The 140531-nt window shown below is 50.8% G+C and overlaps 4 protein-coding genes across 11 annotated transcripts; 2 read left to right on the top strand and 2 right to left on the bottom strand.

The window, feature by feature from the left end:
• The first annotated feature begins 21912 nt into the window (after window positions 1-21912).
• Window positions 21913-47075, top strand: LOC110193150 (LHFPL tetraspan subfamily member 7 protein-like). Of its 2 annotated transcripts, XM_020964776.2 has the most exons (4): window positions 21914-22218; window positions 34150-34288; window positions 43757-44035; window positions 45201-47075. In XM_020964776.2, exons 1-3 carry the CDS (start codon window positions 21973-21975, stop codon window positions 43984-43986), a joined length of 615 nt encoding a protein of 204 aa, XP_020820435.1. In that variant the 5' UTR covers window positions 21914-21972; the 3' UTR covers window positions 43987-44035; window positions 45201-47075. The 2 variants fall into 2 exon arrangements, with proteins under 2 accessions (XP_020820434.1, XP_020820435.1); XM_020964775.2 differs by having other exon boundaries at window positions 21913-22218; window positions 43757-47075.
• Window positions 47076-50826: 3751 nt separating this feature from the next.
• On the bottom strand, window positions 50827-65582 carry SPATA22 (spermatogenesis associated 22). 5 transcript variants are annotated; one of them, XM_078147475.1, is made up of 10 exons: window positions 65427-65580; window positions 65043-65101; window positions 64215-64425; window positions 63840-63947; window positions 59101-59161; window positions 58890-58985; window positions 55395-55659; window positions 54662-54791; window positions 52718-52815; window positions 50827-51161 (listed from the first exon to the last, which is right to left on the bottom strand). In XM_078147475.1, the coding sequence occupies exons 1-10, from the start codon at window positions 65467-65469 to the stop codon at window positions 50940-50942; spliced, it is 1293 nt and encodes a 430-aa protein (XP_078003601.1). In that variant the 5' UTR covers window positions 65470-65580; the 3' UTR covers window positions 50827-50939. The 5 variants fall into 5 exon arrangements, with proteins under 5 accessions (XP_078003601.1, XP_020820347.1, XP_078003602.1 ...); XM_020964688.2 differs by having other exon boundaries at window positions 50827-51202; window positions 65427-65578; XM_078147476.1 differs by having other exon boundaries at window positions 64844-65101; window positions 65427-65467.
• Window positions 65583-65616: 34 nt separating this feature from the next.
• Window positions 65617-91486, top strand: ASPA (aspartoacylase). Of its 3 annotated transcripts, XM_078147478.1 has the most exons (7): window positions 65617-65816; window positions 71331-71590; window positions 76679-76874; window positions 82189-82282; window positions 83793-83900; window positions 88397-88506; window positions 90994-91486. In XM_078147478.1, the coding sequence occupies exons 2-7, from the start codon at window positions 71355-71357 to the stop codon at window positions 91189-91191; spliced, it is 942 nt and encodes a 313-aa protein (XP_078003604.1). In that variant the 5' UTR covers window positions 65617-65816; window positions 71331-71354; the 3' UTR covers window positions 91192-91486. The 3 variants fall into 3 exon arrangements, with proteins under 3 accessions (XP_078003604.1, XP_020820415.1, XP_078003605.1); XM_020964756.2 differs by lacking the exon at window positions 65617-65816 and having other exon boundaries at window positions 71182-71590; XM_078147479.1 differs by lacking the exons at window positions 65617-65816; window positions 71331-71590 and adding an exon at window positions 74222-74314.
• A 2034-nt stretch (window positions 91487-93520) lies between these two features.
• Window positions 93521-137369, bottom strand: TRPV3 (transient receptor potential cation channel subfamily V member 3). Its single transcript, XM_020964736.2, is given in 18 exon segments — window positions 93521-95642; window positions 98949-99028; window positions 103223-103335; window positions 104991-105265; window positions 107193-107259; window positions 107729-107894; window positions 110579-110652; window positions 111654-111755; window positions 113722-113880; window positions 115867-116043; window positions 118446-118726; window positions 124424-124564; window positions 125031-125207; window positions 125819-125973; window positions 126985-127071; window positions 127860-127948; window positions 127950-127965; window positions 137251-137369. Coding segments are annotated over 18 exon segments (2373 nt in total). The 3' UTR covers window positions 93521-95547.
• Between the last annotated feature and the right edge of the window lie 3162 nt (window positions 137370-140531).

Here is a 140531-nt window from a genome sequence, read left to right as displayed (position 1 = left end):
GAAAGCAGTGACTTGCTTGAGCTCTCCCCCAAACCCCTCCAAATACTCATAAAAAATGGCTCTAAACAAATTCTGAAGCAGCAGAACCCACAAAAAGACAGAGTGAAACAAATTTCTAGCCCAAGACAACCTGGTTGATCAGAGAGGTGTATTGCGCCGGGCTGGGAGCACAGCACAGCGTCGGCACGCAGGCCAGGCCGCAGCAAACCTGGAGCAAGCCTCAGAGGACTGAATCTTGGGGAGCTGTGGAGGTTTCCAGACTCCTCAATCCATGAGTGCCAAAGACAACTTAGAAGGTCAATGGAAAATGTCTGTTTCTGTGGTGCTGAGAGAGGAAGGCGGGTTTCAGCTCCATTCCCCAAGAGCATGGCCCTGGGGGGGGGGCAGCTGCTTCCGAGCTTCCGGCCCACACTGAGGGGGAATCCAGTGGCTGATCAGAGAGGGACTGCAGGGATCTCTTTGCCAGTGCTGAGGCACGAATCTCTTGCTTTGCCCCTGTTTGGATCTGGGACACAGTTCTGGGCGGCATGCTGGGGTGAGGAGGAGTGCTGGTATGGTGGAGCTGTGGCTGTGGAGAGGAACCCCTCCTCACAGTTAGGACAGAAAGGAATACTTGTGGTCACAGGCCAGGAAAGGAGTAAACACCTCGCCCCTTATCATACCACCTTGGAAGAACTGAAAATTTACAGGTCCCTACAAGTATCTCTGAAAACAGCTAAACAAACCCCTGAAGCTTGGGACAGTACACTCTCCACATTGGAAGCAGACTCTTACCTTAACAAAGAGTTTAAAACTCAAGTAATTGGCTGGGATCATGAGCAAGCAGCGCAAAAAGAGTCAGACTATATTATCTTACTTTGGTGAAAAGAAGATCAAAATATACAACCAGAAGAAGACAACAAATCAAAGCTCCTACATCCAAAGCCTCCAAGAAAAATATGAATCAGTCCCAGGCCTTGGAAGAGCTCAAAAGGGATTTTGAGAAGCAAGTAAGGAAGTAGAGGAAAAACTGGGAAGAGAAATGAGAGTGATGCAAGAAAATCATGAAAAACAAGTCAACAGCTTGCTAAAGGAGACCCAAAAAAACACTGAAGAAAATAACACCTTAAAAAATAGCCTAACCCAAATGGCAAAAGAGGTCCAAAAAGCCAATGAGGAGAAAATGCCCTAAAAAGCAAAATTGGCCAAATGGAAAAGGAAGTCCAAAAGATTACTGAAGAAAATACTTCCTTAAAAATTAGAATAGAGCAATTGGAAGTCAGTGACTTTATGAGAAATCAAGACACTGTAAAACAAATCCAAAAGAATGAAAAATTAGAAAACAATGTGAAATATCTCATTGGAAAAACAACTGACCTGGAAAATAGATCCAGGAGAGAGAATTTAAAAATTATTGGACTATCTGAAAGCCATGATCAAAAAAAGAGCCTAGACATCATCTTTCAAGAAATTATCAAGGAAAACTGCCCTGATATATTAGAACCAGAGGGCAAAATAGAAATTGAAAGAATCCACAGATCTCCTCCTGAAAGAGATCCCCAAAGGAAAACTCCTAGGAATATTGTAGCCAAATTCCAGAGTTCCCAGGTCAAGGAGAAAATATTACAAGCTGCCAGAAGGAAACAATTCAAGTACTGTGGAAACACAATCAGGATAACACAAGATTTAGCAGCTTCTACCTACATTAAAGGACCACAGGGCATGGAATATAATATTCCAGAGGGCAAAGGAGATAGGATTACAAGCAAGAATCACCTACCCAGCAAAACTGAGTATAATCCTTCAGGGGAAAAAATGGTCATTCAGTGAAATAGAGGACTTTCAAGCATTCCTGATGAAAAGACCAGAGCTAAATAGAAAATTTGACTTTCAAATACAGGACTCCAGTGGAACATGAAGAGGTAAACAGGAAAGAGAAATCATAAGACACTTATTAAGATTGAACTGTTTACATTCCTGCATGGAAAGATGATATTTGTAACTCATGAGAACTTTGTCAGTATTAGGGTAGTTGAAGGAAAAAAATTGTATGTATGTATGTATATATAAATACATACATAGAGGGCACAGGGTGAGTTGAAGATTAAGGGGTCATATCTGGAGAATAAAATTAAGGGATGAGAGAGGATGATACTCAGAGAAGAAAGGGAGAGGTAGAATGGGGTAAATTATCTCACAAAAAAAAACCCAGAGAAGAAAAGTCTCTCACAGTGGAGGGGAAACAGGGGAAGGTGAGAGGGAATGAGTGAATCTTATTCTCATAGGAATTGGCTTAAGAAGGGAATAACATACACATTCAATTGGGTATGGAAATCTGTCTTACCCTACAGGAAAATAGGGGGGGAAGGGGACAAGAGAGCAGGGGGATGACAGAGAGGAGGGCAGACTGGGAAAGGGGGTAATCAGAAGCAAATACTTCTGAGGAGGGACAGGGTCAAAAGAAAGAATAGAATAAATGGGAGGGCAGGATAGGATTGAGGGAAATAGAGTTAGCTTTTCACAACATGTCTACTAAGGACGTGTTTTGCATAACTGCACATGTACAACCTATGCTGAGTTGCTTGCCTTTTCAATCAGGGTGGGTGGGGAGGGAGGGAGGGAGAAAATTTGAAACTCAAAGTTTTAAAAACACATGTTTTTTTTTTTAAAAGGCAGAGGTTTGCTGAGTTCTAGAATGTCCTAGTACACGCTCCATAGTAAAACGGGGGCCTGCATTGTGTATACCTAGAAAACAGGATCACAGAGTGGCCACGACTCTCTGGGCTGGGCCCTCATTGGTCAGGCTCCTGTAGATAAATAAACAAAGAAGCCAGCAAAATCTAGAGTAAATTTTTAATAAAATCATAAAATTCCAAAAAAAAATGTCCATCTCTGAAGGATGTGGATGATTGAAGAGATTGTCCTAGCCCTCAAGGTACGTGCTCTTCAATCTTGGGTGGAACCCCACCCAACTAGACCTTACTTTGGCTTGGAGTGTAAACAGAATCCAGTCTAGATGAGCTCTTACCCCTAAGGAAATAAGCCCCTCTCCTTGTATCCCTCCATTAGAGTTTAAGATAGCCCAGCTCATGAAGGAGAAAATCAGCCAGAATGGTCTGGACAGAGATGGATTCCCCTGTCCAGAGTGCTGGAGTGGGCTGAGGCTCCGAATTGAGTCACATTCTCAGTGGGAGGAACTGAAGACTTCTAGCCCACCTCCTCATTAAATGTCCACCAGTCAGAATTGATTTTCAGTTGTCAAGGGAACACCCTTTTGAAGATTATTTAAAGCTTTCAGGCTCTCCATGTCTTTTTTCTTTGATTACCGAGAGAAACCACTGACCATCACTTTATTAATTATTAGCCAGTCTGATTAATAAATTGATTGTTAATTACCCAGAAACTTGGCCTCTCAGGTCTTTCATTCAAAACAATGAGGAAGGACAGTATCATATATCTTTGATTGGACCCTGTGACCTCACTGAGGACGGCTCTTTGGTCTTACCTACCAGGCAGGCCAACATCACTTCTGAAACACTCAGGCTGGTTGCTCTGAGCTTTGGGGACTTCTCGATTTATTTGGGAGAGTGGAGTGGGAAATGGGGATTCTGGCTTGGCATTCTCCTCAGAGAGTGAACTCTGGGAGTTCCACCTGCCTTTCAGTCTGGGTTTGCAGAAGTGAGTCATCTTTCTGTAACTTGAGCAAGGACCTTGCCCTCTCCAGGCTTTTGATTTCTCTTCTGTCAAGTGGCAGCATTGGACTAGATGGTGTCCGCGGTCCCTTCCAAGCCTAGATCTTTGGCCCTGTGCGGAACACAATGAGCCATTCCTCCTAACAAAATAGTATTTTTAGAAAGGAAGAAAGCCTAGCACAACTGATTGAAACACTGACTGAGTCCCATTGACAATGTGCGACAGCTGCGTGCCTCCTCCTGCTCTGCAGAGGGCTAGGCTGAAAGCATCCTCTCCTAGCTCTTCTTCTGATGCCTCTGGAGCTTCACACTCACGTTACATCTGCTTTGGACCGTGTGGTGCACTGTTCTTTTCACTGACCTTGTTTTCGTCACTGTGGAGATTGTTTTCTTGACTCTGCTTATTCCATTCCTCCTCAGTTTTTGTAGACCCTCCCATTGTTTTCTTAGCTCTGCTTACTTCATTCTTCCTCAGTTCGTGTAGATCTTCCCAGGTTTCTCTGTGTTTATCACATACTTCATTTCTTGCAGCACAATACTATTCCATCCACATGCCATACTTTCTTTAGCTGTTCCCAAACAGATGGACATCTTTGTTTCCAATTCTTAGCTATTACAAAAAGAGCTGCTATAAATATTTGGGAGTATATGGGGACTTTTTTTTTTATTATTGATTGCTTCTTTGGGGTATAAGCTCCAAACCTGGCCTGCTTACCAAGGTAGGTGGGAATCCCACCCTGTAGTCAAAACACCAAAAAATGTACAGAAACTTGTGAAGATGATTCCACTCACCATTGCTACATGGAATGTGTGCATGCTTATGGACAACACAAAATCCATTAGACATGAAAAGATGAATAGCTCTTGTTGAAAGAGAATTCAGCAGGTATTGCATCCAAAAAGCAGCCCTGAGTCAAACAAAGCTGGCAAATGAAGTCCAGCTTACCAAAGTCAGAGCTGGATACACATCTTTCTGGAGTGGCTGCAGTGAATGGGAGTGCTGTGAAGCTGGTGTGGGTTTCACAACCAAAACTAATCTAGTCAACAAGCTTGTATGCCTATCAAAAGGAATGAATGGCAGGCTTATGACAATGTGATTACCACTTGCAGGAAAATGCCACACCACCATCATCAGTGCCTGCATTTCCACTATGACTAACCCTGATGAGGTCAAAGAAAAATGTTTATGAAGGCCTAGAGACCCTCATCATTAATGTGCTGAAAGAGGACAAGCTTATAGTTCTGGGTGGCTTTAATTCAGGAGAAGGCTCAGACTGCCAGACGTGGCAGGGAGTCCTTGAGAGGAATGGAATCAGAAACAGCAACAGCAGTGATCACCTACTATTTAAAACTTGTTCATTTCATGACATTCTCATCACCAACATTGTCTTCTGTTTACCAGAATGAAATAAAACTTTGTGGATACACTCTCACAGCAAACATTGGCATTTACTAAACAATGGCATTGTAAGGAGAAGAGACAGGATGTGAGAATGTTGAAGGCAACATGTGGCACAGAGTGCTGGACTATAGCCTTCTCCTCTCCCAGCTAAACATTCACATTCAACAAAAGCAGTGGCCCCCAGGCAAGACAACTACCAGAAGACAATGGATTAGAGGGCTTCTCCAACTATAGACAGTTTGTTGCTACTTTGGAGGGAAAGCTGAGCCAACACATTGTTGTCAACAGTGGAGCAGAAAAGGAGTGGGCAGCTTTCAGAGACTTTGTGTGCAGCACTGCATTTACTCATCTGGGCCAGAACACTTGCAAACATCAAGACTGGTTTAATGAAAATGATGGGGAAATTCAGAAGCTGCTAAATGAAAAATGAGAACTCCCTGGGGTTTGCCAGCAGAGTAGTTCATCTGTCTCTAAGAAGGCCTTGTTTAACTCCAGCAAAAGTAAAGTGCAAGTGAAGCTTAGACAGATGCAGAATTCTCGGCTCAGTAAGAAGGCAGATAAAACTCAGTTTTATGCTGATAGTAACAATCCAAAGCATTTTTATGATACCCTGCAGTCTACTTGTGGGCCAAAGACCTATGGTGCATCTCAACTCCTCAGTGCTGGTGGAGCCTCATTGATTAGTGATAAGGACATGATCCTGGAGAGATGGGCTGAACACTTCCACTGTGCTCTCAACAGACCATCATCAGTCAATGCTGAAGCCACTGACCACTGACCTCAGGTTGAAATCAATCCCTCTCTAGTTTAGCTTCCAACTGAAGAAAAGGTTTTGAATGTCATTAGGCTCCTCTTTTGCGGCAAAGCTCCTGGTGCTGATCTATTCCACCTGAGATTTGCAAGGTGGTGAGCCCACTGCTCAGACAAAAGATGAATGAAACCTTCCAGGTTATATGGCAAGAGGAGTTTATTCCCCAGGAGTTCAAGGATACTTCCATTGTCCATCTCTATAAAGGAAAGGGAAATAGGTTATTCTGTGACCATCAGAGAGGGGTCTCTCTCTCTTAGTTGTTGCTGGAAAGATTCTTGCCAGAGTCCTCCACAATAGGCTGATCCTTCACCTGAAAGATGGTCATCCACCTGAGAGCCAGCGCAGCTTCAGAAAGGGCCAAAGAACAGTCCATATGGTGTTTGCTGCTCAACAACTCCAGGAGAAATGCCAGGAGCAGAACAGAGGTCTGTACATAACATCTGTCAATCTGACCAAGGCTTCTGATACTGTCAGTTGTGAGGGCTTGTGGAAAATTGTCAAAATTCGGTTGCCCAGAGTTCATCAGTCTCGTACACGAAATTCACAACAGTGTGCCTGCCTCCGTTCTGGGTAATAGGTGATGCTGTTGTGCTTTCCTAGTCACCGAAAGAGTGAAGCAAAACTGCACACTTGCTCCCATGTTTTTAGTGTGATGTTTTCAGCAAGGTCATCAGATACCTTCAAAGAGGACAAGCATGGCATCAAGGTCAGCTACAACACTGATGGTAAATTATTTAACTTGAAAAGGCTACAAGTTAAGACTCGAAGTAGAGGGAGAGTTGGTGTGTGACTTTTTGTTGGCAAATGATTGTGCACTCAGTGCAGCCTCTGAGGCTGAGATGCAACAAAGTATGGAGCAGTTCTCTGCCATTTGTGCTAATTTTTCCCTGACAATTAACACCAAAAACCAGAGGTTCTCCACCAACCAGCACCACACCATCCAGCAAATGGAGACATTTTGAGTTCTGTGGATACCATGCCAGTATACTTTCCAGGGATGTCCACATAGATGATGAGGTTGACACATGCATTGGCAGAACCAGCTCAGTGTTTGGGAGGATCCAAAGGAAAGTGTGGGAGAGGATAGGTATTAGACTGCCTATAAAAGTGAAGGTCTACAAACCCATTGTGCTGACCTCGTTGTTGTATGCCTGTGAAACTCGGACAGTATACCAGCACCATGTCAGTAACTGAATTGCTTCCATCTGAACTGTCTTAGGAAGATTCTGAAGATCACCTGGCAAGATAAGGTACAAGAAGAGGTCCTCTCTTGAGCTGAACTGCCAAGCAGTCAAACTCTACTCTAGAAAGTGCAACCCAGATGGGCTGGTCATATTGTTCAAATGCTAAAGTACGGGTGACTAAAAGACTATTTTACAGAGAACTCACACAAGGCAAATGCTCACACAGCAGTCAGAAGAAGTGATACAAGGACACTCTCAAGGTCTCTCTGAAGAACTTTGGAATTAGTTGTGAGACATGAGAGACATTGGCACAGGACCACCCAGCATGGTGTGCCTACATCAAAGAAGACGCTGGGTTTGATGAGCAAAGCAGAATTGCAATAGCTCAAAAGAGACATGAGATTTGTGAATTTGGAGACATCTCCACTCCGAATGCTCATATGGACAATTTCTGCCAGATCTGTGGTAGTAGCTTCTGAGCTCATATTGTCTGATGAGCCATATTTAGATACACTGAATCTTGACTCTGACGTAGTGACATAGTGATGTCATTTTGGTCCTCTTGGGGAACAAAGGACAACAATCAAGCCCAGTAATGGAGTCTGTGGTTCACAGGGTCTGGACATTTTAGTCCCTTTATTTCCGTAATTCCAAATTGCTTTCCAAAATGATCATTCCACTTCACAGCTCCACCAGCAATGTATTAAAGTGCCTACTTTCCCACAACCCCTCCAATATTGGCTGGGGCCATTTTTTGTCATTTTTGCCAGGATGTCAGGTGAAACCTCAGAGTTGTTTTGATTTGCATTTCTCTATTATTAGTGATTTGAAGCATTCTTTCATGTGGTTGGGAATACTTTGCTGATCTTTTGAGAGTTGTTTGTTCATCTCTTTTGACCACTTATCTATTGGAGAATGGCTAGTAGTTTCATAAATATGCACACATATATGTATATATGTGTGTGTATGCACATTCCTATGTATGTATGTATATGTGTATGTATAAATTGTTTCTATGTCTTGGATGCCAAACTCTTATCACAGAAATTTGATACAAAACCTTTTTTCCATTTGACCACTTCCCTTCTTATCCTAGATGTTTTAATATTGTTTGTGCAGAAGCTTTCAGTTATTTCTGATCAAAGATGTTTATTTTTTGTTTTGTAATTCCCCGTTTCTCTTGTTTGCTTAAGAAAACATCCTAACCCGTGGCTGTGAGAGCTGTTTGATCTGTTTCTCATCTACCTTTTTGGTATACTGTTCTTTAATACTGAGATCACATCCATTCAGAGTGTACTGGTGAGTGTGGTGGAAGGTGTTGGCCTGAGTCTAATTTCTCCCAGACTGCCTTCCAGTTTTTCCCGCAGTTTTCATCAGACAGCGGGTTCTCCCCGGTAATGTGGGTTTTCCTCTTTCTCCAACAGTGGCCTATTGAGTTCTCTTGTTTCTGGATCTTCCTTGTCTAGTCTGTTCTGTTGATGTTTCTCGCTGTTCTCCAAGCACTAGCAGATGGTTTTGATGACTGCTGCTTTAGAGTATGGCTTCAGGTCTGGAAGTGCTTATTCCCCTTCAGCCTTACTTCTTTTCATCATTTCCCTTGATAGGCTAGAGCTTTTGTTTTTCCAAATTAATTCTGTTATTATTGTATCATGTTCTACAGCATTGCCTTGGTGGTTAAATTGATATAACATTAAAAGTGTAAATTTAGCAGTATTGCCATTTGCATTAGATTGGATTTTTGTTGTTGATGATAATGATGATGAGTAATTTCAGTTGTGTATGACTCTCCATGACCCCATTTTCTTGACAAAGTTTTGGGGTGGTTTGCCATTTCCCTCTCCAGCACATTTTACAGATGAGGAAACTGAAGCAAACAGAGTGAAGTGACTTGCCCAAGGTCACATAGCTAATTAGCATCTAATACTAGATTTGAACTCAGGTCCCCCTAACTCCAGGGCCAGCACTTTGTCCACTGCAGCACCACCTAGTGACCCACATTTGATATATAGGCACAGCCTATCCTTGAGTGCTGCCTATTTCTCCAGCTATTTAGATTATTCTTTACTTTTTAAAGGAGTAATTCTATGTAAGTCTTTTGTGTGCTTTGAGGGGTCAGTCCCAAGGGTCATTTTATGCATTTTGTAGTTATTTGGAATGAGATTTCCCTTTCTTCTGCTTCTTGTATTTTGTTATTACCATATAGAAATGCCATTGATTTTTAAGGGTTTATTTTGTAGCTTGCAACTTTACAAAAATTATTAATTGTCTCAAATAGTATCTTTGCTAGTTCCCTAGAGTCTTCCAAGTAAGCCATCCTCTCATCAGCAGACAGGGATACTTTTATCTCCTCTTTTCCTATCTTTATTCCTTTTTCTTATCCTATTGCTATTGGGAGCATTTCTAGCCCTGTGTCAAATAATAGCAGACAGAGTGCTCATCTATGCTTCATTCTTGTATTTATTGGAAAAGGGATAGATAGATAGATAGATAGATAGATAGATAGATAGATAGATAGATAGATAGATAGATGGTACAAGGTGAGTTGGAGATGAAGGGATGATATCTAAAAAATAAAATTAAGAGGTGAGAGAGGATTATACTGGGAGAAGGAGAAAGGGAGAGGTAGAATGGGGTAAATTATCTCACATAAAACAGACAAGAAAAAGCTGTTACAGTGGAGGGGAAGTGGGGGAAGGTGAGAGGGAATGAGTGAATCTTATTCTCATCAGATTTGACTTAAGGAGGGAATAACATACACACTCAATGGGGTATGGAAATCTATCTTACCCTACAGGAAAATAGGGGGGAAGGGGGTAGAGAGAGGGGATGTTGGAAGGGAGGGCAGACTGAGGGGGGTAATCAGAAGCAAATGCTTTTGAGGAGGGACAGGGTCAAAGGAGAGAATAAAATGAACAGAGGGTGGGATAGGATGAAGGGAAATATACCTAGTTTTTCACAACATGACTATTACGGAAGTGTTTTTTCATGACTACACATGTATAACCTGTATCAGGTTGCTTGCTTTCTCAATGAGGGTGGGTGGGGAGGGAGGAAGGAAGAAAATTTGGAACCTAGTTTTAAAAATAAATGTTAAAAATTGTTTTCACATGCAACTGGGAAATAAGATATACATGCAACGGGGTATAGAAATCTGTCCTGCCCTACAGGAAAATAGAAGGGAAAGGGGATAAGAGAAGGGGTGGTGGTGATAGAAGGGAGGACAGATTAGGGGAAGGAACATTCAGAATGCACTCTGTCTTAAGGTGGGGGGAGGGGAGAGATGGGGAGAAAATTTGGCATTCAAAATCTTGTGGAAGTGAATGTTGAAAACTAAAAAAGTCAATTAATTAATTAATTAAAGAAAAGGTTCTAATGGATCCCCATGCCATATGATGTTTGCTTTTGGTTTTACATGCTTTTTATGGGATTAAAAAAAAAGCTCCCTCTATGCCTGTACTTTTTAGGGTTTTTAGCAAAAAAGTATTTTCTTCATCAAAGGTTTTTTTCTGCATCTATTGAGATAATCATGTGGTTTTGGATGTTCTAGTTTTTAATATGACTAATTATGTTGATTGTTTTCCTACTGTTGAACCAGTCCTGCATCCCTGGCTTAAATCCCACTTGACCATAATGAAGGATTTCTTGGATAAATCGCTGTAGTCTGTTTGATAGGATTTTGTTTAAAATTTTTCAGTCAATGTTCACTAATGATATTGGCCTATAGTTTTCATTCTGTATTTTATCTTTCCCTGATTTAGGTATTAAGACTATATTTGTTTCATGAAAGGATTCTGTTTGGAAGATTTCTTTTTCAATTTTTGAGAATAATTTATGAAGGGGCGGGTAGCATAGTGAATAAAGTGCTGGGCCTGGAGTCAAGAAGACATTTTCCTGAGTTCAAATCTGGCCTCAGACACTTACTAGCTGTGTGACCCTGGGCAAACCCTTGTTTGCCTCAGTCTCCTCATCAGTAAAATGAACTGGAGAAGGAAATGGCAAACCACTGTAGTATCTCTGCCAAGAAGACTCCAAATGGGGTCAGGGAGAGCTGATCACAGCTGAAAAAGGACTTAACAACAACTAACTCCTTTCAAAGTTTGACAGAATTCTCCTATGACTCCATCAGGAGTAGGAATTTTTCCCCCTTTGGTAGTCTATTTCCTTTTCTGAGATTGGGTTATTTAAGATCACTATCTGGTCTTCTGATGGGTTGAGTATTTTGTATTTTTGAATATATTCCTGTTTTGTTAGCATTCACCTGTGTATAATATGTTCTGATTTAAAAAAAAATTTCTGAAATAATATAAGAATAGTCAGGCTACCTGAAAATTATGATGAAAAAAAGGAATCTTGGTACAATGTTACAAGAAATTATCAAGGAAAATTGCCCTAAAGTTCTAGAACAAGAAATCAAAGCAGAAATGGAAACAAAAATCCACTGATCACTACCTGAAAGAGATCCTAGGAGGAAAACTTACAGGAATATCATAGCCAAGTTTCAAAGCTTGCAGGGTAAGGAGAAAATATTGGAAGCAACAAGAAAAAAGCAATTTAAATATCAGGGAGCTACAATAAGGATCACCCAAGACTTAACAGCTACTATGTTGAGGGACCATAGGTCTTGGAATACTATATTCTGTAGAGCAAAAGAGCTGGAGTTATGACCAAGAGTAATTTATCCAGCAAAGTTAAGTATAATCCTAAATGGAAAAAATGGGTATTCAACAAACTCAAAGACTTTCAGGTTTTTGTGACAAAAACTCCAGAACTTAAGTGAAAATTTGACATCCAGGAGAAATATAAGGTAGACATTAAAGATGAATAAGAGACTCAATAAAGTCAAGTTGTTTACTTCTTACATGTGAAAATATTATCAGTACTTTTATGACTGTCATCATTATTTGGGTAGTTTGAAAGAAAGACTTGGGCTGAGCTGAGGATGATGGAGTGGTTCTAAAAAAATAAAACTGTGTAGAGAGAGATAAAAAGAAATGATTTTCTCACACAAATGAGGCATAAAAGGAAAACTGGTACAGAAGAACCTCAAGGGGAGGGTGGGTAGTGCTGAAACCTTACTCTCATCAGGAATGGGTTAAAGAGGGAAATAAATACACGCACACACACACACACGTGTGTATATATATATATTATATATATATATATTTACATATATATATATATCAAAGTCTTTTAAATTCAAAAAGAAATAAGAGCAAGGGGATAGGGCAAAGGGAGAAGATAAGGCAGGGACTCTTAGCGGGATGGGTAGGTTAAGGAATAGGAAGGCAAGGTAGCAGGTATAAGTAAAGTAAAGGAGTGAGGAGAGATAGAGTAAATAGGGTGAGAAGTATGGTGAGGAAAAATAGGAAGGAGGAAAATACACAACAAGTAATCGTAGCTTAGAATGTGAATGGCACAAATTTGCCCATAAAACAGAAATAGATAGCAGATCAAAAATTTGAATTCAACAATATGTTGCTTTAAAAGCATTATAAAAATGAGAGATACACACAAAGACAAAATAAAAGGCAGGGGTAAAATATAGTATGTTAAAAAAAAAAGCAGGGATAATAATCATGATCTCAAAGTTAAAGTTAAAATAGATTTAATCAAAAGTGAAGGAAAGAAAAAGTATGCTATGTGTCAGCAATATTATTCAGTATTGTTTTAGACCATTTAAAATACCTAGGCAATATAAAATACCTGAGTTTATACTTGCTAAAACAGACATAGCAACTATATGAATATAAACATAAAACACTTTCTATACAATAAACTCAGATCTAAATAATTGAAGCAATATTTATAGTTCATGGGTAGGTAAAGCCAATATAATTTCTAAAATGACAATTTTACCCAACTAATCTATTTATTTAATATCATCCCAATTAAATTATTTTAAAAATTATTTTTCTGAGTTAAAAAAAATATTAACAAAGTTCATTTGGAAGAACAAAAGGTCAGGAACTTCAAAGAAACCAGGGGGAAAAGATGTAAAGGAAGTAGATTCAGTAGTATCAGACCTTAAACTATACTATGAGTGGAAGCATTGTTGAAGTGTAAAAAGAATAATTTAGATTATTTTAAATTATTTTTCTTGTATAAATAAAACCTATGTAGCCAAGAATAAAAGGAATGCAGAAAATTGGGGGCAAACTTTCATAGACAATCTCTCAGATTGGATGTGACTGGGCTGGAATGCTGCTGTGGCATAGGAAGTGATGAGCTGGTGGATTTAGAACACGGAAAGACTTGAACTTATGAAGGGAGATGCTATCCGCCTTTAGAGAAACAGATGACAGGTGGAAATAAGCATAATTCGGTCTTACATGTATGCATATGAGGATATATATGCATGTTTATAGATATCTAAGTATATGTATCTATATCAGTGCTTAATTGTTGACATCTTTAGGATGGGGTGGAGGGAGAGAGGGGGAAAAATCAAGTAAAAAGTGCACAGCAAAGAACAAAAGAAAACCTACAAGGAAGCAAAGAAAAGCCAGGCAGCTTTGAAAACAGTGTGTAGTATTTATTTTGTAGGTTTTCATGAAATGGAAATGTAGTATTTTATGTTGAATCCTCTTTTATGGTCTGCTGTGTACATGGTGATATTTTTCCTCATTTTGTATTTAAGTTTAGATTTTAAAATTATTTAAAAAAATTTCTTCTGGTTTTGTTGTGATTTTACCTTCCTCATTTGCTATTTTATTGATTTGACTTTCCTCTTTCTTTTTAATCAGATTATCAAAAGGTTTATCAATTTTATTAGTTTTTTCAAAGAATCAGCTTTTAGTTTTATTTATCATTTCTATGGGTTTTTTGTTTTCAATTTCTCTTTCTCCTTTAATTTTTAATATTCCCCTTTGCACTTACTTGGGGTTTGTTTATTTTTTGACTTTGTACTTCTAAAAAATCCACATTCACTTCATTAATCCTTTCTTTTTCTATTTGATTCATGTATATTTGTAAGGATATGATTTTTCCCCTGAGGACTGCTTTAGCCACAGAAATGTTGGTTTGTTGTTTCATCATCATTTTCTTTTACATCGTTATTGATTGTTAGCATGCATTTAGGATTTCATGTTTAAGTCTCCATTTGAGTCTGTATCTTTTGTTGGTGGTCCCTGAATCAATGACTATTTTATTGCATTATGGTCTGTAAAGGATACATTAACTATTTCTGCCTTTTTCCATTTGTTTACATTGTTTACATTGTACCCTAATACACGATGAATTTTTATAAAAGATGAGATAGTGTTGAGAAATACGTACATTCTTTTGCAGTCCCATTTAGAAGATGCCATTAATCTTTTTTTTTTTACCATTAATCTTTTCACTCCAGTTTCTTCAGCAATTTGTTCAGTTCCCCACTTTCCTTTTTGTCTATCTTTCAATTAGGTATCCCAAAACTGAGAGATACGGAAGTCTCCTGTCACTGTTGTATTACTGTCTGTCTTCTCGTAGCTCACATAATGTTTCCTTTATGGATTTGGATACTAAGGCACATGGAGCGTATAAGTTTATTGCTGAATCAGTGCAACAGTGGAGCCACCTCCCAGCACCAAAGCAAGGCTTCTTTCTTCCCCTCTCACCTTTTCAGACCTTCCCCCCCTCCTCCTCACCCATTCCTCTGTGGGTTCTTCTCTTTCTGAGACTGCAGGGGTTACCTTCCTCTCGTTGCATTCATTTGACCCAGGCACATCCCACATTCCTCTCTCCTTCATACATTCTTCTATTCTGTGATGAAGTCCCACAAAAAGAACATTGATTCATCAGTAAGCGAGGTGTCCCCCAGTTCTGTCCCTAATGCTCCATGCCCACCTCTTCCCAGTGACTTCCGCTGGACTTCCCCCTTTACCGCTGTTTCCTTGTGTACATTTAGAAAGAAGCCTCTTCCTGGTCTCTGCTGTCATCCTATTGCTGTCCTTGGCTGGGGCATTTATTCACTTCTGCATTTCCATTGTTTGGGGTGTTTTAGAGGCAAATAATCTCTTCAGATCTTTCTAAAAATGTTTCAAATGCCTCTTTATAATCTTTCATTTGTAGTTAGGCTCAGAGTTGCAGGATAGGGCACCCTGGGCTGCACCGTGAGCTCCATTGCTCTTCAGAACACAGTGTTCCAATTCCTCCAGGGTTCTCTAGTGAGTGCAGAGTAGTCTTGTGTTATTCAGATGCCTTTTCCTTCTTATCTGAAGGTCTTTCTCCTGATCACTGGAGTAACTTCTTGTTTCTGAATTGAATTGTTCAATTGAATAATTATGTGTGCTGGAGTTTGGAGTCTTGGGTTGTTGGAGGCTTTTCCCCCTAGAGGCGATCTTTGAGTTCTTTCCATTGATATCCCATTTTTTCTGTTCAGACATTCTGGGCAGTTCTTTTCTATTATTTCCTGGATGGTGATGTTAAGGTTTTTTTTTTTGTCCTCTCATGTTATTTTTTTTTCCAGCTAGGCAATGGGATTAAGTGACTTGCCCAGGGTCACACAGCTAGTAAGTGTCAAGTGTCTGAGGCCAGATTTGAACTCAGGTCCTCCTGACTCCAGGGCCAGTGCTCTATCCAATGCGCCACCTAGCTGCCCCTCCTATCATGTTCTTCTGGAAGATCCGTGATCCTTGGGTTGTCTCTGCATGCCCTGTCTTTGACTTCAGCATGTTTTACTTGCTGAGTGAACAGATGTTCTTTAAATGTTCTTGTTTTTTAGGAAAATGATAAATGTTGGAGAAGATGTGGGAAAATTGGAACACTAATACATTGTTGGTGGAGTTGTGAAATGATCCAACCATTTTGGAGAACAATTTGGAACTATGCCCAAAGGGCTACAAAAATGTGCATACCCTTTGATCCAGCAATAGCACTTCTAGGGCTATATCCCAAAGAGATCATACAAATGGGAAAAGGACCCACATGTACAAAAATATTCATAGCAGCTCTTTTTGTGGTGGCAAAGAATTGGAAATTGAGAGGATGCCCGTCAATTGGGGAATGGCTAAGCAAGTTTTGGTATATGAATGTAATGGAATACTATTGTGCTATAAGAAATGATGAACAGGCAGACTTCAGAAAAACCTGGAAAGACTTGTGTGGTCTGATGCTGAGTGAAGTGAGCAGAACCAAGAGGACTTTATACACAATAACAGCCATGTTATGCGATGACTAATACTGTTAAACTGAACCCTTCTCAGCAGGCCTCAGGATGGAAAATGCTGTCCGCATCCAAAGAAAGAACTATGGAAGTCGAATCGCTATCACTTATTTTTACCTTCTGTTGAGTTTTGTTCCATCTTTCTGATGGTTCCTCCTATTGGTTTTAATTTTTACTTACAACTTCACTAATGTGAAGATATGTTTAATAGGAATGTAAATGTAAAGCCTATATCAGATTGTGTGCCGTCTTGGGAAGGGAGAGGGGGAGGAAGGGGGAGAAAAATTTTCAACTCAAAAGCATATGGAAGTGATTGTTGATAAATCAATAAATTAATAAAATTGGGAAAAAAATAAATGTTCTTGCTTTTTGCTCCTATTCTTCTAGCTCATCTTTGATGTCTGTGCTTTCGCATTCCTGATCTATTATTCTTTCTTTTGTTTCTTTGGTGAGATTTGCCATCACAGATTCCAGTTTTTCTTTTTTGCCTGAGCGTCATTTTTGCTGTGCTGGCCATACATTCTGCTCTCCCAATTCTCATTTCTCTTTTGAACTGCTCAGGGACAGTGTGTTGTGGTTCCATGTCCAGCTCACATTCCACAGGATGCTCTGTCAAGTCAAGTGTTGGCGCATTTTCTTTTGTTTTCCAGGATTTGTTCATAGATGCCTGAACTCATTTACTAGATCTGGAGGCCACATTTCCTTCTGTTGTTAGTGTTTTCCTGTTAATTTATCTGCTTATGTCAAAGGCCTTTCAGTTTTCTTCTTCCTGAGGTCTCTGGTAACTTCAGCCTTTCCCCGCCTGATTTTCTCCTAATTACTTTCTAACTTATCTCAGCCTTCTGCCACATTGGGCAATTCACTGTCCCCAAGCCTATTCTCTGTCCTAAGAGAGTTTTGGGTGGTCAGAACTGGCCCCAGATGGATGCTGCAGGGGATAGTGGGGGAGAGATAGGGGAGAAGAGCTCAAGCTTCAAGGCATCTGCATGAGACCTTCACACACACACACACACACACACACACACACACACACACACACACACACACACACACACATCCTATCCTGCTGATCTGGCCAGCTTCCTGTGTTCCTCAGTTCTCTTCTAGCCTGGCCCTGTCAGCTTAGAGGACTAATGAGCTGTTGGTAAGGGCTTGTCAGCCCTAGTACCAGCTCTGCTGCCAGACTTGTCCTACCCAGCAGCAGTGTTCAGGGTGATGTAATGCTTTGCTTAGGGGTTGTCTGCCCAGCTCTGGCTCTCTATCTCAGGTGCCAGCAGGCTTTTGCTCCTGAAGGGCTCCAGAGCAAAGTTCTGCAACCTGGAGCTGGGGGCTCCCTGACACCGGAAACGGGGTTGGTATTTGTTGCAAGCTGGTATGTTTGGGTCCTTGGGTCTGCAAGTGCTAGCATGGAGGGTGGGGAAGCAGGGGTGAGTGACATCAGGGACAGTGAGGATGGGCTCATAGACTTGGGTTTTTTTTCACCTTCTCTTGGATTCTGGGTGTCCCAGACCACAGAGATAGCTGAAGTTGCTTTTTCTTTATTGCATAATTTCTATTTTGGAGAGGCTTGAGAGGTTATGAGGATCAGAGAAAATGTCTAGTTCAGCATCTTGTTATTCACATGGCCCAGAAGTCCATTTCTGTTTTAAAATAAGTTTTTAATTGATGTCTTTTTTTAATCACCTTAGTTTCCCTGTTTCCCTCCTCTTCCCCCTCCCCAGAGATCCATCCCATATAACAAGTATTATTTTTGTAAAGACAAACAGAAAAAGAGGGGAGAATCAGCATAGTTGACCAATACATTGAAAAAATGTGCAATGTTTCTGGACCTGCTCACGTTGCAGAGGAGTAGGTTGGGAACATCTTACATCTATGTTCATTTCTTACAGCACAGTAAATGCCATCACATTCATATGCCATAATTGATGCACATTTACTTTATTTCTAGGCATTTGCTATCGTAAAAGGTATTGTTATTAATATTTTGATGTATCTGGGGACTTTCTTCTTATCATTGACCTCCTTGGGGTATATGCCTAGTAGTGGAATCTCTGGGTCAAAGGTAGAAACATTTTAGTCATTTTATTTGCATAAATCCAAATTATTTCCTGAAATGGTTGTACTATTTCATAGCTCCACCAACAATGCACTAGTGTACCTGTCCTCCCACCATTCCTCTAATATTAATAGTTTGTTATTAATGAACTTATATTAATAATTGTTATCTTGGAAATTTTCTGAATGTGAGGCAAAATCTCAAGATTTCTCTTATTTTTGCATTTCTCTTATTTTTAGTGAACTGGAGCATTCTTTCACATGGTTGTGGACACTTGGCGATTCTTTTGAGAACCATTTATTCATATCCTTTGACCACCAATTAAGTGGTGAATGGCTTTTGATTATACACACACACACAGACATAATACACACATATAATACACATGCACACAAAAATAATGTACACATATAATACACATACACACATACCTACATGTATAATGCATGCATATCACACAATGTTTCTATATCTTGGATACCAAACTGTTATCAGAGAAGTTTGATGCAATGGTTGTTGTACCCCTCCCCCCACCCCCATTCAACCACCTCCTTTTGTCTTCAGTCCAGTCATTCTGTCTATGCAGAAACTTTTTGATTTCATGCAGACTTACCTATTTTCTCTTTCCTAATTGCCTCTATCCCTTGTCTGGTTCAGAATCCATAACTTACCTATGTCTGTGAGTCAGATATAATGCTTTTTTCTAATTTTTTGTAGTATGATCTTTATATTCAGAATACAGTCCATTATATTGTATTATTTAATATGGTATAGGATACATGTGTACTTTCAATTAACAAGGATTTATTAAGTACTTCCTCTATGCCAGGCACTGTGCTAGGCTCTAGGGATACATATTCAAAGAATAAAACAATTCCTTCTCACAATGAACCTTCACTCTAATAAGGACACCCAAGTGCACATAGACCACACACAATGTTGGGAAGTCTGGGGTTGCCTGAGAGGGAGGGCCTTGAGCAGTCGGGGAATGGGGAAAGCTTCCTGCAGATGAAGGTGCTTGAACTGCTTCTTAAGGTGGAAGCAGAGGAAAGGAGGGAGGGCATTCCAGGCACAGGCCAATGACAAAGCATAAAGATGGGAGATGGAGGGTTGAATTTGAGGAAAAGAGAGGACAGTTTGGTTGCACTGGAGAGTAGGGGAAAGGGGAGCCTCGCCCAGTGAAGCTGAACAGGTAAGTAGGGGTCAGTTGTGTAGGGCTTCGAAAATGAGACGTTCGGGTTCATTTTAGCTTGGAGGTGATAAGGAGCCACTGAAATTGGAGCAGGTGAGTGAAATGGCTGTGCTTAAGGAAAATTACTTTGCCAACAGTATGTGGAGCAGATGAGAGGGAGAAAGAGGGAGAGCCATCAGGAGGCTTCTGAAATAATCGAGGAGAAAGGGGATGAGGGTGGGGGAGGGAAGAGAAGGGGTCAGCTGCAGGAGAGGTTGAGGTAGCAGTGGCGCGTTTGACACTGACCCGACGCACGGGATAAGGGAGAGTGAGGAGTGTTGGGGAGGACACCAAGGTTATGACCTGGGTCCTGGAAGGGTGCTGCCTTCAGTCGAGACAGGAGCTTTGAAAGAGGGAAGGGTTGGAGAGGAGAGATCATGAGTTCAGTTTTAGACATGAGTTGGAAATGTCTCCAGGGCTCTTCTTTGAAATGTCCAATAGGCAGATGGCTAAACTTGAGAAAACTGTTTACAATCTGTGGATGCCTCTGCTTCCCCTCCTCTCCTGCTCCTCTTAACCCTTGGCATGCTGGTCTCCAATCACATCATGCCACTGAAACTGCTCTCTTCAAAGTTACTTAAGACCTTTCTGTAAAAAAAAAAAAAACCCCAAAACCCCCACCTTTTCATTTCTAACTCTGAATTCAATCCCTCCTTCCCCTTCCCTGCATTGAGAAAGGAAGAAAAACAAAACCAGTTACAGAAACAGATCATTTAGCACAATTACAATGGTTCATTTTCCCTCCTATGAACTCCTCTGCCCCTGGTTTGGTCCTGAATGCTGCTGTCTCTAGCTATCCGTCCCTTTCCTGTTCAAGATGTCTAAATCACATGCCCATTTGGAACTTGTCTTGGAGTATGGCCTGAGATGCTGGTCTCCACCTTGTTTCTAAGGTCTCTTCATTGCCAAAGCCAATGGCCTTTTCTCAACGTTCATCTTTCTTGACCTTGTCTCTCACCCTCTTCTCCTGAACACCTTCTCTCTAGGTTTTCAGCACACTATGCTGCCACCTGTTTGCTCACTCCTTTTCATTCTCCTTCATCCAGGTCACACTCAGTAACCATGGGTATCCCCCAAGGCTCTGCCCTGGGCCTTCTCCTCTCCCTCTGCACTATATTGCTTGGAGATCTTATCAGCTCCCTTGAGTTCAGTTATTATCTATGCTGATGATTCTCAAATCTACTCAGCCAGCCCTGATTTCTCTCCTAACCTCTAGACTCCTATTTCCAACTCGCTATTGGACGTTTTGAAGGGGATGTCCTCGGATGTTCTCTCTTGCCACAGAGGGCACCACTATCCTCCCAGTCCCTCAGACTAGCTCCAAGATGTCATTCTCAGTTCTTCCCTGTCTCTCATCCCCCATATTCAATCTCTTTGCCAAGGCCTCACCTTTGCAGCATCTCTAGGCCGCACCCCCTTCTCCCCTCTGAAGCTGCTTCCCACGGGGCAGACCCTCATCACCTCAGACTTGGACTATTGCAGTAGCTGGGGGGCGGGGCTCTGCCTGCTTCAAGTCTCTGCCCACTCCAGTCCTGCTTTTATTCGGCCACCAAAGTGATTCTCCCAACCCTATCCAATAAACTCCAGTGGCTTCTGAGATTACATGTAAAATGCTGTTTGGCATTCAAAGCCCTTCCTAACCTGGCCCACTCTACTTTTCCAGGTGTCCCCGGCCATGTCCTCTTCCATGCCAGTGACACTGGCCTCCTGGCTGTTCCAGCAATGCCGCTCCATCTCCTGGTCCGTGCCCCCTTCTGCCTTGACTTTGCAGCCTCAATACTAGGTCTCTGTGACTTCCTATAGTTGAAAAAAGTCCCTGCTCCCAGTGGCCAAGTTTCCAGGACCACCTCTTCAAACCAAGTGGACAGCAGAGAGCAGCGCCTCCTGGTGGGGCCAGCCCGCGTTGACCCTCTACTTGCAAAGCTCTTGGGAAACAAGGTAGCGTTCCCTCCAGACAGAAGCAAGAAGGTTTGAGCTCCGATGGACCCGTTGGAGGCGGACATTGTCCCCAGCGGCCCCAATCAAACCCGCATCCGCTTGCCTGGCCTGAGTGAGTGAGCGCTTTTCCACACCCCGCACCAGAAGGGGGTCTGGGGTGTGTGTGCGTTGTGGGGGGCGGGAGGGGCGTTCCAGGAGCCCCTGTCCGGTCTTCTGGTAGCCCTCAGCCTGCGCTCTGGAGTCCCCCTCCCCTCGTGGAGGCGGGTCCGGGGGCGGCCTCAGCAGCCCCGCCCCGCCGGGCCCCCGCCCCTCCACCCGCGCGCGGGCGGCCGCCGCAGCCGCCGCCACCGCCGCCGCCGCCAGCATCGCTGGTGCCGCAGCTCCCGCCGCCTCCGCCCCGCGCCCGCCCGCCCGTCAGTCCGTCCATACGCCTGTCGGTGAGGCCGAGGCCAAGGCCGGGGCCGGGGCGGGGGCCCGGCGGGGGCCGGGAGGCCGGGCCAGGCTGCGGGGTGGGGGGCAGCGGGGCCCGAGCCCACCATGCCGCGCGGCTTGGGCGTGGGTGGCTTCTGGGCGCTGCTGTCGTGCGGCCTCGCGGCCCTGTGCGCCCTGGGCCTGCTGTCGCCAGCGTGGATCGTGCCGCCCGCTCCCCACGGCCCCAAGACGGCCCCCCCGCCGCCTCTGGGCCTGCTGGGACCCTGCCTAGCCCCAGCCCCGCGGCCCTGCGCCCCCTTCGCCCTCGGGGGCCTGCGCAGCTTCGGCGACATCCCAGCCAGCGCTTGGCAGGTAGGTCACACCGTGTTCTGCCCCGTCCCAGCCTGGTGGGCCGGGGTTCCCCCCGCCCTGCCCCGACGGCCCCAGGACCGGCCCTCCAGCGCCGTCCCACCGACCCATTTCGCCGCCGCCCTCGCCCCCCAACCGCCAATCCGCGAGCGCACGCACACACACACAAATACAAACACACTCACACTCACACGGGCACACACGTGCGTGCACTCACGCTTGCTCACCCTCACGCACACATGCGCATCATCCAGACCGTTCTGCTAGTCGGGCGCTGGGAAAAGCCTGGGCTTTCTGGCGGACACAGGGTGACCCCTTGAGGGAAGAAGGAGTACCCACAGAGCCCAGGAGAGCTGGGTGCCCATCCTGACCCTGCTGGGCCAGCCTCCTTGGGCCAGGACCTTTCTTCTCCCTGGCCTGCCTCAGTTTCCTCTCTGCAGCATACAGGGGCAACTCTGGTCCAGCCCTCCTTACATGTTTGCCTTGTTGAGGGGCGGAGGGATGTTTGCAGAACGAAGAGGCTCTTATCCAGTAGTGACCAGGACAGGTCAGGGGTCATGGGGGTTAGGGGAGCATAGGTTCCATGACCAGCCCAGCCCAGCCCCCTGCCCCTGGTGGAGACTTCTTGGGGACACACGGGGAGGGGTTCTTTTCTGGGCAGGGGTGAGCCCGAGGGAGCCGACTGTGAGTGCCCTGGTGCTGGGCACTAGATAGGGGCGGCCTGGCTGAGTGTGCACTCTCTGGCTCTTCCTGCTGAACTGTGAGCTTATTGGCCACGGAGGGAAGGCCTGCCACACAGGTGGGGGTCCTCAGCCACCCTCTTTCCTCTGATGAAAAGGGTACATTGGGGGATGGGGAGAAGTGGTCCTTGCTCCCCAGGCCCTGAAACCTGTGCAGAGATGGGAAGAGATAGGAGGGGGTGATGAGTGCCAGTCATGGGGCTGTTGCCTGGGGATGCTGGAGGGGGAGGACAGGAAGGAGGTCCAGGTCCAGGCACATAATTTTCCTTGAAAAAACTGGGCCTGTTTAAGAGGAGAGGTTATGACAGCTGGGCTGGGCCCCAGGCCTCTGAAGAGCTGTCTGATTGTCTCAGGGATCCCCTTTGTTGTGCTGGAGGGGGTGGTGGGGAGGGGACCCCGGAGGGAGGGGCAATAGCTGGTGGATTGGAGCAGCCAAAGAGAAAGACTGAGAAAGGTCTGGAGGGCTGGAAAACCTCCCTGCCCAGGAGAACTGTCCATCTGCCAAGTGCTGCCTTCAGAGCAGGAGGCTCTGAGCAGCACTTCGTGCGAGGCTGAGAGGAGATTCTGGTTGAACTCAGTGGCCTCTGAGGTCCATTCTCCTGAGCTTCTCCAGCTCTCAAAAGCCTGTGACTGCAAAGCCTCGGTGCTGCCCTGGCCCCCACCCAGTTGCTGCCCCACTTCCCACTTCCATCGCTGCAAAGCTGGAAGGAGTTCTCTACAGGGGTGGTGCCTTCCCTTCCTGCCTCCCTTCCTCCTGGGTGCCTTCTGAGTCCCTTGGCCCCAGCCCCCTGCTAAAGAGTGCCCTCCACAGTGTCTGCTTTCTTGGCTTCTTACTGTCTGCTGCTCACCCCCATCTCCTTTGGGCTTTGGCTCTGATGGCATCTCCTGAGCTGTCTCTGCCCACTCTTCCTCTGCTCTCCTGGAATCCTTTTCTTCCTGCCTGTCTCCTCCTGCCCCTGCTCACACCTAGGTCCTCTCCTCTCCTGCCTTCCTCTTCCTCTAGAACTCTGAGTTTGACAGCCTCATTCCCCAGCTCTCCAGTGTGGTCTCAAGGCTGCAGAGGAGGGTCCCCAGGCCCTCACTGTCCTCACACCTCCAGCTGCTCAGCCTGGCAGGGCCCAGAGGGAGCCAGCTGCTCAGCCCCACCCCAAGGGCTGCAGAGGAGGATCCCCAGGCCCTCACTGTCCTCATACCTCCAGCTGCTCAGCCTCCTCCCCCAAGGCTGCAGGGGAGGATCCCCAGGCCCTCACGGTCCTTTAGCTGCTCAGCCTGGCAGGGCCCAGAGGGAACCGGCTGCTCAGCCCCCACCCAAGGCTGCTCTTCTTCCAGCCTCAGGACTCGCCACTGTGGCTCCAAGGCACTGGTCACTGAGAGCTTAGGTTTGGCTTGGACCCTCTCCCTTCCCTCTCAATGACCTGTCCTGCTTGGCTCTCTCACCACATCCCTAGGGCATCAGAGAGGCCACCATAGCCTCCTCTCTGTCCCTGACAATCTACCCTGTGCTCTGCTGCCAGGCTCATCTGCTGTAATACCTTTAGTCACTCCCTTGCCCACTGAGACAAGTTCAAACTCTTCTGGCGTCCAAGGCCCTGCAGTCTTCCTTGTCCACCTCCATATTGTCCACCCCTATGTTACTCCCTACCACATACTCTCAACTCTAATTCATACCCGCCTCTGCCGGAGGAATGGGGGCTGCCCACTCACTTACGTCTGTGCCTTTGTTCACACCGTTCCTCTCCACCCTTACCTGTCCTTTGAAGCCCACCTCCTCCAGGCAGTCTTCCTCTACCACACTGCCACCCTTCCCCCAACATCTGTGGCAGCTCCCTGAGCCTCCTCTAAACTTTGTATCTCCCTCAGTCTTGGGGCAGGTGAGGTAAGTCACACATCAGGGCAGAAGAAAATATTAGGTCTGTGCCCTGCCCTCCCAGCAGGGCAGCCAGCATCTGCTAACGGCCCAGCTCCTTCCCTGGGCCAGGTCTTCCATTCTCCATGGGCACCCCCAGTGCCAACTCACCCATCTGTATGGTATCCTCCAAATACCTTGGGAGGAAGGCAGGACTAACCTGTGTAGCCTTATTTTACAGATGAGGAAATGGAGGCACAGAGCATTGACATGATTGACAGGGGCATAGCCAGGAAGGGACAGAGACTTGGGCCTCTGGCAGGTGTTACGTAGGCAAGGGAAGGCATGTCCACATCAGGGAGCGGGCATGGAAGGTGCTGGGGACCCCGCCCTGAGCAAAGAGCAGGGAATGGGTAAAAGCCTTGAAGCTGTAGGCTGCAGGTGATAGAGGGAGCTCTGAAGAGGCTTGCACTAGGGAGGGGGCAGCAGCCGCAGGAGTGTCCTGGTGGGGGGCAGGAAGGGAGCCAGAGGGGGCCTCTCTCTGTGAGAGCCTGGCTCCACCTGCAGCCCCCCAAGGGGCCCACCCCATCCAATGCCTTAGAGGCTTCACCTGGAAGACAAGAGGAAGGGAGGCAAGCCCTGGGCCCCATCTCCCTCCTGGCATCCCTTGGGTCCCTGATATGGGTGGGGGAACTGGGGGAGCCTGGCCCTGGATCCAGCCCTCTCCACAGCCCCTGTTTCCCAGCCCACATGCATAAGGAAGGAGTGCCACTGATGCTCTGAGCTCTGCATTCACTTCAGGTTCCTTCCCAGCTCTAAAAATAGCCTTGGAGCCCAAGTATTTTTGCTGCAGAAACAGGACACCAGCAGGTCCCTGCTGCTCCACACAGGCACGTGCCAGTAGCGTTGGGAGCTGGGGAAGGGCCTGTGCAGCGGGCACATTCAGAGCCCGCCAGGACCCTGGGCCCCCTCTCCAGCCAGGCAAGGCAGCCAGCAGTGCTGGTAATGGCCCCATCCTAAGGCAGATGTTTGCCAGGGTGGAAAGAGAATTGAATAATTTGCACTGAGTGCCACTAGCAGGTGGGTGGGCTCAGCAGCTCTTCAGAGCCCAGAGCTCCAGATCTGGATGGCCCCAGCCTGGCCCCCTGGGAAGCCCCCAGAGAGCCTGCGCTAACTCAGCTCCCTCAGCCGGGCCTCACTGTCCTGAGCGTATGCTGAGGTGGGGGCTGGTGGCCTGGCCCAATAGCCGAGGCACATGCCCTGGCTTTGAATTGTGGCTCTGCTGTGCACGGCTGCCCTCTCTGGGCTGCTTCAGTTTCCTCCCCTGTACACTGAGAGTCTGGATGACATGTCCCAATCCCTTGGTATTCTGAGGCCCCAGCCCTGCCCAAGGCAACCCAGGTGGGCAGCTGGTCTGCCCATGGCCTAATGTGGAAGGCAGCTCTCCTTAGAAGGGAGAGCCTGGGCTCTGAGCTGGTCTCCGTGAAGCCCTGAATCCGGGCTGCTGTCTGTGTTGTCCCCCAGGGCCCCTGGGGACACTTCAGTGATGTCACAGGAGGGTTCAGGGAGGCTCAGCCAGGGTTTCAGTTGTGACTGAGCCTCACGTCCAGCCTCCCCTGGCCTGGTCAGGCCTGAGGCTCCTTCCCCACCTGCACTCCATGGAACAGGAATCTTGAGGCAATCTCTCCTGGTCTCCCTGCTTCTGCGCATGATCTGACATCAGATCCTGCTCATCCTCCTCCCAGTTTCTCCTCTAGTTCCTGGTCCAGGGCCCCCTCGGCAGGTGGCTTTCGGGCCTCTCCCCTCCCTTCATCGGGGGCCAACCTCCTGTTTCTCATGGCTTCTCCAAGGCCTCTCGTTGCTCCTCGTTGCCTACTCCATAAGGGTCAGTCTTCTTGGCCTGGCATTCACAGCCCCCACCCATCCGGCTCCTAGCTGCCTTTCTGGCCTTCTGGAGCATACTGTCCAGGTATTTAGGGTTCCAAACAAACAACTCTTCTCTTCTTCCTTCGGATCCCTGTGGGTTTCTGACTGCTGTCGTAGAGGCCATGGGCCCTCTGCTTGGTGCATGTGCCGTGATGACTTGTGATTGTCTGGCTCTGGGGTCACCATGTGACTGGAGATCGGGCCACCCCCACCCGTGACTTCTCTTAGACACCCCTCGAGAGTTTCCGCATCTCAGACATCCCTGGTTAAGCAGTTGTGCAGTTGTGTCTGACTCTCCATGACCCCATTTGGGGTTTTCTTGGCAGGGATACTGGAGTGGTCGGCCTCTCCTTCTCCAGCTCATTTTACAGATGAGGAAACTGAGGCAAACAAGGTTAAATGACTTGCCCAGGTTCACCCAGCTAGGAAGTGCCTGAGGCCAGATTTGAGCTCACGAAGCTGGGTCTTCCTGACTCCAGGCCTGGCGCTCTGTGCACTATGGCGCCCCCTAGCTGCCCAGGCAGTCCCTGTTACCCTTCCAAACAGCCCTGCTGGGGCACAGCCCCCTTGCCTTCCCTGGGGGGAAGCTGGATTTCCCGCTGGATCTGGTCGGGTTTCAGGGTGCTTCCCAGGCAGTTACCTGGCTGGCCCATCTGCCCCTGGGCCTCAGCAAGCCAAGTCAATGCCAGGTGTGGTGCTAAATGCTGGAAATACAAAAGAAACAGAAAGCCTGCCCTCTGAGGGCTTACATTGTGATGGGGAAAGACAATACCCCAGGGTAGATAGAGAAGGTGCCAAGGGCATCTGTGGCACCTAGAGCCCCCGGGAGCTGAGGCTTAGGAACCCCAGCCATGGAGCATCCTTGGGCGGCTCTGCTAGTGAAGGGCAGGCAGTCCCTAGAGGCCAAGCCTGAAGGGGCTGGGGGGGAGGGGCCTGCCCTCCTGCCCATCTCTTCACATTCTTTCCAAGACTCACATCCTGTTTGAAGATGTCCCTGGGCCTCGGGTGGGAAGGGAAGCCGCCCCTGGTAAACAGCATCAGGAAACCTGGACAAGCCCTAGGACAAGCCCTGCCCCTGCCCTGGGCCCCACCCCCTCCTTCCTCCCTGGCAGGATGAAGCCTGGGCAACTCACAGTGGAGGGTGGGGTCTGGCCTTCTCTTCCCCTCCCCCACAGGCCTGGTCCCTTTTAGGAGCCATCAGCTCAGCTTGGCACCTGATCTGTGGCTGTTGCCTCCTGGTTCACTTGACAGATGTCCCTGCACTTTCAAATTAGACATGAGCTCATTGGAGCCTGTGGGGAAGGCCTGGTAGGTATGATTATTCCCCTTTCACAGATGAGGCAACTGAGGCCAGGCGCTTTATTAGTGACTTAGCATGGTGTCTGACAAGGTAGGCATGGAATAAAGTGCTGGGTTATCGCCATCATGCTAGCTGATGTCCGAGGCAGGGGATTGCTAGAAGGGACCTCCGAGGTCACCTAGCCCAACCTCTCCATTTTACAGTAGAGTAAATGGAGGCCTAAGGAGGTAGGGTGACTTGACCAAAGTCTCACATGTTGTAGTGGGGTCTAGCTCTTACCCACCGTCCCATCCTTTCCAGGATGGTCTGCACTGGGAGTTTTGGGGGCACATGACCTCATAGATAGTGACTTAGCCGGAGGCTGAGGCATTTGGGGGCTAGGAGGTTGTCTCTTACCTTCCTCTGCCTTCCTCTTCCTCTGTGGCCACTGAGTTGCTGGGGATTGATTTCCCCTCCTTCTCAGCACGCCAGGAGGCAAGCACTTATGGCCCAGCACTTGAGAGAGCCCCATCCCCTGGGTCATCAGGACAGGTGCCACTGAACAGACCAGGGAGGCAGGGCTGAAGACCTCCAGGCCAGGGCAGGGGCCAGAGGGAAGAAGACTGAGGGTCCACTCTCACCAACCTCACAGACTTCTGAGTGCTGACTTTGGACCCTGAGATACAAATACTAGCTTACACCAGCCAGACCCCAGATGCAGCTTCACCACTGGCCAAGCCCCTGACCCACTGCCCTCTCTGAGGTCCTTCCGCCCTGGCCCTTGGGTCTCTCCCTTCTGAGCCGAGAGGCCAGTCTGAGCTGGGTCTTCACTATCCTAAAGAGGAGGGTTTAGCCCAAAGAGGCCGATCTTAGCACAACCTCAGAAATAACTTTCTGACAATGCACTGGAGTGCCTTGGGAAGTAATGAGCTCCTTGTCATTGGTACCCAAGGCCAAATTCCTGAGAGAGGTCCCTTCCAAAGCTGAGGCTGGCTGCTTGCCTCCAGTTTCCCTTCTTTCTGAGGACCCTTCCCTCCAAACCTACCCATCTGCTGCCCTCGGAAATGATCTGGACTTTCCTTCTGTAGGGGGCCTCTCTGGGGGCCTGGGATGGCATCAGAGGCTGCTGCTGTAGAGCTGGGTGGGGAGGAAATCTCTGTGGTCAGTGTGGAGATGAATCATCCCACCTAAAGGCAGGTTTGCAGCCCCACTGGAGGCACTCATTGGTTTGGGGATAAACAATCCATCTCCCTGGTCCTGGGCGATTCTGCTGCATCTCTTCTCCCCTCTTAGGATCTTGGCAGGAACTTCTCAGCTTCTGAGGGCAGGAAAGGAGATTGATGGCCCTCCTGGGAGGGAACTGGGCCAGGCAGGGCTTTCAGAGGCTCTGCCATATGCCAGCCTGGGTGGCCCCCCTGGGGTCCCCTCCTAGGCCAGAAGAGGAAACTCTGGGAGGGGACTCTTGCCCCACATCTCCTAACCCATAGGTGGGAGGCACCCTCAGCATTTGGTCCCTAATTCAGAGGCAGTGGCTGGTGCACACATGCATGGGGAGCTGTCTTTGGAGGGTCTAGCCCTGGCTCTGAGCCTGAGGAGCTGTGTGGCCTTCAGCTTCAGCCCAAATGCAACCTCTGTGCTGCTGCTGGACACTTCCTGCCCTCCAACTCAAGGCTTGAGCCCGGGTCTGGCTGCCTGCATCTTGCTTCTCAGTCCTTGACTCCTCAGCTTAGCCTGGCATGAGACTGAGCACCCAACTGGCACCAAGCAAGACTCCTGGCATTGCATGGACCCAGGCCCCTTCCTCAAGGCCTGGGGATGACAGAAAAGCAAGCCAGCCTTAAGGACCTGCTGAGTGCCAGGGCCTGCTAGGTGCTGGCACAGAGAGAGACCTGAGAAGTTGGTGCACCCTGTGGGGCACCAGCTCTGAGCAGCCCCTGTCCCCGGGGCTTAGTCCTAACCTCAGAGTTTGCAAAGGTCAGCTAGTCCAGTCAGCTCAGTCCACAGAGGTCCTGGGAGGGAGCATTTGCAGGGTATAACCCAGGGAATAAATGGTCTGTCGGGGATCCAGGTCCAGGCCTGTCTTCACTGAACCCCACTGCTTTCCTGGGGCCTCGCTGCTGATGCTGGATGGGGCTGCTAGGAGGGATGGCCCATGCCCCCAGCCCTGCTCCCCTGGCACCCCCTGGGTTCTGGGTGCTTCTCCCAGGGATGCCAGAGCCGGGGCAGCCCCAGACACCTGCTTCCACACTGACAGGCTTAGAAGTCTTGGACTGGTCTCAGGACCTGGGAGAGAACCGTGATTCACTTGGGGGCTGCTGGGACACGCCCACTCCGAGCTGCCTGGCGGCTGGATTATTCACTACAAAGTGGGAAATTGTTCTTTTTTCTCCTCAGTCTCAGCTGGGTTCTCTTGGCTCACCAACAACAAAGCCCCTGGGGATTCCGGCCTTTCCTTCTGCTGGGCCCCCTCCCCAGCTGTGCCTGACTCCTGGGGCTGAAGTCTTGGGGAGCTGTTGAAAGCCCCACCCCACTGGGCAAGGCTGGGGAGGGGGTGCTGTGGCTGGGGTGTGCTGGGCAGGGGAGGGGATGCCATGGGTAGGGTGCACTGGGCGGGGGAGGGGACTTCTTTGTGTGCCCAGGGTGGTGGGGCTGGCCCTGATGTCTCCCACTGATGATTCTGCCCTGTAGCTTTAGCCCAGCCTCCCTCAGCCTACAGCCTCCCCTTTCCTTCTCTTCCTCCTCCATCCCTCCGGAGCCCCCCTGCTGCCCAGTGTCCATGGTCCACTCGCTCAGCTCTCAAATGGATCCTCCTACATCCTAAGTCTAACTGTCCCACACACCCCTGGGCGGCTCCCTCCTGGGGTCTTCAGGGCCCTTCATCATCTGCCCCCTGCTGCTTTTCCAGTCTTCTCACTCCCAGCTCCGACTCTTGGATCCAGTGAGGGCACCTGATCTCATCCCCTCCCATCTCACCATCTCTCATCTTCACTCTCTCCCTGGCTAATGGCTCCTTCTCCCCTGGGTTCCCCAATACTTCTCTTGACCCCACCATGCCCTCAAACCACGTGTGTCTTTACTAGAAAAACCCACCAGGTACTCCTCTTCCTCAGCCATTGTTAGTCTGGGCACTAACCTCATTACTTATCAGAAACAGCTTGCTCAGGTATGTCCTGGGAAGGCAAGTGCTCAGGGCTCTGGCCTGGGCCCTTTTCTTTCTCCCTGGGAATCTCCTCTGCTCCCATAGGTTCCATTGGCATTTCTATATCAATAATTCTCAGAGTGATTTATCTGACCACAGCCCCTTTCCTGAGCACTAGACTCATGCCACCCCCTGCTGCTGGCCATCTGCAATCAGACATTCCATAGGTGTCTAAGCAGAACTCTGCCCAGACAGCCACCCCTGCAGTCACGGTCCTTCCTGTGGGAGCTGTTCCTGCTGTCTGCATCATTCCGTGTCACTGCCCTGCTCCTTAGAGCACCCTCCCTGACTTGACATCTGAAGCCCTTTGTGACCTGGCTTCCAACTCACCACACCTTGCAGCCGAGCTGGCCTCCTTGGAGGAAGTCAAGGATGAGCTATTCCCTCTCCCACCTTCATGCCTTTTCACTGGCTGGTGCCCTTGCCTGGAATGCTCTTTCCCTTTACCACCACTTCTGTCTTCCAAGGTAGATTAGATAGATGGGTAGAGGAAAGAAAGAAAGATGGATAGATAGGGGGTTTTTTTGTTATTGTTCAGTCATTCTTCAGCTGTGTCCGATTCTTCGTGACCCCATTGGGGGTTTTCTTGGCAGAGGTACTGCAGCGGTTTGCCATTTCCTTCTCCAGCTCATTTGACAGATGAGGCAACTGAGGCAACAGACTTGCCCAGGGTCACACAGCTAGTAAGTGTCTGTGACCAGATTTGAACTCACAAAGATGAGTTTTCTGATTCCAAGTCCAGTGCTCTATTCCCTGTGCCACTTAGCTTTCCCTGAAAGATGGGTAGATGGATACAAAGATAAAGATGGACAGACAGACAGATAGATAATGTGGATGGATAAACAAATGGGCAGACAGAGATGATAGATGGATGGATGGACAGATAGAAGGATAGATGGATGGATAGAAGGATGGACAGATAGATGATGGATGGATAGACTAATGGATGGTGAGAAGGATGGATAGATAAATGGACAGGCAGATGGATAGTAATTAGATGATGGACAGATAAATGGATGCACAGATGAACATATGGATAGATAGCTGGACAGACAGATGGAAAAATGGATGGATGGTTATAAATTCTTACTATAGGCCAGGCCTGAGACTGACATGAGCAAGTAAGATGGTCCCTTTTCTCAAGTAGTCCACATTTGATCGTGAGGGACAACTGAAGAAGGGACAGCTGGAGGAGAGGGGAGTGGGTGGCCTGCCCAGGGGACGTTGAAGTGCTAGTCGATGGCCTGATCTGGGCAATGGGGAGCCCAGCCTGGCTGGGGCAGAAGGTGCATGCTGAGACATGGGATGGGAACGACATGGGGGCATGTGAAGGTGCCTCCCACTCCCCAGGCAGTTGGTACCAATGCCAGGCCCAAGGGGACATGGGGAAGGTGTGCAGCAGTGCCAGGACCCCTCCTCCACCCTGGCTCAAGGACTGGAGGCTGATGCCAGGGTGTTTCTACAGGCTGTTAGCAGCCTATTCATTCTCTAGCTCTGATTTATCACCTGGGTGGGGGGGAAGCTGGGAGGAGATTTTATTGGCTTGTTTCCATGGCAACCCTATTGACTCTGAAGTGGGCTATAAAAGGAAGTGTCTGAGTGGTGGCATCTCGAGCTGGACCAGGGTGATCTCTGGGAGGGGAGAGCAGGGTTGGGGGGCCCACTCTGGCCAAACCTCGGGAGCACAGGGACCGGCAGTTGGCAGGCTCCCCTCCACCTGGTAGAAAGGTCGCAGGATTAGGGCGTCAGAGCCATTTGGTACCAGCCAGAGGTGAACAAGAGGCTGCTGTAACAGCCCTGAGTGGTGCCTCCAGAGGCAGCACCTCGGAGAGCTCCTAGTGGGGGAAGTTTGTCCCCACCTCCATCGGCCTCTTGGCAGCTTACCCTCCTCATTTCTTTTTTCTTTTCTTTTCTTTTCTTTTTTTTGGCTAGACAGTGGGGTTAAGTGACTTGCCCAGGGTCACACAGCTAGTAAGTGTTATGTGTCTGAGGCCGGATTTGAACTCAGGTCCTCCTGAATCCAGGGCTGGTGCTCTATCCACTTGGCCACCTAGCTGCCCCACCCCTCCTCATTCCTGATTCCGCCCTTGAGGACTAGCATTTCCACCCCCACCCCCAGGCCTTCTCTCTTCAGGGCCAACACCCCTTCAGAGGAGGGAGGTCCAGGCTCTCCCCACTCCCGGCTGCCCTCCTCCCCACACTCCTCACTGCCCTTGGCAAGCCATGGGGTCCAACAGGGGCAGAGGAGAGTGGGTGAGTCACCCGTCTGCCCCTGGGCACTGGCTCTGCCTCTTGTATGTGGCCGGGCTCTGGCTACCCTCAGGGAGCTCACCTCACCGGAAGCAGACCTCTGCAGATGCCCTGAAGTGCCAGGGGCAGAACAGAAAGAGGCTGGAGAGACCGGGGTGCCTTTGATGGGCCCATTGCATAAGCTTTGGGGCCTCAGTTAGCTCATCTGTAAAATGTGTTAGCAGGACACGTGCAGGGCCTGCCATCCTGGGTCATGACGAGGCCACCGGCACTGTGGCTGATATGACCCAGGGGACTGTGGGCACCAAGCAGGGACTTCTCTGAGACCAGGGAAGCCTCCTGGGCAGAGGCAGCATTTAGCTAGACCTTAAAGGGTGCATGAAAACTGGAGGTGGGCAGAAGTGAGGCAGCTATCAGCCTCTGGAGCTGTCCTTCCTTATCACCCCTGTGGGTCTGCAGTACCTGGAGGCATCCACACTGGAGCCCTGGGGCCTGGCCCTGTCCCTCGCCGACCCAGGCGGCCTGGAGCTCAACCCTGTCCCTCGCTGACCTGGGTGGCCTGTGTCTTCCATCCTGGGAACCGTCTTTGTCCCTCGCTGACCCAGGCGGCCCGTGTCTCCCACCTGGGGCCCATCCCCATCCCTCGCTGACCTGGTGGCCTGTGTCTCAGCTGCTTCCCTCTCTGTCCCCACAGACCAGCACCGTGCTGTGCTCGGGAGGCTGGGTGCTTCTGGCCCTCAGTGCCCTGCTGGCTGTTGTCTCTGTCTTCCTCCCCAGCGGCCTCTTGGAGAGGCGAGTCTGTGCCCTGGCCGGATACATGCAGATGGCAGCAGGTGAGTTCCTCCCCCCTCCCCCAGCTGCCTGGGCCCGGCCGTCAGCCCTATCCCTGCTCCAACCGGGGGCCCCTTTGCTTTCCTCATTTTCTTGTGGAACCAGAGAGCAGAGGTGCCGGTAGCAAGGACTGAGGGTTCTCCCCCAAAGATCAGGAGAGGATCAGCATTTAGGGAAGGCTGGAGAGGACCGAGGAGGGTCTCAAAAGTCATCTGCAATGGCTCCCCCCACCATAAAACTCCCCCTGCAGTATCAGTGATGATTCAGTCCAAGCTTGAAGACTACCAGAGATGGAGAGCTCACTACTTTCTGAGCCAGCTCATCCCACTTGGGGATACCCCTTCTTGCCTGCTAGCTTGGGGCAGGGCCCACAAGAGGCAGAGTGATGCCACGTCCCCAGGGGTCTCCTCAGCATCCACATGGCCACCAGCCTGCTTGGCCTGGGTGGACTAACCCAGCCAAGAGCCCTGTGTCTGGAGGGGGTGCCAGTGGCTCTAATGGTCGTCATGAGGGGGAGCAGAGCCAGGGATGGGGCTGGAGGCTTTTTATTCTCTCTGTTCCTGACTTGAGAAAGTTGCTTCTCTCTGAGCCTTAACTTCTGCATCTGTAAGATGGGGTCATAGTCTTCATGACATTCATGTTGTAGGGTTGTCGGTGACCTCTGACCACTCACTGCAGGAGGCCGAGGCTACCTCCACCCCACCCCTGAATGGCTTTGCCCTTGGCCTTTGGTGGAGGCAGCCACCAGGGAGCTTGGAAGTTCTAGGATGGTAGAGGCCCCAGGAGGCTGGGACTCAGTGTTCACCCCTCCCCCTCCCCCAGTAATTCTTCCATTACTGCTGTATACTGTTCTCTGCCCCACAGGACTCTGTGTTCTTTTCTGTTCTTTTGGGTTTCCTTGATCTCCCAGTTCTGAGGGGGACAGGAAAGAGCATAGGAGTCCTGTTGCTGGGGTCCTGTCTCCATGGCCCCAGGTGCCAACTCTGCCCCTCCTCTGGACTCCAGACTGTGCAGGCCCCAGCCCTTGGCCTGTTCCTGGAAGGGGGCACACAGAGGGTGAGGTTGGGTAAGGCTGGCATCAGACCAGGGGTGCCAGAGTTATAGAGATGGCTTTGTTTCTACTCTGTGCATTGGTGCACGGGCCCAGCCCCTCTGACACTCTGGCTGGGCCCAGTGCCTTGGGCCTGTGAGCTGGGGCTCCCTGAGGATTGTGGCCAGAATGAGAAACAAAGCGGCTTGGCCCACTTGGATTCCACAGGGACCTGCGCCCTGCTTCTGCGAGGCCTCCTTTCTGCTGTCCCCTCACCAGCCTGGACACGGTGGGGAGAGGGGGGCATCGGCGGCTTAATTCAGCCATTGGCTGTCCTCCCCACGAGGGCAGAGCAGGGCTGAGCAGCCCCATTCCTGTAAGGGACTGCCTCCAGCTGAGCCCACCCCTCACATCCTGCCTCAGCCTCTCCCTAGGACCTACCAGTGGGCTCAGCATCAACAGGGGCGCTTGCTCAGTGACTGAGAGGGGTCAGTGCATATCAATCCTCCAGTCACCAGGTATTTATTAAGTCCCTACTGCATGCTGGGCCCTGGGCTTGAGCTACAAATGCAAAGAATGAAACAATCCCTGCTCCCTAGGGCTGCCAGTCAGCAGGGGAGACAGTCAGGACAGGTAGAAACCTAAAGTGATGAAAACAGAGGAGCAGCCAGGGGGCACCATAGTGCATTCCAGTAATATGGACCAATCAGCAGCCCACTACCCTCCCCAGTCTTCTCCTGCTCTTGAAGATGGAATAGGGCTTAGTGCCCACATCCAGTGCCCAGCCCTTCTCAGCCCCTAGGGAGCTCAGAGGAAGGAAGGGAGGGGGAGGGGAAAGAAGGAAGGAAGGAAGAAAGGAAGGGGGAAGAGAGAGAGAGAGAGAGAGAGAGAGAGAGAGAGAGAGAGAGAGAGAGAGAGAGAGAGAGAGAGGCAGAGGCAGAATCCAGCCTCTTCATTTTAGTGAGGAGGTGCTGGAATCTAGTTTCTCCCCCACTCCTACCCCTGATACACACACAGATAATTGATATGATCACCACAGGCAACACGTTATTTATATGCTAATGAAATGCGAAACTGTGCCTGGCCCTGTCCAGCCTTTGGGAAGTGTGAAGGAGTTCTCTGAATGGAAGGGCAGTTGGGCTTGGGTTGAATGTGCCTGCCATGTCATGCCCCTGAAGGGGAGGGCCTGGGAAAGCTAAGCTCCCCTCCCCCAAGCCAGGAGTAGAAAAGTAGGAAGCCTTCAGGGTGGGGAGCAGAGAGTCCCTGGCCAGACAGAAATAGACCCTGGGAGCAGCTCTCTAGGCAGGAAGCAGCTTCTCTGGCTGCAGAGTTGGCTATGGATTCAACAGACGAGTATCCCTGGCAACCGAGAGTCGAGTTGGGGAGCTAAGAAGGAAGCCCCTGGAGTCGCGCTGAACAAGCAGCCCAGCAGGGGGAGCATCCCAAGCCATGCAGTGCTGCCCACGTGCTGCCCACGATCTCTTACTGCCCTGTTCATGCCTGTTCCTTCCCATAAGCACTACTCGTATTTGTATAGGCTCTTGGAGTTGGGGGGTGGAGGGGTGGGAAGTGGATATTTTGTAGCTACTATTGTCACTCTGCCATTTTAGTCAATACCTTTGCTGTGAGCCAGTTATGTCTGTGGGCTATTAAAGGTGGCCTCACTGGTGGGGGCTCCTAAGCTGAAGTTTTAGGACTGAAGATTCACAGGATACTCTTTAAACTTGAGGTAGTCAACCCCCTGCATGTAAATTGTGGGGGAGGGGATCCCCAGAGAAAGCTCCCTGTGAGGGAGCACTTTAGGGAGGGAACTGTGGGCTCTCAGCTGGACTCCACAATAGGGAATGCTCCAGATGTTGTCTGCCTAGGTCTCTGGTCTCCATCTGCAGCCTCAGGCCATTAGGATGTGGTTGCCTCCCACCCACCTTGGTCACAATAAAGCTTTTTTCAAACCTGAAGTGGGTATTGCCATGGGGTGTGGCACATAGTAGGAGCTTTAAAATGCTTGCGTGCCTGATGGATGGACTAGGGACAGTTAATCACAATCAACCCGCAAGCATTGATTGAGGCCAGGCACTGAGGATCCAAGCCCAAAGAATAATTGAACAGTCCCTTTGGGCAAGGCCACCTGATCTCCTGAGGGGGTCACTGAATATCTGTGGCCCGAGGAGGGACACGATGACTGTGGTGTGTTGGCGGCAGTGGTCAGGATAGAATGGTGAGGGTTGAGTAGTCAGGCCCTTGTTGGGCTGATCCCGGTGGGAGGGGATGAGGGCCTGAGCCTGGACTGGTCTGCGGAGGGGCAGGGAGGGGACAGCCTTGGGAGGTGTTCTGAAGGATGCCCATCGACAGGACTTGCTGACCAGTGAGGTGTCCAGCTGGAGATGAGGGCCTGGAGCATGAGAGAGAAGGCAGGGAGGGAACGTAGACTTGGGAGTGCTTCATCTTGAGGAGACATTGAAACCATGTGAGGGTAGTGTAGAGTGAGAGGAGGTGGACCACTGGCCTGTCCTTCATGGTCCCAGGGGGCAGCCTCTCTTCTGGCCTTTTCTCTGTCCTCTACCTTCCCTAGGGAGGAAGCCCCCCAACAAGGTCAATTCTTTGATGAGGAGCAAAGTCTCCTCCAGCGTCTTGGACACTGTGGAGGTACACAGAGTCATTAACCTGGCCACAAGCTCCCTGGTGTCTCAGCTACTCCCCAACACATGGTCCAGCTGTAGCCTGTCCCTACTGGTCAGTGTCAAGCATAGACAGGCAAGGGGCAGGGGGAGGAAGTCTTATAATATCAGAGCTGACATCCCGAGGACTTCCAAGGTCACCCAGTGTCTCCCAAGTCCAAGACCAGTGTCTGTGTCAATTCCCCACTTGGAGCAAGGCCAGGGGGATGGGGATGGAGGCTGGGCAGAGCGCTTGTACCGTATGGGCAGGTATCCAGAGGTATCTGTATGCATGCCTTCTGGACCCCGGGTGCCCCCAGGGGCTCCCAGGGGCCAGCTGGATTTGGCTGTTGGTCAGTGCCTGGGGCTGGGAGGCAGCCTTGGAGTGGACAACAAGGCCCATGGAGAGAGCAGACCCAGGACTCTGCCCTGCAAGTTTAACATGCTCTGGGAGGAGCAGGAGAGGAGAAATCTGCCTTGGTCCAGCCTAGAGACCCAAGTACTCACTGATTCTTTAGGCCAGCTGCCAGGATGCTGCACCCTCTACAGCAGATCCTAGTGGCCTGGTCCTGAGCACAGTGCCGGGCCCTTTGGCCATGCTGAGAGCTAAAGAAACTCCAAGAATTCCAGGACCTTTTGAATCCTCTCTGCAACCTCCCTTATGCAGATTCAGGCAGCCTCCATCCGCACAGCCCTGGCTAGGTGGAGGGGACCTCCCATTCCTTCTCAGTCCTCTGACTGGGGAATCACAAGAGGATTTGTCTGCCTCCCGGGGGCTATGTTTCTGCTGTCCCATTCACTTTCTTGTGGAGTCAATACTGTAGTCGGCTGGCTGCTGGCGTACTGGGCCCGCATTGGAGGATCAGCAGCTTGCTGGGAGGCTTTCTTCATGGGACAGGGAGCTTGCAGTCACTCTAGGACATTATTGCCACCACAGTCTTTCCAGTGTCACACTGTGTGCTTGGGCAGAAACAGCCTTCTCTGCTGCCTGCTAGCTGGAAGTAGAACCATTTCTGAGGCCTGCACATCCCCATCCCCTGGTTCTGGGGCCCTGGGAGCTGTGTTGGGCTGAGTGATAATCAGACTGGGGAGAAAGTAGCTATCAACGGACCCTGGCCTGGGGGCTGGGGAGGGATCCAGACAGAAGATCCCCCACCCATAGAGGAAGAGAGGAGGAAGCTGTCATTGGTCAGCCCTGACTGCTTGATGCCCTGCTCTGTCCAGGCTTGTCCTGCACCTCAGGGGCCTCTCTCTTTCCACTCCCAGAACTTTCGCTCACTGTTCTGTTGCTGCCTTTCCTATAGAGACTATGGGCAGAGGCTTTACTTAGCCCCACATGTCTCTGGTGGGTCATGCAGCTGCCCATGTGGCTGGCTCTGGGTAGCCCACCCTTGCAGGACAAGGGAAGGGCAGTGCCGTGGTAAGTTGTTATGGTTGTTTACCCAGTCTCTGGTACTGGGGGTACAAGAGCTGCTGGTGAGGAAACTCCCATCACCAGCACCACCATCCTCTCCTGAGTTTGGCCCGTGTCCCAGGGAAGCAAAGCAAGGTGACCCAGCCCAGAGGGCCACCACTTCAGAGGCAGGACTTCCTGACTCCTGGCTGCCTCTGAGGCTGTGTGGCGCTGCCCCTGGGGGCCTGGAAAGGGGGAAAGGGGAAAAGTGGGCCCTCCCCTGCTGCCTGTGGGGAGTAGGGCTCCTTTGGAGCAGCTTATGCATCTCCACTTAGCTTTGAGGGAGGGAACCCAGAGTTATTTTTAATTCTCACAAAGCAACATTCGAAGGGAGGCCCAGGTCTCTGCCAAGGGAGGGTGTGGCTGGCTTGGGGGGCTGGGCTGGGCTGAGGACCAACAGTGCTGGCCAGGCTTTCTGCTGTCTCACCAGGGCCAAAGCCCTCAGTTCCCACAAGGCCAGAAGGAGTGAAGGGCTACATCTCACCATAGTCAAGCTGTTCCTCTGACCCCACTACCCCCAGGACACAGGGCATGAGCACTGAGCTGGGCCTCTTGCTGGTGGGATGGGATATGTGGATGCATTCTCTCCCCTGGCCCTTCTTGCAAATAATTATTCTTTGGAGTTTTCCATTTTGATGTCCTTTGTAGACTAATATTATTATTATTTTGCTAGCAATTCCAGCTATAGTAATAATAATAATTATTATTTTGTAATAAGTGTTTTGCAAAACACTTTACATATGTTAACTCATTTGATCTTCACAACAACCCTAGGAGGTAGGTTATTTTATTATCCCCATTTTACAGATGAGAAAACTAAGGCAGACAGAGGTGAAGTGACTTGTCCAGGATCATGCGGCTATTAAGTGTCTGAGGCAGAATTTGAATTCTGGTCTTTTTGACTCTAGGCCCAGTGCTCTGTGTATTGTAGTGCCCCCTAGCTGCTCCTTACTCAGTGATCGAAATGATGACCTTTCTTCAGCCAGTGGGAGGGTTTATGCAGAACAAGGAACAGGACTGAATATCTCCTGACTCCTTCTTGCCCTCCCAAGGAGAAGGATCAAGAGCCCCAGAAAGTGGGTGCTCACCTGTGGTGCAGCATCTGCCAGTGGAGGAATGTTCCCCCCTACACCCATCAGGTGCCAGGGGAGAGGGAGGGCAGCTCTTTTACTGATTCCCCTGAAATCAGAGGCATTCACGGGCCTGGCTCTGTGCTAAGCAACGGCAAGAAACAGTCCCTGGCCTCAAGGAGCTTACAGTCTAATGGGGGAGACAGCATGCAGAAAACCATACACAAACAAGAAGGACAAATAGGAAATAATGAACAGAGGGAAGGCACTAGAATTAAGAGGGGTTGGTGTTCCTGAATCAGAGTACACCTGTCGGGGAATTGGTTGTAAGAAGTGGGGAGGGATGGGAGGGAGCCTAGTTGTGAGGCTTTGACTAGTGAGCACAGCATGTTGTATTTGATCCTAAAGGTGATAGGGAGCCCCTGGAGTTTGTGGAGTAGGGGATGACATGGTCAGACCCGGGCTTTAGGAAAAGCCCTGAATAGAGGATGGACTGGAGTGGGGGGAGGCTGAGGCAGGCAGCCTCTCCCCCCAACCCCGCCCCCAGCAGCTACTGTAATTGTCCAGGTGTGAGGGGATGAGGGTCTGCACCAGGGTGGGGGCAGAGTCAGAGGAGAGGAGGGGGCAGACTGGAGAGATGCTGTGAAGGAAGAAACACTAAGACTTAGCAACTCTGGGGGCTGAGTGATAAATGGAGGAGGAGCCCAAGGCTTCAAGCTTGGGTGACTGGGACAAAGGCTTCTCTCCACCGTTCACCACAAGTTAGGGGGAGGAGAGGGCATGGGAGGAGGAGTGGGAGCTGGGCTCGGGCTCTGGGCTCTGGATGAGTTGAGTCCGAGGTGGCCGGGAGACATCCAGTTCTTGCTGCCCAAAGGCAGTGAAAATTCAGGCTTGACTCCTCTGGACATAAATGGCTCATCAGTGAGTCAACAAAGGAAGTCATCTTCCCAGCGCTGACTTTCTTCTCCATTGCTTTTCTTGCTCCAAACCTGTTTCTCCCATATTTGTGGGACGCTTGAGCCCACCTGACACCGTTATGCATAGAGGCACATCCTGTGCCCCTCGGCCACCTTCTAGGTGTGCTCTTCTAAGGGGTGAGCTCCTCAGAGCTCCCTGGACAGCCCCATGAATGTCTGAGACACACCCTATCTTTTTTATTACTGACATCTTTACCAATTTCATGGTTTTTAAGTAAAATTATTTCCATTTTCATGGTTTCTAATTAGAATGATTTCCAGTTTCATGGTTTCTAATTAGAGTGATTCCCAACTTCATTTCTGGGACCACATTTTAACGAAAGATGTTGACAAACTAGAACCTGTCCACAGGAGGGTGACCAGGATAGGAAGCGGAGAGCAAACAGCAGGTGATTCAGTGAATCTAGGGCCAGGCTGGAGGCAGGAAGACCCGAGTTCAAAGCTGACCTGAGATACTTACTAAGTTTCTGTTTCCTGAGTTTCCTCCTCTGTAAAGTGGGGATAATAACAACACCTACCTCCCAGAGCTGTGAGGACCAAATGAAATCATCATTATACAGTGCTTAACACAGGGCCTGGCATACAGTAGGAGCTATATAAATAGTTATTATTGACAAATGTTAGCTGTGGGTATTTATTTGGCTCCTACCATGCACCAGACACTGTCTGAGCTGCTTGGGCTACAAAGTCACAGGTGAAATTGTCCCTGCCCTCAAGGAGCTTTCACTCTATTGGCATAGGAAACAATGTATACATGGATGAAATACACCAAGTCTATTTAAAGTAACATGCATCCTTCTCTGAAGTAGCTGGCAATGCTTAGCCTGGAGAAGAGATAGCTAGTGGAGACAATAGAACTGTCTTCAGACATTGTTGTTTGTCCTTCATTCTCGAAGAGGACCATCAGGGAGGTGATGCCATGACTTGTAAGTGAATTGGATTTAAGTGAGGCAGGGTTGTGCAAAGTCACCAGCTTACTTTCTCCTCTGGAGCCATCTGGGTCCAGTGGCTTGATGTAGATCAGGACGTCTAGAGATGGCCCAGGATGCAGTAGGGGGACCTTGGCCTTTTTAAGCTAAGGTCCTTAACAGGTCTCAGTTTGACTGAGGCAACACCCATTCAGTGATCAAGGCTAAGGAAGAAATGAGGCAGAGAATGGCCTCTTTAACCAAGTTAAAAAATTTTTTAAAGTCCATCATGGAGGGAAAGACGCTCAGAATTTCTGACCATAATAGAAACAATTGCTGTTTACACTCACTGTGAGGCAATCAAGGCCCAAATAATGACCAAGTGGGGCTTGGTCTAGGACCTATTGTTGGCCAATCAATGAGAGCCAGAGCTATTTGAGCTTAAGGCATGGTCCTTAAGAGAAAAATGCAGCCGGTAAACCCCAAGATATCTTGTGAGGTTTCAGCAATCAAAATTTACATTCCTTTGGGCAGAGCTCCCCCAGGGAAGGATATTATACCCTATGTGGAGAGAAGGAAGGGAAAGGAAAAAAAAAAAAAGGAAGGAAGGAAAAGAAAATATTGTAGGGTCATCATGAAAGGAAGATTCTGCTTGGCCCCAGAAAGCACCACCAGGAGCACCAGTGAGGGTGGGCTGAGGGCAAGCTGCAGGGGAAGATGAGGAGTGTGAACCCCATGGTGCTCAGGAACATCCCCAAATAGGATTAGCTCTTTGGGGAGGCAGTGAGCAGGCCCCTGGTAGAGGCCAGACCTCCAAGGGTCTGCTAGGGGTGTTCTAAAGGGGGTTTTCATTTAGATGTGGGTGGGGTGGACTGTGTGCCTCTGACCTACGTCCCCCCCGGCCCTCCCCCCAGATTTGGTGAATTTTGTCATCAAAATTCTACTTTTATAAAGGCAGCCAGCTCCCACTTTGGAGCTACTTACCCTCTGAATGTTTTGACCTCTGTTTTTCTAATGTATAAGTTATTGTAAAAATCTTTCAAAAACCTAACCAAGCATTCCAGTTCAAATGAAATATTCTGATGGTTTTTATCTGGGCACTCTCCAGCCCCTCCCTTGTTCTCGTCTTCCCTTTGGACCATCCCACATTTCTGGTGATCTTTGGTGATGCTGGTATCTACAAGTCAGTCTCAGCAGGGCAAATTGGAGGCTGATATTGGGGCCATTCTGGGAATCTCACACTCAGCCTGGGAGGCAGGTTTCTAGCATTTCCTAAAGGAGCCTTCACCAATGTTCCCTGCAGTTCTTTTGTCTCAGGGTCAGGGTGGCCAGGTCCCATGCCACAAATGATGGGACCCTCTCTCCTCCCTTCCAGTGTTCATCATGGCCTCGGGACTCCTGGTCTACCCTCTGGGTCTCGGCTCAGCTTCTGTGAAGAGCTCTTGTGGGAACAGCATCGGCATCTATAATGTTGGGAGCTGCCAGCTCGGCTGGGGTTACACGCTGGCCATCGTGGGGGTCATGCTGTCAGGCTTCTTGCCCTTCTTCGCAAAGTATGCACCCAAAGAGCACATCTCACCAACCCCGATGCCCGCTATTTTATAGCAGCTGTTACCAACAAAAGGACATCTCGTCTAAAACAAATGGGCAGAAGGTAGAGGAGTCTCTCTTTTTTTTTCCTTTATTGCTAAAACAAACAAACTCAATGGAAACAAGGGGGTCTGTTTGCCAGTACCCCAAACTGCCCTGACCGTTTTCCATCCGCAGGAGTGCCTAAGTGTGGGGTTGCAGTAGAACTCCCGAGAATCCAAGGAGCCTCTGTCCTCCTCCAGGCAGAGATCCCAGCCACAAGAGTCAGGCAAACCCACACCTGTCTAGCCTCAGAGGGCGGCATCTACCTCCCAGTTTCTTTTATGTCGCAAACATGGTCAATCTTTTTAAAAAGTAATTCATTTTCATTGGTGACTAGATATTAAATTCTTTTATAAGCCCAGTTATGACTACTGTCAGGGTGCTTTGTCGTGTCTAAACAATGAATTCTCTGGATAGCTAAAAGGGACCCTGTGTTGTCCAGAAAGCAGCCCCTTGGGTTATGCATGGTCAGATAGAGGCAGGTGGGTCTTGGAAATACAGACTGGTGGTCTAGAAAGGCCTGCCTGCTCTTCATTTCCCAGGCCTTAGAGCCATGGGAGAACTTAGAGGCCCTCTGATCATCTTATGGATGAGGACCCAGTGGCTGCCTATGCCCAGCAAAGGGAAGGGCCGTGCCCAACCAAAGGCATCTGGAGAAGGCAGTGAGTAGCAAAGCAGGATACAAACCCGGGTCTGCTGACTTCATTATCAAGGGTTCTTACCATTGTATCATGCTGTTTTCCAATTGGTTATTTTGAAATTTTTCTTTAAAAGTCTTTGCAAATTATATCCCTTGGTTAAATATTGGCATTAAGTAGAGCAAAATGGAACAGCCAGAGATTTGACTGATGACATATAGGTTTGCTTGGGACCAACTTGAAAGGTATTGGGACAAAAAAAAAAAAGGCTGCCATTTTAATAGAAGGGAGAGATTTTCTTGAAACACAAACATCTTTCCACTTGTGTTAGAATATGGGCCTCTGCACATCTGTGCTGACCACTGTGTGTGCATGTGTGTGTATGTGTGTGTGTGTGTGTGTGTGTGTGTGTGAGAGAGAGAGAGAGAGAGAGAGAGAGAGAGAGAGAGAGAGAGAGAGAGATGGCTACATTATCTGATCTCAAGAAATCTTAAGCATTTTTTGAGGGTCTCATCTTTGTGTGGAATCACACTGGTTTTTCTATTGCAGGAGAGTCCAACAAATACACCATTTGCCTTAACCAACAGAGGAATTGGGTTCCAAGCTCACTCCATTGCCACATCTCATTGGGGAAAAAAGATCTGTGGTCCCACGCACACCCATCTTCCTAGTAATTAACAGAGAAGGACCTAGGATCTATTTTAATTCTAACCAGAAATCTTGTCTGATGCATTTTTGAGATGGTACATGCTGTCTTTGATTGGATCCGTCATCACAGTTAACAATTTTTCTGAGTCCTAAACAGGTTCTTTGTCCATTATTTCTCATGAAAAACGTACTTGAAGGAAACTAGAGGCAATGTTAGGGAAGGACAGGGACCTGAAACAGAGAAAAGCCTCACTTGGGAATAAAGTAACAGAGGCGTATGCATTTTACCATTAGAGCTTCCTGAACCCTTCAGATTTCAAACTGAAGAAGAGAATTATTTTTAGCACCATTTTAAGGTATGTTCTCATGAACACCCAGGGGCATATTGTTCGTAAGAGGTAATAAAAGTGAAGGGAAATTACACGGTGAAAAGAGGAAACATTCTGGGGAGTCTGCTGTGCTGCCCAGAGAAGGGCTGTGCCACATGAGCAAGGAGCAGGGAGTGTGCAAAGAGCCCAAGCACACACACATGCACACAGAATGCACAGGTCCACAATGCCCACAGACCCACGTGTGCTCACATGTGTGTACATGCACACAAACGTGCATGTACGATCTGCACGCACACAGCCATACACATGTGTGCGCACATGCACACACGTATCCCACCTTTCTTCAGGTGCAGTCACAGCATGTGACACATTCTGGGCTCTTGTTTTCAGAGTTGCTGAATGATGTAACTAAGAGCCCAAAAGATGGGGAAGAGGCAAGAGGAAAGGGAATAATGATGGATGTCAGGTTATTTCCCTTGTGGCTTGTTAGGAAAGAGAACTTTGTTTTCTCAAGCCACCTAGTCCAGAAAAACAAAGATGACATCTGGGGGTCTCATTCAGAAAGAAGCTACTCTTTCTGCAGGTCTGGAGCAGCCGAGAATCTGCCCCTGCTCCTAGAAAGGGCAAGAGAGAAACAAACTTTGATTCCCTAACCAGTTTGTGCCTTTCCAGTAGAACCTATTCATTCCTGTTTTCAAAAGCAACAAAACCATCCTCACCTGCCGAGAATGGTGGATGGAGACCAGCTGACGCCCCAGCATCCTTTGTGATTCCTCCTCGTAGCAAGCAAAGTGCAGTGTTTATACTGGTTTCCCTCATGTCTGGTCGGGAGAAGTGATTTATTGGCACAAAATTAGCTACCGTGTGAATATAAGAAATCCCGACGCCGGTAACCTGACCTTTTGTAAGCTTCACAGACATAGATTCCTTAATAATTACAAGGGAGCTTCTCCAGAATGTTAATGCACCCAGCAACTTCTCATACATTATGTGGGAAATCTCCATTTTCCAAAATGTGAAGTCAACTTGCATATTTCCATTTTGGAATATTTTTGCATTTCCAAAACTAATGCTGCCATTTATCTCACTAAATTTTTCAAAGAAAATATCCTTAATTTAACTAATCATCATGTGTTTATTAATGCTGTTAAATCACTTTTTAAACAAATCATATTTGTAAGTTGAATTGCATCAACTGTTTCTTTTTCTTTATTATTATTTTTTAAACGTGAAACTTACTGGTTCAGGTTCAAATTCAAGGGTTGTTTTTTCTAAATTAAAAATCATTTCAAGTGTAACTAAATGATATGCTGTCTCTGCTGTGTTTCTGCATTAACTCGATGGCCACTTTGGGGATGAGGACAGTTTTCTGTGTTTGTTGAATGAATATTTCAGGTGTTGCAAATACTGGCATCTTCGTAAATAAAACGTGTCACCTTGTTCACTCTTCCGTCTCTTTGCTTGGCTTTTCATCTCCGTGAATGTCTTTTTGTGAGAGAATCGGACATAAGTTTGGGAGCAGAAATCATGGTAGCCTGCAAGGTTTTGCAAAGCACTTCACAATCGTGATCTCATTTGATCCTCACAACAACCCCCATTTGACACTTGAGGAAACTAAGTCAAACAGACTTAGTCAAGGGACTTGCCCAGGGTCCTGCAGCTAGGAAGTCTCTGAGGCTACATTTGAACTCAGGTCCTTGTGACCCTGGGACCGGCACGCTGTGGCACCCCCAGTGACCTCAGCAGAGTCGTTGGCTCCAAGCTGAAGGAAGAGTTGGCCCAGGGTATCCTGACCACCAGGGCGAGGTGCTGCTCAGCACAAGTCCCACACCTGGAGGTTTCCAGAGAAGCATAATTATAACTGATACTCAGACAAACTTTATAGTTTACATGTGCTATAGGCATCATCTCAGCCCTGTGGAGTAAAAGCTGTGGTAGTGTACCCGTCCTACGACGAGCAAACTGAGATGCAATGAGTTTAGATGACCCGCCTGCGGCCACGCAGCAAACATCCACGATGGGCCTCACTACGGCACTGTGGCTGCTGCCTGGACGTCCTCTGGGCAAACCAAGGGGATGCCCAGAGCCACTCAGAGGTAGTCATGGAAACCATGTCTCCAATCTGTCAGTACAACCTAGGACATGGGGGATCAGGGACAGTATGGGCACCCTACCTGTGAGGAAGGTCTAACTGCTGTGTGTATGGCGGGGGGGGGTGCGGGCCCTTGGCATAAATGGTGCTGACAAGCTGGGCCAAGCTATTTGGGGACATACTCCCCTGGAGGCACAGCAGGCACATTCAGGGAAGTGGGTCTAACCAGGCTGGAGCAGAATGTGTGGGTCCCAGCTGTTCGTCTGACTGCCCCCGGGCAAGGGGGGAGGGGGATGTTCATGGGCTGCTCAGTGCCCCTCCCCTTCCAGGAACCTCCAGGTGGGAGAGGTGCAGCTTTTGAAGAACACAGTGATGGAACATCTGGACCGGTTTTGGGGTCTTGTCCCAATTAACTCCCTGTGGTAAACAAACACCTGCCTCCTCCTCCCCTCCCCAGGCTGGCAAGGGGCCCAGGAGGGTCCAGACCATGAAGAGCTCCTCCTCTTCCAGGAGCACCAAGGGCAGGAAGAGTCCGAGCCCCCACCAGCGATCTCAGCAGTGAGATGAACCTTATGCAGCAACGCCCTGTGGAAGCCAGAATGGATTTGAAGGGAGGTAGAAGCTGAGGCTGGAAGACCACTGAACTGACCAGATGATGGGAAAAGGTCCGGTGGCAGAACTGACCACTCTAAGAGGGCTGAGTAGGGTAAAGGTTCTCAGTAGACCCCCTGGGTTTGGTAATGGTCTGACACCCACTGGCGTGTTGCCATGGTAACCCCTAGAGTGGCTGGCAGATCATCAGAAGAGGCTTCAAGTTTCTCCTGGGTGGAGGCTACTGGGGAAAACTGAGGCAGGAACCCACAGTCAATAGAGCATAGTGGGATGATTACCAAATTTTGTTTTGTTCTTGCTTTCTTTGCCAAGGAGAAATGACATATGGACTGGAAATGACAAAATGAAAATGACTCAGGTGCCCAGAGCAAATGAAGAGGTAATAAGAGGCTACCCAGCAAGCTGGCAGAATGGATGGAGCTCTGCACCTGGAGTCAGAAAGACCTGAGTTCAAATCCAGCCTCACATAATTCCTGGTGGGGGCACCCTCAGCAAATCACTTCACCATTGTCTGCCTCAATTTTCTCATGGGGATCATAGTAGTACCTACCTACCAGGGTTGTTTTGAGGATGAAATAAGATCCTGTGTGTAAAGCTCTTTGCCAGCCTCGAAGTGCTCCATCAATGCTGGCTGTAGCTGACTTGAGGGACTTGACGCCAGGTCCATGTGAACCTGGCTGGCATGACTGGGAAGCCATGGCTCTGTCCTTTGAGTGATAGTGGGGAGAGGGAGGCCTGAGGATGAGCAGCATGTGAATTTCCTGGTTTTCTCAGAAATGGGAGATGGCCCACAATCTACCAGTCAGCAATCTTGACTTTGATTCCAAAGCAAATTCTGATCCCAAGAAAATTTCTGGAATAGATGATGATGATGATGGTGATGACGGTGATGGTGATGATGATGGTGATGATGGTGATGACGGTGATGGTGATGATGTGATGGTGATGATGATTATGATGATGATGATGGTGGCAGTGATAATGATTATGATGATGGTGATGATGATGGTGATGACGATGATGATGGTGGTGATGATGGGGATGATGGTGATGATGATGATGGTGGTGATGATGGTAATGATGATAATGGTGATAATGATGGTGATGATGATGATGGTGATGATGGTGATGGTGATGATGGTGATGACGGTGATGGTGATGATGATTATGATGATGATGATGATGATGATGATGATGGTGGTGATGATGATGGTGATGATGAGGTTCATGATGATGATGATGGTGGGTCATCATCATCACCACTGCCATTTATTAAGCACCTACTGTGTGCTGTGCTGTGGATACAAGAGGAGGCAAAAACTTGCTCTCCGGGAGCTCAGTCTAATGGGGAAACAACATACAAACAGCTAGGTCCCAACAAGCTATAGATGTCATGTAGAGTCAACAAGGAGAAGGTGCTAGAAATAAGAAGGATTGGGAGAGGCTTTCTAGAGGGGGTGGGGTTTTAGCTAGAGCTTGAAGGAAGCCAGGGGAGCTGGGAGATGGAGATGAGGAAGAGAGCCTTCCAAGGCAGGGGGGACGGTGGGCCAGAGAAGACGCCCGGAGCAGGAGGGGATGGAAAAGTTCTTGTGGTGGATGACGACTGCTCCTAGAGAGAGCCCCAGAGAAGCACGATCCTTCTCGGGCTGCCAGATGCAGGGCTCAGGATGTCGCAGCCATCCAGCCTCACACAGACCTGAGATTCCACCCTGGCCTAACTAAATGTCCCCCATGCCAGCCCACCTCCACTCTGTTTTAGACAGGACCTCACATTGGAGATCTGTGCCACTGGCTGATGAGCAGACCCTTATGCTCCAACCTTTCCCTCTAGAAGAGGACCTGGGCACCTTGGGGTATTCTGGGACTTCTGGTGACAGCAGGTATGTCATGGCACTGCCCAAGTATTTAAACATATGCCCACATTTAAAATGTGTATGTGGGCCAACACCAAGTGAAGGATGAAACAGAGAAACAGACACTTGCCAAAGGATGTCCTGATCAGAGTTCAAATCGGATTCCCTTCCCAAGGTTCTGAAGTTCTTAACTTGGCATCCATAAACTGAAGTATCTATAAATGTGTGTATACATTTATATGGTGTGTGTATACATGTATACACACATATGTATGTACACATATATACACACACAGGATGGAGACCTGTACTACGGAGGGCCTCTTCTCACCACCATCCTAGAAATCAAGACAGAGAGCAAGGCGGTAAAAGCAGTTCAGGTGGCTTAGACGCCTCCCTCTCCCAGTGAGGGGTCTTGATCCCAGGGCCAAGGCTCCTTCCCATTCTCCATGCAGGGCTGCCTTCTCTTAGACCACCACTGGCTCCGAGAGGACACGTGGGACAGAACAATGGCCTCCAAGGCACTGGGCCAACTCTTGACAGAGGATGAATGAGAAGAGATGGACAAGAATCACAAGGGCTGAGGTGTGGACGCATAACTGACTGTTCCAATGACCACACCAAGGACATCACAGAAATGCTGAAGTCAAACTCACTTTATTTATGGTACAGCTGTAAACAGGCTAACCTGGCCCAACCCTACCTATGTAACAAATAACAGAAACTGTGAAAAATCCAACGTTTAAATAACTCAGCAGTGCTTACTAAAGGTCGTCAGGAATCTAAAATGCAGGTGTCCTGCCTCAGAGGAGGCCTGCTTCTTCACATCTCGCTCATGGCGCTGGTATAATAGGATATCTTGGCATCCACGGTTCTGACAAACTCCTGGAACGTTCTCTGCTCGGCAGCAGACGCAGGCCTGACGGACACACACTGGAGAAGGCCCCTCTTTGGGTCGTAGCTGCCCACACACCTATGCACATGGCCTCTTATCAGCCTTGGAAGCTCGCGGTCCTGGCGGTAAAGCAGTATTACAAACGGAGTCTGGTCTTCCCAACAAATCCTAAGCCAGTCATTTCACAAGGTCACTGGTTTGGAGCTGGAAGGAATCTCAGAGGCCGTCCCACCCAACCCCCTCATTCTACAGATGAGGAAACTGAGGTGCAGAGAGGTTACAGGACTCACGCAGGGTCACAGAGTGAGAGAAGGCAGATTTCAGCTCATCTTCCTGACTCCAAGCCCAGTTCTTTATGCGCTACATCAGCTTTGCATATGATGGGGAGCACCAGCCTCAATAATTAAAAACTGCAGCCTGTCTACATCTCTGGTCAGACTTGGGACTGGGAGAAAGTGGCGGGTGATTTTCCCTGCTGCCACGACCCCCAGCCCTCTGACCTTTGCTCTGCTCAGGCCACATTTGGAAGGCGGGGTCCCTTTACGGTGCCCCCTTCTAGGAAGGAGATGGACAATCTGGAGAGAGGAAGATAATCACAACACAATGGGCCAGGCAGAGAGAAAACAGGAGGGGCCCCAGAAGCTGAAGGAAGGAGGAGGCAGCAGGGGGCCCTGGGGGAAGCCCACCTGGGCTGCCATCCTCATCCTGACAGTCACTGCTCATGGGACTTTAACCCTTCAGGGCCTCAGTTTCCTCCTCTGTAGAATGAGGTCCCTTCTGGCCCTCAATCTATGCTGCCATGGCCCTGGAAAATTAACAGATGCTCCCTCCAAGGACAGTTCGAGTCACTCCAAAGTGGAATGCCCTCGCCCTCCCCCAAGACCAGTGCTGGAGGCCTCTGAGCCATTCCCACTTGTTGGGATGTGAGAAGCAGGTCTGGATAGGAACATGTTCTCAGGGAGGTCCCCTCCAACTCTGAAACTCAGGGATTCGAGTCCGCAAAAGTGGGGCTTATTTTTTTAAAGGTCATTCCTCAAGGCAGCTAGGTGGCATAGTGGATAGACTACTGGCTCTGGAGCCGGGGGACCTGAGTTCAAATCCAGCCTCAGACATTTAACACTTATTAGCTGTGTGACCCTGGGCAAGTCACTTAACCCCACTGCCTTGGGGGGAAAAAAAAAGGTTATTCCTCAAGAAGAGAAAATGAGCAAGTCTGCAGGACATTGCACAGACCAGAATGTGCACACTGGAGGGGACCATGGCTTTTTCATCTGCTCAGTGAGAGGCCTGGCCTGGCACCTGGTCAGGATCAAGCTCCAGGAGGAATCCAGCCTCCCAGGCCACCCCTCCAGCAGGACACATCTCAGCCCCAGGGTCCTCCTGAGCTGCAGCACTTTCTCTTAAGCAAAAATGCTGCCTTAACAATGTTGTCTAATGACTGGACGTGTGTGTTTTTAAAACAGGTTCCTTCCAACTGTGATATTATGTGATTCCATTAATAAATATCTGCAAGAAAAACATTTGATTTCTTTTTCATCTTGGGACTCATTTGCAAAGAAATCTGGATTGTTGGAGGAAGGCTTTCACCTCACTTACTGGCTGGCCCCTTAAGAAAATGTTGAACAAATACTCACAATTTCATAAAACACACATGGCACAGTGCTCTTTCCATCTCTCAGGAGAAAGGTCTTGGCACCATATGCACCTGACGTAACGGCTGAGTCAAGTACGCCTGCCCCGGGAGGAAAGAACCCGTGTGACTGCCTGCCGACACAAGTTAACCCCCCGGGGAGGATCTACCAAACCACAGGCACCTTAGGCTTTGTCCACACTGGGGTGTGGGGGCTTCCCACCTGCTCCTCTGGACAGCCACCTCAGAGAAGCCTGCTAATGGCCTTTTAAAGGCTTCTAGATGCTTGGCCCATTTCTTTACCTCAGTATGTCAGCTGAGAAGATGCCCAGGAACCAGTCCTGGGGCCCAGGCCAGCAAACGCTCTGCCAGCAATCTGCAAGAGGCCGAGGGCCGGAGCACAGGCCAGCCTAGTGGTGCTCCCTCGGCCTTTCCCGGTGAACCCCTGACCCAGGGGATGGGTTTCCTGGAGCATTTCTTGGCTACAAAAGCCTTGGGGAGGCAGCACTCGGCCCCTAATCCTGAGTGAATGAGCTCCAGCTGCAGTCCCTGGCTGGGTCCAGTGTAGAAGGTTCAGTTCAATAAAGCATTCAGCTTTACCCCAAGTACCAGGATGCAGAACTGACTGCCACTGGACTGGGGGCTGACCGCTCCCTGAGCACAGCTCTGGAAAGGAGCCAACTCCCAGGGAAAGATGGGGCTCGGGAGCACACAGGCCAGCAGGGCCATGGTGCCCACAGACATTCACACTGGGCTTCCTGGAATGGCCAGCAGTTAATCTGTCCATGGCTCCAACTGACACTCTCAACCTTCCCATTTTTCCAAGGGTTACCGGACCTTGCCAAATTCCTCTATTGCCTAGGAAAGTGTGCCATGGAAGAGTTGTGGTGATTAGACTCTTCCTGGGCTGATTCCCCACCTCGAGCCCTCCAATGAGGCCTCTAACGAGGCCACGTGAGGGCATGGAGCTGACTCCCAGGAACACACCACAAGGTCTGGCACAGCCAGTGATGGGAGCCGGGGGTGGGCGGCCTGTGTCTGCCTGCCTGGGTCTGGAGAGCCCCAGCCCAGCTCCCAAGGAGGAACACTGAGGCCCCAGAAGCACCCAGAAGCTGCCCCCTAAGTCACAGACAGATTCTTGGATCTTCCAAGGACAGCTAGGTCCCCATCAGTGTGACTAATGAGCCATCTTCCCAAGTGACAGCATCGTTTGAACTCAGGCTGCATACTTCTACTGGGCTGGAACCAATGACCCCATTTCACAGATTTAGGGCTCAGCGAGTCCTTCTGCCCTGAGGGATCCTCTGTCCCACAAGACTAAGGAGGTCATTAAATCAGTTACAGAGTTCTCTTTTAGATTAGGACTCCAGTTCACACCAGCAGATTTAACATTCAACATTCCCCTGAGAGAACACCAGCTCCTTCACAACAGGCATCGTCGGGCTGTTTTGGGGTTTGTGTCCTCAGAGCCCAGCCCAGTTATCTGGCACACATCAGTCCTCCCTTCTCCCTCCCTGCCTTCCTCTATTCCCGCCTTCCTTTTTCCCTCTCTCTTCCTCCCTTCTTCACCCCTCTATCCCTCCATCCCTTCCTCCCTCCCTCTCTTCCTTCCCTCTTCTTCCCTCTATCCCTCTGTCCCTTCCTTCCTTCCTCCTTTTATTCTTTCCTGTTCCTCCTTCCCTCCATTCCTGCCCCATTCCTTCTTCCCTCCTACGCTTTCTTCCTTTCCTCTTCCTCCTTCTACCCCACCATCTCTTCCTTCTTTCCTCCCTGTCTTCCCCCCTTCTACCCCTCCATCTCTTCCTTCCCTCTTCCCCCCTCTATTTAGTCCTTCCTTCTTCCCTGTCTTCCCTCTTGCTCCTCCCTTCTTTCCTTTTCCCTCCCTTCCCTCTGACCCAGATTGCCTCTTCCCTACCCCCTCCCCCCTCCATTTCCTCCAGACACCCACCTAACACTTCAAAGAGCAGTGGCCAGTGGGGCAGGCGCTCCTTCCAGAGCTTCATACTTTCAATGACCGCTGGCAGAATTCTAAGAGAAGGGTCATCTTCCTTCAGCATGAGCTGGCACCCTGGCACTTCCTAGCAGAAGGGAAAAAAGGGTATTGCCCTCATTTGTGGGAGCAGAAGCTCCCCCCACGCCCAGAGATTCCTCCAGTCCCTGCCACACACCGGCTCAGGCCCAGCAGCTGCCTTCCCTGCCAGACTCTGGGCTGACAAAGGCTCTGGCTTGGTAGGTCTCCTAGTCAGCAGGTTGAGGAGAAGCTGAAGAAGTGGACCCCACAAAGTGGAGAATGAATGACCAGCAATCTTGGCAATTATGGGGAGCGACCCATCACAAGCCACGGACAGTCTTGCTCTAAAGTGCCCACGTTCTCGCCAGTGAGCTGGGAATACCGGGGGCCCTGATGTGCGTGTGAGCCCACAGGCTCAGGCATCTGAGTGCAGCAAAAAGAGGAGTCCCCAGGAACTGGTACCAAGGGCAGCCACCGTTTTCATCTCTATGTTTGCTATCTGTTTCTATCAAATGAAACGTCTCTCAGAGCACTTTGCAAAACAGAAAACACGACAAAGAGGTCACTGCCATTGTTAACATGGAGCCGACTCAGTTTTTAGACAGTCAGTCAGGGAGCCAGGCTCTGGCTCAGGAGTGGGGCTGCACAGAAGGCAAAACCTAGAATTTACCTTAATGCTTTTTTCCTCTGGACTGTTCCCAAAGGTTCTTCTCTTAAGCTGACCTGGTTGAGAACTGCATTTCGCCACATGCAATGAGCTGCTGCTGCTCCCCAGCCCTTGGGCACCTGCTGCCTGAGGACGGTCCCACTGTCTCCGATTCATTTCCAAAGTTGCCAGACCAGCACTGGGGCCACTGCTGGCCACTGAACACGAGCTTTTCCTCTGAGGTGCAAACTCATGTCTGTCCCAAGGCTTTGTACTCTCTTCTCTATGGCTGGAATATCATGAGACAATTTTGAAACTGGTTTCTAAAAAGGTCTTCTCTGATTTTCAAAAACTTCAGTAAAAGATCTCTGCTCACCCCCCCCCCCAAAGCCTCTGGGTGCGTCCCTTCATGTCCTGGAGGAGCTGAAGGATGATGCCCATGTAAGAAGCACTGGGATGAGGAGGCAGCGGCTTCCTCGGCCTCCCCATCAAGACCTGCATCACATAGAACAAAAGGCCGCACTTCCTGCTCCAGATCGTGACCCCATGAGGAGCCCGGCTGGCTCCTTATGTGGGCTGAAATACAAGCAAACACTGGGCACTCCAGCAAATCTAATATTACAGGATTTTCCCCACTGGGGTAAACCGATGATGACTCATGACTCGGCTAACCCAGGCACAAGAAAACAAGCCTTATTTCCTTATTGCAGACGTGCACGAGGCCTATCAACACGGGACTTCTGAGTCTCCCAAGTGCACCCATGGAGAAGGGAGTGACCAGAGTGGGCGAGGGCTCGTGGGCAGTGACCACAGGGCCTTGGGTGAATGACTGCATCCCTGGGCGGCCAACCTTTCGGAGGTGAGGAGACCACATTAAAATACAGACGAGTTACTTCAGGTTCAAGTGAGAGTTATGCCAGAGGGAAGTGGAGAGTAGAGAGGAAGGACAGAGGAGTAGGCCATGTCACTGCAAAGACATAATGCTGTTATTTTGCAGACTGACCAATCACTTAACCTGATGATGCATTTTTTTCCTCACTTTTGGTATAATTTCTTTTTTTCTTTTTTGGCTAGGTAATGGGGTTAAGTGACTTGCCCAGGGTCACAAAGCTAGTGAGTGTTATGTGTCCAAGGCCAGATTTGAACTCGGGTCCTCCTGACTCCAGGGCTGGTGCTCTACCTACTACACCACTTAGCTGCCCAACTTTTGGTATATTTACAAAAAAATGGGCAAAATCCTAAAAGCAGACAAAATCTGAAATACCATAAAAAATAACAAAATTGTTGCAAACAACTAAAAAATGCTTCATCTGTTTAATCAGCTTGATTACTAACCTAACTGTCTTGCAGGGGGCATTGACCTCGGCCTCAGATATTCCACCTGTCTCCCAGCTCCTGCCCAGGGGACGCCCCTTAAGCTTACTGGCTTCTTCAACCCTCTCTGCTAGGCAGGCAATGACGTCAGAAAATACTCACAAGCAGGAAGCTCCCTATTTACCTGGATCCTGGAGTACAGAGAAGAAGCCTCGGGTAAGACAGAGACTCTCCTTCGCTTCTGCCCTATTTGTCTGTCAATGGTGGGACAGGGACGGCACCTGCACTCATCGCCAGCCTGCCACTGCTGAAGGGACTCCTCTGCCCCAGACAGCCACCAAGGTCCTGACTACAGCACTGCCTGCCCGCTTCTTCAGCATCCTCAGTCATGGGGAGAATGGGCTCCAAAGCAGGCCCGCATCTTGTAGGTGCCCCTGTCTGCTGCCTACAAATGTGCTGGGGCCTCCATCATCCCTTGCCAACCAACCCCACTGGTTTCCTATCTTCTCCGAGACCAAATTCAGCCTCACGGTTTTGTTTCGGGGGTTTTTGCTTTTAAAGTCATATGCAGCCAGGCCCCAGCTACCTTTCCAGCCTCACTGGACACCACCGCTCCTCCTCTAGCACTCTGCGGCCAGCTACACCAGCCTTCTCTTTTCTCCTTGTTCGCCATCCTCCATTTCCCATCTCCATGCCTTTGTACCATGAATGGTGCTCCCTCCTTCTGACTGCCTCATAAGAAGACCCTCTCTTCCATTAAGATACAGCTCAGCACCTCTACTGCCACGCCCAGGGCCTTCCCTCCTACACTCTATCTCCTTTATACAAATTCATGTTAACTTTCTATCAGTGCTGCCCATATTGCTCCGTGCACTTACTGTCTCCCTCAATAAGGAGATTGCTTCATCCTTTGTACCCACACCCCTGGCACAGACCTCGGGGCCCGCCTGGCACAGACCTCAGGCCCGCCTCGCACACCACAGGGGCTTAATAAATACTTGTTGACTAACTGATCCTTTCAAGACCTTCAGGGAATCTCCACCCCCTCAAGCTGTTGCTCTGTGTCTCTTCTCCAAACTCCTAGAAAACATCTTCGACACCAGGGAAGGCAAAAGAAGCAGAGAGGGGGCCTCTCCTCAGCTGTGCTCCTCTGGACCCTGCTAGCCACCTGCACGATACCACGGGCCACCCCGGCTTCCAAGAGCCCGCTCCCTCCAGGCTTGCCTGCACCACTATCCGCTAGTCTGTCGTGGACCTCTCCTCATTTCTCGAGTCCCCCCACTCCTTGAGTTCTAGCATTATTGGGTTCTACACAGGTAGAGAGACTCCCAGATCTAACCTTCCCAAGTTCCAATCTGACCTTACCGGCTGCCCGCTGGACATTCCAGAGCCTCCTCACTCTCAAACAGTACTGTCCTCTCTCTCCCAATGTACTTTACCCTGGTGCTTACTCTGCTTCCCAACTTCTTGACTTAGGCAGAGCACCAGCGTCCTTCTGGTCCCTAGGTTCACAGCCTCAGAGACCTACCTCATGCCCACTCAGCCCACCCCCCATGAGGCCAAGTCTGCACCCTCAACATCCACCTCCTCCTCTCTGCTCACCTGGCTACTCTCCCAGGCCAGGCTCTCCTCCCCTTTCACCTGGATGATTGTAACAGACTCCCATTCCTCTAATGGGTTACCTAATTTCCAGCTCTGATCACATTATTCCCTTACTCAAAACTCTTCAGTGGGTCCTGATGGCCTCTAGGAGGACGCACAAACTCCTTGGGCCAGCCCTGAAAGCCCTCTCTCTCAGATGCCTGCTTGTCATTTCATGACTTCCCTTCACTGGTACTTATTGTCATCAATCTCACCACTGGCTGTTCCCTGAACATCTCTGAACATATCCCCCGGCTGGCTCGCCTTCCTCACCTCTACCTCCTACTTCCCTGGTTTCCCCAGGGGCCAGGGCTCTTTCTCCTGGAGGGCAGGGACATTTTTGACTTGGTATCTCCGGCACTTTGCACAGTGCCCAGCACACAGCAGGAACTTAATAAATGCTGGCTGAACAATTCCTATTAATAATGTACTTTACGTTACAAAGCACTTCCCTCAAAACAAGCCTATGATTGTCCTCATTTTTCAGATGAGGGACTGAAATTCAGCTGGGTTAAGGGATTAACACACAGTCCCACAGCCAAGGAGACTTAGAATTGTGCTCACCTCCAACTACTCCAATTATGACTTCTTGCCACGTCCAGTTGGTCTCGGTTAAACCCACTCTCTTGCTTTAGATGAGAGACAGTAGGTGACTGTTGCCTTTCAAAGAAACATTTCTAAATGTTGACATTAAGCAGTAATGATCTCACTACAAATTCAGAAATGTAAGATAAATGTACATGAAATTCATCAGCAAATGCCAAAAGCCAATTACCCAGCATTCATCATCTTCTTCAGCAGCGGCGCCCCAGGCTTCATCATCTCCCAGGTGAAATCTACAGACCGAGGAGGTAGATCAACAAACGTTCAAAAGAGGTGAGATGCTCCCAAGGCAGATTTACTTCTCCCTGCCCCACCCAACCCACAAACTAATACTGCGTCTTATTGTCCTTTCCCAGTAACATCCAAACCCCTGCCTTGGGAAGCCCAGGAGGAAACCATTTTGCTTCCACTCCCCTTGCTTCTACTGGAAAGGAAAGCATGACCTTCACTCCTTGGTGCAACAAGGGGCTATCGGACTGGCAGGCATCCCTGGAGTCCACCCCTTCATTTTACAGACCAGGAAACTGAGGGGTGGCTGTTGTAGGGGCCTGCTCATGATCCCTCAGGCAACAAGCCCTGCACGAGGCAGGGTGTGTGTGAAGGAAGACGACGGTTAATAATAACTGAGGAAATCATCCAAGTCACGCTATTTATTAGTGAAACAGGCCTAATAAACAGGTCAATGGCCTCCCCGGGCTGTCCAAAGACCCTGAGACAGATTTTTATGTATTAAAAACAAATTAATCAAAACAATTAAAAAGCAAGTTACAAAATTAGGTAATCTGATTTCTAACTGGAGGAAAGATTTCTGAGTTGGGAGGGGGACAGCAAACAGGTACAATTCCCTGAAATCAGAAAAAAAGGTGCCCCACTCCCCACAAATGTCTGTATTCAATCAAAGGAACAAGGAAACAATGATTGGTGATCAGTATGGGGCCAGTTTTCAGGCAAAGCATATAGGCTGCTTGAAATGTGTAACTGAGAAAATTCCTGGCATCAATTTTCAGATCTGACCTGGTTTCTGTTCAGCATAACCCAGGTCCTAGGTTAAGGGTCTCTAAGCAGCAGGCAGAGGGAGTCCAGCTTCCCAGCCACGTAGGGCTAGGTTCAAACAATGCAATAAAATTTTCTCTCAATTCCTATAATTGAATAAAGTTTTCTCACAAGACAGACACTGGACTAGACCCATAATTGAATAGAAAGAGACCAGAGCTAGCTCCAGAACTGAGTCCCAAGATGGAGTCAGTGGGGTTCACAAAACTCCTCAATTCCTCCTTCCCTTCTCTTTCCTAGGACAAGGAAGGACAGAACAGAAGGATGAGCCCTCTTTCTAACAATCCTCTGATGAGTAAAGCCAAGCAAGTAAGGCTTAAAACAGGAGCTGCACTAGCCCGAGGAGTTTTCCCCTGTCATGACCGACATCCAGCATGGAGTCCAACTAGGAGAGAGACTGCCTAGAGATGGGCAGCCCTCCAGGTGCTCTGTCAAGCTCGAATGCCAAAGAACTTCAGCAGTAAGACTGCTGATACCTAACAATCCCCAACAAATGAAAATGTGCAGACTACGGCCTACAGATGGACAAGCAGCCTGCTGAGCTGGCCGTAGCTGCCTATCTCTTACCCAGGAAGAATGGCCAGACCAGGAGCTGGGAGCAAGAATGAAGGCTGGCCTGCGTTTGGGAACCGTGCACCTTCTTGGTGGCTCCAAGATTCTCTGTGAAACACTGAGCCATCTTTGTAATGGCCATATTCTTCCAGTGACACTCTTTGGTGTGATTTCCACACGACTCCAATCCCCAGAGAAACAATGGTGGGTCACAGAAGCGCACCAGAGAGCTGTGTGGTATGTATTGGGAGGTGGTGGCAGCAACACACCACTACAGCAAACTCCATAAGCACCAGCAAATAGCAGCACAACTGGAAACTGCAGCAGGCTGGGCATGTCGCAAACCGTCAATTACAGAAGGATGGCCCTAGGCTCTCCTGGCACCAACATGATGTCTAATGGAAGCCCCTCACTCGAACCCTGGGTGGGCCGGCCCTCAGGAGAGAATGTTCAAGAGGACCCTGACAACAATTGCCAAGGTCCAGAAAGCGCGGACAGGTGGCCAGCATCACCGTCGTCCATGCAGGGCTGGTTACACCCTGATCTCTGGGCCACCTCCAAGCACTCCTTCTCCACGATCCAGAACTCTGAAATTCCTCTGACCCCAATTTCCTCTCTTTCCATCTTTCCCTGGGTCTCACCCTCCCAAACTTGTTTCGTGGTCAGTGCAGTTCCTAGGCTTGCTCCTCTTCTCTGTTTTCCTGGTCCATCCTCCCTGCTCTGGCCTGACCTAAGTCCATTCTCCAGCTTGACTGCTACTGGCCATGATTAACCCACTTCACACACAGTCCTGAATCCTTAAATCTCTTGCTTCCATCATCCCCCACCATCTTTTTTTTGTCTGTCAACAAGTATTTTTAAAAACATTTTGTTTTTCCTCCAATTACATGTAAAAACAATTTTAACATTTGTTGTATTTTTTTCAAGTTTTGAGTTCCAAATTCTATCCCTCCCTCCCCTCTCCCCTCCCTCAGAGAGCAAGCAATTTGATATAGGTTATACATGTGCAATCGTGTAAAACATTTCCATATTAGTCATATTGTGCAAAAAGACTCGAACAAAAAAAAGAAAGAAACTGAAAAATAGTATGTTACAGTCTATATTCAGACAGTATCAGTTCTTTCTCTGGAGACAGATAGCCTGCTTCATCCTGAGTCCTTTGGGACCACATTACATCACCACATTGCTGAAAATCAATATCCTTGATCCTTGCACAATGTGGCTGCTATTGTGTACAATGTTCTCCTGGTTCTGGTCACGACACTTTGCATCAGTTCATGTAAGTCTTTCCAGGTTTTTCTCAGAGCTTGTCATTTCTTATAGTACAATAATATTCCATTACAATCATATACTTGTTCAGCCATTCCCCATTTGATGATATCAACTATTACTGAGTTCACTCTAAGAAAGACAAACATAATTAGGCTGCATGTGCATGTTTATTTCTCTCAAAGCTGGCAGATGAGCATCCCCTCAATTTCCAATTCTTTACCACCACAAAACCAAAAACAAAACAAATGCTTTTGTATGAACAGGTCCATTTCTAACCCTTTTTCTTGATCTCTTTGGGATACATACCTAACAGCAATATTGCTGGATCTGAGGGGCATAGGTCATGTATGTGCAATCATGTAAAACATACTTCTGTATCAGTCATGTTATGAAAGAAGAAACTGGCCAAAAGAAAAGAACCGTGAAAACACTAAAGTGAAAATCATCTGCTCTGATCTACATTCAGATTCTATCCGTTCTTTCTCTGGATGTGGATAGAGTTTTCCATGATGAGTCTTTCGTAATTATCTTGAATTGTTGTATTGCTGAGAAGAGCTCAGTCATTTACAATTGATCACCATAGGATGTTGTTACTGTATACAACATTCTTCTGGTTCTGCTCACTTTGTATCAGTTCATGTAAACCTTCCTAGGTTCTTCTGCAATCTGCCTGCTTGTCATGTCTCTTTCATCCACTCCTTAACACTGTATGGTCTGGCTTCCAGTGCTGCCACTCGGCCAAACCTGTCCTCAACAATCTCTGCACTAAGTCTATTCTCAGTCCTCATCCTCCCAAGGCTCTCTTGAAGCGTTTGAGAAAACGGGTGTTTTCTTTTCTCACCCCACTCCTCCCTCCAAGTCAAGTCAACAGCCCAGTCTTATCAGTGACACCTCCCCAGCCTAACTCTATCCTTAACCCTAACCCAATCTTTTTCTACCCTCATGGGACCACCTTGGTTCATCATCAAGATGGCAGTAACAGTCAATGACGTACAGCTTATTAGGAAATAATTGATATCAGGATTCCCCATCAATTTTTACATCATACTGGGTTTAATGTTGCTATCTTCTTCTGATTCAAAGTCTCCAACACTCTAGCCCTGTAAAAGCGGGATCTGTATTTGAATCTTGTCTCTATTGATGACTGCAGGTCACCTCAGGTGTGTCAGCTACCTTTTCTGGGCCTCATTTTCCTCATTTGTAAGAGGTTAGATTAGAGTCTCTCCAAAGTCATGTACAGCTCTGAAAATGATGAAATATTCATCCATTACATTCAACCTAAAAATGTGTACAAACTTGAATTTCCATTCCTAAAGAAGGACCCTAAGTATCCAGTCATCAAGTCTAGCCTTCCCCAGCAGAGAAATCCCCACTGCCCTCACTAATTGTCATGTAAGCCCTTCTAGAATGCTTCTTATAACAGAGAACTCACAACCTCAAGGAGCAGGCAGTTTCACTGCTGGTCATCTAAAATGGCCAAATGCTTCCTGAATTCAAGAAACAATATTCATGCTGTAAAATTCTGAGAACTCAAACTTCAAAATACTAGGAATGGTGACTAATACGCTGTGCCTCTTTGTGAATATGCAAATGAAAACAAAAGAAAACTATTTTGAAGGCCTGCAGATGGGAGGCATGACAATAAGTCCTGGACTGAGCAGTGCCTAACACAGGCATAAAAAAGAGACATGTATTTGTATTGCTCATTCCACTGAGACCACTTAAAAACCAATAGCTTTCAAACATGCAGAGTAGAGATTCCAGCCAGAATAAGAAAGTGATCTTCACAGAGTGAAGTTACTATCTAATTAGAACAAACACGATTAGAGGCTGCCCCTGGAAACAAGGCCACTCAAACTCCTGGTCTGGAATGTCAAGAAAGAGGGGAGTAATCTCAGTGTCTGAGGACTGGACAGAACAAAAAAGGAGGGAAAGAAAAGAAAAGAAAAAAAATGAAGATAAATTACAACAAGCTTGCAATCGGTTTATACCAGAGCTGCTCCTGGTCCTTCCAGACTCATCTGATTTCCTTACCTGTTGGCAGAGGAGGAAAATCCTGCGTCTGGGAGGCGGCACCTGGGCTGGATGTGAAGGGCTGCCGGGCCCTTTTTTTCTGATTGAACAGAGGTACGGGCAAACAGCCTGCAGAGAACAGAACACCAACAATCAACAAGTCCCATCTCCTCATGGACGTACACCGTCCGTGTATCTAGCTCTAGTTGTTTATGTTGTTTCATGCTTATTAAGCTTGATTCCCAAATCGCATCATTCTATCTCTGGAAAACCCCTTCATTGCCCCATCTTCCTTTTATATTAATTTTGTTTTTGTTCTAGAAGAAGTATTGCCCATCTCCTGACTCCTCCAACCCTACCAAGTTTCACCTTCTCAGTGCTCGATTAAGTACCTACTATGTGCCAGGCATTGAGCTAAATGCTGGTGATAGAAAGGAAACCAAAAACCGTCCCTGCTTTCCAAAGCTCTTCCAGGCCAACGGAGGAAGACAGCGTGCAAACAATTGTATCTGAACAAGCTATAGACCGGATAAGTTGGAAACATATCAACAGGGGGACTGGGAAAGGCTTCTCCTAGGTGCGAGTTTAGCTCTGAGCTGAAGGCAGCCTGTAAAGGTAGGAGGCAAAAATGAGTAAGGGGAGCACTGGGGGCGGGGGAATTACAGCAGAGAAAATGCTGGAGTCAGGAATGGAGCCTCTTGCGCAAGGAGCAGCCAGAAGGCCAGCGTCACCGGACTACAAGTTACATGGGAGGAAACTAATATAAGAAGACTAGAAAGATGAGGGGGGGGTGCCTAGATTATGAAGGGCTTTTAACTCTAAACAGACGATTTTATATTTAATCCTGGAGGTGGTAGAGACACACTGGAGTTCACTTGCAGGGGAGAGGGGGCCTGTGTGTGTGTGACATGGTTGGTATAACCTGTGCTTTAGGAAAACCACTTTGGTGACTGGACTGGAACGAAGAGAGACCCCCACCCCCACAGCTATTGCAGCACTTCAGGTGTGAGGAGGGGGAAGATCACCAGGCCTGGGGGCTGGGAGATAGGGAGGAGTCCACGATGACTCCTAGGCTGCAGCCTGGAGGACTCGGATGAATGGTGTGGGGTACTGGACTGTAAGGCGTCTATGGGACATCCAGCGGCGGGCGTCCAATAGCAGCCGAAGGTCTGGAGGAAAGATGGTCTGCACGGTCACAGAAAAGAGAACGCCAAAGGAACCAACACTCTCCATCATCCCGGGCGCACTGAGAGGCCAGGCCGGCAAGGAGACGTCCTCAGGATCTGGGGGGAGGGTCGTAGAGCGAGGCTGACGAAGGGAGCCACGGGCCTGGCGGCGAATCGCCCCGGGCTCCCAGAGGCCAGGCCCAGAGGCGGCCCGGGGCGCAGACGCGGAGGCCAGGCCCAGAGGCCGCCCGGGGCGCACGCGCAGAGGCCAGGACCAGAGATTACCCAGGGCGCACGCGCAGAAATCAGAAGCAAGCGGTTGCCCAGGACGCACGCGCAGAGGGAAGCCTATGGCTGGAGCCGGCTTAGGGGTGGGACGTCTAGGCCTCGGGCCCCTGGAGGCGAGGAGAGAAAGGCGGGGCGGGGCGCACGTGCGCCGTACCTGCGGTCAGGCGGGCCAAGCCGCCTGGCACGTTCTTCTTCATGGTGGCGGCTGAGCTCTCCCTGCCCTCGGCTCCACTACCGGCCCCTCTGGGACACGCGCCCTCCCTGACGAACCAACTGACCGGACTAACAGGCGTTACTGACTGGGAGGTGCAAGCCGCCCTCGCCACTGCGCCTGCGCAATGGCTGCGCGCCCTGCCCTCCGTCGTTTCTCTCGGATAGCCCCGCCCCTCACCCTCCTCTCCCAAGCCAAGTCTCACCTGTCACTCAAGAGGCCCCGCCTCATCCCCGCTCTGCTCCCTCCCCCAGGCCACTGAAAAGCCCGCCCAGAAGATAGAACCTGCCTCTAAGAAGCCTCCAATCCAAAGAGAGAGATAATTAAGCCAAGGTAACTAGGGGCAGCAGAGGGCGCCACCACCCCGGACATGAGGAAGGCCTGCCAGGCACTGGGTACAGCCTGGGCAAAGGCTTAGAGGCCGGAGATGGAATGCCAGTCTGCCCTCCAGGTTCAGTGCAGGAAGGGAGAGCAGGTGAAAACAGCCTGAAGACCCCGAGGGCCCTGATAGACAGTTCTGTGAGCTGGTGGTGTCCCCAGAGATGCCAGGTGAGCAGAGCCTGGGCTCTTACTAGCTGTGTGACCTCAGCAGAGTGATCAGGTTCCACTGTGTCATCCCCCCCGACTCGATACACTGCGATGACTCGCTGTCCCCCCCCAGAGCACCCGCCAGAAGCTCTGCTTGGCATTCAGAGTCCTTCATCATCTGCCCCCCTCCCTCTGCAGACTTCACCGTCCCATCACTTCTCAGCAGCCCTGGCCTCCTGGCTGTTTCACTAGCTGGACCCTCCTCCCCCTCTGGGCATTCTGTCTGGCCATCCCCAGGCCTGGAGCGCTCTCCCTTCTTGTCCTGCCTACCAGCTTCCTGTAAGTTCCAACTACAATCCCGCTTTCTGCAGGAAGGCTTCCCTCTGCGAACTTTCTCCTGTCTCGTGCTTGCTCATAAATGTTTGTCTGCATGTTTTCCTCTCGGTAGATTGTGAGCTCCTCGAGGGCAGGGGCTAGCTGTTGCTTTTTTGCATCCCCAGTGCTCAGCACAGTGCCTGGCACGCAGGAGCCACTTCATCGTTGCTGACTTTTGGACTGAGGTGGGAAGGATGTGTTCAGAGTTTAATGTGATGTAAAAGCAAAAGGCATCAATAAAACGTGTTTACCTTTAAACTTTTGACTAGGAGGCTGTTTGCAACCTGAGTTCTCCAAGACAACCAACTTCAGAGAACAGTGGGGTCCCTCCTCACAGCTGACCCTGCAATGGTTCAGAAAGACTGCCCTGAATCCCAGAAGGAGGCTGCCCAGGAGGGTGGGTGGGTACTGGGAAGCCAGGCCCAGAGAGACCTAGGAAGAGGCACAGGAGGGTGGCCGAGGCCCCATCACTCCCATGCTCTCAGTAAGTCAGGTGGATGTATCTGTCTTCACACAAGAAGTCGCTTCAAAAGAAAGGAAAAGATAAGGCATTCCTCCCTATCCCTCCCCTTTCCTTGTGCCCAGGGCTAATAATACAGATGGCCTGGATTGGGGATGGGGTGGGAACTTCCTGGTCATCCTCACCCTGATGACAAGCTCAGTGCTCTCCCAAAGGAAGAACTGAGGATCTGACCAGCCCAAACACTGGGTTTTCCAGGGAAACTCATGGAGCTCTGAGACCCAGGGCTATTTGGTCAGTTCTTTTAAAGTAGCCAAGAAACCAGCTCTTTGACCAAACAGCTGGGGCATGCCTAGTGTGGCCAGGTACCTTTCCTCCTGGCCTGGGCATGAGATGGGGGGCAGAGGGATGACACAGAGCTGGGGCTGACCAGGAATGAATGAGTGATCTCGAGTGACCTCAGACTTCTGGACCTTAGGTACCACTGAATCCAACTCCCTTATTTTACCAAAGGAGAAATTGGAATTCAGGTGACATCAGTTAGTTGATCAACATTTATGAAGCACCCACTATGTAGCAGGCGTTGTGCTAATCGTTAGGGATGCAAAAAGAGGCAAAAGACAGTGTCTGTCCTCAAAGAGCTTACAATCTAATGGGGGAGACAACATGAGAACAAATGTGTCTGAACAAGCTACATACAGGATAAATAAAAAATAATTAACAGAGGGAAGGTACTGAAATTAAGAGGAGTTGGTGAAGGCTTCCTGTTGAAAGTAGAATTTTAGTTGAGGCTTGAAGGAAGCCAGGGAGGTCAGTAGTCAGAGTGGAGAAAGGAGAGCCTTTCAGGCAGGGGGATGCCTGGAGAAAATGCCTCTAGCTAAAAGTGGGAGGGTTGTATTCATGGTACAGCCAGGAGGCTGAGGTCACTGGATGGAAGAGTATGTGTGGGGAGTCAGGTGGAAGAAGACCGAGAAGGTAAGAAGGGGCAGGTTATGAAGGGCTTTGAATGCCAAATAGAGGATTTTATATATGATCCTGAAGGAAATAGGGAGCCACTGGAGTTTATTGGGTAAGGGGAGGTGGAGGTGGTATATGACGTGATCAGACTTGCTGTTTGGGAAAATCACTCTAGTGGCTGAATGGAGGATGGACTGGAGTCAGGGGAAGACTTGGGGCAGGCAGCCTTGCACCCCTCCCCACCCACCAAGGTGGGGGCAGTGTCAAAGGACAGAAGGGAGCTATTGGAGAGCCGCTGCAGAGGTGAAATGGACCAGGGACGCTGCAGAGGTAAAATGGACCAGGGACGCTGCAGAGGTGAAATGGACCAGGGATGCTGCAGAGGTGAAATGGACCAGAGCTGCTGCAGAGGTGAAATCAACAGGCCTTGGCACCATATTGGATGGGGGGGGGGAGTGCGGAGCCCAGGATGACTCCTAGCCCTCTATAGTAATAGGAAAGGTGGGAGACAGAGAGGGTTTGGGGAAAAGTTAGTGAGATCCAGTTTGGGTTTGTTGAGCGGGAGAGGTCTACTGGCCATCCAGTTGGAGGTGTAAGCCTGGAGGGCCGCAGAGAAATCAGGGCAGGAAAAGTGGATTTGAGAATCCTCAGCATGGAGATGGCCATTGAACCCCTGAGCAAAGCAAGATAGCAGGTGCATATGCAGTTGCCCTTGCCCAGGGGCCCCCATCTCTGCTGTCCCTCAGAGTTCTGTGCCCAGGCAGGCCGTGGTCTTTGTCTAGGGTTCAGCGCTCTTTTCTCTCTCTTTCTTTTCTTTTTTTTGTGAGGCAATTAGGGTTAAGTGATTTACCCAGAGTCACATAGCTAGTGAGGGTTATGTGTCTGAGGCTGTATTTGAACTCAGGTCCTCCTGACTCCAGGGCCGGTGCTCTATCCACTGCGCCACCCAGCTGCACCAGATTCAGCGTTCTTACAGCAGGTTGTTTCCCTGGTCCTGTTTCCTCTGCATCAACTCCTACAAGTCTTCCATCAAACCCTCTGGCTTTTTTAAAAAGCAGGGCCCCGGGAAGCAGGGAGTTAACCTCTTTCAGAAGTAAGTTTGGTCCAAGGGCATGAAAGACCTCCCTTTCCAGCCCTCAGCCCATGTTTGGAAATGTGTTGTGCTTCTGTGTCTGTTTCCCCCTGGGAAAACAAACTCTGTCCATGTTAAAATCGGTGATCAGAGACCAGCACTGTGGAAATCCATTACACCTTGCTCCCCAAGAGGGAACCTCGATCCAAGTGGGCTTGGGGCACCTCAGCCAGCTGAGACTGGAGCAAAGGACACTGCCAAGTAGCCTGTGCCCATGAGGGTCCCAGACCTCACTGCTTCAGGAAGGAGGCCGGCTCTCAGGACCAGTCATGTTTGGGACCAACCTCTGTAAGGCTGGACGCCCTCCCGCTTCATTGAAGAGTTCGATGTAAGGGGCGCGGTGCTAGATGCTTCCTCTCAGAATACATTTGGGGTGTAGGTAATTATTTCGTCTGTCCTGGAGCTGTGTTAGGAGGCAGAAAGAAAAGAATGGTAGTAGGAAGAAACACTGTTTCTGTGGCAGTTGGGGGTGGTGGGAGGGAAGTCTGTATAACCATAGTCAGAGCAATGGCTCATTGTCTCCAAGGGCAGAGTGCATGTGGCATGGACAGGCCTGGCTGACCGAAGTGGCCGGTGCCCTCTGTGCCTGTTTGCTTGAGGCTCGAGGGATGGACTCATCCCTATGAGTCCTGAGACTGAATCTCACCTTCCAATGAGGGCTCCTGCCGATGGCCGTCCACCCTGTCTGAGGAGTCATTGTGGTCCAGGGAGAAAGCAGGAAGATCCAAGTTCAAATCCTACTTTCAGCTCTTACTACCTGTGTGAGCCTGGGCAAGCCAATAATCCAGTGAGTGCCAAATATACACTGGTCCCTGTGCTGGGGATGCAGAGACAAAAGCAGAACAGCCATTGCCCTCACTGGCCCTCAAAACTGGACCCATGCTCTCTGGCACCACTGAGAACTCTCATGTGGAATCAGGCCCTTCCCTGAAACTTGGAGCCTGTCCTACAGGACTGAGAAGTGAAGTCCCACAGCTAGGCTGGACAGAGGGTCCAAGGGTCTGGGACCCCAAAATACCTCTACTGGTGGCCAGGAGATCAGAAAAAGCCTGTTTCCTCATCTGTAAAATGGGGTTGGCGCCTCCTTCCTAATGTGGCTGTGCTGAAAACACAAGATGGCGGATGTCGAGCCGTTTGCAATCCTCACCCCCAGGCTGAAGCATGAGCTTGTCACCATGATGCCTCCTCAGAGTGGATGTGTCTGGCTCAGGAATGACCTCCTGGAGGAGCCCTTCTCATGATGTGAAGGAGGAAGCCTGAGAGCCAGGGCCTCAGACACCGACAACTTCCCTTCAGCCACTTTCTCATCTGTGGAATGGGGAGAAGAGCACCTCCTGCCCAGAGAGAAAAGTTATCCATGGAGAGCACTTGGGAATCCTGGAAGCACTTTGTAAACATTCTCTTCCTTTGTTATTATCTAGTCAGAGGATGTGAGTTCAAGTCTTTGCTGGGTCACTGACTCTGTGTGTGGGACCTCAGGCAAGCTGCTCCAGCCCCTGGTTCTCAGTTTCCCTGTTTATTAAATGAGGGGTAGAGCCAGACTCAATCAGAACCAGGTTTCTGTGCTGCAAACTGGCTTAGAAAGCCCCCAATTCCCATTACGTCATGTTTCATTTGTACTTCTATTGCATATTTCCCCAACACCTTCTCATCTGTGGACCTCCTGGTCTGCACTCTGTGTGTGTGTGTGTGTGTGTGTGTGTGTGTGTGTGTGTGTGTGTGTGTACAGGACTTAGCGTTTTTAGCACGTTTTCCAGCATTACTTGTACTTTGGGTCACCCTACAAAAAAGTGGGGAAAGATTCAAAGAAAGTGGACTTGAATTCAATCTACAAATTCATAAAAATGTTTCTTAAAAGAGACTTGAAGCCAGTGTGTCTCAGTTCTTGTCCAGTCAGGAAATGATCCCGTCCACCTGTGAGAATCTGCTGAGGGCCGGCCTGTCTGGGATGTGCCCAGGTGTGCCTGGGTGTGCTCGAGGTGCTAAACTGTGGCAACTGGGCAGAAGGTGGAAAGTACGCCAGGCCCTCAGAGGAGAGGAGTTCGAGGCCACTGGGCGGGGAAGGGGAGGCCTTCCATAACCTCCAGTGTGGAGCCCCTGCCCCGCCAAAGCTGGGGCTGTGCAGTTCTGGCCTCAGTCAAGGCTTGGGCTCTCTGCTGGGTGCACTGAGGGCTGCTGACCATCTGAGGGAGTCAGAAGTCTGGCCAAAGCAAGTATCTTGGGTTGACATTTGCCTCTTAGCCTCCAAATATGGTCAATGAGGGGAGGAGGGAGTGGTATCAGCTGCCTGGGCCAGCCTCCCTGGAGGAACTTTGTCCAGGCCACTGTGGGCACGCTGGAAGCCTCCTCGGACTGCCTGGCTCAGTGACTGGGGATCTTCTCTTTGGCTTGGCAGAGCTGGCAAGGAGAGCTTGGGAGAATGACCGCCCTGCTCGGAGCCAACAGCCCCCTGAGGAGGGTGGCGATCTTTGGGGGCACCCACGGGAACGAGCTTTCTGGGGTGCTTCTGGTCAAACACTGGGAAGAAGATGCAGCTGAGGTGCAGAGGACGGGTCTGCAGGTGAAGCCCTTTATCGCCAACCCGCGGGCCGTGCAGAAGGGGTCTAGGTACATCGACTGTGATCTGAATCGGGTCTTTGACCCTGCCCATCTAGGGTAAGGCGAGTACTGGGGGGTGGGTGGGGTGCTTGCCTCCCCCGATGCCCCTCTCTGGGTGCCTGGTCACCCCTTCCTGGCCTTTGACCAAGCACACCCCCTAAGGAATTTCACATGTTCATGATCAACCAGAGAGTGTCATGAACTTTGGAAAGCGCCTAGCCAGATGCTGTTGGAGGTGACCTGCCTTAGAAACAGTTACCAATTGTTGATCAGGCTCATAATGTCATAAATGTTCCTGTTTTTATAATTAAACCTTAAAAAATGTTTTCACTGAACAAAAAACTATTTTTTTCTCCATCCCAATCCCACCTCCCCCCCAAAAAAGACAAATATGCCGAGTCAAAAATCCAGATTCCCACGCTGTCTGTGTCCAAAGCTCTGTGCTGCCTCCTGCCCCCCGCCCACGCCCCCCTGGCAGGAGGTGGGCCCCAGCTCCTCCTGAGTGCTCTGGGGCTGCGCTTGGCCAGTGCTCAGACCTTGTTTTTTATAGAAGCTGATTTGAGAAACAGGCTCTTGTGGCCAGGGGCAAGTGGGGCAGCATGCCGACCTCTTGGGATGCCGGGGATGGGGGGACACTGGGGACCCACTGTCAGCGGGCTGTGCCCCCCAGAGACCAGCTGGGAAGGGCGGTGGCTCTCACTGCTCAGAAGGGGCCAGCCCACCCACCTCATTGGCCTTTAATCCTGTTTAAGTCGCCCCGCCCTTTGCCAGTCTCTGGCACTGCCTCTGTCACCAGTGTGCTGGGCCAGGCTGCACCTGTGCTCAAACCTGAACTCTCTCCAAGGCTGTATCAGGCAGCATGAGCCCGAGCCGGAAGGACGCCATTCGTGCCTGTGCTGGGCCTCAGACTGTGTCCACATGCAGGGCAGGGACCCCTGGAGTCCCCCCCCAAACTCCCAGCCTAAGCACCGGAGGATGCCTGTTCCCATCTGTGGGGCCACAGAGGAGTGTCTCCCCCACCCACAGGCCTGGAATGCTTTTCCTCCTGACCTGCCCCTCCACAGGCTCCCCACAGAGGTGAGCGCCCTCTCCTTCTGTCCTTGTCCTCACCTCTCTGGCGATGGGCTGCATTCCTCTAGCCATGTCCCCCTCCCCCCAGCCCCACGGAAGCCTCCTGAGGTCAGGGGCTGTTGCTGATTCACATTCCAGGCCTGGCCTTGTTCTTGGCCCTCTGCCCATTCACTGCACTGTGCAGCCTTAACAGGAGGTCAATGGAGGGGCTCTTGTGAATTAGTGACAGATTTGGGACGGATTTCCAGGACTGTGTGGATGTCAAGTAAAGGAGGCAAGCTTTCAGTGAGGTCATTGTCAGACTCCGGTCCTGATTTATGGTCCTCGTGATCGTGAGTGACCTCAAGGGACTTTGCTCTGCTGCTGGGGATCGGGGGACCCCAAGCAGTGGCATCAGTGTGGCAGGGGAGGAGAGCAGTGTAGCGGCACGCGGGAAGGCTGCGCATCAGCTCTGGGCTCTTACCAGCCTCCGCTGGATAGTTATCCTCCAGGGCTGACGATCTCGCACCGCCAGGTAGGGCACTGTGTCCGTCACCCATTCCAGGTATCCCAACAGGGGCAGCGGAATGCCCCCTCCAAGGCCTCGAATCACGGGGCGTCAGAGCGGGCGTCAGTGTTGGGAGGGACCTCAGAGACACGGGCGCAGGGGTCTTACCTGGGGTCTGTGAACTGTAAAAGAAAGCACTATTCTGATAACTGTGATAAAGCCAAACAACTGGCTTTCTTTGTAATCCACGTATGTCATTTGTGCATTTAACAACAGCATTCTGGGAAGGGCCCCTGCTCGAGCCTAGGCCCTCCTACCCAGGGTCACAAAGTGCCTAAAGGGCAGAGCCGGGATCTGAACCCAGCCTTTTAGACTCAGGCCTGTGCTCTCTCCAGATAATAGAACAAATGCCGGACAGCCAGCTGTCCGAGGGGCACTCCAGCCTCCTCGTGGCAATCAGTCGAGGGGCACGGGGAAGAGCCCACATCCCCAGAGCCGACCCAGAATCTCCCTAGAAGAGCGTGGCCGCCAGGGAGGCAGTTGGGCAGCGGCCTCAGCTGGTGGATGGCTGGCTTGCCCAGACTGTGGAAGCAGGCCCCGTGACCAGAGGCTGACTGCTGGGGTCGTGCAGAGAAGGACAGCTGGGCAGGCCGCCCTGCGGCCATCCATATCCTCCAGCAGACCTCTTTCCACGGCCAAGCCTGGGGCAGGCCTTGTGGCCAGCCCCGCCTGCCCCAGCACAGCCTGGCAGGCTGCAAAGGCTCCCCGGTGAAGACAGAGGCAGTGTCAGCTTTGAGCTTAGCGTTAATGGCTTCCTGAGCTTGTGTTTCAGTGGGATTTGTGGAGAGATGGCTCTGTCACCTCCTACAGGGAGCCCTTCCTGATGCCCTCCCTACCCCCAATCAGACGAATTTGTATCTCTTTCCTCTGGTTTTGTGAGATAGGCTTTGAGAAGGGCCTGGAAGCCTGGGGTGTGGCTCTGCGGGAAGCCTTTCTGACCCTCGTGGCTCTTAGTGGCCTCTTTCCAAACTCTCTTCTGTAGAGCGGAGCTCCTGAGGGCAGGAGCCAAAGGCTGATTTTTCTTTCTGTGTTTCCCACCGCTCAGCATTCCCTGCCTGGACTTGAGACAGGTGGAAGGGGCTGATGTGATGCATGATCCTTAGGGGTCCTGGGAAGCAGAGAGGCCTCACAGGGCCTGTGCCTGACTCCGGGACCCAGGCGGGGTGAGTGTCTGGTGCACGAGGAATGTGGAGTCACTGCTGCCTGCTGAAAGCCCCTCAGGGTCTGGCCACTTCTCCCCTTTTTTGTTTTCTCTCCTGTCCTTCTCCCTCCTGAGAATGCTTAAGCCTGATCTCTTTCTAAGGGGACGATTACCTTTATTCCTTAAAAACGTGTTTGCCAGGGGCAGCTAGGTGGTGCAGTAGATAGAGCACCAGCCCTGAAGTCAGGAGGACCTGAGTTCAAATCCGGCCTTAGACCAAACACTTGACACTTACTAGCTGTGTGACCCTGGGCAAGTCACTTAACCCCAATGGCCTAAAAAAAAATGTTTGTCTGTTTGTGTTTAAATGTTTACTTTGTCTTTTCAGCCATCAGCTGTGATAAAAGTTGTAAACTACATTGGTTGTGTGTGTGTGTGTGTGTGTGTGTGTGTGTGTGTGTGTTTATTGGAATGCACCCATGAGGAGGCAGTGGGGGCTGGGGAGCTTCTAGGAAGGGGGAGAGGGGTTTAAAATGATGGCATTTTGCCAAAGCATATTCTCTGGTTGGGGGCTCAGAGCTATGAAAATACTGATTCTTTTTTGCAGTTTCCCAAGAGGAGGAAGGAATATTCACTTATACCAAGGTTCCTGCTATAATAGGCTGGGCTAGCACTGAGGCAGGACCTCCACCATCTTGTTGGGATTGGTTTGAGAGGAAATCCAGTCTCACAGGGGAGGGGCCTGAAGGGGTCACTGGAGAGAATGACATGCCCCAAGGCGGGGGGTGGGGGAGGGGGTAGTTCAGCCCATAAAAAGGTTGTGGAATGAGTACGTGGCACCCCACCCATGGTACCCTACCCCATTACTACTAGATTGTGAATAAGGAGGTGGCGGGCCTCTGTCCTCTGCTCTGTTTGGACTGCGCCTGGGGAGCCCTGGTCAGTTCTCAGCATTGTGATTTCTAAAGGACACCGAGACAATATAAAGTGTGCAGAGTAGGACAAGAGGGCTGATGAAAGGTCTTGGGTCCGTGCTGTCCAAGCCAATGCCTCCCACGAAAGTGCCAAGCCACTCATGTTCATCAGAGCCTGAGGTCTCAGGCAGCTGCCCTGGCTGGCTTCTTGCACTGGGCCCTGATAGGTCCCTAGGTCTTTTCTTGCACCCTAAGTGGGGTGAGAGACCACTGCCTGCCCCTCATCCCAGGGGCCCTTCTCCATTGCCAGGCTTCCCTGCAGGCAAGACCTCTCCCACTTCTGACCCCAGGGCCTTGAATGAGGGAATGTTGAGTGAGACAGAAAGCAAGTGGGAAATCCAGGGGGTTTCTGGTCCTCCATTTCCCATCTGAGTGACTCATCCATCCGTTCCTTTATTCATTACCACATATTTATGAAATGCCTACTCAGTATTCAATACACCATGCTGAGTACTGGGGAATAGTCAAAGATAAAAAGACCCAATCCCTGCCCTCAGGAAGCTTACCCTCTAGGATGGACTTAGACACAGATAAATATAATCTGGATACAAAGGGATGTGTGGATGAGGTATCCCCAAGATTCTGAGTTGGGATTTTAGCGTTCTCAAGTGGCCCTGGGAAGGTTGGGGGAAGGGGATTGGGAAGCTCTGCCCAGCTGAGGGTATTCTTCTCTGGCCTTAGAAGATGAGGGGTACAACAGCTGGCTGAAAGGGGAGGGCATGAGGGTGGAGAGGGCAGGTGTTCTACGCCCAAGGGACAGTGTGAGCAAAGGTCCTCAGGGCATGCTCAGGAAGCATTGTCCTGTTTGGAACACAGGGCACAGCTTGGGGAGGTGGAGCAGGGGTTGGTCAGAATGGGAAGTAGGAGCTATTTGGTGAACGGCCTCGAAGGCCTTGTTAAAGAGCTGGGACCTCTTTACCTAGCTGCCTCATTTCCTACCTAGCCTTAATCACCGAGACCTGTTAAGAACGGAGCTTAGAAAGGCCAAGGTTCCTGCTACATCTGGACCATCTCCAGTTGTCTTGATCCATGGCTGGCCACTGGACCCAAATGGCTCCGGAGGAGAAAGTGAGGCTGGTGCCTTTGCCCAGTCCTGCCTCACTTACATCCAGTTCACTAGCACGTCATGGCAGCGCCTCTCTGAGGTCATGGTCCTCTTTGAGAACAGAGGGCAGGACAAGAGCAGGGACACACCAGGTCTAGGGTAAAAGGGCCAGGGGATAGCCCTTCATTGCTTCAAGCATCCATGAAGGCCAGAGATCTTCCTCCTGGGCCCCTGGGGTCACTCATTCTCCCCATCCATCCCCCAGGGGCCTCCCTGCACCCACTGCCCTTGGCCCTGACCTTGGAACCTGCTCTCTAAGGCCCTGGGCCCCTTCCTGAGGACTCTCCTCTCCCTCTTCTGCTCCCAGCAAGGAAACACTGGAGGACTTGCCTTACGAAGTGGTCCGGGCCCAGGAAATACACCTTTTGTTTGGACCCAAAGGGAGCAAAGACGCCTACGATGTGATTCTTGACCTCCACAACACCACGGCCAACATGGGCTGCACTCTCATTCTCGAGAGCTCCAAGAATGACTTGTTAATCCAGATGTTTCATTACATTAAGGTAACTTAGGTCTGAGGGGTCTGAAATTTTCATACATCCATCCCTTCATGCAGTCAGGGAACCCTGTGTCCGGGTGATTGACACGGGCTGAGTCAGTGGGCTGGCTGTCTCAGGGTGCTCCATCCCTGCCACAGTGGCTGCTTCTCACCCCTTGGTATGTCTGTATGAGCTGCTGGGCTGCCCTGCTGCTCCCCAGTGTTACCTGAGGCCCCCTGGAATCTGGATCTCCGTGGGGTTATCTTCCTGTTCTGAGTCTGCTCTGGTGCTAGTGATCCTGGGATCACCCTTCCCACTCCCACCCCGCCCAGCAGGAAGGGCCCCTTGTTCTGGTCAGGGGGTGGCTCCCCTGGCTTAACACTCCCTCACGCTGTGCCCAGCGAGGCCTCCTGGGCACAAATGGTTGGACAACCCTGGTGGAGCAGTGCTGCACAGGGCCCAGCACTCAGGGCTGAGAATGGAGAGGTCAGAACCAGTCCCTGTGGCTCGGAGCTGCCACACCTCCTAGGAAATGCATTTTGTTGTAGTTCTCACCTTGACCAACACCAGTGACTGTGAACATCTGCAGACAGAGAGCCAAGAAGGAGGGTGGCCTACTGCCCACAGCATGGGAGGTCTGGATTAGTGATGTCTATGGTGACATCCACCCATGAGCCCGACTGTAAGAGACTACCTGTAAGGAGGAGTGGGGGTCAGGAGAGGGGGGTGGGGTCTGCAAGTTTGGCTCATCTCAGTGGCTAGAAGCTGGGAGCTGGGGCAGCCAGGGAAGCCCAGGAAGCCTGTACTCCTGACCCAGGCCGGGAGGCACCAGGTCCACAAGACCCCTTTTCTGCCTGTTCCCCACCTGTCTTCTGGCTGAACATTAACCGCTGTGTAGTGGAACCCAGAATCCCTCTCCCAATTGGAAGGAGAGGGGAGCCCCCCCTTACCTCCCAAGGGGCGCAGCCTGAGTCCCTCCAGGCCCCACCCACCCTATAGAATAGACCAGTATTTATTAAGCACTCTACTGTGTTCTAGGCACTCTTCTGTGCACAAGGATACAAAGAAAGGCAAAAGCCAGTCCTGCCCGTGAGGGGCTTACAATCTAGAGGAAAGGCCCTGGAATAAAGGGGGGTTGGGGGAAGGCTCCCTGTAGAAGATGGGATTGTAGCTGGGAGGTCAGGAGGCCAAGTGGAGGAGGAGAGGCATCCCAGCATGCAGGACTGCTGGAGAAAATGCCCAGAGCTGAGAGATAAAGAGTCTTGTTGAGGGAACAGCCAGGGGGCCTGGTGGCTGGATCAAAGAGTACCCATGGGAGAGTCAGATGGAAGGAAGGAGGGGGGCCAGGTTGAAAAGGGCTTTGAATGCCAAAGGGGTTTTGTATTTGTTCCTGGAGGCCATAAGGAACCACCGGGGTGTATTGATTGGGAATGACTGATCAGACCTGAGCTTTAGGGAAATCACTTTGGGAGCTGAATGGAGGATGGACTGGGGGAGCAGAGATGAGAGGCTTGGAATGGGCAGACACCCCACCCCCTCAGGCAGCTACTGCAATGAGCAGGTATGAGGAGATGAGGGCCTGCACCAGGGTGGGGCAGGGTCAGAGGTGAGGAGGTGAATTCCGGAGATGAAATTGACATGTTGGATCTAGGGGTGAGAAAGGCTGAGGATTGCAGGATGAGGCCTAGGTTTGGGTGCCGGAGGGCCTGGGAGGGTGGGGCTGCCCTCTACCGTGCTAGGGGAGGTAGGGGCAGGGGAGGGTTGGGGGGAAAGATAATGAGTTCTGTTCCGGACATGTTGAGTTTAAGGTGAATGAATGAGTGAATGAATGAATGATTTATAGATACTATGTGCCCATCACTGGGAATACAAATAGAAGAAGCTCAGGGCCTCATGGGGGAGCAGAGGGAAGGTTTCATTTAAAGACTGATGGAAAAAGCCTCAGTCCTTAGGGGAGGGCAGCAAAGCAGAAGGTCTGGCCCTCCCTCTCATGTTACTTCCACCATAGCAGCATCTGAAGTTGAGCCACCAGACAGGGCCAAGGACGTTCCCTTGATGCTGGGGCCAGGAAGCACTCGCTCGTGGCCCATCCGCCACCTTTCAGGCATGGCTTCCCTGGGGTCTCATCTTTCTAACACACTTTGTGGTCAGTCCCATTGAGGCATGCTCCCATGTCCTGTGGGTGCCAGTCAGCCCTGTCCCATCTGCATGGGGTCTCATCTTTCTTTCTTTCTTTTTTTTTTAACTTTCTTCTTCTTTCTTTTTTTTTAATATATAAATTTATTTATTTTTAGTTTTCAACATTTACTTCCAAATGATTTTGAATTCCATATCTTCACCCCATCTTGCCCCTCCCCCACCCCAAGATGGCATGCATTCTGAATACCCTTCCCCTAGTTCCCTCCCTTCTATCTCTCCCCCCCTTCTCTTATCCCCTTCCCCTTCTATTTTCCTGTAGGGCAGGATAGATTTCTGTACCTCATTTCCTGTATTTCTTATTTCCCAGTTGCATGGAAACATTTTTTTTAAACATGTGTTTTTAAAACTTTGGGTTCCAAATTTTCTCCCTTCCTCCCATCCCACCCACCCTCACTGAAAAGGCAAGTAAGAAAATACAGGCCATACATGTGTAGTTATGCAAACACTTCCATAGTAGACATGTTGTGAAAAACTAACTCTATTTTCCTTAATCCTATCCTGCCCCCCATTTATTCTATTCTTTCTTTTGACCCTGTCCCTCCTCAGAAGTACTTCCTTCTGATTACCCCTTTCCCAATCTGCCCTTCTCTCATCATCCCCCTGCTCTGTTGTCCCCTTCCTCCCCTGTTTTCCTGTAGGGTAAGACAGATTTCCATACCCAATTGAGTGTGTATGTTATTCCCTCCTTAAGCCAAATCCTATGAGAATAAGATTCCCTCATTTCCTCTCACCTTCCCCTGTTTCCCCTCCACTGTAAGAACCTTTTCTTGTCTGTTTTGTGCAAGATAATGTACCCCATTCTACCTCTCCCTTTCTCCTTCTCTTAGTATAATCCTCTCTCACCCTTAATTTTATTCTCCAGATATCACCCCTTCATCTTCAACTCACCCTGTGCCCTCTATCTATCTATCTATCTATCTATCTATCTTCTATCTATCTATCTATCTATCTATCTATCATACATAAATTTTTCCCCTCACTACCCTAATACTGACAAAGGTCTCATGAGTTATAAATATCATCTTTCCATGCAGGAATGTAAACAGTTCAACTTAATAAGTCTCTTATGATTTCTCTTTCCTGTTTACCTCTTCATGTTCCACTTGAGTCTTGTATTTGAAAGTCAAATTTTCTATTCAGCTCTGGTCTTTTCATCAAGAATGCTTGAAAGTCCTCTATTTCACTGAATGACCATTTTTCCCCTGAAGGATTATACTCAGTTTTGCTGGGTAGGTGATTCTTGGTTGTAATCCTATCTCCTTTGCCCTCGAATATTATATCCATGCCCTCTGGTCCTTAATGTAGAAGCTGCTAAATCTTGTGTTATCCTGATTGTGTTTCCACATACTTGAATTGTTTCTTTCTGGCTGCTTGCAATATTTTCTCCTTGACCTGGGAACTCTGGAATTTGGCTACAATATTCCTAGGAGTTTTCCTTTGGGGATCTCTTTCAGGAGGAGATCTGTGGATTCTTTCAATTTCTATTTTGCCCTCTGGTTCTAAATATCAGGGCAGTTTTCCTTGATAATTTCTTGAAAGATGATGTCTAGGCTCTTTTTTTGATCATGGCTTTCAGATAGTCCAATAATTTTTAAATTCTCTCTCCTGGATCTATTTTCCAGGTCAGTTGTTTTTCCAATGAGATATTTCACATTATTTTCTAATTTTTCATTCTTTTGGATTTGTTTTACAGTGTCTTGATTTCTCATAAAGTCACTACCTTCCAATTGCTCTATCCTAATTTTTAAGGAAGTATTTTCTTCAGTAATCTTTTGGACTTCCTTTTCCATTTGGCCAGTTTTGCTTTTTAGGGCATTCTTCTCCTCATTGGCTTTTTGGACCTCTTTTGCCATTTGGGTTAGGCTATTTTTTAAGGTGTTATTTTCTTCAGTATTTTTTGGGTCTCCTTTAGCAAGCTGTTGACTTGTTTTTCATGATTTTCTTGCCTTGCATTGCTTCATTTCTCTTCCCAGTTTTTCCTCTACTTCTCTTACTTGCTTCTCAAAATCCCTTTTGAGCTCTTCCAAGGCCTGGGTTGATTCATATTTTTCTTGGAGGCTTTGGATGTAGGAGCTTTGACTTTGTTGTCTTCTTCTGGTTGTATGTTTTGATCTTCTTTTTCACCAAAGTAAGATAATATAGTCTGATTCTTTTTGCGAGGTTTGCTCATGATCCCAGCCAACTACTTGAGTTTTAAACTCTTTGTTAAGGTAAAAGTCTGCTTCCAATGTGGAGATTGTACTGTCTCAAGCTTCGGGTGTTTGTACAGCTGTTTTCAGAGATACTTGTAGGGACCTATAAATTTTCAGTTCTTCCAAGGTGGTATGATAAGGGGCAAGGTGTTTACTCCTTTCCTGGCCTGTGCTCTGGTCTATGAGGGACCACAAGCACTCTTTTCTGTCTTCGAGCTGTGAGGAGGAGTTTCTCTCTACCGCCACTACAAGCTCTACTGCACCAGTGCTCCTCCTTGCCCCAGGATCACCACCCAGAACTGTGACCCAGATCCAAGCACAGGCAAAGCAAGAAATTCCTGCCTCAGCATCAGCAAAGAGATCCCTGCAGTCCCTCTCTGATCAGCCACTGGATTCCCCCTCAGTCTGTGGGCCAGAAGCTCAGGATGCAGCCACCGCCCTGGCACTGGCGCTCTGCGCTCTGTGCTCTGTGCTCTGGAACTGGCTGTGACCTAGCTCTTCTCTCACCACAAAAACAGACTTTTCTGTTTTTTCTGGAAGCTGCCACAGCTGCCGGTGATTCAGTCCTTTGATGCCTGCTCCAGGTTCGTTGGGGCCTATGCACCTGTGCCATGATGCGAAATACACCTTTCTGATCAATCATCCAGGTTGTCTTGGGCTGGAAATTTGTTTTACTCTGTCTTTTTGTGGGTTCTGCCACTTTAGAATTTGTTTAGAGCCTTTTTTTAATGGGTATTTGGAGGGGTTTGGGGGAGAGCTCAAGCAAGTCACTGCTTTCACGCCACTATCTTGGCTCTGCCCCCCCTGGGGGTCTCATCTTTCTAGCACGCTTTGTAGTCGGTCCCATTGAGGCATGCTCCCGTGGCCTGTGGGTGCCAGTCAGTCCTGTCCCATCTACGTGGCTTCCATGGCGCCAGTGCGTCATGCCCTCCATGCCTTCTTTGCAGAATTCCCTGGCTCCACTGCCCTGCTTTGTGTATCTCATTGATCACCCTTCTCTGAAGTACGCCACCACACGCTCTGTGGCAAAGCATCCCGTGGGTAAGTTGCCACCATTTCTTTTGTGTCGTAACTGAATACACTCATTTGTGGTTTCAGGACCAAGGAATGAAAGAATCAGGTACCAGGTCCCTGGCAGGTCCCCCTACCCTGAGCAGGAGGCCCAAGCTTGGGGGAAGGCGGATGAACTTTTCTGGGGACCTTGAGCCTGCCGTGGTTGTCTTGATGTGGCCCTCCACTGTGTGCTTTTCTGTCTACACTGGGGTGGACACTGTTCTACTCATGGTCCAGACCCAGAGGACAGGCAGGCTCTGCAGAGGGGTCCGGCTACCACCTCAGAACCAGCCAGTGGCCAGAGTCTTGTCTTCTGTGCCCTGCCTTTTGGACTCCTCAAGGTCATGTCCACATTCTTCAGACTAAGCCTGTGTTTGGGTCTTTTCTTTTTAAATAGTTCACTTATAAGCCAACCCCTGGGGCTCTGTCCTGTGAGGATGGTCAGCTGTTCAGGAGAATTGGTGAGATTGGAGCCCTTAGGCCAACAGCTCCGACTCCAATCCAACTAGATTGGAAGGAATTGGCCCACACAGTGTCTGCCAGGAATGGGCTGGGGGCAGGGCGCTCTCAGCCACAGGGTTAGAATTCTCTGTGTACTGGCACCAACGAAGGTCCTCCCTTCAGAGCCTCGTGGATTGAGTCTTGGGTGGGCTCCCCCAGCTGGGCAGTTCATACAGAAGCAGAAGCTTCACCACTGTTCTCCCCTCCCCCATGCATTCTGTTCCCCTCCCCCTCACCATCTTCAGCCCACGTCTGGGAGCAGAATCCCAGCAAGTCCACACTCAGTGCATGGTGCATCTCCGAGGAGGACCTCTTAGCTCCACGAGCTTGCCTCCCTACTTAACCATCCGACTGCTTGTCCCAGAGCACATTCAGCCTGGCTCCCCTGCCCATTCCCCTACTCCATGCCCCCATTCGTAGAGTCCAGACTCGATTCTGGCCCTACATCCTGCCCACACCTGGGGTGTCAGGGTGCTATTCATCCATCCTAGGAGCAGCTACTTCCTGGGGCTGGGACCTACACAGGAGAGAAGGAGAGAGGAGCCAGGGGGTGCCCCTGGGCACAGCCTCTGGTGGTCCTGGGGGAAGTGCCTGCCAGCACACATGGTCGAGACAACCTGCCTTGTGCAGATATTGCACACGCTTATGCAACCCTGAGGTCAGGTGCAGGCTGTTCATCTGTACGCATACATGCATCAGCCCACCCAGAGGGAGTCACCTACATCTACCAAGCAAAGAGGAAAATACAAGAAAAGGATGATGAAATCACATGTGAGAGAGGAAATTAAGGAAGGAGGATGACAGGTGGAAGAGGGAGCTTGTGGGGAGGCATGCAGTGCAGAGGCAGAGAGGCCTGGGCAGGAGACAGTGGCTAGAATCATGGAGCCTCACCCGGGGCCTCCGAGGTCTCCTGGTCTGGCCCCTGATCCCCAGGGAGGACACAAAGGCAGTGGGGAGGTCTCAGATCACAGACTCCCTCTGGGCCTTCTCTCCACAGGTGTAGAGGTTGGTCCCCAGCCTCAGGGGGTTCTCAGAGCAGATATTCTTGATCAGATGAGGAGAATAGTACAGCATGCCCTGGATTTCATTCAGTGTTTCAATGAGGGTAAGTCATGATCCAGCCTGGGGTGTATCTAAGGTAAGGAGCTGGCTTGCTCAGGAAGCTGGCAGAGTGAACCAGACTTCCTCTGCTGGGGTGTGGGCTGAAGCTCTCATTCATCCGGGGGGTCCCCCTGGGCCAGGGTAGATGCCTTCCCCTCCCCAACAGGGTGCTCAAGACCCTTCCCAGGGGGCTTCCTATCCAGATCTGCAATGGGAAGCCAGAGTGGTCAATTATAGGAGAAAACCCCTGGAGAGGAAGAGGCCAAGTCCTGGGCTGGCCCCCAGGGGTGCCGGGGGAGGGGCTGAGTCCCTGGACCATGGGTTGTGTCCCCTGCTTCAGAACCCTCTCCTCTGGCTGCTTGGTTTTCCCTCTCTCCCATCCTGTGTTTGTAGCTCCCAGAGATCTCCCCTTCACCTCCTGGGGTTGGAGCCAGCAGAGCCTGTCTTAGTGTGGGAGAGGAATGAGGCCCAGAAGGTCCAGGTGGCCTTAAGGAGGCACCTCCTCAAGCTGGGGGCCTCAGCTTCCTGCGCTGTGGAAAGGAGAGACTGAATTGAGCCTTGTCCGAAGGTGTCCACACTTCTAAGAGAGTCTGGGGGAGACTCATTGCCCAGAATGAGCCGCTGGGGGGCTGTGGTCTTTTGGTCAAAGGGGTGTGTGTATGTGTGTGTGTGTGTGTGTGTGTGTGTGTGTTGTGTGTGTGTGTGTGTGTGCTCAAAGATGAGCCGGCCTCGACACATGGCAGGTGCCACCTGAGGCTGGCTACAGCTGCCTCTGGGGTGGCAGAAGCTCCCAGTCAGAAGACCAGGTGACAGACAGAATGCTGCAGCACTCCCTAGTCTCCAGGCTCAGCCCCCAAAGGCACAAGGGGGGCTCCAGAACCGCTTTGGGGAACCGTGGAGAGACACAGGGCACTCCAGAGGCTGGGGGTCCTGAAGAGTTCTGTGTGGAAGGGTTTTATTCTTTTTTTCTTTCTTTTTTTTTTTTTGGTGAGGCAATGGGGGTTAAGTGACTTGCCCAGAGTCACACAGCTAGTGAGTGTTATGTATCAGAGTCCAGATTTGAACTCAGGTCCTCCTGACTCCAGAGTCTGTTCTCTATCCACTGTGCCACCTAGCTGCCCCCCACGGAAGGGTTTTAGAGACTGAAGGACGTGTGGGCTGCTTTCCCTAGAAGAAGTCATGCCCTGGGAAGGTGGCTCTCTGCTGCGAGACCATGAAGAACGCCCAACCCCCTCAGGGGCAAGACACTGGTGGTGCCGGGGGCAGAGAACTATCTGCCCAAGCTTCCAGAGAAAACACCAAAGCCAGCCACTCCTCGAGCTTGAAAGAGTGGCCACGAGGGCAAGAAGAGTGGAAGAAATGAAGCAAGAGCTTTAAGAGACATCGAGAGTTTGGCGGAAGAGGGAGCACTTAGAACAGGGTGGGCAAACCTGGCCTGAGAAGTCGACCCCCTTAGATCTGGAGTCGTGACCCCACGAGACGACTTTCAGGAAAAGTCAAAAGATCGGAAAAAAAGAGAAGGAAATGTAAGAACGATGCCCCAGGAAACAGGTTAAAAAGAGAGAACTTCCTGAAAGTTATGACCAAATAGTCAGTCCACTAGCATTTATGAAGCACCTACTATGAGCCAGGCGCATGCTGAGCGTGGGGATACAAAGAAAGGCAAGAGCTGCACCTCAGCCTCCAGGAGTTAGAGTTGAATGGGGGAGAAGACAAGCCAGAAACAGAGTAACCTGGGGAGCCGCGCCCAGAAGGCTGGGGGAGCATTGTAAAGGAGCTCAAGAAGGGCTTCTCAGAGGGGGGATTTTAGCTGGGCCTTGAAGGGAGCAGGAGGTGGGAATGAGGAGGGTGTTCCAGGCATGAGAAGCAGCCAGACCAGATGGAGAGTCTTGTGTGAGGCACAGGAGGGAGGCCGGTGTCACTGTCCTCAGACAGCGCAGAGGGGGTATCAAGTCAGATGGGAGGAGGCAGGAAAGGGCAGAGAGGGCCCGCTATGCGCAAAGAGGGCCTGCTATGCGCAGAGCAGAGGATTTTACATTTGATCCTGGAGGTGACGGGGAGGTGGGGGGTCAGGTCTGTGCTCTAGGAAGATTGATTTGATAGCTCAGTGGACTACGGACTGGAGTGGGGAGACGCTTGGACGCCCCTGAAGTTGATCGTAAAGTGGGAATCTGAAAGAAAGTGTCAGAACCAGACGTCAGGCTCTGGGCTTGGAGACGAGAGAAGGGGCAGTGGAGGAGGAACGAATCACTTTGATTTTAGATTTTTGGTGTGCATCAGATTCCTTTCCAAATCGAGGAGAAAGTATAAGAAATTATAATGAAGAGAAAATATACTATTTAAAGTCAATTGATGAATGTCAGTGGGATAAATTCATCCATAAAACAGAAAGGATTAGAAAGCAGAATTGATCAATGTGTTGTTTATAAGAAACACATTTGAAACATAAAGATTCACACAGTTAAAATGAGAGGCTGCAGTAGAATTTATTCCTCTTTTTTTTCTTTTTAAAAAATTATTTATTTAGTATTTTATTTCCCCCCAGTTACATGCAAAAACAATTTTTAACATTTGTGTTTAAAACTTTGACTTCCAAATTCTCTCCCTTCCTCCTTCCCTCCCTCCCCATCTCCCTTCATTGAGAAGGCAAGCAATTTGATATAGGTTACACTGGTGTAGCCATGCAAAACATATCCGTAATAGTCGTGCTGTAAAAGAAAACAGACAAAAAAAAAACTCAAGGAAAAAAGTCTGCCTCAGTCTGCCTTCAGACACCTTCAGTTCTTTGTCTGCAGACATGTAGCATTTTTCATCCAAAGTCCTTCAGAGTTGTCTTGGATCATTGCATTGCTGAGAAGAGCTAAGTCATTCCCAGCTGGTCATCGCACAATACTGCTGTTACTTTGCACACAGTCATGTGTGCATGTCACTTTACATCAGCCCATGTGAGTCTTTCCAGGATTTTCTGAGAGCATCCTGCTCATCATTTCTTATAGCACAATAGTATTCACATCACAACTGGACACTACAACTTGTTCAGCCATTCCCTAATTGATGGGCATCCCCACAATTTCTAAGAATTTATTATTCTCTTAGATGAATTTAAAACAGGTATTAATTATGTTATCAGACAAGGCAGCAATAGAGATAGACATAGTTTTTTAAAAAGAAAGATAAGAAAATTACATTATATTTAATGGCACCATAGATAATGAAATAATATCAATGCTTATTACATATGCACCAAGTGTTATAGTATCTAAGTACTCAAAAGAAAAGCTAGTTGAATTATAGGGAGGAATGGACCACAAAACTCTAGGAGTTGGAGACCTCCATATACCCCATTCAGAGCCAGAAAAAATTAACAAAAAGATAAATAAGAAAAAATTTAAGTAATGGAATACTAAATGGGAGTAATAAGGAATATATATATTCTCGGATGTGGATAGCAACTTTATAAAAATTCACCATCTCCTAGGGTATAAAGAAAATTCATAAATAAGTGCAGAAAAACAGAAATATTAAACACATTCTTTTCTAACCACCACACAAGAAAAATTATAATCATTAAAGGGTTTTTGAAGAAAAGATTCAAACTACAGTGGAGTCTAAGTAATTCAATTTTAAAGTATTCATGGGCCAAAGAACACATCATAAAAATAAAAAGACAGGAATATGGGTGACCAAATTAAGGCAGTTGGGGTGTGGCTGGAGTGGAGGGGGCAGATGTGGGAGATGTGGTGCACATGGAAAGGTCAAGGAGTATGAGGAATGAGAAGAGACAGATCATTAGTGACCTTGCAGAGAGTTGTTTTGCAGTGTGTTTGGTACTGAGACCAGATTTCAGCAGTATGGAAGGAGGGCAGGGCAGGGGAGGACTTGGGATTTGGGCTTTGAGTTCTGCCTCTGCCAGTTAACTCCCTTGTGTGACTTTGGGCCAGTCAGTCACATGTTCTTAGGTCTCAGTTTCCTTGCCAGCAAAATGAAGGTGTGGTACTAAATGGTGATGAAGGTTCCTTCTGGGCCTCAATCTGTTGGCCTGTGACCTTGAGTTTGACCCCAGGGCCCAAAGCCCACCCCTGCCACTTGCTTCCTGTGTGACCTGAATAAATCAGCCCCCCCACCCCCCCGAGGGGGGGCTTTGGTAAAATAAAGGAGTAGAGTTAGATGGCCTCGAAGGTGCTTTCTATGACCCTGTGGTGCTCGCTGAGATGCTTGGAAAACAAAACCCTCAGGACTAGCTCCCCTTCCCCATCCCCATCTGTACTAAGCAGGACTTCCTGTCCTCCCCCTCAGGCCTCTGGAGCCACGCCCAGTGACCTCTCTGGACTGGGACCTTGGAGGCCACTTAGGTGGATCCCCAGATGTGGACAGTGGAGGCCTGAGCCCTGAGGACATGCTTACCCTTTCCCTGGGGGGGAGCTGGGGATGTGCCCCTGCTCCAGGCGGCTTGAGATCCAATTGACATGCCTTTTTTCTGCCTGTTGTGTCCATTTCTAGGAAAAGAATTCCCTGCCTGTTCACTGGAGGTTTACCAGGTCATGGAGAAAATTGACTATCCTCGTAAGGAAAATGGGGAGATAGCTGCTGTGATCCATCCCAGGCTGCAGGTAAAGCTTGCATCAAGTGCTCCTGGCCAGGCCTGGGCCCTGGACTGGCTTTGGGGCCCACAGTAGGAGCAGGCAGCAGCCAGAGGGGCCTGATTCAGGCTGCCTGTGGCTGGGCTTTTCTAAGGCTGAAAACGAAGAAAAACTGCCTTGTGATTGTGGGCACTCAGTGTTCTTTTCCCAAAATGTTTCGCTATCTCCAGTGCTGCGTGGGGAGTCGGGAAGTGTGTGTTCCTTGACTCTCCCTGACCGCCGGTGGTTACTTCCCTCTCAGTCCCACTTTTCTCATCTGTCAAGTGCGTGGCCTAAGGGTCTGACTACATTTCTCTGAATCTCATTTCATCCTATTTCTGGGTTCCCAGCTCAGCCACGCCATGCAGACTCCCCTCCCGCCTGCCTCTTGCCTTCCCCGGGTTTATAAGCGCGCCACCCAAATCCTCGTCCTCAGGGCCAAGAGCTGCTCACCTACCGGCCCATGGACCCCGGCAGCCCAGCGTCTTTGGGCCGGCAGGCGGGCAGGCTCCTTCTGTAGTGGGCCTGCTCCCTGTGTCTCGCTCCTTAATGATCATCACTGAGAGGGCACTTGAAGCTTCCCAAAGCACTTGTACACAGTGTGACACTGGATCCTCACAAGCACCCTGGGAGGGAGATGTCGTTACTGTCCCCATCTTACAGATGAGGAAACTGAGGCAGACTTGCCGAGTGTCCCGCAGCTAGCTGCTAAATGTCTGGGGCAGGACTTAAACTCATCTCGGTACCAGAAACGTGGGGACCCCAGCAGCAGCCAGCATCATACATCTGGCCTCTCCTGTGGCCCTTAGCCCTGCGAGCATAGAATCCGTGCTTGTGCGTGAACTTACTAGCATGCCCCTTCAGGACAGAGGTAGTGGGGGGAGGGGCAAAGAGGGGGGGCCTTCCTTCCATCTGTCCATCTGTCCATCCCTCAATCCATCTGTCCTTCACTCCTTCTGTCCATCCACCCTCCTTCCATCCCTCATAATGCAATTTAATTCAACCATCATTCGTCAAGTACTCCCAGTCCATTAGTATGCCGGCTCTGTTCTAATCAATGGGGAAACCAAGGCAAAACCAGAGCAGCCCCTGCTTCCAGGGAGCTGACATTCTGCTGGGGGAGACAATGGGCACGTGTACACAGAAGTCACCACAGGACAAATGCAAAATAAATGACGGTGAGTGGGGAAGGAAATTCAGAGCCTGCACTCTGGGTCTGAGGCCTGAGGAGGCCTGAAAACTGTTTCCTTGTAATCTGACATTATTCTATATTCAAGCCATTTCCAGCTGAGAGAGAGGGGGACAGAGAGGAAGGGAAGGAGACACAGAGACAGAAGCTGGTTGGAATTTTGAGCAAAGAAAGGTTAGAACGTGTTGAAATGCAGTTTTAGGCTAACCTTCTAGCAGTCTCTAAACAGCAGCCCCTCTCCCCCTCGCAGCCACTGCTTCACGGGGTTGGGGAGAATAGGTCAATGGCCCCCTTAATCAAGGCTGAGAGGCAATCTTCCTAAGGACGCCTCAGAGTCTGCCCTGGATGGCTGATGGCCAGAGCACACGCCCACAAAAGAGGGAGGACCTTGGCCAGGGGGGTGGTCAGACCCCAGCTGCCAGGCCCAAGCCTGGAGCCCTCCCTGGTCCCTTTAGGAGGAGCTTGGAACCAGGGAGTTGTGAATGGGGAAAAGAGGAAGGGGTACTGTGTGGCCCTGCCCAGCTCTTAGCCCGGACACCTGGGGCAGGTTGCTGGTTGGGGCCCAGGGTGGATGCTGGTAGAATAGGATAGGATGTTATAAAGGGACAGGGGGTTAAGACCTCAGCACTGGCAGAAGAGTGAGAAGATGTGGGTTCTGCTCCCACCAGGCACAGCATCTGGCTTCCTCAAGCAAGTTCATTTCTGTCTTTGGGTCTCAGTTTCCCCCTCTTGCAGAAGAGGGGACTGAAAGAAATCTAGTCCAAAGGTCCCCCTGCTCACACAGGGCCAGAGCCTGTCTGCTTGGGAGAATTCTCACTCCTTATGCCAGCATGAGGGGTGAACGTGGTATGGTGCCAAGCCTAAGAGAATTAGCAGAGAGCTGAGCCCTGACTCCTGCTCCCTGGGTGACCTTGGATTGCAAGTCCTAGGATTGTAAGTAAGGTCAAGGTTCTAGAACCAGTCCACCCCCCACCCCATTTTACAGATGAGGAAGATGAGGCTCAGGAGAGCTTAGGTACTTGTCCCTCAAATCATGACTGGGTCTTCTGACTCCAAATCACCTCCTTCATCTGTAAAATGGGCCCAAGAATCCTCAAACTCCCTGCCAGCTGAGGCCAGGGATGAAAGACCCAGAGGGGCAGTGTCAGCATCTGAGCCAGGTGCCAGGCCAAGGTGGGGCCACCTCTTGGAGGGTCCACAGCTTTCGTTGTCCGATGAGTCTGATCTTAGAGAGAAGACAAATGGAGCCTAATTGTTTCATTTCCTCCCCCTGCCTTCTTTACTGAGAGGATCAAGACTGGAAGCCGCTGAACCCCGGGGACCCCGTGTTTCTCACGTTGGATGGGAAGACCATTCCATTTGACGGAGACAGCACAGTCTACCCCGTGTTTGTGAATGAGGCTGCCTACTATGAGAAAGGAGAAGCCTTCGCCAAGACTGTCAAAGTGACGCTGACTGCAAGGAGCCTCAACTCCCTGTCCCCTTAGGGGGGCAGGGGGGGCAGCCCCCCTGAGGGCAAGCTGGTGCCTTATTCCTCTAGTGCCCCTGGCACCCAGCTCAGTGCCTTACACAGAGAAGAGGCTCTACCTGCGTTTGCTGCAGGGAGAAAAGGTGGCAGATTGTGACCAAGGCACACCACCTCTCTGAACCTCAGCTTCCTCGGGCAGGGAATGGAAGGCAAGGGCTTTGCCCGCTCCAAGTGATGACCTGAGGCCTGTCCCTGCCCCTTCGTCTGTGTGTGGTGGGAGCAGAAGTGAGATGCTTAATAAAAGGCTCCTCTTTCTGGTTGTCCTTCCTTGGAAGAGAAGGGTGTGGATCCGACTGTGGGAGCCCAGACCCCGGCCATCACGTCGTCCCGTTCAGCCCTCTCAGAGGGCACCATTCTGGGGACTGGGGAGGGGAGGAGGCTCCATCCAGACAGACTCGATCACAGAAAAGTTGGCTGGAGGCCTTGGCAAACTAGAAATGCCCTGTCCCATCCAGAGAGACCCGAGGCCAGCAGCCTGCAAAGTGAGCGGCTCTGGCTGCTGTGGGGGACCAGGTGGTCTGTGCTGGTCGCCAGTGTGAGGTACTCCCATCTAGGCAGCTGGCTTGTCTGCCCCACTGGGCCTGCATAGGAGGAAGGGCTCCAGCCCCAAGGCCTGAACTAGGAAGTCTGGGGGGAAGGGGCAGAATTCAGTTATTAATGGTAGTGGAGGAAGGGATGGACAGAGAGATGGTCTAAACTAAAGTTCTACTGGTCAAGGAGAGAGTGAAGACCTGGGAAAGCAAGGGGCTAAAGGAGAGGAGGGGGCTGAAGGAGGGGGAGGGGCTGACTGATACAGGGCAGGAGACTGAAAGGGGGGGAAGGGGCTGAAGGAGGGGGAGGAGCCAGAGTCTGAACTTGGGGTGTGAGAGTCAGTGGCACCTGGACCCTCTGGACAGTCCCCCACCCGGCATTCCATTAGCACCTGCCCCTGGACTGACATTCCGGGACAAGCCAGCAGAGCCCCAAGGATCTGGACCTCATAGAGGCTGGGCTTGCTCTGGACCTCCCTGAGATGCTCCAGGGCAGCTCTATCATTTCTCCCTGTCCAGGGAGCCCTGATGGCAGATGTGGTGAAATTCAAGCCCAGTGAGGAGAGCTTTTGCAAAGGGCCCTTTCCTACCACCAGGAATGTAAATAGGCAGATCCCTTTGCTCACCCCTCCCCCTCCAACATAGAAGCCATTTGGGCCCTGGCTCTACCTTGGGCCTCAGCCTTTCCTTCTCTTCCCAGACTCTCCTTGCCCCCACTGTCCGTGATCTCTGCCATCTCCTTAAGCAAAGAATGGAGGGGCCCATGCGGTGTGTGTACACATGTGCACGCACACACACATATACACACACACACACACACACACACACACACACACACACACTTTGTCAGTCCTTCCCACCAGTGGCTCAACCCTGACATTTCCTTTTTTCCATCCTTCATTCTTTCTTAAAGTTGCCTCCCTTCTGTCTGGAGAGGAGGAGGCAGCTGTGTTCTTCAGGTGATTCTGGGAACGGGTCTGTGAGGCTGTGTCCACATGGTCAAAGACTCCAGCAGACCAGCACAGAGCAAACGGAGCCGTCTCCCCAGGCCAGCCATCATGGCAGTCCTCCAGATGGCTCTGTCTGGTGCCTGGCCTCATACACTGGAGAAGAGCTTGGATGGGACTGACTGCCTAGTCCATTTATGAAGCCTCAGAGCAGACCCAGAGCTGCCCGGGCAATCTGCCCAGGACGCAGGAGCTCTAACCATGGGGCTCCAGGGCAAGGCTTGGGGAGGGGAGTCAGTGGGGTCTGAGGTCACCTCTAAGTCCATGAGGCCTCGGATGGACTAGCCTTTACCTGCTTGAGCATCAAGGCCATCCCTAGTGCCAGGCATCTTAGGAGCCCCTTTAGAGCAGGACAGGACCTCACCTGGGAAGGGGCTTCAGGCTGCCAGGCTCTGGAGCTGGAGGAGACCTTTGCTGCCCTCTTGGCCCACGCCCATTATAAAGAAGAGGAAAGGGAGGGGGGAGGAAGTGGTAGAACCTCGTTTTGATGCCAGGCCCCTGCCCCACCCCCCAGTGGCCATGGTGGGCTTGTGGCCCCTGGTTCCTGATGCAGTGAAGCGAGCCCCTCCCTGGGAAGGGACAACAGACTCTGCTTAAGGCCTGAACTATCTTGTGTCTTTCCCACTCCCTGGTTCTCTGGTTGTGTGTATGTACAGACATCTCAGCCTCAGCCCCAGTAGGCTTCCTCCCCTCCCATTTAGCCTTCATGGGCCTGGGGTCTGAGAAGAAAAAAAAGGGAAAGTGAGCCATCCCAAGGCAAAATAAATATTTATTATAAGCACAAGTTACTGATTCAAGTAAACAGCCCTTGCTGGGCATTTCCCCAGGACATGGCCACCTCAGAGTGCCCACAGAGACCCCCGGACGTCCCTTCTGGGGTCTGTTGTTGAGATATATCCGTCAGAGTCAAGTGAACAGCCGATGGCCCCGGCCTGTTCTGGCCGCGTGAGGTTCATGTGAAAGGCAGGCTTGGCTCATGGCCGAGCGCCTGGTGGCCTTGGGCTCCAGGGACCAGGGAAGGCCACAACCCGGGGCAGGGAACACTTGACTTTTTCACCCTCCAAGAGGTCAGTTCACAGTATAACATCTCCTTCACCTCCTGCACCCCCTCCCAGCAACATCAGGGGTGCCTGTAAAGTTGATTAAAGACAAATACAAAAACACAAGGGGGGGCATTGGCTCCTTACAGAGTATGTAATATGGCAGCTTCCTCACCTCCCCAGGACATCTACACAGGGAGCCCTCCTTCACCCTCGGACAGGAAGGCCTCCCCAGAAAGGGAGGTCAAAGCTGGGGAGGTCCATAAGCACCCAGCCTTCAGATGTCCCAGCTGGAACTGCTGAGAGCATATCTATAAAGTGCTTAGGGCAGGGGCTGGTATACAGTAGGCATTGAATAAATGCTCACTCCCTTCTCCCTGTGGATCAGCACTACAGGTGAGTGATGACAATCTGGGCTGTGCTCTGCAAATGTGGGAGGGGCCCTCTGGGTCAGTAGTAACCACCTTGAGGAACCCCTGAAGGCCACGACCTACCCAGCCCCAGGAGACTGTCTCCTGTCTGCCATCCTGGCTCTGATACCAAGTCATCAGCTACCTGTCCCTGGATGCAGGCAGCCCCCTGGTCTCCCTGGATGAGTAGATTAGAGGTCCTGACCTCAGCCCTCTCTCCACAGAGGGGTGGGATGCAGGCTGCCCAGTGTGGGTCTGCATAGCCCTGCAGCCATCCACTGGGCAGTGACTTCACTTTGAGTAGGGTCCAGGATGGAGGGAAAATATCACAGCTTAACTGCTAAGTGTAAGTAAAGGTTGGGGTGAGGTGGGGGTGGGGAGTAAAGGAATGAGCCCAGGCAGCAAAGGGAAAGAGCAGTGAACGTTCTTGTGGGCAAGAGCCCCCACCAGCGTGCTGCCATGCACACAATAGGGATGGTGTCTGCTGAATCGAAATTAATTAAAGAATCTCCCCCCACCCCCACCCTGTTAAGGTGTCTTCCCGAAGCCCCTGAACCTCCCTGCTGGATTCCTTAGACAGTTTTGGGGTTTGTCTTTCTAAGGCTCCAAGAGGCCCCAGGAGGTCAGGGAAGCGGTGCCAGGCCATGGGAGCCGGGGAAGACTGGTAGGACCCAGGGGCAGCAAAGCTAGAGGCCGGAAACCTGCAGCTGGGGGCTTTCCTTACCACCAGGTCTCCATGAAGTACTTCTGACTCCAAAATGAAATGTCTCTTATGTTAAGCATGAGGCTCATTATGACTATCTCTGCTGGCTTACAGGGTTACTCTATTTGGACAGGGATGGGACAACTGTGGCCCAGCCCCTCCCCAGGACTCCTGGAGGTCCCCCCTTCCCCAGCCCTCATGGGGCCCAGGTCCTGTGCCTGCTGGGAGGGCAACGTGAACATAGGGGAGGAGGCTGGGACCCCCACCACCCCCATTGGCTCCACTGTACCTAGAGACCCTGGATCTGCCCAGACCTCAGCTCAGGCCCCTGGTGGCTGGGCCAGGTTGGTGCCCCAGACAGGCCTTTTTACCAAGTAACCTATGGCAGAAGGTCTCACCCAGTGAACAAAGCCAGATATGGAGGCAGACCTGCAGAGCCTCAGACTTGGGCGTGGCCTGCTGGGCCCCTCCCTCCAGATGGACTGGCACACCCCACAGGTCCCAAGGATGGTGCCATCCACCAGCCCACAGGTCCTGGCCCACGGGGCAAAACCATCTTCCTAAGGACTTAGGTCGTGGGGGACTGAAGCCCCTTCGCAGCAGGCTTGACACTGGTCACTGCCGACTACACTGAGGTTTCAGGAACTTCATCCATCTCCTCAAATGCATTGAGGGTGGTTTTGCTGTTGTATCTGGAGGAGTCCTGGACTTTGCTGAAATCTGTTAGAAAAAAAAAAGAAGGGAGGGAGGTAGGAAGAGGAGAGAAAGGGAGAGGGAAGGGGAAGAGGGGAGGTAGGAAGAGGAGAGAAAGGGAGAGGGAAGGGGAAGAGGGGAGGATGGGAGGAAGAAAGAAGGGAAGAAGGGGAAGGAAGGAGGGGAGGAGGAAAGGAGGGGAGGATAGGAGGAGGGGAGAAGGGAAGGGGGGAGAAGGAGAGGAGGGGAAGAGGGGAGGGGAGCAGGAGAGGAAGATGGGTGAGGGGAGGAGAGGAAGAGGAAAGAAGAGGAGGAGAGAAAGATGGAGAAGGGGAGGAGGAGAAGACGAAAGAAGGTGAGGTGGGAAGGAGAGAAGTCACTTTGGAAATCCTCAAGGGGCTGGGATCCCGGCTCTCCCTCTCCCCTCCCCCTACCCCAGTCAGGTTTCTGAATGTACCAGCATCACAGGCTCCAGCCCTAAAGCTGGTAAGGAGCACTCAGGGCTTCCCAAGTGCCTTAGATGGTCCTAGAATGAGACCCATGTCTAGTGACCGGATGCAGCTGGTCACTGGGCCTGGCCTCCAAGTCTGGCCCATCTGATGGCACAGGCCACAGCCGACATCCCGCTGGCAGGGCCCCTGAGGCCCAAGGTCCCTCCTGACCACATTTATAAATGTCACATTAGTACAAAGTTGGCCATGTGGGGCAGTGGGCAGAGCCCTGGGCTTCAACTCCACAGAGCTGCCATGCTCTCAATTCATCTCTCCTGGCCCAATTTCCTCATCTACAAGAAGAGGGAGATGAGACCAGCCTCCCTGGGGGGCACTGAAAGCCATGCACACATAAATGGATGAATGAATGAATAAATAAAGGATGTAAGAATAGGTAAAAGATGTGGAAGAAAGGACCCTGAAAAGCTCAAAGTGGGATGTACATCTGCCTATGAGGGGTTGTCTGTTCCGCTGTATATCATAGTCTGGGGGTCTGACTGGATGATGCACATTCTTCATCCACTTGGATTTTCCCATGTGGTCAGATCAAACTCTTTAGAATTATTATGAAAATTAGCTGGGCATGCCAGTCCATGCCAATTATATCAGCTACCAGGGAGGCTGAGGCTGGCAGATCTCCTGAGACTCTGCTGGCTGGGTGTCTGGCCAAAGCTAGGCGCCTGTATGGGGAGCTCTTGGGAGCAGGGGGCCACCAGTCTGTCTAAGGAGGGGCTAAGCAGCCCGGGTCAGAGACAGAGTCAGAGGAATATAAACACACACACACACACACACACACACACACACACACACACACATCTTGATGTAAGCACAGGGGACACTTTGCTAGAAGAGCATCTATAAAGCAGAGATTTGCTCAGTTGAATCAAATGCTTTCCGATAACAAGGAAAAAGAGGCCCAGTGGGTCCTGCATCCTCTATATCTCTTCTCACTCAGTTATGTTGTCTGCCAAGGAGCACCGCTTGTGAAGGTGTGCCCACTCCATCAGCATGGCCGGGGATCATCCTCAAGGATGCTGTCCAGATGGGGAAGGAGGCGTTGGACTGACGTTCTTTGACTCTTTTTGGGTAACAGCGGAGTCCGAGATTTTTTCACACCTTTGGTGCCCTCCTCTCTTTCCCATACTTTGAGAGTCAGTCCCTTGATGTCCTCAGAATCGCCCTGTCTGTAAAGCACCTTCCACCATCTTTGTTTCCTTCGGCAGCACATCTATCCCCTTCCTCATGACGTCCATCAAGGACGGTGGGGTTAGAAGCCAGCTTTGGCGGCCCCGAGTGCCGCATGGTGAAAAGTCTGTGGTGGACCTTTCCATCTTCCTTGTGTGGGTCATCTTTCCAGTTTCTTCCTTAAGTACCTTGGGCTGACTTGCCTCTTTAGGTCTCTCACTGAGTTTTTCTTAGAGCTGGGTCTTCTTCCTCCGCTCCTCAGTCTCTAACAAGGTGACACCATTCACATTCTCCAGGGACTTCTCAGTGATGTTTTAGAAATGAGCCACTAGTCTACACTAGTCTTGCTTTAAGCTGCCATCTCTTCTCACAGAGATGGGATCACGTGTGTGCTGACAGAAGCCATCTCCCTCATCTGGGAGCACTTTTTAAATGGGTCAGGGTGGAGTCGTGTTAATTACCTGCCATCTCTTCTTTTCCTTTTTCAAATTCTCTCTCCTAATTTTAATTTTGATCGTTGCTCTAACAAGTTGGGGCTTGGGCCATCATTAATTATGACCCCCAGCTCCATAAGAAGCCCCTGTCTGTCTATTAAGATAGAATCCACTTCTTTCGGGGGTGTGGTATGATATGGGGCTCACTAAGCCCGGAACCCCCTTCCTCTCCTCTTGAACGAAGTTTTCAGGAAGTGTGGGTGTGAAAGGTGTTTGGCCTCTCCTTCATCCCTGGTGCCTGAGCTATAGTCTTGCCCGGCTCTGCACCATAGTTACTTCCTGTCAAAATGGAGACGTCTTTCGTTGAATGGAGGCCATCTGGTTCTCTGTAGAAATCTCTCCCACATCCTTCACCCCCCATGATGGCTGGTGTGGAAGCTGCAGCCCTTCTTGGTGATTTTCTGGCAAATTCTTGCACCGCCTCATGAGATGACCGAATGTCTGGCAGGATGTCACCCGGCCACACGCAGAAGCCAACTCCACCCACTGTCTCATCCTCTTGTCCTGCGGGCATAGGCCACTCCGCTCCCCGGAGCTGCATCTCCCTTCTCTCTCCTGGTTCCCTGCACAGTGAGTTTGTCCTCCAGTTTGGCCATTCCTGGGTCACAGGACAACTGTCTCCCATTCACTACCAGCAGCAAAGCTGAAGACAGCAGTCCCACAATGGCACGCTTCTTATCACCATCTGATGGCTCCCCACCCGCCACTCTGCTGCCATTACTGAAGATGGGTAAGGGGCCATGGAGGACCAGCCAAGGCTGAGGCTCAGTAGCCAAGATGCCAGCCTCCCCTTCTTAGCTAGGCTGGTTCTCGGGAAGGGTTCGAAGCCTTTCCATCATGGCAGAACCTGCCCCCGGCTGGCTCAGGTTCCAAGAGCCTGGGTCTCCCTCCACGCCCGTGAGGCATTGGAGTAGGACAAGGAGAGGTCCTCCATGATGGAGAGTCATTTCTAAAATGAGATAGAGTGAAAGTTGAGCTTGTTTGGAGACTCCCAGCCTGGGGCTCTCCCCACTGGCCCACACTGCCTTTTGAGAATTCTAGCTTGTAGAAGTGGTGGACCTGAGATCTCTCTGCTTGTGCCAGCCCCTCCCCCAGCCAGGATGCCCCGGCCCCCTCCCCCAGCCCCCTCCAGGGCATCCAGTCCAGCTCCGCAGAGACAGTACCTAGGCGACGTATGGGCCCCGGATCTTCATTAATAAAGGAGACGTGAGTTTTCCATTCTGTCCACTTCACTTCATTGATTCTGTATGAAACAACAACCCCACAGTGGACTCATTACTGGCTGGTCATGGATTTCCTTGGCTGCCAGCTGGCTCCTATGCTCCCCTGTCCCTGCCTGGCCTTTGTACTCCCATGGAGGGTCACACTGGAGCCTGGCGCTAGACTGCAGGAGGCCAGAGTCCAGGCGCACTTCTCCCACTTACTAGCTGGGCCCCCTCCCCTGCTGGGCCTCAGTTTCCTCAGCTGGAAAATGGGAATAACAAGACCTGCTGGGACGACACCAGGAGATCCAGAGGATTAAATGAGACAGGGGAGAGGAATGCCCCTCCCAAAATAGGGGGGCCAGGCTGATCCATGATGAGGGGGAGGGGTCTCACCTGGGAGGAAGGCGTAGCCCAGGAAGGAGCCAAGAGAGCTCCAGAGGGAGAGGCTAAGGTCAGGCCAATGTGGGAACTGGTGAGGGGCCAGGCAGTGAGTGACCGTGACCGCAGCACCGGAGAAACAGGCCCATGGCCAAGGGGGGAGCACAGAGCCGGGCAGGCAAACGCCCCGAAGGAGCCTGGTACGCTGGCGACTGAAATGGTGTCTGATGAATGCCGTTATGGTTGTGACATGCCAGACACCCAGCTGTGGGCCTCCATCCCCAACAAGAGCATTTATTAAGCACCAACTGTATCAGGGCTCCTAAGTGGAGCCACAGCAGACACAGCTGGAGTCAGGAAGACCCAAGTTCAAATCCAGCCTCCACACGTACAGTCTGTGTGACCCTGGGCTGCACCGCTCCCCACCTCAGTTTCCTCATCTGTAAAATGAGGCTCATAACAGCACCCACCTCCCAGGTTGTTGTGAGGATCAAGTGAGATCACATTTGTGAAGCATTCAGCCCAGAGCCTGGCACATAGTAGGTGTTTCATAAATGTCAGCCAAGGTTGAAAGGGCCCCGGGGGCAGGCGAGTCCGATTTCTATCTAATAAATGGACACGGGGACGTCCAGCCCTGGCTTGAAGCCTAAATCTGTCCCTTCTTCCCCGACCCTGTTTACCCCTGCATACAAGCAGGAAAGTCTAATCTCTTCCACGCTGCCGTGGCCTGCCCCGAAGTCTTTGCTCCAAGCTACACTCAGCCAGGTCCTCCAGCTGTCTACACAGCATGTCTACGGCAGCTGGGGGGGTGCCACAGGGCACAGAGCGTCCGGCCTGGAGTCAGTTTGTGAGTTCAAATCCAGACTCGGACACTCACTAACTGGGTGACGCTGGGCGAGTCCCTTCACCCTGTTTGCCTCAGTTTCCTCATCTGTAAAATGAGCTGGAGAAGGAGATGGCAGACTGCTCCAGGGTCTTTGCTAAGAAAACTCCAGATGGGGTCACAGACAACGCTGCATGTTTGCCTATGGGCTACCTCGATGCCCCAGAACCTCGGAGACATAGGGCTGGTCAGACTCAGCAGACTGGATCTGACCCAGTGGCCATTCCCAGACCCATGAATTGCCTGGGCTGACCAGCCAGGATCACTCCCAGCCGCAGAGGATTTTGTAGGCATCCCAAACTCTCCCCTCCCAAGATTCCCAAGCTTTCTCTAGGGACTTTCACTTGTTATGCAAAACAACTGACCTAGTGAAAGTGGGAGAGAGCCTAAGTACCCAGTCCCCTCCCAGCCCCTTCCTAGCACTTGCCCCCATTAAAGACCTCCATTTTGCCATGCTGGCTGTTTTCTCTTGAATTTAGGTTGACGTGCTCAACAGACAGAAAGGATTCACTGTGCACCTGATGTCGGGTGGTCTCAAGAGGCCTTGGGCTCTCATGGGCAGCCAGGGTGAAGATGGCATCCCACACTCCCTCCCTGCCTTACACCCAGCTTTCACTTTAAGCACCTCCTTCCATATGGTGTGGTTTTTTCTATGGAGACCAACTTGTGGGACGCATCCCAGTGGCCTATGATGCAGGTCAGGCTTGGTAGGAGAGTGGGCAGCCAGTTCTCACAGGGGAACTGGGCAGCTCGGCCTCTAAAATGAATTGTTACAAGGGCCTGGGCAGACCAAGATGGCAGCCACATCGATGAGTCACTGGGCTCCTTGCCCAAGCCTTTAGCCTCTATGCCCCGCCCAGGCCTCAGGACACATCGTGAGGCGCCAGCAGAGCGGGAGGGCTAAGGCAGAAGCCAGGATTATCTCACAAGGTTCCTACCCACAGAGGCGCAGCCTCCACCTCCTGGGTATGGTTGATTTTGTTTTTGGTCCCCATTGCCTGGGACATAGTAAGTATGTACTAGTGTACACTGTAAGTAAGGCTTGTTAAACTGGGCTGTTGGATTACGGGGGACCTCACCCACTGCCTGTTGGCACACTATGCGTCCCAGAAGTCCCACCTCCCCCATGAACTGAGATTTCCCCAACTCGGTCGCTGGCCAGTGTTGGAGGGTAGCCCAAGTCCATTTGACTGCCAGGCCGTAACAAAGTGACCGCTGGATGAGCTCCTCCCCCACCCGCCCAGGCCCATCGTCTCCCAATATGGGAGCCTTTGAACCTCTCCACCAGGACAGAGGACAAGCCCAGCCTTCCCTTCCCCCACATCTCCTTAGGAGTCATCCCTTTCTCCCAGAGTACCATCCAGCCACCTGGGGACGGGCCACAGAGTAGACGCCTGAGTCCCTGGTGCCAGCACTCGTCCATAAAACCCCTTCCCTCTCTTTTTGGTGACCAGCGCTACAGCCTCAGTAGTAGAGACAGGTCCAGACAAACCCTTTCTGAGGATGGTTTTCCCCAGAAAGCTTGGCAGGGGCCCACTAGATGAGAAGGTGATCTGCCTCACCGGAAAGGGTTAGTTGCACTTCCCTGCCTTGAATATGCTGAATTCATAACAGGCTCTGGCAGGGGGGCATGGTGGGCACACAGCTGAGGTCTGTGCCAGGCAGTGCGTTAGCCAGTGCTGAGGAATGGGATATGGCAGTGACCTCCCCAGTCCCCTACAATGGCTAGATTATGCAGGGCCAAACAATGGATCCCTAGGGCCCTGAGAAGACAGCTGAAGGCAGAGCAAGGGATGTTTAGGGCACTACCAGTCAGACTTACTGTGGCCGGGCCTCTAGGGCACAGCTTCAGACCAGAGTCAAGGCCCAGTGAGGACTTCCCCATCTCTGGGGGACCGTTGGTCCTCAGCGAAGGCACCAAGTCCTCCAAGCTCCCACAGACAGAGTGTGGACCAGAGTCTAGCTTAGGGAGAACACCCTCACAGGTGCCTTCTGGCTGCCATGAATGCCCTTGTGGGGGGCCAGCAGCTGTCCACTCTGAAGCAGACACAGAGCCACAGTGGGCAGCACGGGCACCCTGGGAGGGGGGAGGACCCCACAGGGATAGACCACAGCCCTGAGGCTGGAGCACAGACCCAGGGAAGGGATTCTTCTTCTCCCCTCCTGACTGTGAAGGGGCTGAATCCAGCAGAGGGAGGGAGGGAGGAAGGGCTGCTGGGGAGAAGCTTTCCATTCACTTCTTACTCCCATGCCACAGGACCTGGGGGCCATGGATGTGCCTAGATCTCTGAGGCTCCTCTGGGAAGGAGGCAAAAGGCCAGGTATGTGGAGACAGAGCCCCAGACCCAAGCAGGGCCCTATTGCCTCTCCGTCCCTGATAAAGTCCTCTGTCTGGCACTGAAAGCCCTTGATGAGCTGGCCTCTTCTGCCTCCTTACCCATTTCTCCTCTCGCCATACCGGCCCACTGCTCACACGTGACCCTTTGCCTTCGGCCATACCCCCCACCGGTGATGAGTTCCCTCCTCACCTCACCTCTGCATGGTGGAATCCCTTCCAGACTCGGGTCAGGGGCTACCTTCTGTGGGGAGCGGTTCCTCATCCTCCACAGCAGCTCCTGGTGTCCTCTCTCCCCGATACCTTGTGTTCGTTTTTACAATCTATTTTATGTGTATTTAGCACATGCACACGCTGCCTCCATTAGAAAGTAAGCTCCTTGAGGGCAGGGATGATTTGCTTTGGTCTTCCTATCTCTACCACCTTTCACAGCACCTGGCTCTTAGTAAGTAGGTGATTAATAAATGCTGAACTATGTCAGGCAATAAGCATTTATTAAGCACCTGCTGTGTGCTGTCCTAAGCACTGAGTTAGCCCACAATACTGAGAAAGCCAAGCTTAAATGATGTGCCGCAGGAAAATCCCCAAAGCAAGATGGCAGCTGACTCAAGGCGGGGCTGCGGCCCACACACTCACCTCAGACACAGCCTGAAGTCCTCATCGGCCACCTTGCACAGTTCTCCCATACGGAACTTACTCCTCAGCCACTCAGGCAGCAATTTCTCAAATTCCAGGATGGTCCTGGCTCTCTGGGAAGGAGACAAGTACAAGCTGAGACCCCCAGCCCCAGCCCTGGCCCTGTGAGGGAAGAGAGTGCCCAGCCCATGCAGTCAATCTGTGGGGACCGAGGGGATGAGGAAAGCAGGCTGAAAATGTTCCCACGACCCTGCGAGTGTCTGAGGCAGTGTGGCCTCAGGAGCAGGGGGCTGGGACAGGATAGTCCAGGGAGCCCGGCTGTATGCTAGCCCTTTCTAGCTGTGTGACCTGGGGACATGCACTGCCCTCTCTGTCCCACACCATGACACAGCTGGAGGCCAGGGTCTTTAAGCTCCCTCCCCATCCAGAAATCTGGGAGCTACCTAATGGACCAAGCGGTTACCTATCCAGGTTTCAGGCTGAGGGTAACCAGCTCCTGGTGCGGGCCAGCCTCCCTTGCTGAGCCCTCCTCTGGGGAAGCACCAGCCACAGGCCCAGGTCTCCCCATCTTAACAAGCCTTCACTTGGTGCTGTCCCCAGTTAAGAGGCTACCGACCTCTGGCTCTCCCTTCCTTCTGCCAAACGCCTGAAAAGTACCGTCTACTCCTATGCCTCCCAATCCCTTCCTCTCCCTCGCCTCTCAGCCCCTACAGTCCAGCTCCTATACCCACCACGAAACAGCCCTCCCCAGAGCCAGCAACCCACGGCCCATCTCAGGCCTCAGGCTCCTGGACCTCTCTGCAGCTTCTGGCATCGTCCACACCACCTCCCCCTTCTGGATGTCCTTCAGTGACCCTGCTCTTCTCTCCCCCTCCCCCTCCCCCCTCCCACCTCCCCTCCTCCTAGGGGAATTTCTCCTTATTGGCCCCTTTCCTAGGACTGATTGGGCCTTAGCGATCCCATCACTCCCAGGAGCTCATCCACCCAGCCCAATCTCTCGGCTGAGCTCCAGTCCCAGGCCACCAGCTGACCTATTGACAGACATTCCATATTTGACAAAATAGTCTTTCTAAGACAAGTCTGACTGTCCGACTCCCCTTCCAAAGAAATAAATCCTCAGGGGCTCCCTTCCCGCCCCTGGGAGAAACAACACTGAGCGCTGAAAGCCCAGCACAGAGGGCCCTCACCTCCTCCACACCACTCTTCGGGGCCTTTTCACCTCCTCTTCTGTGTCCTTTCGGTTCCCCGGGCATGAGTCTCACATCCTGCCTTCCTGCCTTTGCATTGGCCATTCCCCTTTCCTGGGCTGCCCTCCCTCCTCACCACCACTTCGCACAGCACTTGATCAAAGCTGTGCCGCCTCCACCAGGAAGCCTCCCCACTGTCCTCTTCCTCCTCTGAATACCTTGTATTCTCTGAATTGCTTTCATGGTATTGCCCCCCCCTTCCCTGAATGTCAGCTCCTTGAGGGCAGGCCTCATTATGCTTTTATTTCTGTATCCCCAGAACTGGCACTAGAAAGGGCCTCCTGCATTGAATGGAAAGACGATGGCAGTGAAGAAATACCTGCTTTTTCATGTACTTTGGAGAGGATACCATGAAACCAAGTTCCCTGGCACTGCAGCGTTCTGGGACACTCGCCCTGAAAGGGCCGCTAAGGCACAGTAGGAGCCTGGTTTCTGGTCCCAGCTTTGTTACGACCTTGCTGTATGATCTCAGTTTCCCCACCTGTAAAGGGTGCTTCCCTTCCAGCCCACGGGCCACCCACCTGGAGACGCCAGATGCGCTCACTCTCCTTGGAGATGTTCTCCACCGTCTCCCCCATCAGGGCGATGAGCATGTTCAGGAGGAGGACGAAGGTCAGGATGACGTAGGTGATCAGGAGGAAGAGGAACAGGATGGGGTACTTGGAGTTCTGCTGGATGTTGAGGTCTCCCAGGCCGATGGTGAGCTTGAAGAGCTCCAACACGGCATCGCTGAAGCTTCCGTAGGAGCTGCACTCGGTGTCCTTGTGGGGACACTTCTCAATGAGGGAGGCGAGGGCTAGGTGTGGAGGGGGATACAGGAGTTACCTTCCCTACCCCTCTGGGTGGGCATGTGCCCCCCCTTCTCTGCCCCTTCAAATCCTGTCCCCATCTGAGTTCAGCAGTCCCAGAAACAAAGAACATGATCACAGGGTCAAGGTGGAAGAGCCCCAACACAATACAGCACCTATGGCTGGCTGCCAAGCACACTAGAAAGCACAGGTGTGGAGGATCTTTCCTTAGATCATTTTAAGGCTAGCTCCAACATCAAGAGTTAGGATTGTCTGCCATGGAGAAATGCTGGAAGCTTTCAAGAGGCCTTCCCCGATGCCTGCTACTAGCTCTCTAGGAATGCTCGCCAGAGCAGGAAGACCACAGAGAAAATGGAAGGTTGGCAAACACTGGAAAAGAGTGATGACCCTGATCTGCAGATGAAGTAAGTTTACTTAAAAACTGCTAAGGAGTCAGCCATGAAAGTCATTGGAGTAATTCATTGTTTCAGCAAATCCTGTTGTTTAGTCATGTCCCACTCTCCGTGACCCCATTTGGGGTTTTCTTGGCAAAGATACTGGAGTGATTTGCCATTTCCTTCTCCAGCTCATTTTACAGATGAGGAAACTGAGGCCAACAGGGTTAAGTGACTTGGCCAGGGTCACACAGCTGAGGCCAGATTTGAACTCAGGTCCTCCTGACTCTGGTGCTCTTTCTACCGCTGCCCGGCCCTAAATCACACCCATCTCTAAAAGGCTATTTTATAGCCTATCTCCACTATCTCTACATTTCTAGTCTACCTTAGGCCACTCTGTGCTCTCCTCCCACTGCATGTGGCTTGTCACTGGGCCCTGTCACTGGCTTATCCATGCCTTATACTGTGGTTTAGCAATGTTTCTAATGTTGATATATATCTGGATTTCTTCACCAGACAGGAAGCACCCTGAGGGCAAGCACAGCACTCTCCCCTTCGCTTATCTCAGCCAGCATAGCTGAATAAATGGTCTGCCTTAGGTACTTAGCATCAGTCACTTCAAGTTGAATGAGTAAATTGGGCTTTTAATCTAAGGTCAAAGAACTTTTTTCTTTTTGAAGTTTTGATCATCATATTCTAATTGGCTCCCTTTGTAACCCTAAATGCACTTTATTTTAAATAATTAAAACTTCTGCTCTTGTTTTACCAGACTACCAAAGATGTCTATTACCCCAAAAAAGGTTAAAAACCTCTGAAATAAGTGAATGAATGAGCACACTGGGAATTTTGGCTGATGGAGTCAGCCAGTGAGGTGTAAGTCAACAGCGCTTCAAATATCTGGGGCTCCAAGAGAAGCAGCTTTGAGGGAGATCAGAGCTGTGTCTTGTGGGGGTGAGGGTGGGGGTGGGGGGTGCGCTGCGCACAGGCAGTGGCTCCCTCAGTGACAAATGGAGCGGACTTTTCTCTCTCTGCCTCCTGAGGCCAGGAAGGTTTCCTAGTGGTGGTATGACCTGGGTTGTTGCACGTACCTAGAGAGGAGGACCACGCACACCATGGCCTCTCTTCACACTCAAAAAACTCCAGGAGGAGCCTCGCCGAGGCTTCCCAGGTTCTCCGGCACTGACTCAAATCCAACATTTGGTGCCAACTCGAGCCAAATGCCCACCTATCACACGCTGTTAGCCTCTTTATTCTAATAGCCAAAGGAGATTCGGGAAGATACCTAATCAATGGTTTGCTGACTACTATGATGGCTGAAAATGGGTCTGCGGGAAAGCCCCAAGCTGGCAAATCAATTAAATGACGGCCTATGCGCATGGCCAGTGCTGGGCCAAGCCTGCCCGAGGGGGCTGCCCCTGAGCCGCCTGCTCTTTGGTGGGGACGTGGGCATCAGCAGACCGTGAAATGCTTCAGGGTGTGGCCGCCAAGTCTCTCTGGGACGCTACTGCTCTACAAAGAAAGGAAATCTCAGGAAGCTTACCCACGCCGAACCCAAGCAAGAAGACGATGTAGACAAACAGAAACTTCAGAACGTCGTGCAGAATGACCTGAAAGGAAGGAAACTGGTCACGAGGGACGGCGCGGAGTGTCCGCCGCGCAGGGCGCTCTGCGAGCCCCTCTCCCCTCCCAGGCTCCCTGGAAAGCTGTGTCCTGCCGCCTAGGCCCAGGCGAAGGCTCCCCGTCCCTCGTCTCCTCCCTGGCCTCTCCAACGAGACTGTAAGCCCCCTGAGGACAGGGATCTTGCCTCGCCACTCCACCCTGGGGTGGAGCCACAGGGTGCTCAGTACCCCATAGATCTCCACCCTCAGGCTGAGCACTTGAGGCTCTGCAGAAGTCGTACCCTGAAGCTTCCCTGGCGTGCACTCCCGCATGAGGCATTTGGCCCACCCTTTCAAACTGAACGTGGAAGTAGGCATTTTCCTCCCTTTGGCCCGCAGCCCTTGGAGGCCCAGACCCGACTCCAGGACGGTCTCTGGAGCAGCCCCCACGGGGGTGCTGAGCTTGGCAGAGTCTCACCTTCTGTATCATCACGCTGTACATGCCCATGGACTGGAAGCCTCGTGTGTAGTAGAGCATGTTGGCCCAACCCAGAGCCATGGCCAGCACCAGGCAGGCCAGGTACGCTTTGTAGGCAAACAGGTACAAGAAGACAGAGAGTATCACCAGCACAGCCTGGATGAAACTGGAAGACACAGACACGGGGTGAGGAATCCTGGCCCCTGCAGAGCCCCCCAGGTCGCATCCCTGCAGCCCCTGGAAATCCCTTCTCCCACCTCCATGCCTTTACCCAGGCAGTTCCCCAGGTCTGGCAAACATTCCCCCCTCATCTCTGCTACACTGCCTCCTCCCTTGAAATGACTTTGTATTTATGCCATGCTCTATGGGGGCACTTGCTTCTGTATGGACAAGTTGTTCTCCTATTCCCTGCCCCCCCCCCAGAACTCAAGCTCAAGGGAAGGGACTTTTCCTTCTCTGTCTCTAGTGTGTGGCACACAGTAGGTGTTTAATAAATGCTTGTTGGGTACCCAAGGGTGGCTGGCCCTGGGCCCACCGGGGATAAGCGGGCACTGAGCCCCCTTAGCCCTAGGGCCCACTCTGGGCGCCCAGCCCCTGCAGGAGTGGGAGGGTTTGGGAGCACTCCCTCCCTTGGAAGCAGCGGCCTTGGGCTTCAAAACTCCCCACCTCCTCCCCTTGTGCCCCCTTCCCCCAACTCCTTCAGGGCTGGCGGGGAGACTGAAGGAACCACTGTTAGCAAAGAAAGGGCTATTCATCACTGCCCAGTCAGGCCTATGTCCTGAGGAAGTCACCAGGGCCTTTAAGGGAGGGGGCCCCCACCTCAGCTTTGTTGGCGCCATCAGCGGGTCTGAGGGGGCGTCTTGTGGGGAGAGCCCTTGCCTTGTGGTCTGGAACATTCAGCCTCCACCTTTCAGAGCCGCCTCCTCCAAGAGACCCTCCCTGACGTCCCAATGATTAGCGCACTCCCGGATGACTGCATTTACCACATATCTATTTGATATCAACTTAGATTGCGTTTGGTGTTTTCTCTGAGAGAATGTAGCCCCAGCACTCAGCATTGACCCCCCTCTCCCCTCCAACTGGATACTCTCTATCCAGGCCTGGCACACAGTAGGCACTTGATGAATGCTAATTGAATTGAACCCTACCTCCAGCATATGTCAGCTGGGAGGCTGAAGGTAACTTACAATTCAGAGTTGGCCAAGAGCTCAACAGCCTCCTAGTCTGACTCAGAGCTCCCAGATTCCGACAAGGGGAGGTTGTCCAGCCTCTGCTGGGAAGCCTCCGAGGAGGGGGGCCCCCTCCGCCTCCGCCCCCACCCCTCCCCTTCCTCTCCTCTCAAGGCAGCACCAATGGTCGGGAAGTCTTCCTGCCTTAGTCCCACCCCCTGTGCCAGCTCTGCCCCCAGGGCCCAAGTGGAACCAGGCTCAAAGCCAGCTCTCTCGTTCCCCTACCCCCACCCCAAGTCTTCTCTCCCCCAGGCTAAACATCTAGAATTCCTCCAGCCTTCTCTGTGGGCCCCTCACCATCTTATCACTTCCTTGGATGGTGAGGCCTCTAAAACCCTTGGGGCCTCCCCCTTCTTCCACTTGTGAAGAGGACTTTCTGAATCCCAACATGAGACTGTACTCATAAAGCCTCATTCTCCCAGACGTGGTCTGAATCTCTTGCCCACTCCCAGCTTTGGGGATCCTGACTCTGTTGTGCCTTGTGCTAGCTAGTGGTCAGCCTATCTTCCTGTCACCTGCAAATGCGATAAGTGTGCCAGGGATGTCTTCAGTCACGTTATTGATAACCATGTTGAATAGCATAAAGTCAGGCTTAGATCCCTCGGTGTGCCACTAGCAACCTCCAAGCACTGATGACCAAGGGAATGGTCCTTCCAATGTCCCCAAGAATGGCATGGGAGACCCATTAAATGGATCGTGGACATCTAGAGAGTGCCTATCTGTGACACTCCTTTGACCTATTGACCTCTGCTTAAAAAAACCCCAAATGATATTTGTGTGGCCTGGCCTGTTCTTGATGAAGGTTCTTGTGACCCTGCTTCCTTTTCTAGATGTTTACCAGCCATCCCTTTAATAATCTGTTCTAGAATTGTGCCAGGAATTAAAGTCAGGGTCACTGGTCTGTTGTTTGCAAACCCCCCTATTCCTTTAGTGAGCGTCAGAATACATGCCCTTTTTGAAGCCTGTGGTTATCCTTCCTTCACCACTCGTTTAGAGTCTTTCACAAACCACTGATGGGGGCTCACAAATGGTATCCAATCTAATCCAGGCAACAGCTGCTCAGTGTCTGCTCTAGCCCTGGGATGGATGGGGAGAATAGAAAGGTGCACTCACAGCTGCCTCCAGTCTGGCCCCCGACCAGGGCAGCTGGTAATCTCAAATTGTCTCCATATCCTGGGTTTGAACTACCTGAGAGTTACTTTTGTTCTGTCCCTTCCAGGCCTTCGATCATGAGCAAAAGAAAGTGGGAGTTGGTCTGCATCCATTCTGCTGTCTGTTATCATTATCCCAGCCTCAGCCCTACCAGACCACCACCTACTAACTCTTCTTGGACCTCCTCTTTCCACCAGCATAGCTTTCAAAGGAGTCCCCTGTTGGTGGTCTTTAGCTCCCCTTCCAGGCCCAGCTGGCCTTGGAACATCAGCTGAACTCCTGCCGATGGCGCCGGCAGTACAAAGATGGGCTGTGCTTCTGTACTCTCCCTTCGTTACATGTGCTTGTCCCCCTCAGCTACGACCTTCTTCCAGTCCCTTTCTCCCCAGCAAAGAATGATTCTCCACACATATCACCATATGTGCCACACCCTCCCCCACAAGCACAGGTACCCACAGAGCACACTCACAATGCAAAATGGAACCAGGCATCTGAGAGGATGGACTGCAGGTCTGAGGGCCTCAGCAGGAAGATAGCGATGCCCTAGGAAAGGAGGAAGAGGGCTGACAAGGGAGTTTCAGAGCTGAGAAAGTACACCCCGCCCCAGCCCCTGCAAAGCCCTTTATTGGAGGGTTGAGGAGCTTGGTCTAACTCAATTTGATCAAATGTTTTCTGAGCACCTCCTCTGCGCCAAGCACTGTGCTGGCCCTGGGCACACAGCTACAACAGGGAGTGGTCCCTGCCTTCAAGGATGTTACCAAGTCAAGGGGGACAACTCATACCAATAAGCATAATATAGGCCAGAGGTTGCCAGGGGCAAAGGAGAAATCAAACAGCTCTAGGAACTGGGGAATTGGGGAGGAGTGGAGTCAGGGAGGGCTTCACAGAGGTGGTGGCACCCGAGCTGAGAGGATGTGCTCCATCAGTGGGTGGCAGCCTGTACACATGCACAGCGGGAGGAAATGACATGTCAAGTCCCAGGAATGATGGGTTGGTTTAGCAGGGATGGATGTAGCATGCATGAAGGGCAGAGGAGGGGAAAGAGGGAGAGACAGACAGGTAAGAGAGAAAGAGAGACCAACAGAGAGAGAATGGAGAGAGAGCCTGCCTCTGTTTCCTCATCTGCAAACTAGAGCCCAGGGTTGCAGTGAGCACGGGACAAAGGTTTACACAAACATTGGAGAACTAAGAAATGTTCGTCAAAGGAGACTTGTCCAAGCTCTCTCACGAAGTTGGAGGCTGAACAAGTGACCTCTTGATCTGCCAGCTCCTCATGCCTCCCCCCTCCTGGAGGCATCAGTTGTCATGCCACTCTCATGCTGCAGCATGATGGGGAGACTGAGGCTCAGAGAGCTGAGTGACCAGTGCCCCAGATGCCTGGAAGCTTAATGAGATGGGGGCTTGTCAAGCACCAGGCAGCTTTCATTAGCATCACCTGTGGTGGCTGTGCCAGGAGGAAGAGGAGAAGACAGAGTTCTGCCCTCTCTCCAGGACAGTTCAAAGCCCATGTGCCAGGAAGGCAGGGCAGGGGACAAGCCACTAACCTCTTTCACAGAGATGCACGTGGCCCAGATCAACACAAACATCCTTCCGATGAGCTGCAGCCACCCCATCTTGTGCGTCAGGGCTAGTGGGTGTGGCAGCACCTGGAATAAGTGGAGACAAGAAGAGTGCCAGGGTCCTTTGGGGACTTCCTGCCATGCCAGACACCTGCCCGCAAGGAGTCAGCCCTTGTGATGGGGCTCTCCATGAGTGTTTAGGACTGGTCTCAGAGCCTCAGACAAGCTGAACTGGGAGGGGTCTCAGTGGCCTCCAGGCCCACCTGTGGCTGAACAGACCCCTTCACTCTCAAGGCAGGATTGGCCATCAGCTCTGCCTTGAAGCTCCTCAGGAGGGAGAGCCTCCCCACTCCCTAGGCAACCAGGCCCCTGTGGGACAGCTCTTACTGTCCTTACTGAACCTATCTGGCATCAGCTCATGGACAGACATACCCTTTATGGGTTGGACTAGACTTTAGAGAAGCCCCCCAGACCCAGAGGAGAAACAACTTTGGCCCATCCAGCTCCATCCCAAGACCACAGACAGACCCTCTCTCCATGAAGAAAATGGAGCAAATATTGTCCCCTCACCTTCCCTGCTTCAACTCTGACCCCTCCATCCATAAACACTATTATGTGAATGACCGACTTTAGACTTCCCCCACTGTGTTCTCACACCCATTATCTCAGCTTCTCTGTGGAGCCTTCCAGCAGCTCCATAAGGCAAGGCAGACATGAATAGCCCTAAGCAAACATGCAGTGCCTCAGTGGATGAAGTCAGGAAGCCCCGAGTTCCCAGCTGTGTGACCCTCAGCAAGTCACGGAACCTCAGTCTGCCCATTTCCTCATCTGTAAAATGAGGATAATAATAGCACTAACTTCCCAGGGCTGCTGAGAGGATGAAGGAGATCAAAGTTTAGCAAATTTTACAGAGCCAGGTACAGGCTAGCTATTACCGTTGTCATGATTTCCCATTTGACAGACAGGGGAAGTGACTTATCTAAGATGCCACACAGGGACCCAGGCTCCTGGCATTTACACAGTGTGTTAATTTGCTTTTGGTGGGATGTTGATTTATGATTACCTGCCATGTATTTTCTTTTATGAGCCTTCTCCTTCCCCACTTTCACAGCAAATACAAAATCCTCACACCCTGGCTGCCCCTACCTCCTTTTCCAGTCTTCTTACACTTTATTCCCAACAGTACTCTTTGATCCCGTGATATCAGACTCCTGCCTTGATTGGCTCAGAGTGAAAGTAAACAGCAATTGTTTCTGTTTTGGCCAGACACCCTGAGGGTCTTCACCTCCTAGACTGATTTTTTTTCCCTTTTTGACTAGGTAAAGAGCACAATTAGGGTTAGTCTCTGCCTCATTTCTTACCTAGCCTCAATCACTGAATGGGCACTGCCTCAGTCAAACTGAGACCTGGGAAAGACCTTAGTTTAAAAAGGCCAAGGTCCCCCCACTGCATCCAGGGCCATCTCCAGGTGTCCTGATCTATATCTGGCCCCTGGACTCAGAGGGCTCCAGAGGAAAGAGTGAGGCTGGTGCCTTTGCACAGCCCTGCCTTACTTAAATCCAGCTCACTCTAGAATGAGCAGTTCAGGACCTGGATGGAGTCTGACAGAGTAACCTTAGGTACCCCTCTGACCAAGACTAATTGTCGACCAATTGTGTGACATGTAGGAGTTTTGTGTCTCCAACTAGATCCTGAAGTCCTAGGTGCCGGGGTCCTATGATCTCTGACTGCATGAGAGAAGAAGGAAGAAGGAAGAAGATGCTGTCAAGAACATGGCTGCCATTTTACTTGTGAACCAGCTCTATCACCCAACCCCTTTGGTGCTCTCTCTGCCCAAGACCTCAGACAGCTTCCAAAACAACCTGGAGCTGAGCACATTCTCTGAGTAAAACCCCGGTGGTTGGGCTGGGCTCGGGCCTTCCCCTTAGGGACACAGAGGTGACCCTTGATCTAGAAGAACTGAACTCAAGATCAGCAGTGAAGATGAGAAGGGGCACCATTGGCTTACACTATTGTTCTGGAATGACTGCAGGCCGGTGGAGATCCCACATACCTCCTCCTCCCGTGGCCGATAGTAAGAAACCAGGGTCAAGGTGATGTTATAAAAGAAATAGAAACAGAAGGACGTGAAGAACATGTATTTGGCAAATTTCTTCCACTTCATTCGCAGCAGGGTGTGCAGAGGCTCAAGGGTCAGCATTTCATGGCGGTTCTATGGCCAGGAGATGGGAGAGACAGGAGATGACTCAAAACAGGCCCCAGAACGAGGGGCAAGACAGGACAGACATGATCACACTGTGTGGGAAGCTCCCTCCCTCAGCTCCTGTGGTTTACTTTTAACTCTGTGGAATTCCTGTGCAGGCTTTGGGGGATACCAAATGACATTTAGGGACCTTAACAGAAATTTCTAATCCCAAATCAGAATTTTCTCACCTGTGGCTGGGACCAAGTACTTCAAATCAGGCAACAGGAGAAAAGTACAAAAAATAAAAATAAATCAACCCAAAAACCCAAACCCTTAACTTGGGGCATTCTGCTGGCTTTTGAGGGCTGCCTGGATGGTTGGGTATAGTGGTTCATAGCCTTCAACCATATGCTAAAAGCTCTCTAGCCCTTCCTTTCTTTTTTTTTTTCTTTAGGCAATTGGGGTTAAGTGACTTGCCCAGGGTCACACAGCTAGTAAGTGTGTCAAGTGTTTGGTCTGAGGCCGAATTTGAACTCAGGTACTCCTGACTTCAGGGCCAGTGCTCTATCTACTGCGCCACCTAGCTGCCCCTCTGGCCCTTCCTTTCCAAGGACAGGCTTGCTAGTCACTACATTCTAGCAGATGGTGGTGGCAGGCATCCGTGCAGAAGCTGGACTAGTAGGTGGCAGAAGAGGGGCTGTCAGACCAGTGGAAATGCCCAGCAGAAAACAGGACACCCATAGCACTACAGTACCAGTGATGACAGTTGGCCTGGCCACACATGTCCCTATGTATCCCACACTTTGGTCACACGTGTTCCCTCCTCAATTGATGGTGACCCATAAACTGTCTCCCATATGGAAATGGAGTCCATCTTTTATCACTTCGTCTGCTGTCTTGTTTAATTAAATACCTTTGTCTTGTAAAGTCCCCAAATCATGGGGGCTCTTGAGCTGTGTCTGTGAGTGGGTGCTGACCCACCCAGTGCCTTGAAGCTGACCTAGCTCCTGGGGGCCCTGTTTGAGGAGGGAGGCCTAAATATCTCTGCCGAGGAGGGGTTATCTCTGAATTATAAGGGACAGAACCAAACTGGCTGCTAAGGAGCCGATCTCTGTGTGGGTAAGGAGTCGTTTGTCCAGCTCCAGTGAGCTGAAGAACAGTTACAAGGCTGGGTGCTGAGAGATGTAACCAGTAGCTGTGAGCCCTTGCTAGGGATCCCTGAATAATGGTGGAACACAGGGGAGCTGCTTCCAGAACTCCCCGTTCACCAAGAAAGGGAAGAGGCAACGGTGTGCTCCCCACACCTCAGTTCTGGGCAATATTCCAGAACACTCTAGATGATGCCAGAGAGCCGGCCAGGAGAACCTGACCTCCTTTTAGGACAGGGTGACTGAACACCGCCCAATTCTAAGCACTGCCTGGAGGGTGCTGTCACAAGGGCTGGCTCCCTGTGGATCATTGGCATGGCAGGAAGTCCCCGAGGGACCCTGCCTCTCTCTGTCTGTCTCCACGTTTTCCAGATGCTGGCATGCCCACTGGCCTTGATGCACAGAAGGCAGCAGCTTCAGGGGACCCAGCTCACTCTGATTGTCCTTGTGGAAAGGATGGAGAAATAGGGACCACACAGCAGTGCCCCGGAGGAATGGTTGCACCATTCTAAGAGGCCTCAGCATCCATTGGAGGGGTTAGAGCCATCTGGGCCTGGCCCTAGGCTAGCCCTCCCTCAGGCCAGCTGGAACCGGACCCTGACCACCAGGACCTGCCCCCCACCTGCTCTTTCTGTCCTTCCCCCAAATTCTCTCCTACTGGGCCCCAAGGCCCTTGCTATCTCCCCGTCATGCCCTGGTGGCCTGGTCCCTGCTGGAACTGCCACTGTACTCTGAGTGGCTCCTGACCTCCAAGGAGGGAAGGTCCTTGGGCCTCAGGCCCAGTGGCAGATGCCTGCCTGGCTCCCCTCCCAGGGGGGAGTGCCAGCCTTGCTCCCACCGCCCTGGCCAGGGGCAGGCCACTCACGTCGATGTTGGTGTTATAAACAATGATCTCCAGCACTGAGTTGTCTGTGGTAGTGTCCACGTTGTTGAGGTCGTAGAGGGAGGATGAGACGGGCCCGTAAGCCCAGTCTGTGAACTTTCTAGACAGGTTTCTGAGAGGTTTCTCCTTGATCTCCCGGCTGAGAATATACTTGAGGATCTAAGGACAGGACAAGGGTCTTGGGGAGGGGCCAGACTGTGGCGGTCCACAGAACTCTCTTTGAGGCGGGCGCCCTCCCCAGCGTGGGAAGAGGGTGAGCAGAGGAGCCCCTTGGTGTTTGAAAGGGGGTGAACATCCCATCTCCACTAGAGCCACACCCCTCCAGCCCCTGCTGGTCCTGATCTGCTGCCTGGGCTGGGAAAGGAGGCTAAGCCCTCTCTGGAATGCTCACTTCTGATCTCAAGCCTTTTTCTGCCAGATGCATCATCACACACGGGACAGGGGTGGGGCTCACAGGACACACATATCTTCATACACGTGGCGGGGGGGGCTCATATGACACACATATGAACACATGTAATCATGCAAGTTGTGGGGTTCACATGACACATGTGAACACACATATTGTCATACATGGCGGGGTGGGCTCACATGACCCACGTGAGCACACATGTTCATACCCAAGGTGGTGGGGCTCATATAAACACGTACATCATCACACATGACCAGGGGTGGGGCTCATGTGGGCACACACATCATCACACACAGCAGGAGTGGACATACATGAACACACAAACACTCAGGACTTGCTCCACAGGTGAGAAACTCCTGCCTCCCTACTCTTCCCTCCTCTTTGGATCTGAACCCCACAGACCATTATCCTCCCCCATGTTGTTCTCTAAGTGACTGTAAGCACCCTGAGGGCAGGGACTATGCCTTCTCCTGCCCCACTCCCCTAGCCCTGCTGAGCTCAGGAGCCCGACCAAGCCTGGGCGGCACTTTGGGTAGTCATGAGAACCTGGCTGAGGAAATGGATGAACGAGTGAACGAATGAATGAAGTCGCTCATAGGCTTGGGAGAACAGGCCCAGGGAGGTGGGAAGTGGTCCTGGGGTGGACAGTGGGCAAGTTTCTGCAGGGAGGGTGGTGACTTCCCTGGGGAAGGGGGCCACACACACACACACACACACTCCTGTGGTCAGGGGGAGGGGAGGGGCAGAGCCACCCCCAGCGAAGTGCTTTGGGGGAGCCTGCCTGGGGCTGCTCCGGATGAACAATGACCCTGCTTTTCCTCCAAGGAATTGGTCTCTCCCCCTGGGGGGCCGGCGCCTCTTCTGGACAATTCCATTTCTTTTGGATTCCTGCCCTGGGAGCTGTCCAGCATCCCGACATCTCTGGGAACTGAAAAGGCTCCCTTTGGGGCCTGGGCCCTGCCCGGCCGAGCAGCCCCTCTTCTGGCCCTCAGCCCTGAGGCACCTGACCTGTGGCTGACCCGTGAGGGTTTGCTGGCCTCGTACCCCCTGAGCAGGGGGCTGGCATGGCGTACAGGCTGACTAGCTGCCTGGTGGTTAGACCATGGCGCTTAGGAGGCCAGGCTGGGTGAAGGGGGGTGAGGCTGGATACGATCCTCCCACAGTCCCAAGCTTCTTCAAAGCACAGTGTAGCTAGCTGAACTGGGGAGCAGCGAGAGTCCACCTGACCCCCAGCTTTCAGCCCCCTCCCCCTGGAGACAGCCTAGTCTCAGCTACTTATCTCTGTTCATGAGGACAGGGAGGTTTCCTTTTTGTCTTCCTGTTCCTGGCACCCAGGGCAGTGCTTTGCACATAGTAGGTGGTCAATAAATCCTCCCTGCATCAGATCTGATCCCTTTCTGGGCTCCTTCGTGTCTCAGGGGGAGTGTCCAAGAGCACACGGCCCTCTACCTTGCCAGCACGAGCCACTGGGGGAGTGTGGATGGCTCCGGGGAGTCCATCCCCATGGCTGGATCTCCTGTCCCTATCCTGCTGACAAGTGTCCGGGGTAGGCAGAATTTGGCCAGTCTCTGGCAAGGAATCATGGAGAAAGGAGCCCCAAACTTGGAAGAGTTGGACTTGACTTGGGACTTGGAAACTTACTAGCTCAGACCCTGCAGGTCCTGTGGGACCTCTATGGGGGCTGCTGCTATCAGGGGCTGCCTCTATTGTTACCAGGAGAGGCAAATAATCCAGACTGGTGAACCCGGCTTTAGATACCCATATTTTAACATCCTTGGTTTCTCAGATAACTTATTTTATGCATTTAAAAGGGCAGGGTCTGTGGGTAGCACCAGATGCCAAAAAGGGGGAAATCCCTGAGCAGCAGCTCCCTGGGCCAGGTGAGGACTGAGCCCCCAGGGAAAGCACATCCACTCTGGAGCGGGAGGACATGGGTTCCAGTCCCACCTCTGATGTTACTCCCTGGGGGACCTCAGGCCTCAGTTTCCTCTCTCTAAAATGAGGGCCCTTGAAGCCCCTGCCAGTTCTGGGCCTGGGATGCTCTGGTCCCCCAGCTGACCAGCTCCTGGCATTGCCCAGGTCCCAGGAAGGCTGGCTCCTGGTGAACCAGAATGGCCGTCTCCAGGTCCTCCCCTGCCCCACTGCTTACCTCCGACTTTCCCGTCTTGGCGGCCAGCTGGAGAGGTGTGAGGCCATCCTTGTTCTGTGCAGTCTCCAGCTCTGGGTCCTGGCTTCTCAGGAGAATCATGTTGTACATCTCCTTGACAAAGTCATTCTGCGTCTTACTGTCTTCGGCCACCGTCACCAGTGCATGCAGGATGTTGTTTCCCCGCGAGTCCTGGGAAGCAATGTCGGTCTTTTCGTTGTCCATCAGCAACTGGACAATTTCTGGCTGATTTGTGCAGGCAGCCAGAGCCAGGGGCGTTTCACCTGTAATTGGGAGCCATGTAGTCAGCCCAGTGCCCCTCCATTTATACTTTCATGCATTCTCCACCAAACTGCCAGCCCAGATAGGATTCATCTCTGGGTCTTGGGTACTGTGTGAATGAAGGCTGACTAGCCGAATGGGCATCAGAAAGGGCAGGAATGCAAGGCGGTGGCAGTCGCCTTGCCCATTATCCCTGGGTTTAGCTTTGTCCTTCTGCCTTTTCTACTTGGGCAGGGGGAGGGAGGAGAAGGGGTGCTCAGCCCCTAGAACTCTGGAAAGTTTTATAGAAGAGGAACCTTGTGAAGAATACTGATGAGGCTACTTCAGCCCCTGTAAATTAAATTGGGAATTACATAGACTTTCTGACCCCAAATTGGACAGAGACTCCTAAGACAGACTCCACCCTGCTGAAGAAAGCAGATTAAGGAGCCTGTCAGCTGGATCATCTCTGTGTTCCTAAGAGTCTGGGACCGGGAGAGTGGGTTCTCCTTCTGGAGAGAAAACACCCATTCTAGCCACTCGAAGATCAGAGGGACAGACCAGCCCTTCTCTCATCACCAGAGTATATTCCTGAAGCAATACCAGGACCCAAGAATACAAATCAGCACCAAACAAAGAGACCAACATTCCCTCTAGAAGTGTGCAGAGCTCAGCCCTAACACAAGTCCCATTTCTGGAAGTAAGGCTGGAAGAAAGAATAAACACAAATCTCCCTGTTAGAGAGCTATTATGGTGACAAGGAGAGCCAGGGCAGAAACCCAGAAGAAAAGAAAAATTCTAACATATCTACAAGCATAGACTCAAAACAAAACACAACTTGGACACAAGTTCAACTAGAATCACTGGGAAGAAATGAAGCAAAAGTTTTAAAATGAGTTTACAAATGAAACAAGAGTTCTGGACAAAAGAATTGGAAAAGAAATTAGAACACTGGAGGAAAGACTTGGAAGGGGAATTAACAGTTTTGTATAAAAGATTAAAAAAAAAAACTTAGACAAGAAATAGACTCCCCCAAAACAAGAACGGGGCCAAACAGAAGTTAAAGACTCCATGAGACAACAAGAATATTAAAACAGTCAAAAGGCTGACCAAAAAAATAGAAGAAAATGTAAGGTATCCCATATAGAAAATAACTTCTGGAAAACCCTTCAAGAAGAGACAAGTAAAGAATGACTGGACTGCCTAAAAGCCATGACCAAAAAAAGATCCTGGACATCCTATTGGCAGAAACGCTGAAAGAAAAATATCTTGGCAGGTAGAGGGCAAAGAACAAAGTGTCTGCTGGTCACCTCCTGAAGGAACCTCCCAGAAACACCTCAGCCAAAATCCAGAGCTTCTAAGTCAAGGAAAAAGTCCCATAATCCATCAGAAAGAGTTCAGGTCCTAAGGAGCCACAGTCAGGGTCACACAAGATTTGTTGTTGTTCAGCCCTGTCCAGTTTTTGATGACCCCATTTGGGGTTTCCTTGGGGAAGATACTGGAGCAGTTGGCCATTTCCTTCTCTAGCTCGTTTTACAGATGAGGAAACTAAGGCAGACAGGGTAAAGTGAATTGCCCAGGGTCATACAGTTTTGTGTCTGAGGTTGGATTTGAACTCAGGAAGAGCAGTCTTCCTGACTCCAGGCGTGGCACTCTGTGCACCATGGTGCCCTCTAGCTGCTGTCACAAGATTAAGGAGTTAGCCCTTCAAATCAACAAGGGGACAGTCATTGCTTCCTATGTAAAGGAAGCACCTCCCATTCTCATAGGGAAGACAAAAGGTAGACAATCAGGTCCCTATATGGCATCCCCAGGTCACCTGGGCACAGAGAGGAAAAAGTATGAGAACAGGACAAGAAGGAGATGCACCAATTAACAACCCTAACTGTGAATGTGGATAGGATGAACACACCCATAAAATGGATGAGGACAGCAGAATGGACAAGAAAGTAGAATTCAACAGTATGTTATTTACAAGAAACATACTTGAAACATAAAGATTGACACAGAGTTAAAATGAGGAGCTGGGATAAAATCATTTTACTTCAACTGAAGTAAAAAAAAAAGAAGCAAGGGTAGAAATCATGATCTCAGATGAAGCAACATCAAAAATCATTAAAAGTGATAAATTATGTTAAAAGGTACCATATACAATTAATTAGTATAAATACTTAACAAATATGTACCAAATGGCACAGTATCTAACTACTTAAAGGAAAATCTGAATGAGTTGCAAGGAAAAATAGACAGTAAAACAAAAATGTTTAGTTTTTAAATTAGCTGGGTAGCTAAGTGGTGCAGTGGATGGAGCACTGGGCTTGGAATCTGGAAAACTCATCTTCATGAGTTAAAATCTGGCCTCAGACACTTACTAGTTGTGTGACCTTGGCAAGTCACTTAATCCTATTTGCCTCAGTTTCCTCATCTGTAAAATGAGCTGGAGAAGGAAATTGCAAACCATTCCAGTATCTTTACCAAGAAAACCCCAAATGGGGTCACAAAGAGTCCAACGTGACTGAAACAATCAAAAAGCAGCAAAAACTAAAATAGTGAAGCCCACAAGTACCCCTTTCAAATCTAGAAAAATCTAACCAAAAAATAAAAAAGAAAGAAATTAAGGACCTGAAGAGAATTTTGGAAAAGTTAGATTTCATAGACCTCTGGTGATTATGAGTGGTATTAGAAAGAAGTATACATAGTTCTCAGCTGTACCCATATCACCTTTGCAAAAACTGGCCAGGTATTAGATCATAGAACCCTCACAAATGCAGAGAAGCAGAAATACTAAATCCGTCTTTAATAGGCCATGATGCAATAAAATTGTATTCAATACAAGGCTGTTGAGGAAATGATTAAGCAATTGGAGACTAAAGAACTTAGTTCTAAGAACTGGTAGGTCAAATAATAAGTTATTGAAACAATAGATAATTTCATTAAAGACAATGGCAACAATGAGAAAGCATCAAAATTTTAGGGATGCAGTTGGAGCATCTCTTAGGGGCAGATTTATATCTTGAACCATTTTAATCTATAAAAGAAAGAACAAATCAGTGAATTGGGTATGCATTAAAAACCAGAAAACCCAACAAACTAAAACAATCCAATTAAATGTCAAAACAGAAAATTTGAAAATTAAAGATTAACAAAGTTGAGACACAAATTAATTTAGAAGTTGTTTTGAAAAAAAAAACAATGAAATTTATAAGCCCTTAGCTAGCAGTTAAAGAAAGAAAAGAGAGAAAATTCAAATTGACAGTATAAAAATGAAAAAAGACAACAAATGAAGAAAAAACAAAGGAAATCAGTAGAAATTATTTCATCCAGTTCTATGTCAATAAAACCTACAAACCTAAATAAAATGGATAGTTACCAAAATTCACAATGCTCAGATGAACATGACAAGAAATGAATAACTCAGTCTCAGAATTTTTTTTAAAAAATGAACAAGCATAACCAAGTTCTCAAATGGGAGGAAAAACCATAACCAGATAGATTTACAAGCAAATCCTATCGAATATTAAAGAACAATTAATTTCCAATATCACACAAACTATTTGTAAAACTGGAAAAGAGTCTCACTAAATTTTCTTCTATGATGAAAATAGAGTCCTGATACCTGAATCAGAGTGAGTCAAAATAGACAAAGAAAAATATGGACCATTATCCCTAATCAACATTGATGCAAAATTTTAAATAAAATATCAGCAACATCTCACAAAGATCATATGCTATTCAAAGTTGGATTATACCAGGAATAGAGAACAAGTTTAATATAAGGGAAATTATCTATATAATATACAAATTACTAATAACAAAAATCATATGATTTTATCAATGGAAGTAGAAAAAGTTTTTGACAATATATAACACCCATTTCTGTTAAAGACACTGGAAAGCATAGGAATAAATAGACCTTTCTTTAATATTATAAGTAGTATAATTATATGTAAGTAGGCTAAGGTAGGGACTTTTCCAATAAGATCAGAGGTAAAGAAAGTACGCACATTGGCACCACAGCTATTTGATATAGTACCAGTTAGTCAAACAATTAGCATTTATTAAGCATCTACTAAGTGCCAGATACTGTACTAAGTGCTAAAAATGCTAGAAATGCTAGCTATAGCAATAAGACAAGAAAAAGAAATTGAAGGAATAAGTATAAGCAAAGAGGAAACAAAATATTTGGTTTTTGCAAATAATAGACAGTTTACTTAAAGAACCCTAGAAAGTCAAGTAAAAAAATCAATTGAACAATAATTTCAGAACATAAAATACATCCATATAAATCATCAGCATTTCTGCATATTACCAACAAAACCCAGGAAAAAATAGGAAGAGAAACTCCATGTTAAATAACCACAAAATGTATAAAACACTTGGGATTTCTTTCTGCCAAGATACCCATGAACTCTATAAATTACAGTTACAAGACATTCCTTACACAAACACACAGAGCCAAACAAGTAGAGAAATATTAACTGCTCACGGGTAGACCAAGCCAATAACATTAAAATGATAAATTTTATCCTCCCAAATTAATTTACTCATTTGGTACCATACCAATAAAACAAGCAAAGAATTATTTTAGAGAGCTAGAAAATTGAGATTCATCTGAAGAAACAAAAGGTCAAGAATCACAAGGAAAATCATAAAAAAAAAAAAAAGCAAGGCGTCGGGGGTGGGGGGAAGGGTTGGCGCCTAGCAGGACCAGATCTTGAACCACAGCACAAAGTAGGACTAATTGGAATGATTTGCTACTGGATTAGAAACAAGTTGATCAGTGAAACAGATTAGGTACACAGCACACAAAAGCAAAGGAGTGAGGCAGCCTAAGATCTCAGCTCCTAGGGGAGAGACTTACTATTCAACAAAAACCACTGGTAAGTTGTAAAGCAGCTGGCAGAAACAAAGAATGGACCAGCATCTTACACTGTACACCAAGATGAGCTCCAGTGCACATGAGCTAAACATACAGGGTGACGTGAGGTCATAAACAAGTTAGAGCAGCAAAGAAGACCTTCTTGTCATATCAATGCATGGGGGAAAGTTTAGAGACAAAGAAAGGGCAGAGACAACCATGAAAGAGAAAATGGACAATTCTGATTAGATAAAATGTAAAAAGTTTTTACACAAACAAAACCAAAATAGCTGAAATTAGAAGGGAGACAGATAATTGGGGAAAAGTCTGCGCATTTCTCTAATAAAAGTCTCATTTCCCAGATATATAAGGAACTGATTCAAATTTATAAGAATGAAAATCATTCCCCAATTGACAAATTGCCGAAAGATATTAATGGGCAGTTTCTAAGGAAGAAATGCAAGCTATCAATAGCCATATTTTTAAAAAATGCTTCAAATCACTAGTAATTAGAGAAAGGCAAATTAAAGCAACTCCAAGGTTCTACCTCAAACCCACCAAATTGGCAGTTGACAAAAAAAAAAAGGAGAATGACAAAAGCTGGAGAGCCTGTGGGAAAACAGGCGTACTGCTGCACTGATGGTGGATCTGCAGACTGGTTCAGCCATTCTGGAAAGCAGTTTGGGACAATGATCCCAAAGCTTCTCAACTTTGACCCAGTGACTATGTCTATGCCCCAAAGAGATCAGAGAAAGCTTGGTTTGGTGCGGGGTAGGGTGGTGGGACCAATGCTACCTACCCTCCAACTACTCTGGGTGACCCCGGCTCCCCTCAGCACTGGCTGCTGAGAGCCCCCACCTACCAAAGTAGAAGCCTTCATGCTTGTGCTTGGGGTTAAAGAATAAACCCTTGGCGTGGGCATTGACATCAGCTCCCTTCTCGATCAGGGCCTCGGTGATGGCCACCTGTCTGCGCTCAATGGCGATGTTCAAGGCCGTCTGTCCTACAACAAACCAGGGCAGACCCATCAGGGGTGAGGGGCAAGGACAGCACAGGCCTGGGCATCCCCAGAATGTTCTCACTTCCCAGTTTCTGGGGTCTGAGGTCCTTGGAGATCCATCCCCTGGACAATGTCAACCCCTCATTTTGCCAAGGAGAGGATGGGAACCAGAGGGGGAAGGAGACTTTCTCCGATGTACAGCTAGTAAGGAGTAGAGGTGGGAGTTGGCCCTGGCTCCTTTAGCTCCCAGCCTGGCTCCCAGTCACAGCCCCAATACTTGGGCCCACCATATCACTGTTTCAGGCCTCAGTTTCCCTATCAGACAGATGGTTCCAACAGAACTTGTTCTGGGGTGGGGGTGACAGGTGCCAGGGTGACAGGTGCCAGGGTGTCAGGGGCATCCTGGGGGGCACCATGGTTCCCTCATGCCCACCCAGGACCCCAACAGGGAAGAGACCCAGCACCCCACCTCTGTAGGCCTCCTCTGTGTACTCTGCATTGACGAATCTCTCCAATATGTCATTTTCTTCGGCAAAGGCAAGCAGGGTCCTCACAATTTCCTCGGTGTTGGGGTTAATGTTCAGCAGGGCCTTCATGAGACACGTCTTCCCAGTGTCAGAGGCTGTGAGTTTGTGCATCAGGTAGTCTGTGAAACAGACATGCCAGTGAGGAAAGGTCCTGGCCACAGCACCAGGCCTCTCATCCCATCTCACGCTGCTGAGTGCTGAGACTGCGCCAGACCCAAGGGCTCCCCCTGAGTGCCTGTGCAGGCATCTCCCCGTGCCAGAAGCCTACTGGATTCCCAGCCACGGTTACAGAAAGTGGGGGGTCCAGGTTCTCTGGGCTTTGGTCTTAGGACCCAGTGAGGACAGGGGTAAGGGGAAGGGCTGCATCCCAGTATGGGCACAGGACCTGGATCAAACAGGATATACAGGAGGCACTCAATAAATGTTTAGGGAATGGATGAATGAATGAATGAACTCATGTCTTCTTCTTCCACTGCCAGAGAATGGAAGCTCCCTAAGGGCAAGCACAGAGCCATTCCTGTCTTTGTACATCCAGAGTGTAGCACAGTGCCTCACACACAGAAGGTGCTTAATAATGTTTGTTGGACTGGGGGGGGGGACTTTTTATAGCCCTGCCCCAGCCCACCCCCCACCCCATAGACCCTGCAGAGTAGAGGGGAAGGGAGGGAGGGAGGGAGGAGGGGCACAGGGAGGGAGGGAGAGGGGAGGCTCAAGGGAGGCTAGCACTGACCTAGCGGGTCCATGGTCCGGCGCCTCCTGGACAGCTCCCTGAGCTCGCCAAGAAGTCCGCTCAGCTCCTCCATGCTGCCCTCTGCTGCCGCTGCAAAGATGCGTTTTTTCAGCCTCTTTCTGTTTTTCTTCTGCTCCTCTTTGGCCAGACTGACACTGAGGGCACAGGAATGAATGAACAGAGCAGCCCTAAGTCAGACGCGTGGCCCAAGGGCCGCCCTCCTCTAGGCTTCTGCCTGGCCCTACAGCTGACCTGGGTAGGAGGGAGGGCACACTGAGAATCTCATCCTGGGCCCTGTAGGCAAGTAAAACATACTGCCCCCCCATCCCTCTCCCTGCCCCCTTACCCCCCACCCGAATCCACCTCAGAGTCCTGTCTCAGAGCCTAATTCCACAGGGTTCACCGTTGACCTCCAAAGGCTTGTTTCTCCCTACACTCTGATCCCCTTGGAAGGGATACCCTCAGTCCCCACAGCTCAGTGACGGGAAGGAGGGATCTCTGGCGAGGGCCACCTTGCAGGCTGGCAGGGCTCATCAGTCACCTTGGCTGCAGCTTCAAAATGGACGGGCGCCTTAAGGGCTGGTCCCATCCACTCTCAGGCCTAGAGAGGGAAGTCACCTGCCCAAGGCAACCGAGGGGCTGAGCCACAGTGCCAGGGCTAGCGCCCGGGGCTTCCGATATCTAGTACTGGGCTCTTTCCACTCCTTGGCTGCCGTCTGCTAGTGACGAGGAGGTTTGATTCACTGGCCCAGGACCTGGGGGCTGAGGATGTGAGGAGGGGAGGCCGGCACATGGAGGACAAATGTCAGCAAGATGGCGCTTTACTGAGGGCTGGCCCTGCACCAAAGACCTGGGCAGCTCCAGTGTGCATCTGTGAGTGTTGTGGATGTCAGACAACATGTCGTTTAGACCCCTCACTTTACAGAAGAGGAAACTGAGGCCCAGGAGGGAGGGGACTTGCTAGTGAGTGGCAGAGCTGGGACCAGAACCCAGGTCTCCAGCTTCTCGGTCCAGGGCCCTGCCCAAGGTACCTGCCCTACCTCGGGGCCACGGTCCTGGGGGCTTCCTTTGTGAAGCCCTTCCTGTGACCAGGCCCTGGATTCCAGCCAGCAGCTCCCTGCTTTGGAAGGGAGAGTTACCCCAAGAACTGGGCCGGCCTCACTTACCACGGGCTGTTGGGATTGGAGGGGGTCTCAGTGATGTCATCCTGAGGAGACTGGGGAGAGTCCATGTCATCACAGTTCCCAGGGTTGCTGTCAGGGAAGAGAAAGTGGGGAGATGGAGCCTTGAGGTTGGGGGCAGGGCCAGGCCTCCTGGGGAAAGCTGAGGTGGGGGAGGGGAGGGAATCTGCAGCTGCCTGGGCTTCTGGGGCAAAGGGCTGTGCCCCGGGACTGCCCCAGGGAGGGGCGCACCTGAGACCCAGCACCTGAGTCAGAGGCCACCAGGCAGCCTCTCACCAAGAGCGGCCTGCGTCACCTCCTCCCTCTCCTTCCCCCACAGATGCACACACTCCCATGCACACCTACACAGGCATGCACAGTGTAACCCCATGCACGTGCACACATTCATATACCTATACACACGCACACACAGTGTAACCCCATGTGCACACACACACTCATACACACCTTCACATGCATGCACATGTGTAACCCCATGCACATGCATACACCCATACACATGCAGTACTCATGTAACCTCATGCGCATGCACACCTACACATACACATGTGTAACCCACACCTACGCACGCATGCACACATATAACCCCATGCACATACTCACACACATGCACACACACATGTAACCCCCATGCACATGCACATACCCATATACACACATAGACGTGGAGCTCACATGTAACCCTATGCACATGCACACCTACACATGCACACACGTAACCCCATGCACGTACCCACACACATGCATGTACATGTATAACCCCATGCACATGCACACACTCATACACACCTACACATGCACACACACGTGTAACCTCATGCACACGCACACATGCTACCACCTTCTATGGACTCACTTACCATTGGCGGATGTTGGAGTCCATGGGCTTAGGGAAGACAGGAGGAGAAGGTTTGTTGGCGGCCGGGTTGGGTTCGAAGCCTTCAATTTCAAAGAAAGAAATGGGTGCTGCCGGACACAGGAGAGAAGAGGCTCACTTGGCACCCAGAACCAGCCGTCTACACTGCCCCCTCCCGGTTGAGGCTGCCATGCCCACCTGCCTGTCCACTCACAGTCTGGGCTGAGGCACAGGCCCAAGCCTTCTGGGCCAGCCAGAGAAGTGGGACCAGGTCTGAGGCCCCTGTAGGCTTCCTCACAGGCTAGCTGACAGACCGGTTCCAGCGCAGTCCCAGCCCAGGCAGTGTGGACCTTTCCCCAATCCAGAGGCACTGCCCAGAGTCTACTAGAACCACTGGCCTGTAGGGAAAAGCCAAATGATGTCCAGGAAGGTCTGAGTTAACGCTGCTGTGTTGACACTGTCCACTGCCATCTCCTCTGCAGGTTTGCTGGGCTCTCCTCCCACCAGTCAGACAGCTGCTTTGCAATAGCCTGGGTCATGCATAGATGGCCCCATAGGGCTCTGCTCTGAGCCCCCTTCTCTTCTCCCTCACTCAGGGACCTCATGGGCTCCCATGGATTTACTGAGCACCTCTATGCTGATGATTTTCCATCTCCCTCTCCGGCCCCAGATTCTGTCTCCCATCTGCACTGCCTTTCAGACATCTCGGACCAGATGTCCAGTAGACAGCCGAAACAACGCTTGTTATCTGCCCCCCAAACCCTGCTCGCCTCCTCCCTTCCTGTCTCTGTAGATGCTCCCACCCTGAGGCTCCCCGCCTAGGAGTCAGCCTGGACTCCTCACTACCTCTCGCCCCCCCGATCCAATACGGTGCCAAGGTCTGTCCGGGTCTACTTTGAAGCACCTCTCAAATATGCCCCCTTCTCTGCTCTGATGCTGCCCCCTCCTGATGCAGGCCTTCATCCCCTCACACCTGGATTATCATAGTGGCTGCTGGGTGGGGAGGGGGTCTGCCACCTCCAAGTGTCTCCCCACCCAGTCCGTCCTCCATTCCTAATTTGCTGTTCAGTCACGTCTGACTCTCTGTGACCCCCATTTGGGGCTTCTGTGGCAGAGATACTGGAGATCATTTGACAGATGAGGAAACTGAGGCAAACAGGGTGAAGTGACTTGCCCAGGGTCACACAGTGTTAGAGGCCAGACTTGAGCCCAGGTCTTCCTGACTCCAGGCTTGTAGCACCCCCAGCGCCCCCAGGTCACCTCTCCGCTGGATAGACTATGGCTCCCTATCACTTGTAGGATCAGACACAATGCCCCACCACCTTTCTGGTCTCCTCACACCCGACTCCCACACACACACTCGAGGGTCCAGTGACACCGGCCTCCTGCCAATTCTACCTGAGTGTTGCCGGGCAAGGCCACTCACCTTGGTGGACCTCCATAGGAGGGGTTGGACTGAGTGAGCTCCCCTAGATCTGGGATCCTGGCAGGTACAACACTGCATGCAGTTGGCACATAATGAAGGCTTATTGAGTCCAATTGTTTCTGTCCTATCTGTGAGCTAAGTTATTTAGGGTTAAAAGTCTAGAACTTCCACTTTTCCCTAGTGATGGAGGACTTCACAAGGGCTCCCTCCCCCCCCCCGACGCCAGCAGGAGGGGAGATTCTTAGCACAAAGCCTGGCATACAGTCGGTGCCTATGCCATGCTCATTCATTCATTTTCTCAGTGAGACAGGACATGGGGCATGAAGGGGGGGGATGGGGCAGTGGTGTTAATCAGAGGAGGCTCTGGCCTTAGGGGGCCCGGGCCCAAAGCAGGAATGAAGACAGAGGCTGAGGCCCTAGGGGTGAGGATGAACCCGAAAAGATAAGGTGTCCCAGCTTTACTCATGACCAGGACACATCCCCAGCAAAGCAAGTTCCCTGGCCTGCCGGTCCTGGCCCCCTTGGCCCCGGGAACCCCTTTCATGTGTGTGTCCCATCTCCCTTTAGGAAAGCCAGCCTGACACAGCTCCTGCTCCTGGCAGCAGCAGTGGTGGCAGAGCCTGGCACACGGGGAAGGAAGCCCAGGAGGGAGGAGGGAGCCAGGAACCCTTCCCATGCTTCCTGGCATCCTGCCACCCCCTTCCAGGAACCTGCCTGCCTCACCCACAGCACAGTGTGCACACGTGTGAGCAGATGCACACACACACACGTGTGCACACGCAGCAGAGTGGCTCTTGGTCCCACTGCCTGCTCTCCCCCCACCCCACCCACAGCTCCATCCTCTCTGGGGACCCCAAAGGGGGCCAGTCCCAGAGGCAGGCCAGGTGGGGGGCGGCAGCAGAGCCCTCCTTCGGTCTTGTCCTCACAGCTCATGGGCTGGGGGCAGGAAGGGGCCCCTGGGGTTGGGGAGCAGAGCAGGGACAAGCAGGGTCCCCATAGCCAGAGGCAGGGCCCCCAGGGAGCTCAGTTTCCGTTTCTCTGGGATTCTGAGAGGTGGTGAGGAGGCTGGCGGGGGAGCGGGCTTTATCCCCATGAGAAGTGAGGAACCCGCCACGGTCGTATCACCCAGAACTGTCAGAAGGAACTGGCCTTGAGGCCAGGGGACCTGGGTCCAAATCCTGAATCTGGCACTACCCTGGGACCCAAACAAGTCGACTCGCATGCCCAAGCTCATGGAGGTAATCACCAGCAGAGTCAGGATCTGAACCCAAGGCCTCCTTCTCTGAAGCCAGCAATTTTCCACTACATAGGCAATCATAATTCAGAGAGCTGCATGACAGTCTTGACCTGTCAGAAACGAACCATCTTTTGAATTCAGCTTAATGCTTCCAATGATGAACAGAAGGCCGGCCATGAGGCTCTGAAGGCCAGCTGAAGCCAGATGTCAGGAGGTGGTAGCAGACCCCTGCCCTATGCTTTGGGGGCTTCCTCCAGAAACACAGATTGACTCAAGAAATAGAAAAGGCAGGTGGGGGGGTGGCTGAGGCAGGCGGGGAGCAGTGGACTAAATGATGTGGGGAGAAGCAATTCAAGAGAAGGACAGAGCTCAAGACTGGTAGGCATGTGTGCAGAGGGGAGATGTCAATAGGCTGAGAAAGCCGAGCAGCAGAAGGAAAAGAACAGGGCCAGTGAAGGGGAGGCAGGTGGAGGCAGAGCAGAGGACAGAGCCATGCTCAGAGATCTGAGGGATGGGGAAATTTGTGTGGAGAGGAGATCCCAGCATGTCCACCCACCAGTGGCTCAGGTAGCATGGAGACAAAGGTCACGGGAGTCGAAGGACCGAATGAACTGGGAAGCAAGGTGGTCTACTGAGCCGCCATCCTGTCCAGGAAAGCAATGCATCTCCTTTCTCAGTCAAGGTATGTCATGTACCAGTCTGTGGAACTGTCCAAACCTGAGACCTCACTGGGGTGAATGAATGAACAAATGAAAATGCATTTATTGAGTGCCTGCTGTGTGCCAGCTAACTGGCCAGGAGCTAACTGCTAGGGGCACAAATACCAAAGTCAAGGGGCTGCCTGCCCTCCAGGAGCTTCCATCCCAATAGGGAAGGACAGTCCATGTAGGGGTGTAGATGTGAGCTAGAGGTGGAGGGGAGGAGGAAGGAGGCTTGGCAGGAAGAGAGAGCAGACTCACCTTCTGGCTTTACTCTTCCCCTCTGCCCCTTGTGGTCTCCTCCCCTCCCTCTCTCCCCAGCCTCCTATAACCTCCCAGGCAGCTGTCCAGGACAAACTCACTGCCTCCGGATTTTCTGTCGTTGGATAAACTCTGTTGTTTGTGCCTTTTCTTGAATGGAATCCAGAGGGAACTAACTGGGTTTTGTAAGCACAGGTGAGCAGACAGACAACTCATGAGCAAACAGCAGGGATACTCTAGCCCCTGGGAAGCTGGGGCTGCTCTGGAGCATCTGGCCCGTTCTGCGACACTTCTTGGGCCTTTCACATGACAAGAAACAGGAAGGAATGTAGTCTCCCCCTTTGGAACGGAAGCTCCTTGGGGTCCATTTTTTTAAATCACCAACATCCCAAACTTATTTAGACTGCCACTCCCTTTTCAAAAAAAAAAATCATTCAGTGACCCCCTAGAAATCTACTTTCTTTAATCCTTTAATGATTTTTTTTGAAATTTGTGTCATTTCAAAAATACATAAAATATATTTTTTTAAATGATGCATCTTAAATTTAATAATTTATTGTTAATTTGTGGGGGGGGTTTCCTACATTGAAATTATGATGACACAATATTACATCATGTAACTGTATAGGATCATATTATAAATAAGTCATGAAATGCACATATTCCTGTTAATACATGCTGGACTTCCCAACAATGTGCAACATGCTCACCTGCCAACACTTGCTTCTTAAGACCTGTTGGCAGACTTGACTATTCATTGGTTGTAACTTGCATTTTATGTGTTTATTTGAAAAATAATGTGATCTAGGGCAGCTAGGTGGTGCAGTGGATATAGCACTGGCCCTGGAGTCAGGAGGACCTAAGTTCAAATCTGGCCTCAGACATATAACTCTCACTAGCTGTGTGACTCTGAGCAGGTCACTTAACCCCAATTGCCCTCATCAAAAAAAAAATGTAATCACTATGACTTTAACTCTGTTACACAACAAATGAAACATGTAGGAATGGGTTTTTAATTTTTTCTTCTCTTCTCTTCTTTCCTTATGCTTCCACTGCCCCCTTATTTTTATTCAACACCCCTCAATTGTATCTGAGGCTAGTGCACCCCCCAACATTCCAGCACCCCTAGGGGATGGTATTGCCCACTTGGGGAACCTATGGTTCTAACACAGAGTAGGTGCTTAATAAATGCCTACTAGCCATCAAATGATTGATTCTCAAGGCTGGCTGCTCAGGCAAGGACTGCTGCCATTGATGTGATCAGCTCTAGAGAATGAAGGGGGTAGAGAGGAGTGGGGATCACGCAGACAGGGTCAGCCTAAACCATGGGAGGCCACCTACATGTGCTACAAGGATGGATCTCTGCACAATTAGGAGTCTTCATCACCTCCCACAGAATTGAAATTTCATCACCACCTGGGAGTCATTCCTTTGCCTAACAAATTGACCTATCAGGAATAGAACTTGTGGTCTCAAACTCTCCTATGAAGCAGAGTCATCCTCAAAAGTATTAGGACACTATTTGGTATTAGGAGAATCAGGGAGAGCAAGAAGCTATTAAACTCAGTAAATCAGTGTTCGGTAAACTCAAGAGCATCAATTACGTGGGAAAGAGCTACCTGTTTGGTAAGAGCTGCTGGGACAGCTGGAAAGAAGAAATTAGGCTTAGACCAAAAACTTCTGCCAAGTTACTCAAAAATAAGCTGAAAATCACTGTGTGACCTGAATGTAAATGGTCACACCATAAAGAGGTCAGAAGGTAATGAGCTCAGGCACCTTTCATGGCTACAGCTAAGAGTAGAAGTCTTCATCAAACATGGAACAAGTCAAGCCAACGAGCATTTATTAAATACCTACTGTGTGCTTTGGCACTGTATTATGCACTGAGGATACAAAGAAAGGCAAGAGACAGTCCCCTCATCAAGGGACCCCCATCTAATGGTGAAAATAATATACAAACAATTATGTACAAACAAGGCATAGACAGAATAAATTGGGAGTAACCTCAGAGGGAACACACCAGCATTAAGGGGGAATGGGGAAAAGGCTTCTTGCAGAAGGTGAGATTTTAGCTAAAATTGAAGGAAGCCAGGAGGTGGAGATGAGGAGAGTATTCCAGGCATGGGAGACAGCCTGAGGCAACACTCGGAGGCTGGTGTCACTGGATTAAAGAGTACTATTGGAAAGGAAAGTATAAGAAGGCTGGAAAGGGAGGAAGGGGAGGAAAGGCCTTTGGCAACATGAAATGGAAAAGCTTTTGTACAAATAAAATCAATGCAGCTCAGCTAAGAAGGGAAAATAGCAACTGGGAAAATATCTCTAATACAAGACTTATAAGGGAATTAGCACAAACCCAAATGACCAAATGCACTTCTCTAATAGATATTGAACAAACAGTTCTTGGGAGAAGAATTGCAAATTAGTAACCACCCCTACAAAGACTGCTCTAAGTCTCTAGTTAATAAGATAAATGCAAATCCAAACGACTGTGTTTTCACCTCACACTCAACCACTTGGCAAACAGGATGAAAGATGGAAATAGGAAATGTTGGGGGAACTAGAGAAAGACAGACACATGAATAAATTGTTGTTGGAGCTGTGAAATGGTCCAATCCTTCAGGAAGCCACCGGAATTATGCTTTAAAAAGGTGACTCAAGTCCCCACTCTTAGGTTCAGAGAGCTCATCACTAGGTGTGGACCCCAAACAATTCAAAGGCAGGAAGAAGGATCATATGCACAACCAAATATTCACAGAGCACTTTTTGTGATACAAAGAACCTGTGACCAAGCAGATACCTAGCAGTCAGGAAATCTTCACACCAACTGTAGCAAGTGAATATAAAGGCATATTAATTATCTGCTAAAGGAAACAACATGTAGGAGGGATACAAAAAAATGCAGGAAGACTTCTCTGAACCGCGGGGAGTGAAGAAAAATTCAACCAGTGCCCAGTGACCACAATGACAAAGGGAAAGAACCCCAAACCCAAACTAAACACCAAGTTATTAGAACAGCTGAGCTTGGCCTCAGGAAACAATGGGGGAAATGTCCCTCCCTTTTTTGACCAGACCAGGTGTGGCTGGTTGGTTTTTCTGGACTACATTTTTTCTCTCTTTTCTAATCTTTGTTTCAAGGGACAGCTCCCCAGGAAGGGGAGCAGGGAGGGGCATAGTCAGACATGAAGGTGATGGAAGAACAAAAGTTATTAATAAAAGAGTAAGGTAAGGCTCCCTTCCTCTCCTCACACTCTGGCTGCGCCCCTTAGAGAGCACAATGAACAGAGAATGGGAGGATTTCTGTAATAAATTATCTTCTCCATCCAGGGAAGTAGAGCGATCACAGTTAGTCTGTAACATCACATCCCCCATGGGACGGTACCACATGGGGGAAGTCCAAATGACCCTGAGGAAAACAAAGACAGGCAAAGCGCATGGACCAGACCACAGGTGACCTCCATCCATACTGGAGGGGATGCAGATGTGAGAACCCTGGGGACTGAGTCACAAGACATCTGGAGGAAGAGAGGATGCCAAAGGCTTGAAGTAAATTCCACACCTTGCTGTTACCCCCAAAAGCATGACAGAGAAGACCAGGGACGTTCATCCCCTTTCCCTACTTTCCCATCGCCGCGAAATGTTTATGAGATGGCTCTTGGAACATCTTCCAGAGACACGCATGGCTCAACCCTGAAGGGCTTGGTGCTCTGGGATGATACAACAAATTCGGGGAGGGGGGGCCTGGGGTTCCTCCTTCTGCCTTTGACAGCTTGAGTGGAAGAATGTGTCAAAGCCACATCAGAGAGTATTGTCCACTGAAACAGAAAGAGCTGCCTGATCAGATGCTAGGAGGATTGGCTCCATTTTCTGGCCCTTCCTCACTTTCTCTGGAACATGGGTGGCATGGAGCTCTCTCTCCACTGGCTGCCCACACACAGGCTGGCCTAGGTGACCCAAGACCAGATCTCAAAGCCAGCCTGGACGCCTCTTCTGATCTGTGTCTCTTTCCTGAGCAGAGGTGACTGAATAAGCTATCCTGAGTCAGGTGTTTCCAGCCTTGGAGACAACTTTGTGAGCTCAATGGTTGAGAGTTCTTGGGACCCTCAGGTGATGCTGGCCCCACTATGGGAGGTGCCCGGACACCCCTGGAGGGACAAGCGCCGGGTGCAGAGCCAAGACAAAGGAGAGATGCCGACTCAGCCGCCCTTCAAGACGTTTTGTGCTTTGGTGCTGAAAGCTGCAACCTTCTGGGCGAGCATAACAGTGGTTAACCATTTTTTTCTGTGCTTGGGTAAGTCCCTTAGCCAATGAATCCCTGGTAGTATCTTGTGTCCCATGCCTTTCTTTTGTGTGGAGGAAATGAAAAGCCGTCCTATGCCCAATTTTGGCAGCAAGGTGGTGCAGCAGATACAGTGCTGGGTCTGGAGTCAGGAAGACCTGAAGTGTACTGAGTTCAAATCCAGCCTCAGACACTTCCTAGCTCTGCCATCCTTGGCAAGCCACTCAACTGTTTGCTTCAGTTTCCTCATCTGTAAAATGAGCTGGAGAAAGAAATGGCAAACCACTCCAGTATCTCTGCCGAGAAAACACCAAATGGAGTCATGAAGAGTTCGACACAACTGAATGACAACACAAAAATGTACCGTTTATGGGTCTATTCCCACTCTGCACTTTGGGGAAGATCCTAGGCATAAGCCAAATCTAAACATCAAATGATTCCCCCTGGGACCGTGGGGGGAGGAGGAAAAAGAGCCTGACCTGTCCTGAGGCTGGACTCCCCCAGGACTGAATCTAGTGCTCAGGCACCTGGGTCCAGAGCTCAAGGTGTCACCCCACCCCAGGCCCACCGGCAAGCCTGGGGGCATGATGTCAGAGCCATGGAGGAAGTGGCAAGGAGAGGACTCGGGGCTTGTCAGCACTGCCTTCCTGTCCATTTGCCTTCAGGATGGCTGGATGAGCACTTGTGGACAGAGGGTAGGCAGGACTCTTGTGGTGGGCTGAGCTGGGGAATTCCAAAGGCCCCTTTCAACTCCAAGACCTTTGGGGAAGAATCGGGGCCAGGCCAGACAACTCTGTCTCCTGTAGGGATGTCGAGGTGACCCTTGGGTGGTCTGGATTCCACCCTCCACTTTCCCTGGGGCCTGTAACCAAAGTGAATTAGCCGTGGGAAATCCAGTTATGATTGATGGTCAGACCTGGGACTGAGCTTGGCGAGGTCAGCAGGCACCAGGAGAAACAAACAGCCCACAAGAGGAGCCCAGAGATTTCTGAGGCAGGCAGGGAGTTACAGGGGGATAAGTCAAGTCACACACATGTCCCCTGAGAGCTCCAGGACTCTGGGAGACAAGATTGCTGCCCCCAGCCCATGCACTCCTTGGGGCAGTTCTGTGAGCTAGGAAGTAACTCTGTCCTCATTTTACAGAAAAGGAAACTGAGGCCCTGAGGGGTAGACTCACTTGCCTCAAGTTTTAGGTAGGAGGCAGCAGGTTTTTGACTCTATGGTCAGCCTCTCCTGCCCCCGACCTGCCTAGGTCCCACTTTCGTGCTGTGTCCACATGATGGTCAGCTGTCAGAGGTCCATCTAAAGTCCAGCACACTCTGGACTGCCCCTACCTGCTTACACCAAAGCCTGGGCTTTGGCCCATCTGCCCATCCTCATCTCCTGGGTGAGGGTCCTAGCCCCACAAGGAGACAGGGAGCTGCCTGAGCCTTCTCCTCCAGCCTCGTCTGGGGCTGAGCCCTTGGGCCTTAAAGGGAGCCAAGAGGAAAGTCCTACCTCTTCTTTGTGGGCGTGACCTCAGCAGGCCTCCTCTCCAGCGGGCACGTGGGGGCTGTGCTGGGGGCGCTCGTTTTCTTGCCCATCAGTGGGATCATTTCCTTGGGATTCTTGCTCATGTTTCTGTAAGACCAACACACGCCCTGTTAGTGATGTGCCTTTGGAACACGCTTCATCTGCTTTTTCTCTGGTAGCCATGATGCCATGGACATGGGGGACTCCTCTAGCCTTGCCCTTGTATAGGCACATGGCAGGAAGGAAGCCCACCCAAAGGGCTCTGGAGCTCCCAGCCCTAATGGCAGCATGAGGACTGTGGCTAATGCTGAGCCCTGACCCAGCCTCCCCTGAGAAGCGGCCACCAGCGGCCTTGGGGATCCGTCCACTTAAGAGATCACCCCAAGGACCTTGGAGGGTGAGGTGGACAGGGCTCTCCCTGGGGCAGTAGTGTGGGGGAAGGGCCCCTGAGCCACTGAGCCTGAGGCTGGATCAGGGTGGGCCTTGGGATTGACCCCCACCCCACCTTGGGAAGCTGCTGTGGGTCTTGGGGGAGCAGAGGCAGGGGCTGAAGTCAGTGCAAGGCTCTCTTCCTCCTCAGGGGACATATGGATGGTGGGGGAAGGGGCAGTTTCCCTGAGCTCAGTAAGAAACAAGGGAGGCCCGTGCTGCAGAAGGCTAGATCTAGGCAGAGAGTTGGGGGAGTGACCAGATCCTTCTGCTGGGATTCTGGACTCCTCTCTGGTTGGTGTGCCAGCCTGAGGCGCCTGGGTCGTGAGGCCCTGCCATGTGCTGCCTGAGCATCTCGGGCAGGGGCTGGAGCCTGCAAGAGGCCCGGAGCGTGTGTGCTGGAGGTGGAGGTGGGGGATGGGCCAGGAAGGTGGCCTGTGTGTGGAGAGGTTCAAGACTGTCTTCAGGGAACTGAGGGTTAAGGGACAGGACAGAGTCTCAGAGGGAGGTGCCCCAGGCCAGGAAAAGATCCAGCCCTGGTCAGGGCCCATGGAGAGCAGAACCTGCCAGGTAGGGCCACGGGTACCGATGCCCACTTCAATGCCAGCACCAGCCTGGGGAGACCCTGGCCAGCTTCCTCCTTAGCAGAATAATCATGCAATCAGAGATCTTGGGAACGTCAGAACTGGAAGGGAGGAGTCAGAGGAGCAGACAGGCCTAGAGGGGGCAGGACGTCCCCCAGGGTTCATCCAGAGGGTGGGTGGCAGAGACCTCCTAGTTTCCAGTCCGGGCACAGGTTCCAGGCAGAGCTGTGCTGAGCAACCCCAACCCACATCTGCAAGCCCTCCTTCCACATCCTCCCAGTGCTGGAAGGCCCCCGAGGCATAAACGGATCCCAAATCCTCTCTCAGAGGGAGCTGCACAGCACAGGACCCCCCTGGACAGCCCTGGGCTCCCCTGAACGTCCTTGGGAACTTTGTGCTCCATTTCTCAGGCCAACAAGCAGAGGCACCCCAGTGACGGAGCATTCTTCCCGAGGCTGCCGAGGCAGCTCGATGCTCTGAATCCCTGGGTCCTCCCCGTCCGCTCCTGGGAGAGCAGAAGGGGCCAAAGGCTTGGTCTGGGTGACCTGGTAGGCCCATCCCAGGCAGCTGTGCATGGATGTGTGAGCCTCCGTGGCCCTCCTCCACAGAAGGCAGGCTCCCCAAGGTCCCTCGGGGCAGACAGGCGTTCTGAGGAGGCGGCTGGGCCTGGGTGGAAGCCAGAGCCCATCAGCTGCTGAGTCACCCCGACCCAATCCAGAAATCTGACCTAATTGGCTCTGCCTGAGTCGGTGCCCAGGAAGCACCAGGTGCTTGGGAATCCTGGAAGTCATCCCGGGAAAGGCCCCTGTTTTTTCTGCTTCTTTCCCTGCCCTCATCAGGTCCCTGGGCCAGCTGAGGCTCCCCAAGCCGAGGCAGACAGCTCAGCTCCCCGGCTCTGAGACTCTGGCTGCCCAACAGCCCAGCCAATCCCTCCCCAGGCCCTCCGAGACTGGCCTGGCTAGCAAGCTGTCAGGGATTTGACCTGAGGCAGGAATCCCACCCCCCCCACAAAATGAAGCTTAGAGTCAGATCTCAACCAGGCCTGCTGGGATCTGCCCCCCTCACTTCCCTCCCAGGAGGTACCTGGAGCCAACCAAGGAAGACCTCTCCTTTCCTTGACCCCACTGACCCGACTAACCTAGCCATCTCTCCAGCTCCCTCTGGGGAGAGTGCCCAGCCTTAGCCAGTGGGTACTGGAACTAGAGGGCTAGCCCAGGGCTCCCCCCAAGCCCACCGAACCACCCCCGGGGCTCAGCTGGCCCTTACCGTCTGCCCGAGATGGGTGCCTGGCAGCTGGTCGGGCTGGGACGGCCCTCCTCCCTGGAAGCCACGGCAGTGGTGAGGCCCGGGCCCCCGAGGCTGGCCCCCCTGGCTGGAGCTGCGTGGAAGGAGCCAGAGGTCGCGAGGCCCACATCCCGCCTGGGTCCTGGCCTCCAAGAGGCAGGTTAGGGATAAGTACAGTCCCCAGGTGCAGGGTCACGCCTGGAATGAGGCAGCAGATGGAAAAACTGGCTGGGCCACAAGAGGCTGGCAGGGGTGATGATGATTCCATGGCTGTGGGCCCCACCACTTCAGAGGCAGGTCTGGCGTGTGAGGCTCTGAGTCACGGGATGATCTTCTGCTGAAGCATCAGCGCCCCGCCGCCCACAAGGGCAGGCACGCTCACCTGGCCCACCAGCCTCCGGTATCGGCACCTCCACACCCACACGGGCAGCACTCACCTGGCCCCAGGGCCACCCTGCCCCTCCATCCCCGCTCCTAGGGCTGGGCTGGACAGCAGCAGGGCACTCAGCGCGCCCCGAGTCAGCAGCCGGGCCGCACAGGACCCAGCCTCTGGCAGAGATGCGAGCAGAGATGCGAGCAGGATCACTTTACAGGCCTGTTCAGGTTATCATTATGTTCAAGAGATCCGGCTTGTTGGCGGCAGCTTCCTGTCCCTCCAAGGGTCTCACATTTTGTGTATCTGCTTTCCCAGGAGGCCATGGGGCCTGTGGGGGCCTGCCTCCAGTCCATGCCCCATTCAGGCTCCACAGTGATCCTTCTATAACCCTGTCGCCCCCCCACTGAACAACAGCACTGGCTCCCTGTGGCCCCCAGGAGAAAATACAAAGCCCTCCGCCTGGCGTCACAGCCCTTGCCGCCTGGCCCCTCCTCCTGTTCCAGGCTTGGCTCTGTGTGACCCACTGCCCATGGCCCCGGCCCTCTGGCTCTGGCTCTAGGCTTTGTGTCTGGCTGCCCCGCCCCTTCCCTAGG

This window comes from Phascolarctos cinereus, unplaced genomic scaffold (assembly GCF_003287225.1).
Source record: "Phascolarctos cinereus isolate Bilbo 61053 unplaced genomic scaffold, phaCin_HiC Scaffold_7;HRSCAF=346, whole genome shotgun sequence".
NCBI lineage: Eukaryota > Metazoa > Chordata > Mammalia > Diprotodontia > Phascolarctidae > Phascolarctos > Phascolarctos cinereus.
The sequence above is the reverse complement of the archived record's forward strand: the minus strand, read 5'-3'. Positions and strand labels throughout refer to the sequence as shown.

Excerpts from the sequence above, each read along its gene's own strand:
- SPATA22 (XM_078147475.1), bottom strand. The coding sequence starts at position 65,469 with ATGAAGAAGAACGTGCCAGGCGGCTTGGCCCGCCTGACCGCAG. Across the intron at positions 63,948-64,214 it reads AGCTCAATGCCTGGCACATA|GCTGTTTGCCCGTACCTCTG; the intron begins GTAGGTACTTAA and ends TGTTCTCTGCAG. Across the intron at positions 52,816-54,661 it reads ACTGCTCTTTGAAGTGTTAG|GCGTACTTGACTCAGCCGTT; the intron begins GTGGGTGTCTGG and ends CTCCCGGGGCAG.
- LOC110193150 (XM_020964775.2), top strand. The coding sequence starts at position 21,973 with ATGCCGCGCGGCTTGGGCGTGGGTGGCTTCTGGGCGCTGCTGTCGTGC. Across the intron at positions 22,219-34,149 it reads TCCCAGCCAGCGCTTGGCAG|ACCAGCACCGTGCTGTGCTC; the intron begins GTAGGTCACACC and ends CTGTCCCCACAG. Across the intron at positions 34,289-43,756 it reads ATACATGCAGATGGCAGCAG|TGTTCATCATGGCCTCGGGA; the intron begins GTGAGTTCCTCC and ends CCTCCCTTCCAG.
- ASPA (XM_078147478.1), top strand. The coding sequence starts at position 71,355 with ATGACCGCCCTGCTCGGAGCCAACAGCCCCCTGAGGAGGGTGGCGATC. Across the intron at positions 71,591-76,678 it reads TTTGACCCTGCCCATCTAGG|CAAGGAAACACTGGAGGACT; the intron begins GTAAGGCGAGTA and ends TTCTGCTCCCAG. Across the intron at positions 76,875-82,188 it reads AGATGTTTCATTACATTAAG|AATTCCCTGGCTCCACTGCC; the intron begins GTAACTTAGGTC and ends CCTTCTTTGCAG.